At 41.0% G+C, this 121,896-nt stretch overlaps 12 protein-coding genes, 1 long non-coding RNA gene and 1 other non-coding gene across 23 annotated transcripts in view; 9 read left to right on the top strand and 5 right to left on the bottom strand.

Annotated features, from left to right (window-relative positions):
* Positions 1-5,359, top strand: part of zc3h7bb (zinc finger CCCH-type containing 7Bb) — a 14,182-nt gene extending 8,823 nt beyond the window's left edge. The window contains exon 21 of one of the 3 annotated variants that reach the window (XM_051066304.1): positions 1-80. This exon is cut by the window's left edge and continues 462 nt beyond it. Coding sequence is in view for 1 of the 3 variants with exons in the window: in XM_018685445.2 (XP_018540961.1) it covers positions 246-281 (36 nt within the window). In the remaining 2 variants the exon portion in view is untranslated. Of the gene's footprint in view, positions 81-245 lie in introns of those variants that run through there. The other 2 variants (XM_051066303.1, XM_018685445.2) reach the window with 2 other exon arrangements.
* A 1,497-nt stretch (positions 5,360-6,856) lies between these two features.
* Positions 6,857-16,730, top strand: tefa (TEF transcription factor, PAR bZIP family member a). 3 transcript variants are annotated; one of them, XM_018685448.1, is made up of 5 exons: positions 6,857-7,107; positions 11,978-12,376; positions 12,853-13,073; positions 13,915-14,126; positions 14,637-16,730. In XM_018685448.1, exons 1-5 carry the CDS (start codon positions 7,032-7,034, stop codon positions 14,656-14,658), a joined length of 930 nt encoding a protein of 309 aa, XP_018540964.1. In that variant the 5' UTR covers positions 6,857-7,031; the 3' UTR covers positions 14,659-16,730. The 3 variants fall into 3 exon arrangements, with proteins under 3 accessions (XP_018540964.1, XP_018540963.1, XP_018540962.1); XM_018685447.2 differs by lacking the exon at positions 6,857-7,107 and adding an exon at positions 10,696-11,087 and having other exon boundaries at positions 13,915-14,145; XM_018685446.2 differs by lacking the exon at positions 6,857-7,107 and adding an exon at positions 10,699-11,087.
* Positions 16,731-17,409: 679 nt separating this feature from the next.
* On the bottom strand, positions 17,410-18,689 carry phf5a (PHD finger protein 5A). Its single transcript, XM_018685450.2, is given in 5 exon segments — positions 17,410-17,620; positions 17,763-17,879; positions 17,881-17,930; positions 18,163-18,186; positions 18,549-18,689. Coding segments are annotated over 5 exon segments (333 nt in total). The 5' UTR covers positions 18,601-18,689; the 3' UTR covers positions 17,410-17,530.
* Positions 18,690-19,121: 432 nt separating this feature from the next.
* On the top strand, positions 19,122-27,018 carry aco2 (aconitase 2, mitochondrial). The gene is given in 20 exon segments (XM_018685451.2): positions 19,122-19,172; positions 21,041-21,125; positions 21,128-21,182; positions 21,810-22,068; positions 22,149-22,241; positions 22,351-22,509; positions 22,621-22,771; positions 22,903-23,007; positions 23,228-23,319; positions 23,553-23,658; positions 23,787-23,932; positions 23,934-23,945; positions 24,054-24,127; positions 24,223-24,334; positions 24,409-24,687; positions 24,974-25,165; positions 25,247-25,379; positions 25,650-25,771; positions 25,883-25,927; positions 25,929-27,018. Coding segments are annotated over 20 exon segments (2,346 nt in total). The 5' UTR covers positions 19,122-19,136; the 3' UTR covers positions 26,019-27,018.
* A 1,646-nt stretch (positions 27,019-28,664) lies between these two features.
* csdc2a (cold shock domain containing C2, RNA binding a) lies at positions 28,665-35,863 on the top strand. Its single transcript, XM_018685452.2, has 4 exons — positions 28,665-29,009; positions 31,492-31,849; positions 31,949-32,071; positions 33,025-35,863. Exons 2-4 carry the CDS (start codon positions 31,662-31,664, stop codon positions 33,185-33,187), a joined length of 474 nt encoding a protein of 157 aa, XP_018540968.1. The 5' UTR covers positions 28,665-29,009; positions 31,492-31,661; the 3' UTR covers positions 33,188-35,863.
* Positions 35,864-39,572: 3,709 nt separating this feature from the next.
* gucy2cb (guanylate cyclase 2Cb) lies at positions 39,573-53,938 on the top strand. The gene is given in 31 exon segments (XM_018685453.2): positions 39,573-40,119; positions 41,215-41,321; positions 41,488-41,555; positions 41,724-41,883; positions 41,885-41,925; positions 41,927-41,941; positions 42,027-42,145; positions 42,460-42,562; positions 43,427-43,544; positions 43,758-43,899; positions 44,580-44,662; positions 44,795-44,903; positions 45,222-45,303; positions 45,694-45,796; positions 45,879-45,938; positions 46,020-46,085; positions 46,241-46,345; positions 46,906-46,992; positions 47,742-47,874; positions 47,965-48,102; positions 49,413-49,489; positions 49,581-49,672; positions 49,776-49,934; positions 50,078-50,270; positions 50,355-50,529; positions 51,227-51,325; positions 51,562-51,656; positions 51,747-51,788; positions 51,790-51,824; positions 52,171-52,288; positions 52,290-53,938. Coding segments are annotated over 31 exon segments (3,210 nt in total). The 5' UTR covers positions 39,573-39,929; the 3' UTR covers positions 52,386-53,938.
* Positions 53,262-74,260, bottom strand: kctd17 (potassium channel tetramerization domain containing 17). Of its 5 annotated transcripts, none has more exons than XM_018685456.2 (7): positions 73,760-74,260; positions 62,598-62,706; positions 62,356-62,447; positions 61,241-61,384; positions 59,782-59,907; positions 59,140-59,275; positions 53,262-56,988 (listed from the first exon to the last, which is right to left on the bottom strand). In XM_018685456.2, the coding sequence occupies exons 1-6, from the start codon at positions 74,126-74,128 to the stop codon at positions 59,180-59,182; spliced, it is 936 nt and encodes a 311-aa protein (XP_018540972.1). In that variant the 5' UTR covers positions 74,129-74,260; the 3' UTR covers positions 53,262-56,988; positions 59,140-59,179. The 5 variants fall into 5 exon arrangements, with proteins under 5 accessions (XP_018540972.1, XP_018540971.1, XP_018540975.1 ...); XM_018685455.2 differs by having other exon boundaries at positions 61,241-61,387; XM_018685459.2 differs by having other exon boundaries at positions 61,289-61,384; positions 73,760-74,259.
* LOC127139193 (uncharacterized) lies at positions 59,887-72,050 on the top strand. The gene is made up of 2 exons (XR_007809194.1): positions 59,887-59,973; positions 70,615-72,050. It is a non-coding gene; the product is annotated as an uncharacterized LOC127139193 (long non-coding RNA).
* A 708-nt stretch (positions 74,261-74,968) lies between the features above and the next one.
* plbd1b (phospholipase B domain containing 1b) lies at positions 74,969-82,584 on the bottom strand. Its single transcript, XM_018685454.2, is given in 13 exon segments — positions 74,969-75,673; positions 75,813-75,919; positions 76,002-76,161; positions 76,163-76,188; positions 76,301-76,441; positions 77,822-78,022; positions 79,348-79,492; positions 80,276-80,425; positions 80,517-80,658; positions 80,733-80,816; positions 81,352-81,464; positions 81,466-81,578; positions 82,159-82,584. Coding segments are annotated over 13 exon segments (1,635 nt in total). The 5' UTR covers positions 82,235-82,584; the 3' UTR covers positions 74,969-75,496.
* cby1 (chibby homolog 1 (Drosophila)) lies at positions 81,991-84,632 on the top strand. The gene is given in 6 exon segments (XM_018685461.2): positions 81,991-82,159; positions 83,307-83,396; positions 83,398-83,406; positions 83,630-83,735; positions 83,852-83,964; positions 84,166-84,632. Coding segments are annotated over 6 exon segments (432 nt in total). The 5' UTR covers positions 81,991-82,126; the 3' UTR covers positions 84,247-84,632.
* On the bottom strand, positions 82,467-82,539 carry trnar-ccu (transfer RNA arginine (anticodon CCU)). The gene has a single exon. It is a non-coding gene; the product is annotated as a tRNA-Arg (tRNA).
* Positions 84,633-85,080: 448 nt separating the features above from the next.
* Positions 85,081-88,704, top strand: pdap1a (pdgfa associated protein 1a). Its single transcript, XM_018685462.2, has 6 exons — positions 85,081-85,265; positions 86,099-86,181; positions 86,270-86,344; positions 86,429-86,553; positions 86,646-86,797; positions 87,229-88,704. Exons 1-6 carry the CDS (start codon positions 85,253-85,255, stop codon positions 87,261-87,263), a joined length of 483 nt encoding a protein of 160 aa, XP_018540978.1. The 5' UTR covers positions 85,081-85,252; the 3' UTR covers positions 87,264-88,704.
* Positions 88,705-90,489: 1,785 nt separating this feature from the next.
* Positions 90,490-101,650, top strand: sh3bp1 (SH3-domain binding protein 1). Its single transcript, XM_018685463.2, has 18 exons — positions 90,490-90,807; positions 93,538-93,580; positions 93,977-94,081; positions 94,174-94,250; positions 94,573-94,684; positions 95,225-95,301; positions 95,399-95,486; positions 95,604-95,672; positions 95,831-95,921; positions 96,023-96,159; positions 96,701-96,812; positions 97,217-97,298; positions 97,384-97,464; positions 97,928-98,041; positions 98,348-98,445; positions 99,167-99,326; positions 99,466-99,830; positions 101,016-101,650. Exons 1-18 carry the CDS (start codon positions 90,758-90,760, stop codon positions 101,312-101,314), a joined length of 2,160 nt encoding a protein of 719 aa, XP_018540979.1. The 5' UTR covers positions 90,490-90,757; the 3' UTR covers positions 101,315-101,650.
* A 724-nt stretch (positions 101,651-102,374) lies between these two features.
* Positions 102,375-114,078, bottom strand: cdc42ep1a (CDC42 effector protein (Rho GTPase binding) 1a). 2 transcript variants are annotated; one of them, XM_018685464.2, is made up of 4 exons: positions 113,870-114,078; positions 109,332-109,444; positions 106,098-107,066; positions 102,375-104,026 (listed from the first exon to the last, which is right to left on the bottom strand). In XM_018685464.2, exons 3-4 carry the CDS (start codon positions 106,567-106,569, stop codon positions 103,305-103,307), a joined length of 1,194 nt encoding a protein of 397 aa, XP_018540980.1. In that variant the 5' UTR covers positions 106,570-107,066; positions 109,332-109,444; positions 113,870-114,078; the 3' UTR covers positions 102,375-103,304. The 2 variants fall into 2 exon arrangements, with proteins under 2 accessions (XP_018540980.1, XP_018540981.1); XM_018685465.2 differs by having other exon boundaries at positions 106,098-107,069.
* Positions 114,079-121,896: the final 7,818 nt, after the last annotated feature.

The raw sequence follows: 121,896 nt of genomic DNA on the forward strand, positions 1-121,896 counted from the left end.
AAAAGATACTGGAGGATTCTGTGCAGCATTCTGTCGATCACTGGAGACTAGATAATACACATCAGATCGTGGCCGTATGTTAAAACTAAAACAGTAAAACTCAGAGATAAATGCAGAAAAAGAACAAAGAACTTTGCACAATCTTCTATATACAAGGTTTGAGATCTTTGCTTGTTAGTTTGCTCAAGTCGACGTAATTGTTTGTGCGTCTGAGAGACGAGCTGTGTTGGTGTGTATTGTTTCAGGGGGGGCGGCGGATGTCAGATGGGGACGACCTCTGAGCGTTGCCGTGCCGACCAGAGGCAGCCGATCGCCGCTGAGCAGCAGCCGGAGACGGGAGACAGGCCTGCAACACCAGCTACAACTGAACAGCCTGTCACCTTACCAGTCCGACCTCCTCTAGCATCTAGCCAGCAGAGCGAAAGCAGATGGAAACGCAACCGAATAGTTGACCCCCGCACACACACACACACACACACACACACACACACACACACACAGATTCACTCAGCACAATACACACATTACAGGCACCGATTAATACAAAGAGAAAGCTTTGTTAGTGAAAATACAGGACTTGGCTTTAGCGTTTTTGTTTTTTTTTTTTTTCATGCTGCAGTTACACACAGCACCTTTAGGTTCCCCTCCAGTACGTCACACCACAGAAATACCACAGACAACTTGTTCTACTCTGACTAAAATAATCCGCTAGTGTTCCCTAGTGCTCTTTGGACTGAGCAGTCCAGTGTCCACCAGGAACCTCTTTTATTTTTGTTTGTTTTGTTAGTTTTGTTTTTTTTTTTTTTAAATCCTCATAGCACTGAAACACTTCCTGGTTTGGGCGCGCTGGTCGCAGCTCTTAACTATAGCTTGGCGATAACTCAAAACTCAATTGAAGCTCAGCGCTCTTTCGCAAAAGTGGAGTGCCAAAAAAACGCCAGGCGCTCAGTGCTGTGGATGGTACCCAAGACTGAAATAGAAACTGAAGCATAATCGAAAGAGGTTCTCGGTGGACACCTTCCTCGTTAAGCTGCGTAACAACCAAATCCTACTCTCCTTCCTTTGTGGGAATATAGCAAGAGAGTCAAAATAACTTTTTGGAGATTTTAAGCGTCATTATTGTTTTGTTTTGTTTTTTTTTCCAAGGGGAGTTGTACTTCCTTGTTATATTGTCTGCCATATTGGTAGAACGCTATGAATGTAACGCCTGCATGGGCCTTTAAAAAAACGAGGAAATTAGTCACTTAAAACGTTGCTGTGGTTGTGGAATGTATGCAAGAACACTTGCATGCAAAACAAACTTCGTGTAACATTACAGTTTCTCCCTTTGCCCCCTCTTTATTGATAGAAAAAAGGTCCTTTGATAGCTGTTTATGCAAGCATACCAACCGTTCCCGCGTGGGACAAGCACAGACACGCACACGCCCTCGTACATTTAACCTCGTAGTTGCTGTCAGCCAACGTCCTCCTCTCTGGCTGACAAAAAACAGGGATAAAATGACGATTTGGCAACAAGAAAATGTCAAATAAACATTTATGGCTAAAGTACGCATGGCTACTGACTGGAAGTAATCGTTGCCAAAGCGACAAAGCGGCTATGCAGTGAGACATGCTTTAAACGGTGCTGGTAAACAGCTGACAGATGTGAAGCTGGTGTAGGAGGGCTACAGCAGAGTGAATGCAGCACACACGCAAAACTCCTGCCTAGAGCTGCTGTCAGCTACAGATCAGCTCAGACCGCAGATGCCCATTAAGAAGAAATGACGACCTCACTTGGACTGAAGCACAGTGACGCTATTAACCATACAGAAGACTTAAGTTGTGGCGGGAAAAAAAGATAACAGCTTTGTAGTGATTCAGGAAAAGATGAATGATGATTTAAACACTGAAAAGCTGACTGAAGAAAAGACGATTAAGAATATATTTTTCTATAGTTGATTGTTAGATTATTTAAGATAATTTGAATGTAAGGGCGAGTCGCCACGTCTTCAGTCGAACTGGGGTCATTGTTTCTCCTGACAAACCCACCATGCTCCCACAGCCTTCAAATGGAAACCTGTGTTCCTCATATGCACCCAGATGTTTTTTTCTTACTTTGCTCCTGTTAGCTAACGGTAGCCCCGAGATAAACCTTTTCATTACGGGAAACCTGCTAGCTTGAGACAGGGAAAACGATTCGCACCACATATTGTGCCTCTAAACAACACATCCACGTGGGACACACACACACACACACACACACACACACACACACACACACACACACACACACACACACACACAGGCAGGATATCTGTCATCATATTCTAGCCTTTAATGTGGACGGAGACACGATGGAGGTATGTCTATATTCAGATACATATACACACATATTATACAGATTTACAAATAATGGTATATTACTAATAATAATTGATAACTTAGCGGTTAAGCTTAATAAATATATAACCTGAAAATCTGTATTGATTACATAGAAGAACTTCTTGTTATTGAGGTATTGCTATATGACATGTATCGCTGAACTAGATGACTATAGTGATTTTTTTTTTTTTAATGATTCTTTTATTTTGTAATTTTTCCTTCTGTGTGGGCTGTTCCAGACGGGCTTTGTTTGAAGGGACTGCAGCAGAGATTGATTTGAGTTTCAGGATGAATGTGTAGAAATTGATTACTGAGGGTTAAATCTTTACATCATGGAGTGAGTCACCCATCTGAGAGGTGGTGCTTTTTTTTGGTCTTATTTACACAAATGCAGCAGCTATACAGGGTGTACAGATTATGCAAAATTTCCCTGAGGCTGAACTTTATATTTTAAGTATTTATCTAATTTTCTATCCTGAGTGGCGTCAGCTCAGTGCATTAATTCCAAAAATACTCATATCACACTCAAGCAGCACCGAGAACATTGTGGTTAACTGGTGCAAAAACGTTAAAAGAATAAGTTGAAAGAAGAGAGATTATCGTTATAGATGATGTTCCAGCTCTGTCTGCAGTCCCTTCATAGGCTGCAGTGTCTTAATTATCCAGCTCCTGAAAACTGACTTTAATGAGAATTTAGCTGCAGATCTCAGATCAGTTTTGCTGGTCCTTCAGCAGCAGTGTTTTTGGGGGATTGTTGATAATGAGCCCTTGTCTGGAACAGCCCAGGTATTAGCTTCTTTGAGGGATCGTATTACTACTACTACTCCTAGTATTATGATGAATATGATGACGATAATGATTGCTATCTATTGACTATTTCTATTTCTCTTCTATATGCTATTGATATATGTATGTTAATTGCAATGTATAACTCTCTCTTTATATATGTATCCATGTATGAATATAATAATTTACAGTAAATATGTGTCTGTGTATGCAGCAGTGCACAGCTCTGTCTGCAGAGGCAGTGAGCAGAAAACATCCAGCTGTTGTTGAGTTTTAGTTCAGGTGGTGGCGTCGGTTATCGGCCACAAACAGCTGGAGGTTGTCAGTGATACCAGATGTTTTTACAGTGTGGTAGACCTGCTATATATTAATGTCTCAGCTCTGTTAGTAGCTGTTAGGATAGTTTAGGCACTGGCCAGAGGGGAAAAAAGAGGATAGTTGATGATTAAATTATATATACTGCCAACTGTTTCCCTTCCAGTGTCTCAGCTCTCTGCTCACTGCCTGTGCTCTGCGGACAGATCTGGAATCAGAAGCATACACAGAGGCCTATATACTCCCGTATAGCGCCTTATTCGATATACTACACCTATAAGATGATACATACCCCTATTGTATAATCCTGCTTACTATATACAGTATATGATACCTGATACCTATTATAATACTTAGACACCCTTATAAGGTAATTTAGATAAGAGATGGTGGAGCTGTTTTTTTCTGTGGCTGTGGAAGAGTAACGTGTTCCCATCTTGTTTTTCAGGCAGTTTAAAAAAGGACAAGTTGTTAGGATAAGTGCCACATACTCAAATGCTCTTTGTCACTCAAGTAGACAACAAGAAAAAAAAAAGGTCCTTGTTTGAAGTCCTTCCTTCCTGGAAAAACAGCAGAGCATTTGAGTCAAGGCTCCTCTTCCATTGTTGGAGAAAGACCAGCACTGATGATGTAACTGACGCGCACAGGAAAAAAAAAAAAGAAAACTGTGGATGTCTGTGCTGCATGTTTTGTGTTTGTGTTGTTAAAGGCAAATCGTGACACAAATTTAAAAGGGGAGGCAGGTTGCTGCTACTACATCTGCATTTTATAACATCAGCTCAGATTTTCCATCTCACACAGACTTATTGTGCAACTTCGAAGAGTAAACTTTAAGATACTCTTGCCAGGCAGCGGACAGTAACCCTTGAACAGTGGCAAAATCACTGTTTCATTGTCCTAAATCATTCAGGGTTTATTTATCTTTACAGCCTGACTGGTGCCATGCACCAATCACAGCCGGGAAAACAAGATCATGTGACTTTAAAAGGCTCGTAACATTACAAGCATATATATATAATGTTTTTACATCCTTCTCGCGGTGCTTAACAAGTTCGGATACACTCAACTGAAACACAGTCGAGGACAATCTCAGTTAACAGTGAAGTCCTAATTACATTATTAATGTCCTTTGAAGGTTACTGTTCCATACTTCAAGCCTTGACCTTTGACCTCAGGCTGGCTTTAAGCGTAAGAAACCCCCAACATGTGCTGACTCTCACAGTCTTTCATGCCATCATTTCAATATAGTAATAATTCCCTCAGTGTGTCAGTACACAGACATGATGGCATTTCATTAATCAGCAACATGAGTAACTTTTTATTTGTTTATAAAAGACAGAAAGTCCACACTGAGTCTTATAGTTTATTTCTGGATAAAGCAGGCAGAAAGGAATATAATTAGTTGCATTAATTAAATCAATGATTATTACTTGACTTAAAGGTTATTTTTTGTCTGTCCTGACTATAGTGGCTTATATCTTGCTCATCAGTTCTGGTTATTACATCCTGCTGCTGCTCAACAAATATTCACATGACTGTACCTTCCCCCTCTCCTGGCCCCTTAAAGAGTTTGTGTCATTTGATTTGTGGCGCCAACACACACCTGCACAGCCACATAAAAACCTTAATTATAAATCGGTTTTCAATCCGTTAGGAAATTATTGGGTTAATTGAATTGTTTTCAGCACCTCGGCTTAAAGAAACCAGGGTTGTAAGAAGTGGAAAAAACAAGGCCTCTTTTTGTACTGTATTTTTACATTTGGTTGTTTTCATGTTTTGTTTTATCTTCCTGACTTTGTTTTCTCTTTTCTCCTCCCTGGTTGGAATTTCATGATCACACAAGTGGACCAAATCTCTTGAAAGCATTTAATAAACAGACTGTTTTAGAAAAACAAAAGTTTTTTCTCCATTTTTCAGTGCACCCTGACATCCGTCATGACAGCTTGTACAGAGATAATAATCAAATTAATTAAGTTATAGACTCATAAGCAAAACTCTGAGGGTGTTCGCTGACCCAAATCACACACAAAACATTCCCATTTACTGTGGACACCTGAACATTACACATGTGAGACTGTTAAATATCTACAAAAACATTTGAGTGAGCTGCAACAATTAATCACTTAGTGAAAAATCATACAAAAAATCAAACGACTATTTTGATAGTTAATTAACTTTTAAAGGACCCGAGGTTTCCCAGCAGATCACTGTATTATAACAAAAATAATCAGGGTTATTCGCTTCACCTGTCAGTGGTTCTAATGTGACTGATGCTGATGTGACAGCCTGGGGTTGGCTTTCCACCAGATCCTGGGAACAGCTTCCAGGGATTCGTTCTCACTCAGTCACAAGAGCATTTAATGAGGTTGAGTTAACTCAAATGGTTTCATCTCAGACGTGCTGGATGTGGCTGTGCAGGCCCCATCAAGTCGCCCTCATGCTTCTATTCACAGCGTAGGTTTCCATTAATTAGCTGTTATCAAACACCTGTGAACAATGAGTGAAAGTTGTTCCGTGAGAGGTTTTATTACAAACCAGCCTGACTGCCTCTCTGTTCGACCAGCGAGCTTCACCACACGTGACACAGAGATCTTACAAAAACAGCCTCGCACGTGTAAATACATTCATTGACCTGTTTTGTAGTCCGAGGCCATGTTAGCACTTTGAACCCACAGAGGTCAGAGGTTACAAGTTTATTTGTCTAAAATTCCACTTAACATCATGACGACACGTCACACTTTACAATAATTAGCGCTTAATCCAGGGCAGGTGTGTCAGTTGTAAGGTCCCTCGTGCTGACCACAACCGAGTGGAAGTTAAAGGGTATTCATGTAATTACTTTCACCTGTGTTATCTTTATACACACACTTAAATAATAAATATATATTTAAAAATAAATTGTCCACAGGGCAATTGTTAGTTTTCTGCTCCAATTTGGGACTTGAAATGCGTGTTAGTTTAAAACTAGTGTCTTATATTGGGTTTTCCTATCATGCAGCATATACTTAGTTTTATTTCGTTTGTGATGTTTGCTTCATATCCTTTTTTGAACTCACCATATGCTTATAACTTCCTTTTCCCACAGACAGACGTCTCTACGGGGAGGATACAGAGGTGTTAGAGACTTATTATTTAGTCCCCCCCCACCTAATTACATAACAGTCCGCTTCATTTTAGGTATTCGCTTTTTTTTTTTTTTTTTTTCCTTAGGTAATTCAGCCTCGCTTTGTGATTGGCTGTCATTGCTGCGAAGGATACAGTCTCTGGCCAATCGGCGCTCTTTCCGTCGATCCCTGGGGGAACGCGCACTGCTGATTGGCTGAGGGAGGGGGCGGGGGCGGGCTGAGAGGGCGGACTGCGTTAAGTAACTTGTTACGCGGAGTTCACGGTGTTTGACCCGTTTAAGTTTTTACATTTTCGTCACTTTCTGCTAGCTGTCAAGCACCGACGCACCTTCAGGACTTAGCGCGGTCTTTTGTAGGTTAGTTGATCGTCATATTGCGTCTCATGAGTTGCTGACCAGCTGTGAAACAATTTGCTAAATTGTAGTTTAAAGAGGATTTTAAAAAATGACTACAGAGATGCCGGAGATTTTCAGGGCTCTTCTTGAGCATCCATTTACTCTCCCGAACTTTGACGACAGCGGTAAGTGACTGTCAAATCAAGTTTGTGCTTCAAATATCATGCAGCATGTCTGCAGCGTCTGATTTTAGTTTAAAAACTTGGATTCTGACATTTCTGCAAACAACTGCGTGGTTGTTGCGTAATCCCTGTCAGCTGAGCTGGATGGGAATGTGTGTCAACCAGCTGCTGGACTGCAGGAAATCTGCTTCCTAAGCTTTAATTAAAATCCAAAGTGTTAACAGGATTCATACAATCAGTTCCTTTTAAGAAGTAAATGGCCTTGTTAGACAGCTCCAACAGGTTTGCAGAGACAAGTGTCAGATTCTTCAAATGTGTTGTTGTCATTCCTTTCAAAATAAAAGCAGCTGTAGTGGTCATGGTTTGTTGGGAAAGTGCAGGGAAACACACAATTTCTGATGATCTTTCTTTAGCTTTTGTAGAGTGAAGGCTGTGATTTTCAATAGTCAGCCCCTAATCACCTCTGCACTATCACAGTGTGGGGAGCAAATGTCAATATCCACCCACACACATGGTTTGAGATAGGAAAACTGGGTCCTAGCAACATAATCACAGGCAAATATCCACTGCTTTTTCCTCAAACAATCCTGGGCTCTGTTGTTCAGGTGAAGAAGTTAAACAGATAATGGCCCTGTTATTGTCCTGCTGTGATTGAAACTGGCAGCTCTGGTAACTCAGCACTGATATGACCCAGTCTGTGTTTGTCACCTGCTTTCATCTGTCATGGTGGAGTGGATGTTGAGGGGGGTCAGGTGGGCCCTGTAGGTTCATGATTAAATCACTAGGTGGCTCTGTTTGCCTTCTCTCTGGATGTTTAGTTAAATCAGATTAGGGTCAAAGTAACTTCATCACATCAGGAGGTGTGCTGTTGATTCTGCTCTTGGCCCCAGTCTTAACAGGATTTCATAATCACCTCCTCTCAGTTATGTGATTGCCTCTGAAGAAGTCCAAAGAACAGGCATCTGACACTTTCAAAGTAAAATAAATGACATGTTTTCATCGGTTTTACGCCTTGATATTGGTGAAATGTCCAGGATCATCCTCACTCAGTAAAAACAGGCTACTTTATAGATTCACATTGACGTTGTTTGTTCTGCTGCGTGAGCTGTCTGGTGATATTTGATTGGTTTTAGGTTTTCAGAGCTTCCAAAAATGTACAAATAAACGTTTGTGATTTGGGAAAGCTTCAAGATAGTAACAGCAAAGAGCTGCTGCACAATCACAGGCCGCCATCTTTCAGCAGTGATGGAAAGTGAAATATTTTATTTTAGATTAACTGCTCCTTTATTATCATGCTGGCCATGATTATAAGATGCAGGACTTGCAGAAACCTGCAATCTGACAGTCAATAATGAAGTAATGTCAATAAGTCAATAATGACCACTGACCATAATTAAAGTCCATGTGCTTGTACATGACACACAGACACACATGTGATCAGGGAGGTGCAGATTTCATAATTATCACAGTGTCACTTCTGCTCCAACATGCTGCTGCAGCCTTGTAGCCATGGCTTCTGTATTTTTAGATTGTGTTGTTAAGTGTAGCACCTGTGGGAAAGCACTTACTTATTGATCACATGCTTTATGTGTATGATCTGACACAGGTCTCAACAGCTTTTCCCCTCTGAGTTTAGGTCGCGTGATTGTGTACAATGACCTCTCTGAGCTGCAGCACACAGAATCCATAAAGCTGTCAACAAAGCAGAGCAACGTGCACTGTATGAACGGAAACTCTGGCTTTTCAGTGTATTTATTCTGCAGGAAACTGCACAGTCATGATGGCACGGCTTGTTTTTAGAGAAACCCATTCACATTTCATTAAGTTTGCCTGACCAGGAAATGGTGTTGTGGACCAGACAGATTAAATTTGTTGCCATGCATCCACGTGCCTGTATCTGTATCTGCTGCTGTGTCCAGTCACGTCTGCACCTGTTGACTGAGTCAAATGTGCTGTACCTTGACTAAATTCAGTTTAATACTTTAAAGATTTAACAACTCTGCACAGTGTGTTATGGCTGACACAGAGAAGAACTGTAGGGCATCATAGAGAGAAATATTTGTAATATTTGATGTGTGTGGAATCATTTTTTTATAAAAACGAACTGTAAATAATGTTAATATAAATAATATTTATCATTAAAAACTGGGCTCCATGTATCTCTGAGGTTTAATGTTGTTCTCAGGTAGAGTGTGTTTATGTCTCCACTAACACTGAACATGTGACGTCAAGGTTAAATGAAAGTGGTTTTCTAAAAGCCCTCTCCCCTAGTCTCCGCAAAGTCCCATGAAAACCGAGTGCCTGCACACTTTAAATAACAGCTTATCCTGCTGTTGTGATGTAGACCACAGCATAGAGTTAATTATGGGCACAAAAAAAGAGTTTTGTACTTAATTTTCCAGACAGAAGCAGCTGACCTTGAGGGTTTTGCCTCTGTCCTTGCAATGTTGTGCCAAAAACAGATTCTGTGTGACACATACAAGAGACGTGAGGAAAACCTCCCACCTCCCCCTCCCAGCACTGCTGTAAACCCCTGCTGTTGGTGCAGGAACATGAACTGAATCATCCATTTAGTGACAAAGATGAACACACTGGAGAGATCTGTATTGATCTGTCAAAGAAAACAGGATGTACTTGCATTAGAATTATATTTTTTTGAAGATGATTGAGTGCATACGTGCCCTGTTTTGTTAACTAAATGAAAAAATAAACATTTTTTCTGTCTATTATGAGGATTCCGTGTCAGACTGACACAGATAAAGGTCCAGATCTGTACGCTCTGTGCTGTTGTGGCAACTCAGAATTAGGACCCTGGCTTGAACATGCAGATCTTTGCCCATTGACGTGTCAGCTCGGTTGCAGCAATGCACCAATGAGTACATATGTGTAATTTAAAGCTCCGGGTGCTACTTCTGTGCGGCAGGTTACACCTCTGCACTGTAGCGCCGCCCTTCCTGCACGTTCCTACATGAGAGTGTCACAGACGGAGCGCTTCTCCATTGGACGGCGCCTGTAGATATGTAAGGCCGACAAGCGCACATGTGTTCGCACGTGAGCGGAGCCACATTGGTACAGACACATAGCATAGGGGTATAGGTTCCCTATGTGCTATATGTAGGTCTACCTGTTGGGCGGTGGCTTTGCTTGACGCTGCAAAGTAAACGAAGTTGCAATTAAAATCGAGGTTTACTATGAATTTCTGGCGATAATGTGACACCAATGCATCGATTCATGACTAATTGGAAGCTATAGTCAGTCTATAGGTGTGTGTTAATAGAACATGATTGTTGCGCAGTAGAATATGTAGTTGTGTAACTTTAAAAAAAAAGATATTAATCACAGAGGGAACAACTTGGATCCAAGTCAGATCGCGTGGTTATAGAGATAATGTAAATATTTTCTGGCTCGTGACACGTTTTTTCTCTTTAATGTATTCAGAGGAACATATATAACTCGGTCAACCAATGAGAACTCAGATAATTGCGCCGTGACAACCGCTATTGGCTCATCCTCGCAAACCCCGCCCCCTCAGTCCCTGGCTTAATTAATATTCATGGGGATGGAGCTGAGCGCGCCTATCGGCTCTAGGCGGGGCGGACATTTTTGTCCAGGAGGTCCGGTTTGTTCTCGACACCAAAACCTCCTGACTACCTAGTTTTCCGAGGAAGTGGGCCAACGGTGCGAGCAGTCCGTGATCCACTGACGGTTGTTGACACACTTTACCGTGGAATTTGTCGAATTAAACACGCTAAACGCGCTGAAACCGACTGGATAGTTTATATTATCGAGCAAAACGAGATAACCGTTGGAGCTTGCCTCTCAGTCAGTTACTACGCGGTTAACAACAAGAGGGGCAAAAAAAATGTCGGGAGAGCCAATTCTCATCACACTGGAAACTACCACCGGGGCCCCGAGTTCATTCCCGGTGGTGTTGAAGAAAATAATGGAAATGCCTCCGCCGAACATACTGGACGGCGACGACGGTAAGTGCGGTAAAATAGACGCGGGGAGCGGAATGAGCGAACGACGGTGTAGGTTAAAAACGAGGTCAGGTGCTAAAAAAAGCGAAAAGACGTGAGAAAAAAAGTCAAAACAACATATAGATATGACAGTATTTCCCTAGGTGTGTTGACGTCTGTGCAGCAGCACTAACGGCACAGTATGTACACTATATATTGAACACCGTGTACACATCCCCGTCCTCCCCGCCTCACCATCCAGAGTCTTCTAGATACGCCATTGGCTTTAAATGCAGTTTTTGTTAATCTGAAACATTTTCCTTGGTTGCAATGACTACCAGTGTTGTTGATGAGCATTTGGGAGTTGTGAGCATTTAAAGGAAAGTGCTCGACTTGTCAAAGTTTGCAAAAAGATGTCAGTTGCAAATGTTGCTACATGCTAGCAAACACTTGTCCCTTAGTTATTCTGGTTATTTCACTAATGTTTCCACACTAGCGAATTAGAAATTGTCCAGAAACATTTAAATATGGCCATAAAGCTTGCATTGGTTGAACCTGACTCTAAATGAACAGTTTTTAATTATTATTTCCACTTCTAAAATCAATAACAACAAAGAAATATTATTTTTTCACGCCATCAGATAGACTGATAAACCTCAGCAAATGTGGCTAATTGAAATGTTGAGATGTCAGTGTCATTTGCAGAAGTTCTTGAGACTAAGACCTGTTCCTGTTGCTATGAAAGGTGCAATAACCGTATTTGGGTTTGTGGCCTGAGGGACATTTTTTGGATGGGGTCTCTTTAAGAAGTTAGACCAAACATGTCCCGCCTCCTCACTTGAGCAGCTTAAGTCACAAAACTCCCCTCTCATTAGTCATGTCAAATACATCTACCCATATTCTCTGTGTTTCAGACACGGACAAGGAAAAGCTGTGTCTGGGAGACAGCGTTGACCTCGGGGGAGGAGGTAGCGACATGGGTCCTTCAGCCGCTCTGACCCCTGCTATCTGGGACAAGACCATTCCTTACGATGGTGAGAACTTCCACCTGGAGTACATGGATCTGGAGGAGTTCCTCATGGAGAACGGCATCCCCACCGCATCTGATGAGGACTCCCTGAAGAGCAGCCCTGAAGGAGACGCTGTGAAGACGGAGAAAGTCAAGGCTGCTCCCTCTGCACAGTCAAAGATTACCAAGGCAGTGAGTGTGTCTCCAGTGGGCCTGCTGCCCATTCAGGAGTTGGACAGGTGCGAGGAGGAAGTGGTGATCATCACCAAGAGTGACACTGATATCATCTGTGATGTCACTGCAGGTGAGTGGACGACTTCCAACCTACATGAAGAAATAAATCGACCTAATTAGAATATTTAAATGTGTTTGCATCAACATCAGCAAAGGTTGTTGTTCATATTTTACACACAACTGTGTTTCCACTGAATGTCAGTTAGCATAAAAGTCTTTGCTACCAGCTACATTTATTAATTTGGCCGAGATTTCTGGCAAACAAACTGTGATGCTGGCTCTATCCTGAAACAAGCTATGTGTGGTAAAGGGTGACAGGATGGCAGAAATAGATGCTGCTGCTGCATAGCAAAGATAGTGAAGTTAACTGCAGGATTATCAGCTGCCTGTGCAAGTCACAGTGTCAGAAGCCACAGTAGAGATAAAGAAAAGGAAGACTTTGGTGCAGGCCACCTGTGAATCAGCGTTACCTCTTAATCTACCAACTACACACATTCCACAGAAGTCTGATATTTCAGCTCTCGTGTTCCTCTTCTGTCTGCTCAGAGGTGACCACTGAGAAAGACAGAGTGACCCCCGAGCCCATCGACCCTGACGAGATCGAGGTCGATATCAACTACGAGCCAGATCCCACGGACCTGGTCCTTTCGAGCGTGCCCGGGGGCGAGCTGTTTAACCCACGCAAACACAAGTTCAGTGAAGATGAGCTCAAGCCACAGCCTATGATCAAAAAGGCCAAGAAGGTGTTTGTGCCTGAAGAACAGAAGGTATGCTGGGAGAGGCAAGGGCAGCCTTTGAAACACAAATACATATTTCTCCCCTGTTTCTGAATTTAAACTCAAAGCTAAGCATAAAGCAGGGCTTCGGCATGTCAGATTATGCACTCAAGTTTGTAAAATAATGAATTTACTGCTGGAAACTTGGATAAAATAAGCTCTAGTTTTTTAATTTCTGGTTTAGCTGACCCCGTGATTAAAAAAATAATAAATGTGTCCCATTTTTTACAGTATTAGAAGACCATATTGACAGTAACTGAAAGTGTCTTAATCTTGCAACATGTTAGAGTATTTCATCATCATCATCATCATCATTTCCCATGTGCAACTGACTCCTATATTATTATTGTAACTTGATATAAGTAATGAGCTCCAAGATGTAGAACAGGGACTGTTCCTCAACCTCAAAATGTGCTGAAAAAGTCTGTGAATATTACTTCAAAGAACTGTGTGTAGTAGGTTTATTGACTTGGGATTTCATCAGCTGAAGTGGTGTGAGGCCAGTTGAAACAGGAAAGAAACAGGCCATGTGACAGTGAAACTGTTCTGGCAACTCACAGTGACTCAGCAATCTGATAATCTTTAAATTGATGTTTTCCTTCCCTTCCCGTCTGCCAGAGAACACTGGTTTTGTTTTCATCCACAAAGGAGCTTGGCTGTTAGCCATGTTACAAACTTAGCTGAGGTCAGATTTGGGCTAATGCCCCAATAAAAAAAATACATAAGGCTGTTAAACTAGGTTACCTTAGTAACTGAACTTAAACAGAACACAACTTAAGTGTCGTGTTTCTTGGACTTAGCTGACGCCTGCTGTGTCTTTTTTTTCCTCCAGGATGAGAAGTACTGGCAGCGGAGGAAGAAGAACAACTTGGCTGCCAAACGCTCGCGTGACGCCCGCAGGTTAAAGGAGAACCAGATCACCGTCCGAGCAGCTTTCCTGGAGCGTGAGAACTCGGTGCTGCGGACAGAGGTCGCAGAGTTGAGGAAGGAGTGCGGCCGCTACAAGAACGTCGTGGGTTGCTACGAAGCCAAATTTGGACCACTGTAAGGGACACATGAAACTGTAAATGGACCTCCTCATAGGAAACAATATCAGTCACTTTGTTTTTACAAGCCAGGTTAGAAATGTTCTGAGTCCTGATTGTTAGCTGTGTCAACAGATTCCAGATCTACTTGTGTTGTGTTAGACAGAGGAGGAGAGGAAGGGAGAGTAAAACCCCCTGAGACTGACAGCGATATGGGTTAAATCTGCACTCCTCCTCACCAGAGTCTGGTGTTACACACTCGTATTAAAGGACATTTTGTCAACTTCCGAGTCCTGTCCTGAAAAGGAGCCGAGCTGTAAATTAGCGCTAAGCTACGTCTGCTTCTCCTATATGAACAGGGTGACAGCAAACAGTGAGATAAGTGAGACAACAGCCCTCTTTCATTTACCTTCAGTGGTGTAATATAAGAGTTAATCAGGTAGCACAAACCCGAACCCTGTGATCTTGTGAATAACGTTCCCGCCTCCTCCTTCCCTTATCATTCATCCTTGTTCTCTTTTCTTTCAAGTGCGGTGCCGGAAGACCAATAGACAACTGCTGATTTATTCATTTATTTTTTTAATGAATCAATAAATCAAAACCAGCGGGGGTCGGTACGCGAGAACACTAGAATCGATCAGATGAAGCGGAGGACGAAGACGAGGCGTGGCTGTTGCCGCTGAGACGCAATATCATGTTAATACCTGATATCTGGTTTTTATTTTTATTTTTTTAATGACCTCTATTTACCATCTATGTGAGTGCGATGAGTGTGAGAGGATATTCAAGTGCTTCTTCAGTACACCTCTTTTACGAAGTGTACTTTTATCATGTTTTGTATGCCTTTGGCCGAAAGAGATCATTTGTGATGTTTATTTTGGAGAAACTGTGGGTTTTATTTTAGTTTTTTTTAGGCGAGATAATTGATATTTAGGTAGTGATTGTTCAGTTTAGACTACATTCTTAGTCAGTTTTATGATATTACAGTAAATAAACTGATTTTGCAGGTTGCTTCCAGTTATTCCCACATTTTACTGACTTCTGAAACCCGCTTGTCCGTTTATATTTCTACGAGGCAGATTGTGTGGAGAGCTGGGCTTTTCTTTAGACTGTGACATTTCCAGTAACTTAAGCTTCTTCAGGGGATAACAGTGACGTGGCTGGAAAAAAAATCAGCCATGTTCACTTGTCTTCATGTAAAAATACTCCTCAACCAGCGGCGCAGAGCTGTACATAAACTCTCTGTTCTCCCCGTGTCAGTGTGTCTCTCGCTGTTTCTCTCGTGCAGCTGTTGGTCACGGCGTAGGACGCCTGCCTGGCTCTCTGCAGGTCGTCGTATCAACTCATTGATTTACGCCAGTAAAGCGTTGTGTGTGTAGAATCCACTGATGCATGTTTTGTAAATAGTTGTAGCCTAAAATTACACTTTCTAGTATTTTTCCCCAATATTTGTACAACAAATATATTCAGTCTCGTAGAACACGGGAGCTCAGATACAGTGCCAGTCAAGTTTTTGAACAGGCTGTGAAAATTAACCAAAAACTTTCCACCTCTTGGTGATCAGCTGAAATCTATCTCAGTGCTTTATTAAAGGTAGTTGGTGGTGAAAGGTGAAGGTCTACCACAGAAGCTTAATTAAAGTAATTAAGCTTGTTATTTATAATAAATTTACAATTTAATTAACATACTCGTTCAGAAACCCTTGACTGGACTGTATGTGCATGTAGATTGTATGATCTGTCGTATCGTGCAACTTTCTTTTATTCGTTCATGTCTGAACTTGTACAGAAATTCTCTCTGATATGTAAGCTGGCAGTGTCTGTTGCCAGCTGACTTTTATATTATTTTTATTTTGACAAACCAGGAAGTCTCAATAAATGCAGACTGTTTTTGGGGGCATCTTTTTTCACAAAATAAGAAACCCCAAACTCTATGTGTCTTCTATGTCTAAAGCCATTTCAATGCAGTGTACAGTCTGCTGTTTACTGTTGATCATTACATACAAAAATTAAAGTCGTTACCCTGAATTATGATTATTTTTTAGTCTTATTCTGGCAAAAAGGGAAAGTGCTTCCATCCATAGACATTGTAACTTTTTACCAAGATCAATATGTTTTTATTTTTTAGGAAAGGGTTTCAAATGAAATCTAACCTACTACTAAATCTTAATAACCAGCAGGAAATACAGCGACACCTGTTCTTTTATGATAAACTTAAGTGCAGTCTTTTGTGTGGAGTAAATCTGTAAGTCAGGACTGTCACGTTTATCCAGAGTTATTTTTGTGGGAATACTTTAACTCCTACAACCTTGTTGGTTTCAGTCAAAAAAAAAAAAAAACAGTCACACTCCATAAGATCTCAAAAGTGTGTTTTCTGAATCACAAACTTAACTATAACTCTGACATGAATGATAATCTACTACTTCCTGATTGTTTTAATAATTTTTATGCTTTCTGTTGTAATACTGGTTGCATCTGCCTTCTATAGTGGAACAACTTGTAAACACTGAGGAGTTGTTTTGAATCCTGGTTCCGTCTGTAAAGAAATGTCTTTGCATTTTAAGTGTGGCTACCTTTTGTCTTGTATATACAGTATGTATAAATAAAGCCTTGTTGAGAAAGTCTTAAGAGTTTCTTTAGATTCTAGAAGACTTCAGTCCAGTCAGCCGCTCACCATCCAAACGATGAATATAGAAGTGTCGAATAGTGAACTTTGTTTTAACACCAAAGGGTAAAATAACCAAAAAACTAAAATGATCCTTCTGTATATTTTAAAAGCTCAAATGACAAGTTCAAATATCCAAGACAGACTGGAGTCTAAGCATAAACAAATAAATACAGGAAACATTGGTGTTTAAATGTAAAGCTGCTGCCGAGACGTACTCTTTCCACTACAGATCCATCTGTCTGCACCTCAACGTAATTTAAAGTCATAATTTTGTAATTTAATTTGGCTCTCCACAGTCTGAACACAAAACATTCAACAGCAGAAAACCACTAATGGTTCAGTCTCCAGTTCAGATGTGGTGCTGTGAGTGAAATGTTGCCATCTGGTGGAGGAAGATCACATACTGTATATGATGAAAAGCTACAGGTCATGTACTAAATGCACGCTGAGGCGGTGTAATTTTGCGAACTGTTGCTTCCAAGGTAAAGAACTGAAAAACTCAATCAATTCTTGTTGGTGGGCATTCTGACACCTGATTATCCCATGTCTATGTCTAGTTCAGTGACTGGTAATATTAACACTGTGAGCATGGACGGGCTTTTAAGATCTTAATATTCAAAACAGTCACACAAAAATAAAGATGGAAATATAAAACAGAGTTTTATTGACAAGTCAAAAAAATGTTACTTGAGGTTTTTAAGAAAAATCTGCAAAAGCGGAATAAACTAGAAGAAGAGGAACTGGACTGTAGCATCTTCACCTCTTCTTGAAGCCATACTTCTTCCTTTCATAAAACAGATCTGTTTTAGAGCTGCCCAAGTTTACAATCTTCGGACATCCATCTCGCTGTTAAGACAACAGAAAGAGTAAGAGGACTGTTTATAAAAATGGTCCAGTAGATCATAATAGGTAACATCAGATTACTCTCACATCTATGGCCTGGTTAAATCCTCAAACAGGTTATATTCCATATAGATCCTTTACTCACATCTTTCTCCTGGATGGTGCACTCTTTACAGTAGTAGGCATCAGATACTCCCGGCCCTCCACAGATGACACAGCGTCCCTGATAGGAGCCATAGTTACACTCGTCACAGATGCGCACCGAGTGTGCACGGCCTCACGTAGGAATCACAGATGACACACTTTCCATCACCTGAGAGGAGCAGGGGAATGATAGATGAGAAAATTAATTGAGATGGGAAGAGGAGGTTGTAGCTGTAGCTGTAGAGATAGTGTTGGAATGTGAATATTTGTTAAGGCAAAACTAAAGTTGTGTGGTTAAACGTACATTCACCTAACTCCAATGTTACTGTTACAGATGTGAGAAAAGATGATCACTTATGGCAGACTTAAGCAATTAAAGCAACACAGGTGGGAACACTTACATTTCTCGCAAAGTCTCCCGATAGCTGAGGAATGAAAACAAAGCAGAGTCAGTGTAGTCAGGCTATAAATTAGCATTCACATGGCCGTTGTACATTTGAAAACATAACCTTTTTATCAGGTTAGCCATAAAATCCATTATTTATTATAATAACAGAACAGAAGTAATATTCTGCGAAACTGTAACATTGGTTACCCTAACGACAAAGACCTGTAGACATTTCTGTGCTAACACTACGGCTAACATACTTTCAATGAAATCCATGCTAGAACCGTTAGCATGGTAGCTAGCGGTATCTCTCGGGTAAAAACTCAACAAAAGACCTCACGTTTCAGCAAAAGATTTCAACGGTAGATAACGTGCGAGATGAAACGGGTAAAAACATACCGACGCCGGCCTGTTTTCTGCAAAAGATCAAATCTGGATGATGTTTAGCCATCTTCGTCCTACGTAAAGTAAGCGCTGGCGATTTCAACTCTCACCTTTGACCTGTAAACTTTGAGTGAGAAGTTGAATTACCGCCACCTAGCGTCTCCAAACAGAAAGACAAAAGAAAACAATCAAAACACTTGCATGGTATCTTGCTCTTTATCCCCCTTTTTTGTATTTTACTAAATGTATATTAGACGAATTTATCATGACAATGTAGGAATATATAATCATTAATATTAACTTTAAAATAAATAGTAGAAATATATATTTTTATAGAAATCACCCATATCCTTTCAGCTTTATAAAAGTGAAATAACTGCTAAGATTATTTCCTGTGCATATACTTTCCAGTTTATGTGCTCTTAAACATATAAACGACATCAAAATGATTCCGGTGAATCCAACTTTAAATACATTCGTTGAACAATCTTAATAAGATTTAAGATGTTAAAAAATGTATTTTGTTCTTGAAGGACCTGCGAGGCCGCGGCATACAATCGCGTGACGTCACCTGTGATGTGCACATCTTTGTCAGTGAACAAAATGGCAACCTACTGTCTGACTGTCGCCAGGCTTCAGGTAAGAGACGAAATTGTCAAATTTTACCGTATTTGTAACCCAGTGAAGGATGTCACCTGTTACCTAAGGAATATAAATGTAATGTTATGTGATTCCGACTTGACCGGAGGACTGAGAGTGGTTACTGCAGATAAAAAAGCTGTGGAAGAGTCACCGGCTGCCTGGCCAGGTCATCGCGTCCCGGCTTGTACTGAGCGCATCCAGTGGTGAACAGCTAGTTTGTCACCGGCTTAAAAAATCACGGCTCATCTCTCCGTTAACAAGAAGTCGTTGCCGACACCTTTAGCTCTTAAATGGACGCGGCTAAGCTAGCTTTAGAAATGGAGTTTGATGGTTACTAGCAAGGTTAACCGCAAGGTTAGAGCTACTAGCAGGCGCACCGGCGAGCAGCGTGTAACACATTGGTCAAAATATTAGTAAAATTATTACAGCTAATACAGCAAACACAGTCTCAACCAGTAGTTTGAGGGAACGGCACAAGAGAGAGTGATTGATTCAGTCTGTTAGAGATAAGAGGTTGTGTGGCTGATGTCCAATAATAGCTGTGTGCTGTCAAGATTTTCGCAGTTGACCTGATGATAACGGACCACTAGGTGTCCACTAATATCTGAACCCGAAATGAGCTCTGATTGACGCCTTTTCGAGCTCACCTTTGATGTTCATCCCAAGCTTTTATGATGGAGGATAAAAAAGAGCAGACAGACAGAGCACCCTCTTTTAATTTGGACATAATAAACACAGAAAATCACACGTTGTTTACTCAAATCTCAGCTCTGCTTCATTTGTCTTGCAGATTTCATGCAAACATGCGTAGTGCACAAACAATAAACACCAATGGAGTGTTCAGCCTTAGCTTCAACCCTTCATTGGCTCTGTGATCGATGTCTGAACCTATAAATAGATTTCTGATTGATGTATGAACTTCTGAATTGACAGCAGCAGACAGCAGAGGTTAGGTTCAGCTGCTCTCTGACTCAGCTGTTTGACATGTTGCTCTCTTGTTGATTACTAGAAAGTCTTGCTCTCTCCTGGTAATACCATCACGCAGTACAACATAATACATCAAACAAAGCTCCCTGTAGCCACTGAGTCTTCTCCTTGCACTTACTCCCAAGTGCCGTGCTCAAGGGCACCTCACGAGTAAGCAGGGTCCAGGAAGTTGATATGGCAAGCTTCTGGACACGAGCCCAATGTCTCTCCATGTTTCCACCCCTCGTCCTCATGTTACCTTGTCGACTGTGAGCGCTACACATTGTAAATCCAATCACACGCACAGTTGGTTTTAAAAACTGGAAGATTTCCTCACATATTTGAAGAGAACGCTGTTGGAAGTGGAGTATAATTAGATTTCTTACTGAAACACAGAATAAGTCACAGAGATCATTATATTTTCTATTATATTACATTATATGTAATATATTACATTATATTTCTTTCTACCCAGATCCTTTTGTAATTAAAAAAATAATAAAAATAAAGTATTTTTAATGGGAAATTTAGCTTCTCTAACATGTATGACCATTTTCACATTGCCAGAAAAGACCTTTAAATATTTTAGGGGACTGTAGCCAGTGTTTACACAGGTTGGGAATGTATTTGTGGTTGGCCTCATAGGGGGGTGGGGGTGGTGCTTTTTGTTCACCCTGGAAGCTCTGACATCTGATACTCATGAACCACCCCTGCATTCACAGTCTAGCTTCCCATTAGTTGTTGTTCTGTGTCAGTATGATTTTAGGCATAATATTTAGCACAGTGTGCTGTTTCAGCTTCTAAAGAAGAATACAAATATATCGTCTATATGGAGGAAAAAAGTTCTTTAGTTACGACAGTATGTGTGTGTCAAGCTTGTATATTTTTGTTGTCCTCAGCTGGCCCTGGGCCATGGTGCACGGCGCCTGCATGTATCAGCAGCTTACAGAGCAAAGGCCAAAGTGTCCATGAGCCGGTTTGAACCCACTCTTTCATCAACTACGAGAAGCTCCAATCCAACGTTGACATTGTGCGAAAAAGGTCAGTTTTCTCTTGGTTATGAACTTTCAGCAGTCATCCTGTGAAAACATCTGTTTGCTCTGACTCACACTGCTGTTTCCTCCAACACTCCCTTATCTCTGTAAATGTTTGAACTCCCAGTGTTTGTTTGTCCTTTACCACAGTTTTTCATTATAGCTGTAGTCTTTGCTCTAGTGTGTCAGCCTCACAGCCTCGTCTGCTCAAATTACTGTAAAGACAGTTAAAATTACTGTTGTTTGGAGGGTGTGTGCATGTAGGGGGAGACGTGGTGCTGTGGTGGCGTTGCAGATCAATGACTTCTGCTTGTTCAGCCCTGTAATTACTCCCAAGATTTAGACTGGCATAAACTGATAATTATACAATGACATAATGAGGAGATGAGGGGTGCAACAGTGGCATGTAATTTCACTGTACTATAAGAGGAAAAAAGGCTTATTTTAAAGTAAGTCATTTTACTGAGACTAGAAGTGGAAACCCTCAATATTTACTCTGGATCACATTGCATTTCGTATCTGTCTAATTTTACTCCTCTTCATTCCTTCTTGCTTTTAATTGGTTATTTTCACCTCTATGCTCATCTTCATCACAGCGTCCTACCGTCAACAATATTTTGTTTTTGTGTCTCAGGCTCAATCGGCCACTCACGCTGTCAGAGAAGATCGTTTATGGCCACCTCGATGACCCCCACAACCAGGATATCGACCGCGGTCGCACCTACCTTCGGCTGCACCCTGACCGCGTGGCCATGCAGGACGCCACCGCCCAGATGGCCATGCTCCAGTTCATCAGCAGCGGCCTGCCGAAAGTGGCCGTTCCCTCCACCATCCACTGTGATCACCTGATCGAGGCCCAGACTGGAGGAGTGAAGGATCTGGCCAGGGCAAAGGTGAGCAGGAGGGGGTCTTGTAAGTGTAGGTGATTTATTTTTGAGCATAAACTGAGCTGTCGTCTTCGCTCTCGTCCTAGGAAGTCAACCAAGAGGTTTACAACTTCCTGTCCAGCGCTGGGGCAAAATATGGAGTCGGCTTCTGGAAACCAGGCTCTGGGATTATCCATCAGGTGTTATTCAAAGTCTTACTGCCGTTTTGGCCTGTGTGTGGCAACTTTTAGAGCCACTGTAGTCATAGTGCTATAATCATGCTAACAGAAGACCTTTTTATCTGAACAGATCATCCTAGAGAACTATGCCTACCCAGGGGTGATGCTAATTGGCACAGATTCCCACACACCAAACGGTGGTGGGCTTGGTGCCATCTGCATCGGAGTTGGAGGAGCTGATGCTGTAGATGTCATGGCAGGAATTCCATGGGAGCTCAAGTGTCCCAAGGTTGGAAAATTACAGTACTGTGCACACAGCAGCAGCAGCAGTAGTTTGTTTGCTTTATTTCTATTTCTGAACATCTTCACCACAATTTACCCCTTGATCTCCTCCTCTAAGGTGATTGGAGTGAAGCTGACAGGCACCCTCTCTGGCTGGACGTCTCCTAAAGATGTCATCTTGAAGGTGGCCGGCATCCTGACAGTGAAGGGAGGAACCGGAGCCATTGTGGAATACCATGGACCAGGAGTCGACTCCATTTCCTGCACTGGTTAGTGAAAAAAGCTTCTTCCACATGACGTCATTACACTTTGATCTTTTTATTTAACTTCCTTGCTGTATGTCAGAGCTGATATGTAGAAACAGATAGTGTCATTGGTGTGTGTCTCTCTTTGTGTGCAGGAATGGCCACCATTTGCAACATGGGAGCAGAAATTGGAGCCACGACCTCAGTTTTCCCCTACAACCACCGTATGAGGACTTACCTGGAGAAGACTGGACGTGGACGTATGTTCACAGTTTACACATCATTGCAGCTATTTTTAAAAAATGTCCATATTTAAGGTTTTACAAACTTTATATAACAACCAAAACATGACAAAATGCATAGAATATAAAGGGAATTACAGTCATTTTTTTCGTAGCACACTCGCTTGCTTGTAATAAAAGGAGGATTGGTGTCGTCAGAGTGTCTCAACACTGTTCCTGTCTTCTCATGTCCTCTCAGAGATCGCTGCCCTGGCTGATGAATACTCAGACCTGTTGGTACCGGACGAAGGCTGCGAGTACGATCAGATCATCGAACTCAATCTGGACGAGGTCTGTCCTTTTTCTTTAAAAAAAAAAAAGATTTGGCATTTCTGCTGTCATTGGCAGTTCAAAGTGGAGGACAAGTAAAGTCAGGGATGTTATTGTGAAAACATGACCCTCTGTGTCCAATACTGGAAGATCAATCTGTCAAAGTGTTCTATATGTCTCCAAATACTTATTACAGCATTATAATTAAACAGGTTCATTTGAGAATAACTCAGCTTTAATAATTCCTTCTCTAGCTGAAGCCACACATCAACGGACCGTTCACCCCTGACCTGGCTCACCCAGTGTCTGAAGTAGGTGCTGTTGCAGAGAAGAACGGCTGGCCGCTGGAGGTCAAAGTTGGTAAGATGCTGCGCGGCTTTATTCATACTCCCAAATTACAGAACATGGATCAAAATTACCAGGATTTTTTTAAGGAGGCTTCCTGTGTTACTACTTTAAGCCTTTGTTTTATTCCTCTCCACTTTTAGGTCTGATCGGCAGCTGTACCAACTCCAGCTACGAGGACATGGGCCGCGCTGCATCTGTGGCCAAGCAGGCTTTGGACAAAGGCCTGAAGTGCAAAGCTCAGTTCACGGTCACTCCCGGCTCAGAGCAGATCCGTGCCACCATCGAGAAGAGATGGATACGTGAGTGCAAGCACACAAAAAACAGGAGGGGGGTTTCACTTCCCTTAAAGTAACGATTCACCCCAGGGTGAAGTGAGAGGCTTAAATGTGTCTTTGTCTTCCTGTCAGTCCAAGGTCCTTGGAGACGTTGGAGGTGTGGTCCTGGCAAACGCGTGTGGGCCCTGCATTGGGCAGTGGGACAGGTAGAGGAAGCCATAACTTTGGTGACGTTGGGGCAGAGTCATGCAAAACAGAAATAAGACATAGGTGTTAATTGACAGTGTGTATTTGTGTCCAGGCGTGATGTGAAAAAGGGAGAGAAGAACACAATCGTCACCTCCTTCAACAGAAACTTCACTGCCAGGAATGATGCCAACCCTGCAACACATGCCTTTGTTACCTCCCCTGAGGTAAAATAATCAGTTTTTTGTTCAACAACACCTCCTGGCTTACATTTCGAAGCTAAATGCCCCTTTCCCCTCAGATCGTCACTGCCCTCGCCATCGCCGGCACATTAAACTTCAACCCAGAGACAGACTACCTTACAGCCCCTAATGGTGAGAAGTTCAAGCTCGAGCCCCCCAACGGAGACGAACTCCCTGCCAGAGACTTTGACCCAGGTCAGGACACCTACCAGCACCCACCAGCTGACGGCAGCAGCCTTAAAGTGGACGTCAGCCCTCAGAGCAACCGCCTGCAGCTGCTGGAGCCCTTTGACAAATGGAGCGGAAGCGACCTGGAGGACATGCGGGTCCTCATTAAGGTTGGTACTTTGGAGTGACGCCTGCATGTCACAGTCTTACCCCTTTAACTTAGTGAGAACAGACACGTTTCACTCCAGTGTTAGCGTGGCCCTTGAGCTGGCTGGATTTGCAGTGAGCAAATGATGACCAAACAAGGATACGCAAACAACTCAGTGTCGCTACTGATGTTTGTAGTCATTTGTTACAAGTATAATCAACAGTCTCCCCCGCTGTACAATATTTACAAGGCCAAAGCCGTCCAGTCACTAGTAACAAAGTGCCCTTCGTTACACTCTGTCTTTGCAGGTGAAGGGCAAATGCACCACAGACCACATCAGCGCCGCCGGGCCCTGGCTGAAGTTCCGCGGCCACCTCGACAACATCTCCAACAACATGCTGATCGGCGCCGTCAACAGCGAGAACGATGCCATCAACAAGATCAAAAACCACCTGACGGGAGAGTACGGAGGCGTCCCTGATGTCGCCCGTCACTACAAGGTGAGGATGACTTGAACCGTGACCCTCCGGTGCTTCAGTGACTGCACCGTCTTTTCTAACACTCTGTCCTGTTGTGCACAGGCCAACGGTGTGTCGTGGGTTGTGGTTGGAGACGACAACTACGGCGAGGGCTCCAGCAGGGAGCACGCAGCGCTGGAGCCCAGGCATCTGGGAGGAAGAGCCATCATTGTCAAGAGCTTTGCCAGAATTCACGGTAAAAGGAACAGGGGTCTTTTATTATTTTATATCAACGACTGAATACGGACGCAAATCCTTAGCAGTAAAAGTTGCGATAAAGTTTGTAATTCACTCTCCGAGTTGGGTGGAAGCTTTGACGTTGCTTGCTTGATGTTCATCTGGTTAGCAGCAACAACAGCTGGGTGTCTCTCCTCCTCCTCCAGGTGGAAACATGGTTTCATGTGTTTTTTTCTCACATGATTCTTTCTCTCAGTTAACAAACATGTCTCCCTTCTCCTGTCTGTAGAAACTAACCTGAAGAAGCAGGGTCTGCTCCCTCTGACTTTCAGCAACCCATCAGACTACGACAAGATCCGCCCTGATGACAAGATCTCCATCAAGGGACTCAAGACCTTCGCTCCGGGAAAGGTAAGAGCACAAAGCAGCTGGAAAAACAGCCTGCTTACGTTTTGTTGTTTTCTCCCAAACCTGTCAACAAAGAGCATCTGTGATGAAGGATGTCGTTCTCTCCCCCCACAGCCTCTGACCGCAGTCGTGAAGCACAGCGACGGCAGCGTGGACACCCTTGGAGCTCAACCACAGCTTCAACGAGACGCAGATCGAATGGTTCCAGGCAGGCTCCGCCCTTAACAGGATGAAGTCACTGCAACACTGAGGAAGAGGAGTTAGGAGGGAAAATGTGGAGGAGGAGGATTTTCAGGGGGGAAACAGGGTGGTGAGGATTGTGGGGAAGAAGGGGGATGAAGAATGTTGACGACTGCTCCATCATCTGATCATATGGCACAAAACTGCCATTCATTTCAATAATCATCCGCTCAAACGCCTCCAGTCTGCCTGTCTGCTCCCTAGTGGCCAGGAAGGAGGCGCTGCAGCTAGCTACCTTCATCTCAGTGCAGACTTTGAAAGCAGCACCAAATGAGTCAGTCTGAAATGTATTCTGGGAAACGTAGGAAATCACATAAAAGTGGATTCAGCATAAATTTAAACAAAGCTAACAGAGCATAACTTGTAGCATTGAACACCACAGATTATTTACTGTATGACTGAGACTATATTACAGTATGTTTTCAGACAGTCAGTGTTACAAAAATAATACTACTGTGTAAGAAGACAGTAACCTACCCTCTTCTTCCCTGACATCGTCCTTACCTGCCCTCCTGATCAATCCTAACCTCTTTACAAGGTCAAACACATCCTAAGATTTTTCCCCATTGTTAATTTATTTATGCTTTTTTTTCCTGCAGAAGGTTCAGATCCTGCATTTTCTTCACGCACAGGGTCGACTTGGACTCATGTTCCTCTTTCATCCTATACTTTCAGTGACCTTCTTTCTGGGGTAACGTCACTTTTTGTGTTACCTTTACCTCATCTCATGGGAGATCAGTACAACACATCAGAAACAAGATTTATTTATTTTTTTTTTTTTAACCCTCATGTGTACCTTCACTTCCCTGGTCTCTGCAAACAAAGTATGCATCAACAAGTGAATCAAATGAAGGTTGAAACCACTTCATTCTTCTACCCCACTCTGTGTAAAGTGTCTGGTTCCATGTACATTTAAGTGTTTGTGTTTTTCTTCTCCCAGATTATCTTTTCTGTATTACAGAAATGCCAATGGGTTGTAAAATAAAAAGCCACAGATCTTCATTTATGTACACTGGCTCCAGTTACATTTGTATCTGTGTTTGTAGAGCTATATAACGATATAATGATCCATCCTCTTCATTAAAAGTAAGTGAATATGTGTGTATGATATGTGCAAGATAAACTGGACAAATGAACAAAGCACTACAATTAAAATCTGGTTGTGAATATCATGTAAAGCAGGCTCCTTGCACGATTTTGAAAGAAAAGTTGCACTCAAAAAAACAAGTATGTGTATAAATATGAATTTTTGTATCCTGTTTTGAGTGACAGGTTCTAGTCCACACATCCAGAGGAAAGAAAAACTGGATAATTAAGGTCAACACATTCAGATTTTTGATTTCCTGAACTCAGTCAGGACTTGATTTATTTTGAATCTAGTCCACCGTCAGATTTAATCATTTACTCACAAGAGACATCTATCAGGAGTGCAGCCCAGCAGAACAGAGGCTCAGGTCTGGATACATAAAGTAGCGCATTTGACCCAGACTGAAATCAGCAGCGAGGAACTGGAAGATAAACTGAGCTGAAAACCAGGCTGAAGCTGCAGTTCAAGCTGCATGTTTCTACTCCTGCCTGGTCACCAGTGAGCATTTTAAACCATAAGTGTGTTCGTCATCCTTCCATAATAAGACACTTGTTTCCTGTTCTATAATTTGTGCAGAGAAAAAAATGTCTGAAGCTTTAACAGTTCGCACTGAAATGTCACAGAAACAAGAGGTGGCTTTAAAGGCCCGGAAATGATTTTAAATGGGAATTTTTATAGTTTCCACTCAATTAGGAAAGATTGCACATATCAGAGCAGTAAACATTAGTTTGTAAACTTTGTGTCTTAAAAATAAAAAGATAATTTAGAAAAATTAAATGTTCTTCTATGTAAAGTAATGAATGTAACAGTAAAAACTAGCTCTCAACAATTTTTAAACAACTCATTTGCTTATGGGGACCTGGAAAGTCATGCTTTTATGTAGTGATTATTAAAATAAAAGATCCCATGATCCAGCAACACACCTGCTGAGCCAGGTCACTTTAAATGTGCCTCTAACACCAACAAACCACCCAGATTATTTAGAAATCCTACGTTTGACATCCTGCATTTTGGATTTGCTGGATAAACTTAGACCTGTTGTCCTCGTTAGCTGACACTTTATTGTGCAATCTAGTGTTCACAAACTGAACAGTGTAAAACAAGATGCCCACAATCTGTCAACACAATCTACAGCAGAGAAAGATAAAAGTGTAAGAGGAACAAAACCCAGCTTGTTTTTTATGCTCAATAACATTTGTTGTTTCCATTTTCTGTGCTTCTTCTTTTTTTTTTCTCCAAAAACTACTTCCTGTTCAAAGACATGGTTTAGTTTTTACACTAATCAGGTCCAACTGATCCAAGGAAGCTATAGGAGAAATTAAAAATGCAAGTTTTGTGTAAGAGGGTGTTAAAAGCTGTCATGCATTTAACTGATACTATGAAATAAATCTCATTTGAAAGGAAAGAAATGATGATTTAAGCTTGATTTTAAAGCACACTGAGCTCACACAGCCAGAGCTACAAGCACAAGACCTGTGGTATGAGTGAAGTGTGTGATGGGTGGAGCAACTGAGGAAGATCCCCAGTCCCATTCAACATGTAATTAAACCTCAACAGGCCGATTGAAACATTAAGAAACGAGCGGGACAAAGAGCTGACTGTAGTGTGCTGAAGCCCGCTGTTGTTTTTTAGCACAGTAACCCCCCTGCCCCATCTCTGCTGCTGCCTCCGTTTTTCATCTGCTGCTTTTTTCAATCCGCCTGTGTGTGTGTGTGTGTGAGTGTGTGTGTGTGAGAGAGAGAGAGAGTGTGAGTGTGTGTGCGCGCGCCGCATCCATACCAAGATCCACTGACTTATTCACCACATGTCCCCGCAGCTTTCACCGGATTTAATTACATAATTGCCTTATATCGCCTCGGAAAACACGCGGGGCTGTATCCGCGTCCGGCTGACAGCTGATCGGCGCTTTTTGCGGTAAGTAATCGTTTAATCGATGATGGGTTTATGGGTGATTTGTAGCGTGGGGGTGTTTTTTTTTTTTTTTTTTTTACACATCTGAGCCTTTTATTCTCTGTCAGGCAGACGGAATCGGTCGGTTAATACCAGTATTGTACTGATAATGGAGGCTACTCTGTAACTCTTTTATTTACCATCTCCAGTCGTCGTGTGTTTATATTTGTGCCATTGTTGTTTTTTTTTTTTTGGTGCCACATTTTTTTGCCCATCAGTTGAGCATCCTTTCGCCTTGTTGTGTCAAGCTGCCACAGTGTGAGAATGTTCTGGAAACAAACCCAGCCTGTAGGGCTTTTATTTTGTAGTGAATTATTCAGGGCTCTGCCAGCCCCCCACATTCAAACAAATTATACCATAAAACGGACTACTGGTGTGTGTGAAAGGCAAATTTAAAGTTTAAACACAGCCTCTCTCTCAGTGTTTGTGTGTGTGCAGTGGAGTTGACGTGTCTCCCATGCTGATGCAGAGGAGTACAGACAGCCACAGTGCCCCGGTTTCACGGGGAGGTGCTTTTGGCCTTTTGTCTGTCTTTTCAAAGCTCCTCCAGCTCTCTTCCTTCCTCCAGTCCAGCTTCTTTTTTCTTTTTTCTTTTTCAACACCCTCATGATTAAATGTTTCATCACTGCAGACTCATTAAACAAGTCCATTCGCCCCGGCTTCCTTCTTGCCCCCAATCAGTGGGCTAATGAAAGAGGAGCTCCACCAGTCAATGTTGCTGAATTATTTAGCCTACATATTTATGCCTTGTCATCCATCAGTCATGATAATCAGCGCTCTCTCTCCCCCCCATGCTGCCGTGATAACAGATGTGTGTGTTGATCATCGTTGCAGCTACACTATCCGACATGATGCCAGGAGGATAAAAGCCTCAGTCATCAGCCATTTGCAGTATCTGTTCCCCTAAATGAGCTTATAAACTGGGGAGATTAAAGCTGCTCCTGTGACGATGCTGCAACCTTTGAACCCTTGTACTATTTGGATGTGGTCACGCCTCACAGAAGCCAACCTAAACCTCACTCATGTCACCCTAAAGTACAATTTGTCCTCTGCAATCCCTATTTTTCAGTCGGTTTGATGGAGAAAATATGCTTTTTGACAGGATAATGTATATAATAATGTCTTTCAAGTGGACACAATATTATTCACATAGTGTTGGAGAAATTCAGACATTACTTTAAAGGATGGAAATTGCTAGCTAACATTAGCATCAACAGCTTTTTACTTACCAGTCTAGTAGAAACATTACAGTTTCAGCATCAAAATTCATTTCTTTACTTGCAACAGCAATGTTTTGTTTCTAGTTCTGTCACTTCCTTTCTTTCTACTGGAGTTAGCATGCTAACCAGCTAGCCCTGTCCTGCCTCAGCCTGTCTTGTCACTTTCCGATAGGGACTCACTGTAGTGTCCAGGCCACCACCCAACAAGAAACTGCATTTGGTGGCAGAGAAAACTTATAAATCTTACCTTTAAATCTACCGAATTGTCCATTAACAATGTTCTTTATGTAACTGAAGCCTTGTTAAAGCTCTCCAGCCTGGGGGATCATGTAGTACAGTTCAGAAACATACACACACACAACTATATATTTAGACTGGACAGAGAGTGTGATGTTGAAAGAAGCCTGTGTGTTTCATGCTGACACACACTCATCAGTCTATGTCAAACACTCAGCCTGCAGGAATCAATACTAACGTTCACTGAGAGGTGGCTGCTGATAACCCCCATACAATAACACATCCACCCACCCCTGTGTTACAGTTAAACCATGTTTCAATGTAGGAGTTTAACCTCCGTAGAACAATGCCCTGTAGCCCTTTGTACTTGTAGTGAGTGTCATAATGATGAGCCGATACACACATCTCAAGTCCCAGTTACGACACAATAATTGGGTTTGTGTCAAGGCGTGGAGACCGAGCTCATCCGCCCTAGAACGACTGTCTGAAACGCTTCAGAGAGCGGCTTGTTGTTTGAATACAGACTAAATAAAGAGCAATCCCATCCCGTAATGGATGTCAGTCTTGTGCGATTGGGGATTTTAATATAATAAAAGTGTGATGAGGCGAGCCGAGGCCCTCCGGGGGCAGGATTGTTATTTACATCATGTTGGGACCTTTTCAAAGCCAGCGAGAATCAGAGTCTGGCACTGGGAAAAAAAAAAAAATTGATTTGTTTTTCTCATATTCGCAGCAGCTTCCAGCTGTTGTGCACCTTTCTGCTGTTTCTACAAGCCAAGGAGAAATCCACTCTAAAACACTTTAACACTGGTTAAAACAAAATTGTATGAATCACGTCATGATTAAATTAATATATTCTTCCTACATTTAAAGTTTAGTAATTTATGTATGTCTTTGAGAGACTACAGACCTTTTCAAAGAGGGCAGTAATAAACTAGTCCAATAATAAGCTCTGCTATCTCTCCCCATTTTTTGCTCCTTTATTTCAGGGTATCATTGCATTGACCTCCTCTCCAAACGTCTCCCTCACCTACACACTTGTCATGCAGGAGGTGTAACCCTCCTTCCTCTTCTTCCTTGTGCGCCATCGGAGGAAACCCAAAACAAGGAGAAAAAAAAAGAACCAAAAAACCAAACAAACTACGTGCAACTAGTCAAGATGTCAGACCCTGACCCCTCCTCGCCGGCGGATCCACCACTGCCACTCACCTCCCCGCGCACTCCCCTGCAGCTCTCCTTCCCCTTCCTGAGGGAGGGCAGTCGGGTTTGGGAGAGGGAGAGGAAACCGCCACAGCCTGGAGAGCTGCCCAGCCCCCTGCCCACCAAACGCACCCGGACATATTCAGCGTGAGTAGGAGCATACAGGCTGAGGAGTTGACAGTATAAAAATGGTAATGATTTATGATGCACTGTCTTGTTTCTTTTTATGTGTCTCTTTCTCTGCAGGACAGTGCGAGCCAAATCAGGTCCAGTATTTAAAGGGGTGTGTAAAAACTTCTCCAGGTCTCAGGGTCACGGATTCATACGTCCTTCTCATGGAGGAGAGGACATCTTCGTCCACATCTCTGAGTGAGTGACCTTGATCAACATCAGAACTTCCATCAGAACCACTGGATATTCAGTTGTTATTTGATAACTTTTATGAACTGGGCTTGTTAAATGAAACAAAACAGAATATTATTGGAAGAATTACATTTTCCAGCTACATTTTTCAACAAATCAGGAATGAACTGTGGTATTTTTTTCTATGAGAAGTGCAGGATCCAGTGTTTTCTGAAGCTTGACCCATACTATCTGCTTGTTAAGTCTGAAATACTATTTCTGGGGCCAACTTCATCAAGGCTCTTCTGTTTTTAAGATGCCGCAGCGCTGAGCCCTGTGTTGTTTGAACAGATCTGAGTCCAAAAAACCTATTCAGCTGTCATTCTACCTCTTGTGATGAGAAAGAGAAGAGGAAATGGTTGTAGTCGATAAGTTAAAAGTTTGGCGCCAGTGGGTGCTATCATTAGCTAGCTAACTAAAGTAAAAGTGGGTACCTAAGTTACAGACTGAGGGTTTTACAGGGTATTTCTTGTTATGAGTCCACATATTTGTGTGTGTTTCAGTTGTCAGTCCTTTTCTTTGCTGCCCAAAAATAGCAAAAATAACTAGCTACAGCCAAATATTTTCACCTTAGCAGGGTGAATATAGCTAGCTAAGCCTATCTGGGCAGCACAGAAAAGGGCTGACAACCGAAACACGAAGATGTGGGCTCATTGCAAGAAACACCCTGTAAAGCCCATTGCTTATATTAGGAGAACCTGCTTTTACCAGCGGTTGCTAATGTTCGCTATATTAGCTGGCTAACAGGTGCTAGGGTTAAGGCGTCAACCCTTTAGAAAAATTAGAAGAACACTTTAGTAGAATGACAGCTGAATAGTTTTTTGGACTCAGATCTATTCAAACAACACGGGACACAGTACTGACCATGAATGAAATAATTTGTCGCATTTGTAATTTAATCTCTCCTTCGTCTTTGATAGCATTGAGGGTGAGTACGTGCCTATGGAAGGGGACGAGGTCACGTACAAGGTGTGCCCCATCCCCCCCAAGAACCAGAAGATCCAGGCTGTCGAGGTGGTGATCACCCACCTGAATCCAGGCACCAAGCACGAGACCTGGTCAGGTCAGATCATCAGCTCCTAGACCAGTGCTTCAGGCTGCAGGGATGGAAAAGGTCTTGGAATAGAGTTTGGTGAAAGGGGGTGGGGGTTAAGGATTTAATTGATGTTTTCACGGTGTGAGGTTTGGGACCAGATCTGGGAATGAGGGATCAGAGCTTGGTGTACGCTGGGGGTCAGCCTGAGGTGGCTTCTTTATGTGAGGTGTGTTGGTGGACAGTTGAGTGTAAAGGTTAGGGTCAGAAATTAAGCTTTGAATGTATATGTTTGAATGTTTGAGGGTTTCATCATTTGGGTTGAATGTTTTAGAAGAGGGGTTATAAGTTGGAAAGTTTTGTTTTAGGGCTTGGTGCTAGCATTTTTACTTTGACCTAGGGAATATATTTTAGTCAGGAAATCAGCAGTTGTTAGAGAAGCAGCGTCTTTTAAGTCTTCAGATGCTGAGGAAGCAAGTGGGTTAGAGGCCGAAATGCATTTTGAGCAAATTTGGAACAATTTAGCCATATTGATGCTCCATGAGCACACCACTGAAGAGTTTAGTTTTAAAGGGACCAGAGTCATTGGAGGTCTGAATTTTACTCCCACTTTTCGTTGTTTTCACAACTAATATAAAATACGTGCCACCACTGCCAAAAGTCGTGTGACGATCATCTGTGTGTTTACTACAGATACAAGTTGTTTTTGGAAAACTTTTATTACAGCCTTCTCTGTTGCTTACGATCAGGCTTGGCTTAATGTGAAAGGAACATTTTGTCAGATCTGCCTTCATTGCACTGCCTTCAGAAAATCAAAGCATTTTCAAGGTTGTTCGACGTGCCACAAAACACCAAATGAGTATACCTACAGTAGTAAGTGTGACTCACATTGAATTCACTCTTAATGTGTTTCGGCCTCAAGAGCTGTGATAAGCTCCACATGTAAGGAATTATTTTCCTTCTTAATATTGTAGCACTATTGTATTTTGTCTACTTGGCAAGTGTAGAAATCCAGTATTATTGTAGCCAGCTCCTATGACGGTCATATGTTTCGGTGGTAGAGACTTTAGAAGGACGTTATGTGGGCCTGCCGCTGGAAAACCAGGCCAGAGGGTTTGGGGTTGTGGGAAGGAAACTGGAGAGGGGAAGGGTATTGGGGAGGAATGGGCAGAGGATGGAGTGACTATCTGTAAATGTTCTTGAGCACAGATGCACCTAGATTTGAAATGTTATAAAGCATGTGTAAGGAAGATGACCAAGAGGAAAGTCAGCAGTTCTCAACCTATGGATTGTCAGGTTAAGGAGCTATTTAAAAGTTTTGCTATTGCTATATAGCCAATGTTAGTGTTAACAGCTGTTTTCTTACCAGTCCAGAGGAAACATTGCAAGTTCACCACCAAACTTCAATCTTTTACTCGACTAAAGCTGTCTCCAGTGATGGAAAGCATTTGCAATTTTTTGCCTCCACTTCTATCACTTCTTTTCTACTTCTAAAGTTAGTATGCTAGCTCAGGCCATTTTGTCACTTTCTGATAGTGATTCACTGTAGCATCCAGACTGCCCTGAAGTAGCGCTGCTCAGATGACGTATATTTATATATATATATAACTCTTGACACTGAAGGTTGAAGCTCTTGGCAAGTGACTACCACCACCTTCTTCTTGGAAGAAACCAAGAGAAGAGAAAGAGAAAACTTACAAATAGCCCCTTCAAAGAATAGTTTTAAATTGTGGGATATATATGTATTTGCTTATTAAGACTTTGATAACATGATCAATTTTCTAGTCTGACTGTTGGCAAGAAAGTGAGCAAGCATGTTTCCCAACATGTTGAACCATTCCTTAAAATTATTTATGTAATCAAAAAAGAGAAAGTTTGGATGACCAGATTGACTTTGGATGACTCCCTCCTCTTTTCTTTTTCTTCAGAAGAAACTGATATAAAAATAAGTATCACCATATCAACTTAGGAATGGGAGGATGAACTGCTGACTTTTGGGTTGAAGGCTCAGAAAGTTTCATACGTCACAGCAAATGACGGTAAAAGAAAGAAAAGAAAAAAAACAGAGCAGCAAAAGCTTCCTGATGTAAGTTTAAAAAGACTATTTATTTATTGACTTATTTATTTTCATTTGTAACTACAAGAACATCAGGTGTTTGGTAATTAAAAGCTGCATTTATAAGTATTTGTGCAAATCTAAGCCTATTTGAATACACTGCACACCTCACTCTAATGATACTACCCTGTAAAAATCCCTTTGCTACTGTCACGTCATCGACAGACCAAAAAAAAAAAAAAAAGAAAGACAGAAAAAAAACCCTTGAACCTTTCCAAACACAAATTTCTAATTTCTACATAATCCTTGTCTAATTTTTAATAACTATGTTGTGATGTTCAAAATAACAAGTGGTATTGTTGTTTTGAAAATCGGCATGTTCTGTAATGTTTTGTCGTAATTTTTATGTAGAATGTGTTGATTCTGTTTCATCATGCAGTAACACAGTTGGAGCCTTCAGAGAGGCGTCGTCAGGTCTCCTATGCATCTTTGATTTCTCGCCACAAGTGTGACTTTAACATCATAGTAACACACTTTATCTGTTTGGTTTCTTTAATGTGAGAGGAACAAGTTTGATTGTGTTCGCAAGCACTTTTATTTTCGTCAAATCACTGTGACAGTCTTTAGTCATTAAGATAAAGTTTGAATAAAACTTACTACTGTATTCACAGACCTGTGTGGAAATGTGTTTATTATTTTTGGATTATATAGTGCAAAGAGTGTTTTGTGCTCTTTTTGAGTTCAGTCCTCACTGGTGTCAGTACAATGTGGAATAACTAGGGCAGTTATTTTGAGAACCCTTTTAACTTTGACAAAGTTCTTGCAGTGAGCTCCTCAGTGTCTCAGACAGCTGTGTGTGATCTTGGGAAATATTCATCTGGATTTGTTTTGGGGATTGTTGTTATGTCCATGTTCTGTTTTACAGAAGTCCATTAGAGGGCATCCCAACACAAATAATCTGCTGGTTTATGACATACTCTCCCTACATGGGTCAATGAAAAAAGGTCATGGGTAAAAACCGCACACAGAGTGTGGTGAAAAAACTTAAGATCCTTAAAGTAAAAGTAGCAATGAAATAACATATAAGAAGTATTTTATTGTTGTGGTTGGTTGAGAAGGATTTAGTTTTAATATTTTTATATACTCTGAAAGTTTAATAGATACTAATTCATCATATTTTAGCAAGCTTTTGTATGTAAAATCTTATTTTAACTATAGCTTTGAATTAAGTGTAGTGAAGAAACACATAGTATACTTGGTCATAATTGTAACCAGTGGGATAATGTGTTCCAATACATCCAATCATCTAAATTCTCATGTATCCCAGCCCAGTTATTACCACATTTAAAACTCTGTCATCACATCTGTATCATATTCTAGTGTGACTATTTTACATAACAAAAACCATTACACAACTCCAATACAGTGTATTCAGAAAGTATTCAGACACTTCCATTTTTTTCTACATTTTATGTCGTAGCCTCATGATAGATTTAACTTTTCTCCCATTAATCTACACTCAATACCCAAAGTGAAAACAAAAGTTTTTTTGCAAATCTCTTGAAAAGGAAAAACTTAATATTGATATGAGTATATGAGTCTTGATTTGAGTCCACCTGTGGTGAATTCACTTGATTGGACATGATTTGGAAAGGCACACACCTGCCTATATTATGGCTGACAATGCGTATAAGAGCAAAAACAAAGCCATGAGGTTGGGTTAAGACTCCCAAGGCAATGCATGTGCACAAGAAAACTAAAGTTGGAAAAATGTAAGTTTCTACTCTTTTACTTTGCCTTTTTTGTTTTGTATTGTTTTAAAAAAAATTAAGATCATCACTCTGACCATTAGGTGTCAGTCATGTTTCAGGGAACCAACTGCTAATAAATATCTGGTGAGGGAGACAGCGTTGTCTTCCGAGTTCAGGACCAGGTGGAGTTCTCTGAATTTTTCTCTAAAGGTGTTGTACTTGTAAGACCACATTTGTTGTGTTTTATAAACAGGACCTCCCCCTTTAGTTTTTTTTTTTTTTTTTTAAGAGTTAGTCTTATCATGTTTTACCACTGTAGGATGAAACCATACAGTAAAGTGTATGAATGTAATTGAAAAGTTTTATTTTAAAGAAGTGACTGAACATGAAAAAAATACTAAGCTTATTAAATATACTAGAAATAAAGAATACATTGAATATACATGAAACATTTTACAAAGAGGAAATGAAATAGCTGACTGAGGATGTTTCAGGCTTTAATAGAAATCAATGAAATATAGTGATGTGAAGAAAGTAAACAGCTAAAGATAGGACTTTGGTCAGATTCATATACAGATCATGCATGTTTAGTTTTCAGATATGACACTTAATATTGACCCATATCTTTTACACTTGAAGACTGTAGCCATATGTGGTAGAGGCCAAGAAGTGTTTTTAATTTGAATTAAATATGACAGTAGTCTTATCATCAACTGGAAGAGAAATCACATCACACTGCATTATGGAAATGAAAAATATATTTATGAGGATACACTTGGTCGGACCTGATATGAAAAATGAACTCCAGACTCAGATGATTTGGTTAAATGCAGAAGCACAGGCGTGAATTATTAGCTCATTTTCCCTCCTTAGATAATAAAATAACAACCTCACATATGAACAAATACATGTTTTCAAACCGTATGGTCATCCTTTGGCCAATGATTAACAAGATGTGTACGTCATCAAGTGTCATCATCATTTACTGGTGACAAAACTTTCATTTAAAAAATTTGTGAAACAGTATGCGTGAAACACCACTGCAAAAAATTAAAAGTAAAATGTATGGACGTATTGTAATGAAGAAACACAATTTACTGACTTGTTTTGATTTTGTTTATTCAGTTATAACTTTTATTGCCAGGCTCAGGTTGGTTCCTTGATGTCACAGTGATTGATGAGTAATATTTGTGTTGTGTGTGTGGACTTGTACTTCTGACATTGTGGGGACCAATCTGAGTTTTAGACCTTGTGAGGACATTTTGGCTGGTACTCACAACGTCAAAGGGCTGTTTGTGGGTTAAGACTTGGTTTTATTCAACCAGTGTATAACTAGCTTAAGGTTGGGGTTAGACATTTACGCTGATGTAAGGGGTCGGGCCCCCACAAAGATAGGTGTGCAAGGACATGTGTGTGTGTGTATGTGTATGGATGTAATAGGTTAGACCATCAGACACCAGAGTTAAGTGGCTGTGTTGACTGATCATTTAGAGATTTAATTAAGGTGAAGATTGTACTAATTGTGTGAGGGCACTCTCAGTTAATAATAATTAGCTTCAGGATTAATTTACTTCATTAAGTCTTCCCCAGTGTGTCTGCAGGCTGTGGATGAACGAATGTGGTGCTGATAAACAGTAGAAAAAGACTCCTGGACTGAATCATCATGTGTGTGTGTGTGGTTTTACAGCACAGGGATGTTATCTGTGGTGACTTTTATGGCCCAACCCAACCTTTGCTCTTCTCTTTTCTCTCCTTGGTTTCCTTTCCCGAGGGTATCTTTCACAAATTTACAAGCTGTGTGTCTGTGTTTGCCGTCTGGTTTTCTCTGACACATAGAGTGAAAACAAACATTCATACACACAGATGCTTTATTGTTATTTATCATTTGCAGGATGGACTCCAGATTTTCTCGTATTTTCCATAATACACAATTATTTCACCATAAAAATAAAGCATTTTAAGTTTACAACACAATTTTTATGTGAATGTTTCCTTCCAGTTTACCTTTAATCTCATCAGATACCAGTAGGTGGAGATTTTATGAGCATTTATTGTTGCTTCCGTCACATAAAACCTTTATCTTTCTAATTGATACCCCAAATTCAGCACTTCATTAAGAACACCTGTACATCTGCTAATTTGTGTAATTAACCAGTCAGCCAATCACGTGGCAGGAGTGAAGCACACCAAATCATGCAGATACAGGTCAGGAGCTTCAGTTATTGTTCACATCAAACATCAGAATGGGGTCAAATGTGATCTCAGTGACTTTCTTCACAGCCAGGTGCACCTCATTCATACCTGATCAGGTAGCATCTGGACACTACACAAGTGATCTTATGCTAATAAGCCAAGCCACTCAAGTCAAACTACAGGACTAGTTCCAGGTGAGTTTCCAGAAGTAACGTGTGCAATGACTCGCCATCACCGTGGTATCAAAGGTTAAAATGTTTTGTCATTGTAAAATCTATGTATGTTCCACACAAGCTCAACAACAAGCTGAAATTAGTTCCCTGTGTGTTTGTGTCTCAACGCTGTAATTCATGCAGACCTTAGTGCAACAGCAGTGAGAAGGTTATATGGCCTGCCTCTGTGTCTTTAAAGGTTGTATATTAACAACTTGATGTGGCTGGTGAGCGGCAGCCACATAAAGGAACAGAGGAAGTGTGAATCCGAGAAGTGAACGACTCACAGGAGAAAACAGACAAGGACTTGAGTGCTGGCTGTTGTTTGTGTGAAGTACTTGTCAACGAGGTTGAAGCAGGGGCAGGAAAAAATGTCATTTTCTGGAGTTTGCCACAAAATTTAAGAGGAACTTCTCAGAGTGCTGATTTGTGGTGACTTTATTGGATTACAGACAGACTGGACTGTGGATCACGAGAAGAGAGGAGAGAAAACAAAACAAAACAAAAAAAACAACGTAAAGCCTTTACCAGACCATGGACTGTCTTTAACAGGTCAAAAATATAAACTTCAGACCTGGAAATGGGCCCAGTCGGCTGGTGGTTGTGTTTGTGGACCTTGGAGATTCTCGCTGCTCCGTGTTGGGGCATCAGTCTGGACAAGCTCACAATCAATGTGATCCTGCTGAACGATGAGGAGTCTCCCTGGAGCCTGAAGTTTGTGGAAAAAGAAATAGCGAAGGCCGTAGAGAAAGTGTCCACCATGAATGATGGTAAGATAATAAAATTTAAATAATAATAATAATAATAATACAGGATGTCTACGCAGAGTTATGGTGCATTAAAGGCTCGTCATAGGGAAATTGTATTACAACATGCTGCTGTTATTTGTGTAAAAAACTGCAGAATACATGTATAAAGTTCTGTTCTATGCTACATCCAGTGGTGTAATAAACCTTCACCTTATTTTGTGTTCAGCTGGTTGCATCTGAACACACTTATATTGCACATGATTATCTTGTTTGTGTTCTACATTTGCGTAAATCTTGGCACCACCACCACAACACAAAAGAATTGAGGGTTGTCATTAATCTCCCACTGTTTTCCAAGGTTGCAGTTTTTTTAGGTCATCTTTAAAGAATTTTTTTGTCTTTTGTCTCGGTTTATCCAGTGTTTTGAGTGTGAACGCCCACCTAAACTATAATGGACTTGTTGCAACATTGAATTAGATTTCAGGGGACAAGTGAAGCAATGACTGATAAGATATTATTCAGTCAGCATAATAAATCATTAGATATGGGTCATTATACCATGAACCAAAGGAAACAATTGTGTAATGCTTACTTAATGTTTTGTGCTAGCTTAGCTTCATCTTTCATTGGCGTGATCATTATGATCCTTATCATTATGCTCATTATTAAGCTTAGACCCACTCAGACATGGCTAGGTTAACTTGCCTCTAGCCTGGGGCCAAATATTTGTTACCTGACCCGTGAACAACCCAAAGGCAGCTGCTTTGCTTAGTTAGTAATCCAGCCCTGCACCTACTAACTGCTAGTTAGCATCAGTATGTCCTTCTTAAAGGACAACCTAAGCTAGAGTAGCATTTTACTTCTTCCAGTTCCTTAAGTCAATTGAGTTTTGGTTAACTGTCTCAATTACTTTGATTTTAACACAAACTTTATTCTACAACATAAAATAGATAGATTTTTAAAGTTTTTACGCTTCTTTAAAAAGGCGATTGCTAACAAGTGGATAAGTTGTCTACAAAAATCAGTCATCTCTGCTCTCCTCTGACCCCCACTTTACTGGAAAAAAATCACAAAATGTTTATCCTTATTTCTTTCTTCCCACAAACCATGATAAAGGTGTGAAATTTAATTATACGAACAATGGGTTCAACACCACCTTCTATCGCTTTGATGGCTGCCAGAGTACCACATGTGAAGGAGTGGATAAGCTAAAAGCCCTGATTGTGAGTAGCTACACTTTCACATCCATCCTTATGCTTGTCATTATTACTTTTTTTGTACCATGTGTGTATAAACTTGCTCGTGTTTTTTTGTGTGTACCTAGAGGTTTAAAAGCTATGTCCATCATTTACAGACAAAAACTCACACTCAAATGTTCTTCTCTTGCAGAAATCACGCAAACTGGGATGTGCTGTGCTCGGGCCCACCTGCACCTACGCCTCTTTCCAAATGGTCGAGTAAGTGCTGGTTTTTCCAAGGTCGCACTAGTCCAGATAAATACAGCAAAACACTGTTTACATTTCCGAACAAGGCTCATGTTGCAATATGGTGCACATGGAGTCTGCTGCTAAACATGCCTCCTAACCTGTCTCACACATTCTCCTTGTTCTTTATCTCTCTTTCAGTGCAGAAAAAGGTCTGAAGCTTAGTACACCCATCATCACGGCAGGAAGTTTTAGCCTCACCTGCGACTACACACTCAACCTGCAGCGCCTCCTGCCACCGGCACGCAAGATCTCGGACTTCTTCATTCACTTCTGGAGAGACATCAACAAGATAAAACCTAAAGTGGGAAACAGCCTATATTTACAAGAAACCAACCAACACCTGAAGACTGCTTCTGGTGAGTCAGTATACATTACACTCAGTATTGTGTGGCCAGCAGTGTTTTTTACGTACAAAGAATTGTAAGTGATTTTCTTTTCCAGGTATATAAATGCACTTGATGCAGACTCAAGCAAGTTTGCCCTAAACATTACCAAAAAGGTGCTGCGCAAACCGCAAGATCTGAAAGAAACACTCACATCACCCAACAGGACAAGCAACTGTAAGTGTTTTTGTTTTTTTTAAATATGCAACACACGTTTTAAACTGTCATAGAAGGAACTGAGTTAGTTTTTAAAAAATGTTTTTAAAATAATGTCTTGGTAGCCTCTGGCACATGCCACAATTCCTGTTTCATGTTGATTCAGCCATAAAACAGGGCATTTTGGTTTTGGTATTAACTTTGGTTTCAAGGTTGAAGCAGAAATTAGATGAAAAGCAGGCTAGAGAGAACTGAACAAGAGGGTTTGACTCCCACATGTGCTATAAATGTAGCCTGGTGTGTGTGTGTGTGTGTGTTACATTTTCTGTTTGCAGTGTTCATCATGTGTGGCTCACCAATGGACTTAATGGAGGTGAAAAATGGCTCCAAAGAGGCAGACAGCAGTGATGTTCTCTTCGTCCTTATTGATCTTTTCAAGTCAGTGCTTATTCATTTCTTTTCCCATCTCTAATTTCCGCTTGTCTTAATATCTCTTGTTGTCTCTCTCTTTTTTGCTGGTACTGTCTGTACTTGTTGTGCTGCGTAGTTATTCAGTTATTCTTTGACTATATAAACAACGATTGATTCATTTTGCAGTTGGCAAGAAGTTCATGGAAAGATTGTGGAGTAACTCAAGTCATTTGAAATAAAAAATTAGACAAGTAAAACAAAAACATGTCTAATTGAATCAGCTTATAAATAACACCTGAACACAACATACTGGGACAGAGACTGTTAAATGGTTTGCAAGTAAGCAGAGAAGCAGAGAAATAGTTAGCTAAAATAAATACATGCTATAGACAAAAGTAATGAATGAACAGTTGAAATAGCTAGCTAGCTAAAAGTAATGGAAACTGGTTAAAATACATAGCTTAACACTTGCTTATAGCAATGCGTAAATAATAAATGGTTGAGTTTGTTAATTCGTAATGGATAAACAGTTGAAATATTATTTAACAGCTAATGATAGAGGATATATTACTAAAATAGAGAGTTAAAACAAATGGATAAATAGTTCAAATGCTGTTTTAGTTCAAAGGATAAATTGTTGAAATCATTAGCAAAAAGTGATTAATAAACAGCGAAATAGTAGCTAACAGCTAATGGCTCAATGGATAATAAATGGCTGAAAAAATTAGCAGTAATAGTTGAACTTAAGTTAAATCGTTTCATAACACCCATTATTTCTATACTGATTATATATATAATCATTATAATTATATTTCTATATTGATTTTCTTCTTTCAGTCTTTATTTATCTCCTTGAGTTTTGCTGTGATAATGAGTGTCTTCTCTACACAGTGATAAATACTACATCAACATGACGTCACTGCCGTCCATGAAGAACGTGTTGGTGGTGACGATGCCCAACACCAGAAACTACACCATCAACTCAGACCTTAAAGACGTCAACAACACAGTGAGGGCACAGAATTACTCACCTCCTTTTCCCCAGTCCTGCTGTGTAAAGTTAGTTAGTTTGATAATTGGGGGGTAAAAGTAACAAGTTGTGATTTTACAGGGGTGTTGTGTGGGATTATTTCTTGGCCAGATGCACTTAACATTTGTTTTATTGGGAATAGATCCAGAAATATTTCCAGTCATCAGTCCTTTCATCTCTGCCTCTCTGCAGATGAATGACTTCATGGCCGCATATCATGATGCAGTGCTGCTAATAAGCAAGGTGATGAGGCTGATTGCTCAAAAACCTCAGACGGAGATACAACAGATGGAGTTTGTCAATGTGAATTACTTCAGGAACACCTCCTTTGATGGTAGGGAGGGAGGAGTTAATATCTTTTAAGTACTGAATGAATCATTTTCGTTCAAAATTTGTTCAACTTCTGGGAGAAGACTGAAATTGTGTAGCATGTTAGGGTGCTGATATTAACATTTAGCTCAAAGTAAGGACAGTCTGACAGGTTCACTAGCATGGCTGTTGACTCTTGCTTGACTCAGAAAACAAAACAATTCAGAAAACAAAACAATTGTTATTGTGTTTTGACCTTTAAGGCCACCATAAAAAGTTGTAGAAGTAAATATATTAAGTGTAAAAATTAATTCCCTCAAACACTGCAAAGTTGTAATTATAGAAATGAAGCACTGGCCACAGTGGTAGTGAGCTGATATTGATCACTGCGAGGTCTGACAGATGGAAGCTGTCGACTGCTGTCACTTATTTGCGTCTCTCATTGACTTGTGAAGAGATTAGGTGCTATATCGCCTGCAGGCAGCAGCTGTGTGAATGTGTGATTGAGAGGCAGACTCTCAGTCATTTGCTGAAATAGTTTAAACTATTTGTCTTCTTTTAGATGAATGTTTTTGATTTATTAATTTCACCCCTTGTCTTTACTGTAAAGCTCTTTGTAACTGTGTTTTGAAAGATGCTCTTTGAATAGTTATTGTTATTTGTTTCTGTTACTGCGTATAAAAACATTTCTGTGATTCTGCTCAGGAATTGCTGGTTACTACAAGCTGGACCAGCATGGAGACAGAGATGTGAACCTCTCAGTCATTTACACCACTACTGACAACAAGGTACTCTGTTCACCTGTGTTAATTATTGATTATCATCCTTCAAAAAAATATGTTTTGTTAGCCTCCTGTGCTGAATCTCCTGTTGTGTTTTATGCTGAAATGTGTCATTTCCTCTTCTCATGTGATTCTCAGTACGATATTTTATTTTCATTCAACACCGAGTACAACCGGACCACAGTGGTTAAGACAGACCCGTCCTTCATCTGGGGAAAAAGACTTCCCGTGTCTACACCAGGTGGAGGTAGGGCTAAAACACAAACACACATACACACGCACACACTCTGTAACAACAAAACTGATGCTTTAATAAATTAGTGCTTAAAATAAAGGATCAGGCAAGAAATGGTGAGAATTGTCAGGGAATAGAGCGGTGCAGGAATGAGTCCTAAAACCTGGAAGTATGTTAGCATTTTAGCACCAATGCTTCCCTCAATCCAAAGTCAGTGGGTTATTTGAATGGGTTTTTGATTTGATGCCTAAAAAGCTTTTACGTGTCTTTAAAAAGGCGGTTGCGAACAAGTGTCTAAATGAGACTTGTTTTCTGTCCTCACATGTTCAGGTGCAGCGACTCATGACATCATTGTCATCGTGTTGGCGGTCACGGTGGTTGTGGTGGCGACCATCGCCTTCATTTTCTACAGGTGAGTGAAAGTCTTATCGCTGACAGCTGAGTGCTATATTAAACCTACAATGTGTCCAAGAATCGTGGGAAATGTAGTTGTTGAATGCTGAAAGATGGACCAAGAATTTCTGATCTAACCCAAAAGAATGCAAACACACATTTTCTGCAAAGGAACCCTACATTTCAATCACAGAAACAGTTCATAAATATAGACTGCTAATGTAACATTTGATGCTTTTTAGCTCATATAACATAAAATATTAAACATTTTGCCAGCTATTTTAGATAAATTCTGTACATAAAACAAACAAACTCAAACCACAACAGGAGTTATAATGGTGGTTTTCTTGTTTTCCGTAAATCTCCACATATCTGCATGTGGTTTGGTGGTATTTTTCTCCCCATATAGACAGAACAGGAGAGACCGTCTGCTCAGGCAGCGCTGGTCGCACATCGCCTCTGATCTCATCACACTGCTGGAGGACAATGAACTCAATGTCGTCTCTCTGAAGGTGAATTTTTTAGTATTTTTTAATTCTTGACCATGAGTACACTGGAGCAGACAGTTAAAAGTCCTTCATCTGTCCCTGTCAGATTGAAGATGAGAGGAAAAACAAGGATTTTAAGATCCGCCGTGCATGCTACGATAAGAAGGTACCTGGACTTTTCCAATTAATCCACGTACTTTTGCAGTGTGTTGAACATGTAGATGTAATTTGGTTGCAATATTTTCAGATTGTAATTCTAAAGGAGCTGAAGCACGGGAACTTCGATGAAACCCAGAAAATAGAGCTTAATGCGGTAACACACACACACACACACACACACACAAACACACGCAGCAGGTAGCTTGTGTGAGGTTTCACTGATTTGAAGTCTTCAGAATTTTTATTGCCTTTGTTAATATTTGTCCAAGTTTTACTAATGTGCCAGGTCTTTTTGACTTTTCCCTCCAGCTACTGCAAATCGACTATTACAACCTCACAAAGTTTTATGGCACGGTGAAGTTTGATCAGGGCGTGTTCGGAGTGTTTGAATACGGAGAGAGGGGATCACTCAGGGTACGTATGGCATGCACACTTCTCGGCTCAAGTCCAGTTCCATTTGCCCATATCTTTTGATTTATACGTCATAAATATCAGGAGCTTGAGATACTAAATGTCAGACAATGTAGATTACAGGAAGCCTATCACTGGCATATATCCTTGGAATGCCCCGTGATAAGGCCCTAAATTCTTTAAGGACTAAAAAGCACACTCAATACTGCAGTTTTCCACTTTATTTTTAGGAAATGTTGATTTTCAGACAAGGCGTCCTGATAAATACATGCGATATCTGCTAGTAAAAAAGCACTCACGAGATGTTGGTTGCTTCCTGAATCCCCCCACAATACAGGAGTGGATAGATGTAGTAAATGATATTTATGCAATTGAAAGAATAACTTTTTCTCTCTGTCTTAAAAAAAATGTGTTAAATGGGTTAAACATGTAAAGCTAGTGAGTAGTGAGCCTTACTGTTACTTACTTTCCAATCTCCCTCTGACAAACTTTTCATGACTTTTGTGTGCACACTTTTTCCTCTCCTAAAGATTAAATATCAATATGCCTCTGTCTTCCTCCAGTATGTCCTGAATGACAAGATTTCATACCCAGAGGAGACCTTCATGGACTGGGAGTTCAAGATCTCCGTCATGTATGATATCGCCAAGGTGAGACAGAAACACTCTCCTCTGCTGACGAACATTATGTAACGCTGAGCCGACATATTGTGTGTGGAGTATGGCATGTGGTATCATATGGAGCTTTATCAATGACTGAAGAGCAGGTGCCAGGCGCCATATGTTCATCTCAATACAAACACACTTCTGACATTTTATTGCAGAACAATCAACTCACACTTTGCCCTTGAGACAATGAACAATCAAGTGTATCAGACATATAGGAACTATGTACAAGACTGGTAATCAATAACAGCATCAGGGATAAAATGTTCCTCTGTAATAAATTAATTTTTAAATGGACAGTAGGTACATAATACACAATACCATTTTGCTACTTTCTAGAACTTTATTTTGGGTTGTTTTATCTTTTCTTAAAACTATTGCTTGACATAAAAGTTCCTATACATTTGAAATTGAAGCTTAAATTACACAGCCTGTATAATTAAGCAGCCAAATTAAATATGAATGTTATTATTTCTAAAACAAACATTCCCTAACACTAGTATAAACTTATGTAAATACTGCAGGGGTTTATAAAATTCATAACAAATAGAAGATGATTTGAATGACATACATTCACCAATAGGAATTGTTGTTGCAGTTCCCCCTGGCTGCCAGTAGAGGTCGATAAACATCACAGATTACCTCCCTCATTTGCTGTAAATCTCCTCATTGCCTCCTCCACTGGAGTATGTGTTTAAAGTTAGATTACTTAGGTGTGTATCTCCTGTGTGCAGGGCATGTCCTACCTCCATGCCAGCGACATCCAGGTGCACGGTCGCCTCAAGTCCACCAACTGTGTGGTGGACAATCGCATGGTGGTGAAGATCACAGACTTTGGCTGCAACAGTTTTCTTAGCCCTGGCACAGGTAAAAGCACAGTCAAGGTACTAAGTCCTTCCTCACTGAGAGATTTTCCCTGACTTTCTTACATTCTCCTTCCTCTCTCTCTTCTGTCAGACTTGTGGACAGCTCCGGAGCATCTGAGGAAACACGGCACGTCTCAGAAAGGAGACGTCTACAGCTTTGCCATCATCTCTCAGGAGATTGTTCTCAGAAAGTGCACCTTCTACACCAAGTGCTGCTCCAACCGAGCAGGTGTAACATAATGACCAGAATTAAGCCTCCACACCGTCACACTGAGCTCTTGAAAATTCAAAGAATGAATAATGTTGTTATTACTCCTAAGGGACTGTGTGCAAATTATTAGAAAAGGAGGATGAAAAGGGTTGTGTCTTTTTGCTTTTTGCTGATTGGAGGATAGTGTGACTGTTTTTGTGAGAGGAGGGCAGATAATCCACTTGTTAAGTCTTAAATCACGGCCAATGAAAATACTGTTTTGTTTGAACAGATCTGAGTCCAAAAAACCTACTAGTTTTCATTCTACTGCTGTCTGTGTGATGAGAAAGAAAAGAAGAAATGATTGCAGTTTTCATTTTTAAAAAGATTAAAGGTAAACAAAAGTTGATGCCAGCAGGTGCTAACATTTCTCAGAGCTGCTTGCACAAACGAGAGCTAGCCAGCTAACCTAGCTAACATTAGCAGTCACTAGTAGAGGCTAGTAGCTCTGATATAAGCTCTGGGTTTTGTTGAGTGTTCATTGCTTTGAGCCCACATCTTCTTATTTCCGATGACAGTCCTTTTCTGTTCTGCCCAGCTAAGGCGAATAAAGCTGGCTGTAGCTAGCTTTTTTTCACTATTTTGGGGGAGCACAGACTGACAGACTGATAACCGAACACAAAGATTTGGGTTCAAAGCAAGAAGCACCTTTATAAAACCTTGTGTTTAAATCAGGAATACCTGCTTTCACTAGCTAGCTAACCTAGCTAATGTTAGCACCTGCTAGCGTCAACCTTTGTTTTTCTTCATTCATCTAAAAATTGTAACCTATCAACTTTAACCACTTTCTCTTCTCTCTCTTGTCACAAGAAAAGTGATAGAATGACAACCACTAACATTTTTTTTAAATTCTTTTTTTTTTTCTTAACTTGATTTGTTCAAACAACATGGGACACAGCACTGCACTATATTGAAACCAATGGAGCCTTGGTGAAGTTGGATGTGATCAGTCATGACGTCCGACTTAACAAGCGGATAGGATTCACCCCTATCACCAACACAGTAATTTTTGTACAGTCCCTAAACTTATGTGAAAAAGAAATGATAAATGTTGCTCGAAACGTTCGGGTGCCTCACACAATGGGACCAAACACAAACATGTTTCACCTGCAGGAGTTGATGAATCCGCTTTGAGAGTCTTTGACGATTACAGTGACCTGAATCAACTTCATTTATACAAAGATTAGAAGCTTCTGCTGTGTTTAAAGTCAATGTTTTGCACATGCACACACTCATTAGTACTGTCAGTGATTTTTATGGGGAATTAATGTTTGTCTTTTTCCAAACAGTAAAGCTGTCCAGGGTCATTATGTCCTACTTTAGACCTGATTTAAATTTGGAGATGGCTTCAGAGAAAGAAGTAGAGGTTAGTTATTGATGTTTGTGTGGCAACATGATCTACAGTTGTGTTTGTGTATTTGTCTGATGTTTTTTAAGCTTTGTGTTTTATCTCCTAGGTTTATATGTTGATAAAAAGCTGTTGGGATGAGGACCCAGAAAAAAGACCTGACTTTAAAAAGATAGAAAACTGTCTGGGGAAAATCATCAGGTAATTTCTCTCTTTGTGCAAGCAGCTCTGAGAAACTGATTTAATAGTTGTAGTAACTTTTAGTGAATATACTTCCTTTCCTTTCTTTTCCTCTTGGTTCCAGTAAAATCCATAACCAGGACAATGAGAGCTACATGGATAATATGCTCAGACGGCTGCAGATGTACTCCAGAAACCTGGAGCACCTGGTGGAGGAGAGAACGGCTCTTTACAAAGCTGAGAGGGACAGGGCCGACTGCCTTAACTTCATGCTGCTTCCTGGGTCTGTTTACACTTAAATGAGCATGGAACAGTTTTTAGGCTGTGACCAGTTCATCTGATAGGACTGTGGGGTCACAGAAAGGTTTGTGGACAGATGGATCATTCTCTTTTCATCTGTCTTTGTACACTATTCTCTCTGTGTAGCCCGGTGGTGAAGAGCCTAAAGGAGACCGGTGTGGTGGAGCCAGAGCTCTACGAGGAGGTGACAATATATTTCAGCGACATAGTCGGTTTCACAACTCTGTGCCAGTACAGCACACCAATGGAAGTTGTGGACATGCTCAACGACATCTACAAGGGTTTTGACAGCATCGTTGACCATCATGATGTTTACAAGGTACTGACAAAGTTTAATAGGCAGATAGACGGATAGATACGACAGCCACAGACATCATGGTCATCAGGATCCATCTATCCTCAGGTGGAGACGATAGGAGATGCCTACATGGTGGCCTCCGGGCTGCCGAAGAGAAATGGGAACAGGCACGCGGTGGATATCTGCTGCATGGCACTGGACATCTTGGCATTCATGGGGACCTTCCAGCTACGACACCTGCCCGGCATCCCTGTGTGGATACGCATCGGCGTGCACTCAGGTACACTGCACAAAATCTTAATTTTTTTCATACTAGTTGATATTGATATAAGTCACTATTTCTGTCGAGCTTAAAGGTTCCTTTTTACTCCTAAGTGAGATTGAAATATGTAAGCATGCACTGATGAAAGTGGACACTATGGTCTGTTGTTGTTGGGTTTGGGACTCTAAAGTCTTGCATTGTGGGAGTTTTGCAGGGCACCCTACTCTGTCTTCTTGTCGAACTTTAAACAGCCAAATTATCTCCACATTACCGAATTCCTCAGACCCTTCTTTTCTGTGTCCGTTGAGGTGTCAACGCTGTTGCTCGAGTTTTCGTTAACATTTTCTGTCGTCATTTTCTTGCTGATGTACTGGTGTGCACGGCTGCAGCACATTGGCTGCTACTCCTACTCCCTGTGCTGTGTGCATCAACCTAACCTGACTCTATTCCAGCCACACGATTGGCTCGGCACGGCCCTACTTCCAATAAATATATTCACATTATTTTACAAGTGAGCACTCAAGAGTGAACATGATCTTTAAATGAAAACCAGATACTCTGCCTTGTCTGTCACCCTAAACAGAGCATGAGGCCACTGCTAATTTGCTTAAAAGGTCCTTCATGGTTGAGTGCATTCATTCCTCAAATCCTTCTAAAACCATTGCCCCTGCTTCATACTTTATACTTAATACTTCTGTGTCTGTGTGGGGTCCAGGTCCCTGTGCAGCAGGTGTCGTGGGGATGAAGATGCCCAGATATTGTTTATTTGGAGACACGGTCAACACAGCATCTCGTATGGAGTCTACAGGACATCGTGAGTAGATACAGATATACATATATGCACAGAGACAATCAGTGTGCTAACTGAGTTACACTGGCATTCGTGCAGCCAACTACCATGATCTAGTTATGTTACATTAGCATTGCACTGCACATTGCTTTAGAGCAATTACAGAAGCTATCAATCAGCCTAATTAAATACATTTACCGCAGCTAAGCTTGGGTTAAAAAAAAAAAAAAGATGCCTGTTGTTTTATCTTTATCCTTCAGCCCTGCGGATCCACGTCAGTCAGCCTACTATAAATATCCTGCAGAGAACGGACTGTAAGTTTGAGTATGAGGTCAGAGGAGAAACATATCTGAAGGTAAAGATTGATTTCTGAACTTAACTAAACATGTAATCATTTTGAAATGAATGCTCATAAATGTGTGTGTTTGTGCGGGTTTTCTTTAAGGGTAAAGGCACAGTGATGACATACTGGTTAACAGGTGAAACCTGGAAAAGACTATAACCTCCCAACTCCACCCACGACGTAAGTAAACAATGGTTGTACAGGGGGATTTGCACTGGACTGTTTCTTGACAAAATGTGATGTGTTAGTGAGTTTTAGATGTGCCTATTAGGTAAATTTTTTTTTTACCGTTTGACAGAGCCAGGCAAGCTGTTTGTCCATTTATAGTCTTTGCGCTAAGCTAAGTATTTGTATGAATTTAACTAAACTCTGAGTTTTTGAAATTTTTATGTTCCTATTGTTTGACTAAGAAATATTACGTAGACTTTATGATAAATGTCTTGGTATTCAATGTTAGCTTGACAGATACTTAGCTGGCTTGATTAAACCTGGTTCTCTATCAATGTACCATTTCCCGCTTTTCTAGAGAGAACTTCCAGCGTCTCCAGCAGGACCTTGCCAACACGATCCTGACGTGTCTGGAACGCCGCTCTCGAGGGTCTGTCCGGAGGAAGAAGCCGCCCCCGTACCAGGGGAAGGAGGACAGGCAAGGATCAAGAATTAGAGGTGGAGTCAGAGAGCGAGCATCCTGAGTACCTGCACCTGGCCACCGTTGATAACACCCTCAGCACCTTCCTGTAGCACAAACCTGACCAGGTGTTGACACAGAATTTAGAAAGAGCAGGAAAGACACCAGGAAGGACTGTTGTACTGTACACAGCATATTTTACCAACATATATGTATAGAAAAATGTACAAAACAAGTGGTTTGTGAAAGTCCCACTAAGGATATATTTTTCATTAGGTCCTCACATTGTAGCAGACAAACTTTCTCATTAGAACTTCCTGCATTTTGTGCTAACAGAGAATCATGCAGGAATGCAACCTATTTGTTGTCGATTCAGATTTGTCTTAACATTCTTGAAATGTTCTTGCGTGTTTCTATTATTTGCAGAGAGGTTCTGCCAAAAAGGATCTTGGGTAAGATGTTGCATTTCTGTTCAGTGCTCAGTATGACTTTCACATCTTTGGAAGGGAAAGCTGGGTGTGTCTTTGTTAAGGACAATAGAGGACATACACTCACCAGCCACTTTATTCAGTACACTTTGCAAGTTGGACTCCCCTTGGCCTTCAGAGCTGCCTCAATTCTTTGTGGCATGGATTCAACAAGGTGCTGGAAACATTCTTTAGAGATTCTGGTCCATATTGACACGATAGCATCATCCTACCGTCTGAATGTTGCAGCAGGAATCTCAGACTCACTTAAATCCCCTTTCTTCCCCATTCTGATGCTTGGTTTGAACGTCAGCAGGTTGTGTTGCCCAAGTATACATGCCTAAATGCTTCGGAACTCTGCATGCATTTATGTTTTAATGATATAGCTGAAGATGACTGGTTCAGAGAGGAAACTACTGCACTTGCTGTCCTCAGATGTTGGCTTTGTTATTCTATAGAAAGCTAATCACGGTCAGGTCATCGTCATAATGTCTGCTTACAAAAAAATGAGATTATCATATCTGTATTTTAAACCAAAGGATAAATTTTATTTTTTTGTTGAGAATGGTGACATTCATTTACATTGAGAATTTTTTTTACCTTCCATCACATTATTGAACATGTTGTATGTTGTTCAGGTCCTGATGAAATACAGCTGAATTAAATCACAGAGCGTCTCTTGGAGCCTTTACAGGTTTAACTGAGGCCTTACATTTCATGTGTCACATTGTTTTATGTATACAGACATGACAGCATATGGACAGCAGAAAACAGAAACTCCAGCATCAGATAAAGATGTGTTTTTTTTCTTTCTGACTGTTTTTTTTTTTTTGCACAGAATAATAAAAGGACTGCTACTGTATGTAGACTTGTACATGTCAAATACCATATGAAAACACACTCTATTGTACAGCAGAAACCTTCCAACAAATAGAATACAAATGAATAAATTCAAAGGTATCTGGATATGCAAATTGAGGTTTATAAAACTAACCTAATGGTGATGGGAAAGCTCTTAACTCTATTCTTGGGGTAAAATCCCTTCAACAGCATTGATGTGAACTTAGACCAAAAACTATGAACATATTTTTATATAATATTTGTAGATCATCAAGTCAGTGAAACCTAAAAGCTAGTTTTCAAGTAGAAAAAAGCAAAAGTCACCCAAAGATGACATCAACCCCCCCCCCCCCCAACCACACACACTAAAAAAAAATCAAAACCCAAATTCTTTTTGCTGTTCAACATAAAAAAAAACAAAAACGTCAGGAATAAATTAAACATCAAAAATAAAAAAGGCATGACATTTTACACAACAGTTTAAACCTTCTACAAGAATTGCTTTAAACAGCATAACCTCAGTGTGTGTACTTTCTATATCTGCTTTAACACTTGGAAAAACAAAAAAAACCTCAAATAGATTAGAAGAAATTTACAAAAGAAAATACACAACCAAGACTGAACTCTGAGTGAGGCTGCAAACTACCCATTTTTGACTAAAATATTACAGTTACTTTAAAAAATGCATGTAATAACACCAGTGATCATTGTGGCGTGTTGGTCTTTAGACACGCCAGTTTTGCTGCTTGAACTCAAGGCACCGAATGATCCAAGTTAAAAAGAGTCACAGAAAAAGCTGAAGTAACAAAACAATAAACATGACTGTGTCTCTTTCAGTCTTCTCCCTCCTGCTAATATCACTGTTATGATTATCATAAGCATGATGAGTATCTGTATCGTCACTATTCTAACATTTATTGTATTCTCCTAATCCAGCTAATAAGGTATTGCAAGGATCCTAAAGGTCCATGATAACTGTTTCTATGTAACGCTATACATGGACAAGACACTTAATCTTATGCACACACACATACAAACACACAATATTGTATTTGCTGCCTATTTTTTCAGATTTAATTATCAAAATGTTACAAAAAAGTTGCCAGCCATGATCTTTTTGTCTAGATTGTCTCACATTGTGACTCTAACTGCCTATTGCCTGTATAAAACAGCTCGAGTGTATTTGTGTTTCCTGTACGTTTTGCTGGTTGTTGTTACACAGGAGTCAGCAAAGACACAAACTGCTGACAGCCAACACTTAATATGGCTACAGAGGCAGAAATAATATCTATGGAGGTAAACCTCAGTGAGCAGAGCCAAAGAACTGCACTGTTGTGCTTGATGCTAGCTAATTTTAGCTAATGTTAGCTAACAGTGCCACGCTGTTTTAAGGAAATTAACCTCTTAAAAAACTGTATATCTGTGAACATAAATAAAGATGACACTGCTCTCTTATTTCAATCACTCATTGCCATGCATTACAAGATGTTTGAGACCATCTTATCTAGACAGGCTGTTGGCTAGTATAGCTAATTTGGCTAGTATGGCTAATTTGGAATGTCAACTGGGCTAGGTAGCTAACTTTGTATGGCTACCATTTCTTCTTTTCCATTTTTTGGTGTGATATTTTTCTGCTGTGGTTGTTTGGCTCCTACCACTGTGGATTAACTCAATTATTGTTGTTATTTATGCCTCCAAACAAAAAGAAAAAACACTTAGAGAGCCAAAGTGCTGCCCCATTTCCACGTTAGCATCTGTTCTATGATGTATTTTCTACATTTCATTTGGTTGATAACTGTTCTCTGATAAGCTAAGACTTGACATTGAGCTATTGCAGACATATGTGCTAGATGAGTATTTACACGTAATTACCTGCTGATAAAAACTGAACACCCTGTTATTTTAAGTAACCTTTTATTCTCTAGCGTTCAGCAAGTACAGCTTAACTGCTGTGAAAGTGTGTGACACCTTCCACTTCATCCACACAGTTCATTTCATTACACACCATTACAAACTACTGTCAAGTGTTGTGCCACAGACCTGTGCAGGGGGTGGGTCAAATTTGATCTATGGTGCAGTTCCTAAAATTTGCCAGCAGAGGTCGTTAAAAGTCATGTGTGGTCTTAACTAGCTTCTCAATCACACACCTGCACTGCGGCAGATTGAGTTAAGTGCTGTTCTTATTATTTTAACAAACACTGACAGTGAACACGTTAACTATCACTATAACAAAACAGTGACTCACCTCACTCTGTCTCACCCTCTCCCTCCCTCTACCCTTCTCTGTGTCTCTCTCTGTTCAAGTCTTTCCTGACTCATGCCAACATCTCTCTGTCAGCTGGAGCCAAAGCTGGCTCTGGATCCCGGCCAGGGCGACAGACTGAGACAACGACACAGCGGCTGCTGCTGCTGCTGCTGAGCATGCACCAGCACGGGGTGATGCAGGTGTGTATCGGGGTAAAATGTAGAGCAGTGTGTGGCTGTTCTTGCTCTAAGCTGTAGCCAGATGAAGCCTTTGTAAGGCTACCAGTAAAATATGACCTTAACACCCTTGTTTCTCTGCAGTTATAGCATTTTTATCTGGCAATTTAAAGCCGACCAAGCCCATAAAGACTGAATACAGCGAGATTAAACCAACGGGTCAACACACCAGACTCAGAGCTGAAAGCACACCGACTCGCAAGGCCATGATCTGCTCCCCCAGAGTGACAGATAGCTAAATTTCCATCATTATTTTCTACAAGCTTAACGACAAAGTAAAGTTGGTCGTTTTAAAATGTTTGCAGTCAACGGCTGGTGGGATCTCTGTGGTTGTTTGTTTCTCAGTCAAGGTGAAGAATAGACTTTGTGGATCAACTGCATCCATCACTGGGAGGAAAACAAACTCTGGAGTATTGGTTTGATTCTGATTAAGTGGTAAATACCAAAAACGTCACAACGCAGATGCAACCAGATTCTTTTCCACCATCCATTATCTGTTAAATCATCTATTTTCTCCAGGCAGATTTGATTTTCTCTGTCATATTTTAGTTAAGCACCTTGGTTCAGCCAGTTTTAATCTGGATCTTTGGTTGTAATTTACTAAGCTCCACTGTTGCCCTTGGCAATGTAACATTTGGACACACCAACACATGATTATTTCTACAAATAAAATCAGTTTGATTGAAAAATATTTCTGATGAATTCGTTTTTTTTATTATTATTATTTTTGGTCATTTGATAATCTTTCTAACTGGCATTTTGTCGACAAACTGATGACTATGCTACAAATGTGTTTGATGACTGTCTGTTGACGCGACACACAAACACACCACATACAGAATGTCGTAGTAAGCCTAAAAAAAATAACTTATATTCTTTTTGTTTTGTTTAGTTTTTTTTACATCCGGGACCCATGGATCTGGAAAAGCTGTGAAATGAAAGAAAGAAAAAAAAGACTTAAGGAATTTATAGTTTCATAGCAATCTAAAAATAAAACACTATATTATCTAAGTTTGGCTGTGATGATGGTGATAATGGTGATGAAGATGGTGACAGAATGGGAGCAACATGGCTTTACTGACATGCATAATGGCTGAGGACAACAACAAAAACACACAGCCATGTCTTGACCACTAAAGTGTGTGTGCCCCTTTGACATTTATTTGATTTTATATGTTTAAATGTGTGTGTCCATTATGTGGTGGGTGTATCTGTGTGCGACTCTGCACTTAGACTGTATATACAGCACGTACACAGACTGGGGAAGGACATCTAACACTACTGCTGCACTGAAAAGGTCAGGGATATTTCATGTCACAGCATCGGTAATGAGAGCCCACAGAGACGCGGCGCTCGATCAATATCTGCTGTGGGATGCGTCGGGTCACTGTCACAGACTGAGCGTGTACACAGATATTACAGTGAACAAGCTGCTGCAGCACACAGCTCAGGAAAGTGACATTTTCATTTAATGGTCAATTAGGAAAATGGCGCTGGTTGTTCCAGCTCAGCCTGGTTCATTAGCAGAGATCATCAGGACTACAGGGTTGGGGCTGAAATAATTGATGTCATCAATGTTATTTTGTCCTAAAATAACCATATTTTATATTTCTTATGCTCTACATTATAACTTAATTTTTAACTCGTCAACAGTGATGATAGGAAAAGATCTTTGCCCTTGACAGATTTTCCTGTGGTGTGAGGTGTGTTACCCTCGATAAATATTAATCATGTTCAATATTTACAATCACGGATCCTGTTGTGTGGGGGGAACACAGAGGAGGTTCTCTGTGGATTGTCACATGGAAATGTAAGGATAACCAATCAGGGAGGAAGCTGACTGAAGACGGAAGCACAACAAACAAGAGACGTCGTCGTCCGCCATTTTTATTCACTCTAAAGTCTCGTTTGACTGTGTGAGATTTGGAGTTCTTGAGTATTGGAGTTCAGACTCTGGTTGTCAGTGGTGAATCTGTGTGGTGTGCTGTGTTGTTGCACATCACACTAATAAGAACAAAACTATCAAATCTGACTTTATTTATCGTCGTGTGTGTGCTGTCACATTTTCTAAATCAGGTAAGATTTTAAAAATCAGGCAGGGTTTAGATCCATGTTCACTGATGAGCCTTCAGTGTTGTGCTCCACCCCTCTCCAAATCACCAGGGTCGACACAGGTGTACAGGTGCATGCTGCCAGTGATTAGATGGTGCCTGTCTGCTGTCTGAGTTGGTCTGACAGACTGAAAGCTCACAAGTGAAAACACTGTGTGGATCTAAGCGTGCAAAGATCTTTTCTCTATCATTTTGGACTTCGTCATCCTGCAAATCACTCTCAACTTTAAAGTAGTAAGTACCGTCATGAGTTTTCAACACTCTGAAATGATACTGTGAGTTTTGTAACATACAGATATGAGAATTCAAGCAGTGTCCTGGCTAGAAAAAGTATTTCTACTCTATTTTCTATGTTTTTATTATTCTCATTAGATGATACATGATGTGTTGTAATTTATTCACTTCTAGGAATGAATTTGTTTCTAGATCTTTTTCTGAGATATTTTAATTTTGTTGTTCTTGTTGTGTACACCAGGTTACTGTTTCTAGATGTGTATTCTCCTCACACTGTTCATGAGATCTTTGATCTACCTCATCACTGGCATGAGAAGTGTTCAGCCCTGCCCTGATTGGTCCAGCCAATCATACAGATCACAATCACCTGAGTGGTGAATGTGTTTGTCTCTATATATTTCTTGTTCAGCTTTGTGATGAGCATTTGACACTGCCCGACAAAAATCTCTAGATCGAAATGTTTCTTAATCAGTGTGCAGATCTTTTGCCTCTAGTTTGATTTTTGGTCGAGCACCTGTAAGAGTTTCTTTAGACATTTCCTGTGAGTCTCAGAGCTGCGAGTTAACACATAAATGTTGTAAACACACTAATGTTTTAACATTTTCATGGAGGTCATAACTCAATCCAGTGCCATGAAACATCCCAGATCTCTGTAGACATCACACACACATACACACACACGCTAAAATCTACTAGGTCTACCCACTAGCAACATCTATCGCACAGTTCCTCACCCATTCCCGCCTCTCTTTGGAACAAAGAAACATGACTCCCTCATTCTCTAAGCCACTCATTTGGTGTGGTATCTCTCCCTCCCTCCTCCTCCTCCTCCTCCTCCTTCGCTGCTTCCTCCTCCTGCATCTCCGCCGGCTTCATTCAGCATGAAGGACGGAGGAGAGAACACAAAAGAAAGGGGAAAAAAAAAAACAAGACAGAAAACGACAAAAGATGAACACGCTGATGAGTGTCAGTGAGTGTGGACAGTGAGAGGCTGAGAGGTAAATATAGAGACAGATATATATCTATATATCCATATGAAGGAGAGAGATAGTGTGAGAGAGAGAGAGAGACAGGGAGTGAGAGATCGATAATAGCAGGAAACAGAGAGAGAGAGAGAGCAGTGTGAATGATGGAGTGAATGTGTTTGTGAATGACATTTCGATGCGAGTGACATTTGGAGCTTTCAGTGGAGAGTGCAGGATCAAAGCACACTCACATTCGCTTCAATGAGAGGAAACTCCCCCCTTCTTTCTCTCATCACACCACAACAACATAGAAATACACACATACAAAAAGACGAAAGGACCACACATGTACACGCAGCCTGGCAGCTTAGTCTTTGCACATGTATCTGTGTGTGTGAGAGAGGGTTTTACCTTAGTTTTGTGGCTCTGCTCTGTGCCTAGTCCAGATCCAGGCGTGTGAAGCTCCTTGGATACGACGCACAGAAACTCGGCCTGGTCCTCCGTCCCGTAGCTGTACGACGAGCCGATGTTCACCATCTAGAAAGGAAAGGAGACACAGATACAGAAGGATATACAGAGGAGAGAGAGGGACAGAAACACACAGTGAGTATCAGGAGGGAAAAATCAAAGATTCACAGCAGAGAAAACAGAGAAGGCGAGAGATAAAGGAAGTGACTGAAAGAGCTGGAGACCCGTACTGAAGCGAGGGAAGATTCTTGTGCTCATGCATTTTTGGAGGGTGAGGTGGGATGGACAAGAGTGGGCAGCCTGCAGTTACACCAACAAGAAGCGTCTTTAAATTGTGGCGACAGCACAAACAACTGTGGGTCAGCTTCTGCAGAAAACTGTGCAAATCATAGCTGTGCAGCGTGCAGTGAAGCCAAAGCAGTGGGTAAAAGGGGAGGGGGGGGGTCTATATGTGATTTCTAGGCTACAGCGTGGATAGGCTGACCTATTAAGACTCCATGAGGCTCCGACGTGGAGGTCTGAGTGCACTACTGGAGAGGCTGACGCTCACAGACTTGTGTCGACTCAAAAGATGAATATAATTGTGCCTTTACAATGTGAACAATGTAGTTTGTGTTTCACTCTGCTGGAACCTGGAAATGTTTGGTATCTTTGCTTGAAAAATGACTGAAATGAAGTCGATTGATTTACTAATCATTGTCACTCTGTTGTTTTCCCACTTGATTCCTGATGTGCAGGAAAATAGTAAAAAAAAAAAAATACTGATCACTATTTTCCAGAGCACAAGTCATCATATTCAAACAGCTTGTTTTGTCCAAACACCAATCTAAACTCAAAAGGTATTCCGTTTAGACGACTAAAACAGTGTTTCACTTCTAGTATAGTCTGGTTTAATATCTGTAACCAAAAGAGTCCAAATAGAGTGAGTGAGTTAAAACATAAAAGATTAGCATATTGCTGACAGTGAACATAACAGTAACTGTAATTTATTGTAGACTTAATAAACATGTAGTGACTGTCCAATATAGTTTAAAAAATACAGCATAGACACCAGGACAGAAGCCACAGCGATGGTGTGACTATCCCGGGCTGCACCCGCTCAACCACTGGGCTGTTTTACGGACTGTACCACTGCAGGTGATGGAGGCAGCAGCCAAACGTCTCTACATATTCAGAGGTGGACCTTTAAGATCCTAATTAGATCTCACATGGACTCACTGGATGAAAGTGCAACAAGATCAATAAAACCGGATCTACGCTACAACGCCAAAAGTCCTAAACTCGTTTTTGGGAGTGCAGATAGCAGGGCTCAGGTCAGGGCCGAAGGGATCAGGCCAAGGAGGGGGGCGGGGAGGGGGGAGGTCAAGATTGAAGGGTCAGCAGCAGCGTGAGTCCAACCCACAGTCCAGAGCAGTCCGGTGCGGGGCTTTCTGCAGGCGCGCACGCTGACCTGCTCAAACTTCCAGCCGTCCGACATCGTGGAGACCATCTGGGTCAGCTCCTCCTCCTGACACTGCAACACCCGGTAGACGTGCTTGGGGGGCACCTGCTGGGAGGAGGGGGAGAGTGAGGAGACAAGGAGGTGACATGGAGGCAGTGGACAGGAATCACAGAAAAAGAAAACATGATGTTGTTGTTGGCTAGCCAGAAAAACCAGCACTTCTATTTTCATACTTGTGCTGAATATTTAAGCCCCCCAGGCAAGTCCAGTAAAGTACAGTAGAGCGCAGGGAAAGTGGGAGTATGTTTGAGAGGGATTACGTAAGAGTGTGAGTGTGACCATCCTGAGAAAAAATAAATAAATAAAGGAGAGAAAAGCCTGATGTACAGCAGGGCTCTATTTAGAGACGCACACAAGGATGAAATCACTGACAAAGAGAAAATGACTGAAAGGCATCACTTACACCATAATGGTGTGTGTGTGTTTATCTGCTTGATTTGAGTGCAGTAAAGTGCTGCGATGTAATATGGTTTAACGGTATTAATACAGTTGTATTACACTGGGATGGGCATTTGAATCAGGAAAATTAATCAGTTATTGATTAATTGTTATTTTTTATACTGAAAATGCCTGTGTCAGAAAATAAACTGCTAAAGAAAGTGTGTTTCTCCTCAAAGAAATCTTTGTTCCAAGAGGAAATTATAGTCCAACGACAAAACCAAAAAAAGGCTCAGAGTAAAACCTATAAAATGAACAACCCAAAGCTACGACGCTCGTCATTAACGCAACTTTTGGACTACTTTTAGACAAACACAAAAACATTATCATCAATATCGTAATGTTAACGATGAGCTTTGTTGTATCTTGGCGCGAAATGGTCCGACACCAAATTTCGCTTTGATTTCTTCGACAGTTTGTCTGTTTAATTTTAACTGTGCCTCCTGCTGGTCGTTGCCACGTAGCATAAAACATTATATTGCTTCAAGACGCACTATAGAACCTCACTGATGCAACAGTATCAATTAAATTCCAAGTGATCAACAATATTATGCCTTCAGGACAGGTTCTGTGTTTACCTGCGTGGCTTTGGAGTCCCTCTCCACGATCCTCTCCTTGATCAGTTTGATCAGTGGTGTAATGTTGTAAAACTCGGCCTCCTCCAGGACACCTTGTGACAGAAGAAACACACAACTCAGCTGCTTTCACTTGAAATCAAAAATATATAGTATGGAGGTATGCAGTATTTTTGAGGCCCAAAACATGTAAATATATCCAACATTCATGCACCCAAGGACGACAGAGTCAAAGTATATGAGACCTTCCTCAGCCAGCTCCTTGTTGTAGACCAGTTTGCCGTGCCGCAAATAGTTGAGGATGGGACCAAAGTAGGTGGGGTCTCTGTCGATCACGTAGGCCCCCGTCTCATCCTGTTACAGACAGAAGAAAACACTCTGTGTTATAATTTTATCACATCTTAAACTGTATTTATATCAGTGCACTAGGCCTCTTCTCTGGTTTTATTTATGAACCATGGAGAGTTTTTATTGACCTGAACTTTACTTTTATTTTCCTTCCTCCCCATTTTGTAATATATTGACTATTTTTAGACATGAAAGCTCAGCTAGCTGGAGAAAAAAAAAACATCCTGGTTTGCTATTTTCATCTTAAGTATGTGGCCCTGGCTGCCCAGACCAGATTTATGTAAGATGTATTGTGGATGAGTTTGTCTTCAAAAAAAAACTCCCCCCCGTCGGGTGGAGGTTCTGTTGATGTGAGAAACTTTAGTGTTCCTAAATTAAACAAAAGTATGGTGTCTACAAAGGTAATGTCACCACTGATACTACTTGAAAAGTAACTTTTTAGTCTGTGTTTTTCTAATTTTCCATATCAGCCCTGTTGCTTCCTGTTGCAAATGCAGTGCTGCCATTTGCTTTTCCCCTGAGATCCTCCCGCCACAATAGCCTTCTGTAGCTGGACACAGGCAGAAGTCACTGGTTACTGATGCTGCAGAGCATCAGCAGCAGTTGGTGACTTTTGTTGCCACACGTGTGTCGAAGGCCTGCTTCATCTCTCCCACCTCCAGGCTACCTCTGCCAAGCCTGCCTGCCTGTTATGTCATGACTACTACCCCCTCCAACATACACACACATCCTCTTCCTCCTCCTCCTCCTCCTCCTGCTGCTGCTGCTGCTTCACCTCGTGATGATCGCTCAAAGCGAAGCCCCCCTTTCAGAGCTGGGTTCACAAAGGAACGAACTGCTGGAGGAATCTGTATGAAAACATGCAGGCCTTTCAGAGAGCACAGGGATATAGAGGGGGGGAAAGAGGAGGAAGTGTGGTACAAGAGGAACTACTGATTATGTGTCATTAACACATGGTTCAGTGGGTTGTAGAAAGAGACCCACACATGGCAGCGTGTTATATTATATGGATAGCAGGGTTTTCCACAAGTGCATCCAGTGTCCAGCTGGGTGAAAGAAGTCGTTTATTCTGACAGATATTTCCTGTCTGACAGATTGTTTTCATTGTTTCATGGCTAAACAACCCATACACAGGACGCCACTAAGGGGCTGCGGGCTGTTAGCTTAGCTCCTGCTAACGTTAGCTCAGCTTGTTTTGAGGTTAGGATTCCTTCAGTGTCAATCGTTCAGGAGGTTTTTTCCACACAGGTCTCCTCCTCTCTAAAACAAACAGACAACAAACAAACAGTTGAATAAAAAAGTTTTACGATTAAAAGTGACGCTGTGGCTCTAAAGGTTTTCTCCGTTTGTTTCTTTGTTTACTTAAGATTCAATGACAAAAATCATCACCTTCATCCGTTTTAAGATCACAGTTAAAACGTTAGGGAAAAAGATGGTGACGCTCCACACTAACTACATGTTTAATAACAGAAAGTACCTCAGTTACTGGTTAATGGAAGGTGGACAACTCAAGCCATTCGACAAAATGAAAGTGTTTCCTCAACCGACAACCACCCCTGGGCTATTGGTGTGTACATTAATATTTCAGGCCTCAGAGTACTGGACTGGAAAAGACAGAAACACAAATACAGAGTCAAAGAGTGAGAGGAAGATGTCCGGCTTGATGGACAGAAGCGGCAGCGGATTATCTTAGCCTCCGGCAGCATCTTGTACAGATGTATGTTAGTGCTTTTATTAACGGGTCCTCACTCATTCTTGTGCACGGTGCCACTCACCCTGACTGTAATTATTATGCCCTTCACTGTAGCCTCAAGGAACTGACACAAAAACATTTCTGCATCGTTAAAAAAATACCAGCAATGTATCCAACATCCCTGCTTCAGTCTGGTGGTGTATTTTGACAGCTGCAGGTAACATTTGCTTATGATTTAATGCTGCTTTTCAAATGAAAGATCTTAACTGGATTTTCAGGTTGTTAATGCAAATCCTATTTTGTTTATTTGGAAGTGCAATATTATTAACTCCTGCCTTTGACCTGGGAGTGTCCAGGTGTACTGTACAGTTATAAATAAACAAGTGGGATTACAACCAGGTTACAGTTCAGTCCTTTATGGAGCTAGAGGCCAGTAGTGTGGTCGTTCTGTGGAAATGGTTTTTCCTCCCAGAGCCCACAGGAGTGTATCTGCTAGTTATGTTAGTTATATAAGTCATGCTACAGCTTGTGATGCTACAGTTACTTCCTGTTTACACCGCTGATCGCAGGTGTTCCTGGCAAACAATTTATTCTGTCTTTACTGGCGAAGACATTTCTTGAGTTTTAATAGCACAACCAGATTCATTTAATCACTATCTTGAAATTAGCTGATAGAAACTATGGCTGTGTCCGAAATAACTCACTCATTCACTCCCCTCTACTCACTATCTAGGGAGTGTTAAAACTCTTTGAGACACTACTCAGGTTGTTTTCTCTGTGCTGTTAGTTACGTCTTTTCTGTCGATTGTTCTGCATTGTAACTTTAATTCTTATATCCTATTTGTCTTTCTGTATTTTAGCTTATTTTTATTTTCTAATCTCTTAACTCCTCAGAAACTATATTTAATGGTACCTGAATGTCTGTTTGTTTGTTTCTTTTACACTTTGTCTTAATACTTTTTTCACTCTCTCGCAGTGCAAACGCAATGCATGATGGGATATATTGCTTGGTTAGTGACCATCGGTCGTACACTACTTTCACAATGCACTGTGGGATACTTTGAGTCCACTATACAGGGTATAATAATTATCACTATACATTCAGACAGCACTATAAAGTGAGCAGTGAGGGAATTTCTGACACAGCCTATAACTTTACTTTAGGAGTAGAGCAGCTCTAACTTGTCGTCGCCTGTGCGTCAGAGAAGTAATCCCAAAAGAAACATGCAGTCAAACACACAGGAGAGCAGGAAGGTTGTGCGAGCTGTAAAAATTTTCAGCGATAGATGGCGTGTTGTCAGTCCCAATTTATATGGGCAGAATCACTTTGTCCCTGACACTCATCTCTCCGAGTGCAGCCAATTTCTGCCGTTGTAGCGTGACGGGAGCTTCTGACGAGCCGATGTAATGAGCGAGGACACCTACTAACACAACCAGACTAGTTGAGACTGTAAAGCACTTCGAGGGATGGATTTAGAGGAGAAAAAGACGAAGCAAGACACCTGGAGATCTGACAGAGGATGGGACAGGAAGACAAATCCGTTAGGAGAAGCAGTATGACGAATAACCTCTTATTAGAAATGAAGGGCAGATGCACAACACAAAGACGCACAAAGCAACAGTGCCATAGAAACAGAGGATGAAGACACATGGGATATCGGTGTGTGTGTGTGTTGTGTTTGTGCGTGCGTGACAAAGCGAGACACACAAAGAGAGAATAGAGAGAGAGAAGATGGAGGGATGGGAGGTGAAGAACCAAGAGGCAACTTGTATAGATGCAGCACAGTGTGTGTGTGTGTGTGTGTGTGTGTGTGTGTCTGTGCTGAAAATCACCATGATTAGAGCGTGGAGGGGCTGTGACTGCAGCACACACACACACACACACTCATACAGCTGCAGTAGAGGACAGACCGACGCCTCATCGACGTGACTTGACTTGACAGTGTGGGCATGACAACAGTGGGGAAAAGCTTCCTCAATGTGTCAGAGCTGTGGTATCTCTCTCACAACACACACACACACACACACACACACACACACACACACACACACAGAGAATTAGTAGTTATTCATTGTGACAGACCCATTTGCAGCTGCAGGACATTGAATTTAAAATAATCTGTTGGGCGGGTTTAATCACCAACAGTGCATCAGCCTGCAAGCTCCTTCATGTCACCCTCCACTCCTGCTCTTGCCTTTTCTGCCTCTCTGCTCCAGAGACTGACCAATAATGCAACATGATCATATCTAATATGCTGGGAAAACTCGCAACCTCCTCTTCAGATTTCTTCATGTCTACCAGAGCAAATTCCAAACAGCGTGTACATAGTCTACATCTGTGTATAGTAACAGTTTACTGATGCTAAACGCTGCTTACAGAGTTTATTTAATCCCAGGAAGAACATTTTCAGGCAACTATTTTCTCACTGTTTCCAGGAAATGAAACTGAAAGTTGGAAACTTTCCATAAGAATTAATAGGGAAAAAAGGGAATAAACAGGTCAATTCTGATGATGTTACTATGGTCAATATATTTGCACTTTGGTATTAGCTAGCTATCAAATGTAAACTAGCTGATGCTGTGTTTATGTATTTATTTTCTTCAACATTCATGTTTTTTGTTGGTCAGTTAAAGAATTGATTAAAGTTGTACTCATAAATAAACCACAGTCAAAAATATCAGTTTTTAAAATGTGTATTATTTAGCGAATTGCTAATTTCTAACTCATTATAATTCTAATTCAGTGATGGAAATTTACCAGAAATCTTCTGCCCTTTGCAACCTTAGTTTAACATTACTGTCAATTTTTCTGATGTTACAACTATAGTCTTAAACCGAATGAAGGATTTTTGCCACTGGACGTCTGGTTCTTCAGTAATCAGAGAAACAAACTGAGCAATCAGCTTCTCTTGACGTCCTGCTCCAGTGATTTTAACGAGAAACTGCTTTACTCAACACTTTTACCAATTTTATTTACTCAAACCTCCTGAACGACTGACACTGAAGGAATCTTAACCTAAAAACAATCTATGCTAACATTAGCGGCAGCTCAGCTAACAACCCACAACCCCTGACATCCTGCATCCACCAAAAAGCACAGGAAAAACACAGATTTTTAACGTGAAACTACTTTATTCAGTGTTTTTTCTAGTTTTAATTATCAGGTCTGTTGGTTTTGGAGAAGAGGATAATTCAGCTCCCAGTAAAAACCTCCTGGACCATGAACACTGAACAAATCTTACCCTACAAACGACACTCAGTGAGTTGTATGAGCTGTTGTACAATGAAATCAAGCCGACTACTTGTGTCACCCAGCTGGACGTTGTATGCACTTGTGGAAAACACTGTGTATCACCAAAAAATTAATCATCATTGAGCCAGTAGCGACCGGCCCAGCTTGTGGGCAGACTGTACTCTCAGTTGTCAAGAGGACATGGACACTAGTTAGCGAGTTAATGGTTTACAGAGCGTTTGCTCAGGGAAATAGGATGTGACTCCGCTACATCTCCCTGTAGAGGGTAAGCACATCCCACGGACTATCACCAATAGCCAAACAAAAGCCTCTGCTCACCTCTCAAAACACACACATACACACCCGCCTGCCTACATTCTGCAGCTTGCTTCAGCATGTGTGAACAGTAGAGCTGCAAAATATATTTATTTATTTATCAATGCTGCTTGATTTGACCAGATCCTGTGTGGTTTTATTTGGAAATAATTAACCATTCAAGAGAAACTAGGGCAGTCATTCGATTTTCTGGTTGGTTCAACATGACACCAACTTGTCAATATCATCGAATCAATATTCATCAATCAATTCAGGCTTGAATTATGCTTACTGTAAAGTTCTGGCATTGATTTTGAGACAGGTGGTTTTTACAATAAGCCATAAAAAAACACCTCTGCCACATTTCATTTCCAGTTCTCTATCAAAATGGACTTATTACATTAGATTCACATTGTGACCAGTACATACGTGGCCCGTCCATGTAATTCTGAGCTAAAGGCAGGAGGCAGGAGATGTGAGAAAACTGTGGACATGTGCGTTATTTCTAATTGGGGATCAGCCTCGTTTATCATTGCTGGCATCACAGATGGTCTGACTGAACCACTGATTTCTCAGTGTTGGTGACATTTTTGATGTAGGAGGCATCCTGCAGCTCCATACTGACAAACACATTTGATTTTTATGTGCCTCCATTCCTCGCTGGGTGGATTAAACAGCTTTGTGTGTTTAAAAAAGTACATGGGAACCTCCTCAGAAACATTTGTCCTATTGACACTGACTTACCAAAACTTCTGAGAGGTTCCTAGGAAGACTTTTAAGTGTAATTCTCTGTTTATTTATTTAGGTTTGGCCTCTTGTGAAAATATGTTGGTGGTTTTTTCTGCTTACAAAATGGCGACCACGTTTATGAGAATATAAGGTGGAATTTTCTTCCAAGCTTCAACAAGTTCACACAACTCTGTACTATTTATTGAAATAAAAAACCTTGGCTCTTGCATCTTTTTCAGGATTCCCAGTCCCTGCCAACGCCTCACATTAGACATAGCACAGATAAGGTGATAAAGCGAGCCCAGGCATGTTGGAGGAATTCATGCTGAGTTTTTTAAGTAGTTAAAAAAGAAGTCACAACACCAGGCCATTCAACCCCCCCCCCCCCCCACACCTTTTGGTATTTATATGATTAATATGAATCAATCCACTGAGAGTCGGAAATCTGTGGTAATAGGATTATGTGGTTATGGTCGTGTTACACCTGTTTAGCTAACATCATCTCGGTATCAAAGCTGAATCTTAGCTACATAATGTAACTGGCTTGGGGACGGTATAAGGTCAATTTGGGTTTTGGTTGGGGTTTGGTTCAGTGAGGGGGCAGGGCAGCCGAGGTGCCAGTAATCTCATTAAAACAGTCACACACAGCCAGACAGTGTGTGTGTGCGTGTGGGTTTAAAAACAGCCAAGAACCCCTGAGCAGAGACACGCTAACGCCAGCGGATTAGAAGGGGGGGCGGGGGTGGATAAAATCAGCTTCTCTCCAGAGTGAAGAAGAAAACATACACAGGCTGAACTGCAGATCAGATCGCTCTGTCTGCTAAACAACCAAAGCAGCGTCTGATTTCAGCCTGGTGTCTGCTGGGTAATGCAGTACGCTGGCACACTGAGCTCCTTCAAAGACACTTCACACATGTTGCAGCATGTTCAAGTTATTGCCAGAGCTCATTGACAGGAGTTTCGATTTGGTTAATCGCTAACGGCCTTAACAAAAGCAACATTAGCTCTTTCTTCCTTAAAGTCAATGTTTCCCTGTAGTGTTTAATTTAAACTCATTTAAACTCAACTTAGTCATTAAGATGTTGCTGTAAAATATTTAGCATTAAGTGTGAAAATAATGTCAACATGTGTGGTGTCAAAAGTACAAATGTATGCATTACAACGACTTTGAGCTGCTAAAGCTAAAGCTAAGAATAGAGAAGAATATGAGGACCCTCCTAAATAGGGATGCAACGGTGTCGTCAATTTCACGATGTTGCGATAACAAAAGTGAGTTGTAAGAGCTGTTAAACAATGCAATCAAGCCGACTACTTCTGTCACTCAGCTGGATGTTGCATGCACTTGTGGGAAAACCCTGTGTATCAAGGAAACTTGATTTGTATTCATCGAGGCTTCTTAAGGTAAAACCACTGAATAAAAACACTTTTTAAAAACCCTTTTCACATTTGTACTTTCATTATCCTTGTGACTTACAACAGAATTAATTAGCCACGTCCTGATTATCTGACCAAACTACACATTCTTCCTTTGGGCTACTGCAGCTCTGCGCAAGTCAGACCACCTCTGCAGCATAAATATTTTTTGCTCAGTAAAATCCTTAATCTTCTAGCGACCAGGGTGTTCGCTCTTGACTTTGAAAATCTCAGTCTCTGTGTGTAATACAAAGGAGTCAGTCCAGTGTTGTTGGCGAGGGAGCATTAACAACTTACATAATGACATAACTACACACAGGCACACATTATAGAGAGACAGCAGCAGATAAGACCAGACAGCAGATGATACATGTGTCTAGGATCAATTGGCAAAGCTTGTATAATAACTAGAAACATGTCTCCTCCTCTCTGGAGAAATATTTGCACTTTTAAAGTATTTATAAGCTGAGACTCCTGACAGAAACTAGCTCTAAAATCAAGTCTCTCTCTCTCTCTCTCTGTGTCTCTTCAGATTCAAGAGTTTGTGATAAAGAGCAGAAAATAAAAGGCGCAGACGAGAAAAGGACAAACATGCGATAAGCATTCAGAGTGAGTCAGCTGCTGAGAGCGACGGATGAGGGGAGGACGGTGGCGGCGGCGGCAGGGACGTGGAAAGAGTCGAGTGAAGGAACGAAAGAAGGAAAAAGATGTAGGTGTGTTTGCACAGAGAGATTCAGCGCAAGACTGTGTGTCTTCAGGCAGTGCAGAGGGAGCTACTGTCAGGTCACGGCTGAAGGTCACATGGGAATATTCTTTCCACAAGAGCCTGGCGGTGCAGCAGGGGAACAGTCAGCGCTGTTGTCGAGCCAAAAAAAAAAAAAAACACACACACTCCCAACTCCCAGTTTTTGGTGGTTGTTCGCGGTTTCATCACTTCAGCTGAGGTTGAAATCTTTCTGGAAACAATGGACATGTGACGCTGTGTGAATCCCTACCAGTGCATGGTGGTGAAGCTGCAACACAAGGCTGATTAGGGAATATAAGGCTGTCAACTGCCAGACACTGCCATCAGTTTGTACTGTGCTTCATTATCTCTGAGTGTATTACAGCAGTATCAATGGGCACGACTGCAAAAACACCAGTGATTCTTCTGGGAAATGATTTATTGACTCAGCCACCCTCTTGTTTGGTTGAACAGTCACTCAGCTGATTTTGTAGGGATGTAACTGACAACTCTTTTCAATATCAATCAATATACTCATCAATTTCTATATGTTTGAGCTATAAAATATTGCCATCACAAGTTCCAAGAGGCCATGGTGACAATGGGATCCCAAGATCCCAAGAAGATATTTTGTTTATTTCTTAAAAATTTCAGCAGCTTTTTTTTGTTTTAAGATAATGTTGAAAATGTCATGATCCTCCTTTGTGAGAGACTCTGGGTTTTAATTTTACTTGGTTATTATTTGTTGTCTGTGAACTTTATTGTAATTGTCCTCCTAGTGTGTCTTTGGTGTTTTTAGTTGTCTTATTTTAGTATTCTTTATCCTTGTGTTTTACTACTTCCTGTGTTATTTTGTAGGTAATCTCCCTGGTGTGTGTCTTGTGTTTTACTTCCTGTCTTTGTCTCGTTTTTCCCTCCTTTTTGTCATCCACACCTGTATTCTATTGGCTAATTACCCCCAGTGTATTTAAGTCCTGTCTCTCCCCTGTTCAGTCTTGTGTCTTGCCTCTGTGCTGTGAGTTTGCTTTTGTGTTATCTGTGTTGTTCCCTACAGATCCTCTTGTGTCTTTTGGATTTTATGGACTTCTTGTGTTTCGGACCTTTTCCTGCGCCTGAACCAGCCTGTGAGTTTTTGTTGTACTTTTGGTTTGGTTTTTGGCACTTGGATCATCATCCCTGTGTCCTCACCCCCCAAAACATGACAGAAAAGTTCTGTTTTAATTAAACATGTGCTTTAAAACATATCAACAAAGTTTTTACTACAAATGCATATGTTCCAAATATCAATTATCTGCCTCCTAAGTCACTGATAATCAATATCTGTCCTGAAAAAAACATTGGTTAACCCTGAATGGTGACGTCTTCAAATTTTGTCCAAAAACAAAAGAGGAGAAGCTGAAACCAGTTATTTTTAACCATTGTTGCTTTAAAAAAATAGATATAAACAATTATTTGACTGTGAAAATTGCTGCAGATTAAATTTGTTTAATCAATTAATCGAATAATAGTTACAGCTCTAAATTTGAAGTGTCCTGGTGACCGAGGGGCTCACCAATTGCAATATCACTGCTTCCAGTGCAGTTGGGGTCCTTTATTTATTATGTCATTACCCTCCCGTGCTCTCTCCTCATTTCCTGTCAGGACTTTACTACGTTACCTAATAAAGGCAAACTGTACTATGGCCAAAACAATATATCTATATTATCCCCACCTACGGCTCACTCTGTTGTTAAAGGTGCTGACATTTTAGAGATGAGAGGTTTTCAACAAACAGCAACTAAATGTCAACTTCCAGTAGAGTCCAGGCTGCTCTGTCTCTCTCTCTCTCACACACACACACACACACACACACACACATACACATACACACATACATATCAAAGGCTGCAGCACAATAGAAATCTGCATCATTTATGAGTCTTGCCAGCCCTTACAGTGTGCTGAGTCTACATGTGACTGGGAGACCCATAATACATGTCTCCCTCTCTCCATATAAGATGCCAGCTGTACAGCAGCTCCTGACTGTGCAGCTCCCCACAGAAGAGGAGACACGTGTTCATCCATCTGACTCAAGCTACATTCACACCACAAAATGATGCTGGAACACACACACACACACACACACACATAGGAGGAAAAAGACAATGAGAGACCTTCATACTGCACATATATCAGCTTCCTCTGGAGCTGTAGGCGTGCATTTCCAGGGCAGAACAGAGTTATTGTGCACTTTCCAGAAAGTACACAGTAATTAATATAGTTAGCTCCTGATAGCTTAGCAAAACAGCGCACTATTGCTGATTTTTTTTTTTTTTTTTTAAATGGGATTAATTCATGCCAAGACCTGCACACACACAGTGCAGCCAAATCCTTTAATCAAGTTAGGGCAAATCCACCTTTTATTACAACTGCAGATTTACCCAGGGAAATAAAGCCATGCTGGGATATTTTAGATGTATATTACACTACATCTGTAATAGGTATAGAGAAACACAAGGTATGAGTTAGTACAAGAGTGTTATAAGAATGTTACTAGAGTTTTGTCACTATATAAAACACGTTGCCCTCAGCTGAGGCCAATACCAGCCATGTTTAAAACAGATTTGTCTTTAAAATGAATATTAAACATTGGTTAACTGACATAAACTAGCTAAAATACATTTATAACAAAAATCCTTACAAGTTTATATGTCTACTAAAGCATTACCAAGTGTGGAGGAAGCTACTTTTTCTTAACCCAACCGGTCGAGGCATTATGGTTTCTGCCATTTAAAAGGGTTTTTCTTTATACTATTTTAACATAAAGAGTAACAGATAACTTCTGTTGTGGTTTGGAGTTGGATAAACATAAACTACTAACCACAGACAGGTGTTAACCCGCTACAGTTATTAAACTGTAATTATTTTTCGCCTGTTGTGGAGTAATGGTCACCGGGGACTGTAGTGGACCCACCGTGTCTGAGTGCAGGTCCTGCTGCTGGCACAGCCGGTACAGGAACGAAGTTTGCTCCTTGAGGAGGGTCTGCCGCGTCGTGAGGAACACCGTGCCGCCAACGTTCAGTCGGACCCACTTCCCGTTACTCCCCCCGCTGGGGTTGATGACCGAGCCGTTACCGATGCTCTGCGACGCCGTCCCGCCGCCACCGCCGCCGGATTCGGTCGCGCTGGAGGTGGCGGAGGTCGCGCTCTCTCCCGCCTCGCTGTCTTTGTTGTTGTTGTTATTGTTGTTGTTGTTGTTGCTGTTGTGGTGGTGGCAACCGTGGTGCGTCGACAACGCAGCGACGTCCGCCGGTTCCCGCTGATCGTCCACCGTCGTTGCCATTTGCGGGAAGAAGCCGTTAGACACGAAGGGAAGACGGGCGAGGGCGTCCGTCAGCGCCCGATGTTACCTCGGCTTTTTCTCTCCGTTACTAACCGAGCACGCTCCGCCCCCAACGCGCACACTCAAAGATCAGCCGCGTGAAGCTACCGGAAGTGAGACATAGTACATCCGTCTCTACTCTTCAAAATAAAAGCTGTATAGATCCGTAATGTGGTCTGAATGTGTAATTTAGTTTGCATGGTTCATCAGGGTTAGATTAATTCTACAGGGGTCAAAGCACAACGACAATTCAAAAACAAAACAGCATTTCAGAAAACACAACAATTCAGTCGTCGTATATTTTTGAAATGTTTTGTTTTGTGAATTGTTGTTTTGTTTTGATCATCAGGCCCAACATAGACTGGGGCAAAAATGAACCATGTTTATTAGACACAAGATAAAACCTGTAAAAATAGACTTTAACCTGAGATGATAATATAATATAGGTGTCACCCAAAGGCATTATTTGATATATCACAGTGATTTAGTTTAATCATTAGTTTAAATCTATGCACTACAGGCTGAGATGTCAGTCTACTGATAAAACTGTTCTACAAATCAAAAAGTAGCATGCAGTAAATCAGTACCAAAATTAAATACATATTTCAGGAGGAATTGTTGTGTCAAAGTTTTTATTTTTAATCGTCTATATTGACTCGATGTTTGGTTATTAATTCTATACCGTGAGCTTAAAACATTTTATTTTGAAAGTAAAATTGTCCTATTTCCGGATTGGGTCTCGTCCTCCTTGATGAACTTGACAAAGACCAAAAACTGGGTCTTGTAGTTTTTGTGAAACTATTTTGACTATTTATTACAACAGAAAATGCACCACTTTTTAAAATAATGTATGAATATTTCATTATTCATTAGTTAATATTTACATGAAGTCAGTCAGATAATTTTGTTTCACACAGAACAAACCTGAGCAAACATTGCATAGAACTTAAAACAAAACAATAAACAAATAAATTAATATATATAAAATTAACAAAATTATATAAAATTAACAGCAATTCCCTGATGGCTAACATTCCATAGTTTGTGGAACAAACAGTCTGTGTAAATTCAGAAAATCCTCATGTTAATTCAGAGTACACTGTCATAATGCTGCCACTCTTGGGTGGACACTGAGAAAGGATGATGTATAAATGGATTAATAAATAGTTTAATAACAAATAATCAACCTGTTGTCGTACCTCACACTGGCAGGAATACTTTTTTAAAATAAAGTAATATAATAACACTAAATTCAAACAGACAGTGGGAAATGAAGTTAAACAGATTGTCCCATGTCTATATTTAAGGACTAATTGTATCTTCCCTCTCTTATGGTCGGTGCAGTGTGGGCCTCATGGTGATGAAGGAAAAGTTGTAGGTGTGTGGGAGACCCTGATGAGTCGTGAGGTTGAAGGTTTGCCACGAGAATGGCGGCAGACCCCCCTGTGTCGTGGGGCCGTTTATTGCCTCTGCGACCAGCTGGAGAGCCATCTGGTAGTCAGTCACCTGTACCGAGACCAACAGAAAGGAGGAGGGCGGGAATGAGTAAGAAGAAGAGCATTTAGACATTTAGTGCTGTTTAAATAACAAATTGATTAACTTCATCGTCATCCCTGCACCACTCTATCACCTGATGACCTCTGACCTTAGTGTCATAGCAACCTCCTGGGCGTGGCCTCCTCGGCCTCAGGTCGTTACGGCAACAGATGGTTTTACACGGATGGCCCTTGGCATAGGGGTCTCTCTTGTAGTCTGCAACAGAAGCAGTCCGACTTTTACTCATTCTGGAGACGACAGAAAATAAGAGGAATGCGCGAGTCGTCGTTCTACCTACTGTTGTATCTCATGATGTGTTTGAGGGAGCTGAGGTTAGACACCTTGGCCTGGTCCCTGCGGAGGATTTTGGCTCGTGGACAGAGGTCGTAGGAGAAGTCAACCCCGTATTTCTTCCACATCACACCGTAACCGCTCAGGTTGTAGACTTCGACGTGAAAACGGTATGTTGTAGGACGGCCAGTAACCTGCCAAGTGCAGCACACTGAGGGTGGAGGTCGTCCAGACATGTGACTATCTCCAACAGTTGTCCTTAAATGAAACTCTGAGAAACCTTAGACCAGATAGTTTGTTTCTTACCTCTGCGTAAAGCTTGAGTCTGATCAGAGTGCATCACCCACCCAGGAATCTGCTCCACCACAGTCAGAGCTCCGGTCCTGATGCTGTGACCCAGAGAGACCCTGCTCAGGTCCACCACCATGTACTGGCTGTTATATGTACCTGAGACACAGGGAGCAAGGACGTTTCCTACCTATACTGACCCAGAAAACATTTATTTAAGCATTATTTATCCTGTAATATCTCAGTGTGTACTCACTGGATTTTCATGAAATTATGCACAGATACTCATGATTCTGACATGATGGATGTATTGCTGTGAGATTTGATACAGACATCACTGATGCCCCTCAAGATTAACTGTAATAAATTTAGCAATCCACCAGCAAAACTAACAATGTTCCTTCAGCCTAAGTTAGGCACATCATTAGTTTTGCAGGAATCTATAAGTTATAAAAGACATCAAAGAATTTAGAAATAAATAACAGAATTTAAAAATTGTTTTGAATGAAATATTCTTTAAAATAAAGAATACAGTCTATACATACAGTGCCTCGAGATAACCGCTGTTGTGATTTGGCGTTATATAAATAAAAGTTTACTTGATTTGACTTGAAAAAGAGAAAAACATTATAAATGCTAAATGTCAGAGTGTTTAGTCCAAAACACCACTATGTCTCCCATTACTTTTTATCTTGTTGATTTAAAACCTGCTGAAGTTCAGTAAAACAACATGCAGAGTCCTGCATGCGCCTGAGGGTTCTGGAAGAAAAACAGTAAACTTCTGTTTCACAAGTTACGGACTTGCTCAGACAATAAATCCCACACCTAACCCGATCTAAATGAAATGAAAACACAGGCAGAAAGGCTAAAGGCGGTTAGCATGTTAGCTGCCACCACAGCAGTTTGTCAGGACAGTGAGTGTAGGAGCAGAGGAGTCTGCAGGAGGCTCAAGAACACTGTGTCCTGTTCTCCTCTGCCCTCCCATGGCAACGTGACGTGAAGATCAAAGCAGCTGCGCAATTAACACACATAAGTGTTGTGTATTGAGAAGGATGATCTGTTTGAGAGTCTGTTAAATCCCTATGGAAATTTGTCCTGTGAATCTTTTATATTATATCCGGGATTTTAGTCCCAGAGCAAAGTAATCCCTCATGTCTCATCTTCTTCTCATTTGTCCTCATTTCTCTGCCCTGTCCCACCTTTCTATCACTCAAGTAAATATTATTTAACTCACTTTGAGCAACTATAGCCAAGTCTAGCATCCTGTAGCTGCAACTAATACCTCTGCAATGCAATAATGCACTGAGGGAAAAGAGGTTCAAAAGCAATTTAGATAGAGTATACTCATCAATCAGTCATCAATAGATCTGTAGATACATGTGGAAATATTTGTTTCTTCTTCTTTTAAAAGAAAACCTTGCTCATAGATTAAAATGATAACACATTTTCAGGTGTATGTGGTTGTTTAGTTGATGGTAATGTTCCAGTAATATCAGGTGAAAAAACCCTCTGAACTCCCTTCTCCACACAGGACTTCACCTGAGTTGTATTTGGAGAAAATGAGCGCCCACTCCTCCCCGCTGTGCGCCATGCTGTTGGCCAGGCGGACTCTCTGCCAGGCCAGCAGGCTGTGAGGGCTGAGCTGGGAGAACAGAGAGGCGTTGAAGACGCCGATGGAGGTCTGAGTCATGAGCAGGCCGCTCCCGAGCAGGTAGAAATCATCCAGGGACATCAGGAAGCCTGGAGGAGGAGGAGGACGAGGAGGAGGAGGAAGTGGTCACATAGAGGCCAAGGGCAGAGGACATGAGAGGAGGGAGGTATTTTGGGACAAAGATTTACAAGAGAATATTTGAAAAAGGAGGGGAAAGTAAACAGAGATGTGATGAAATCACCCACAGCTTGCATAACCACAGTGTTTACCAATGGCTTAGCAACTGGTTTCCATTTGATCTGACTTCACACTTCTACTCCACAGGTAAATATTACACCTCTTTATTCCTCTACATTTTGTCATAGCCAGCTAGCTTTTTGTGATAGCTGTGAATCCAATTTTAATCAAACGGCAATTTCAAATCAATTATTTAATTCCATTATTCATTTATAAATTCTTCAATGTATTCTTAAATGATGTACTAAATATCTAATGATGTTTTTATAAACCCTTTTTTAAATTTGAATTCATATTTAATTTGTTAATTCCCCTATTTATCTCCCATTAAAATATCAAATAACCTATTTTTTTATGGGTTAATAAAGTTATTTGTAAACAAATGTTATAATGCTTATTTTTATTGTACGATTTGCTATTAATTACTATTATTGTTACTACAAACAGGAAAAGAGAATACTTATAATATTTAATATTACTACTGCAGTTACATTACCTACACTTGTAATACTACCACAGCTACAGCTGTTACTGCTATAAAAGATGAAAATACAACATTGCTGCTGCTGTTAACAGAACTAATAATACAGAGAAGAATATTCTCAGCACCTTTACGTCTTCTACAGAGTTTCTTGTTAAATGCTTGTCACTGTCAGAGAGAAAGCAGCTCAGAAAGGCTGCAGGGGTCACACTCCAGTGTATTTCATCTCTTCTTTTTAATATAGTGAAGTGATATCCTTGGCATCCCGGCCTCTAAAAATAGGGCTTTAAAACCACTTGTGTTCTGATAGCAATGGAGCCTGTAAGAGGATTTTTATGGCCCCGGACCACTTGGCAAATCTTTGCTCACAAAATTACTCAGCCTTTCTCTGACTTCACAGTGAGGGAATCCATTTCATCGCGGCTCTGTTTGGGTGTAGATGTTTCCTTGTCGCTAAGCTGCGTGCTTAGCAGAAGAATTACGTTTAGTGGAGAAGGTTCATTGAGGATTTGGGTTAAGTCCTTGATGTCAGTGTTTGTGTTTTCCAAGATGAAAATGAAACTGTGGATTAAGGACAAAGCAGTTTGAAAAAATGTTGCATGTCACTGAGCTGCAGGTTGAGAACTTGCACTGTGTTAGAAGAAGGTGTAAATACAGACTTCTGCAGCTTATACTTGTGTGTGTTTGTGTGAGTACCTGGGTAGCTGCTGAACGACATCTTTCCAGTGGCGATGTGTGTGTCAGACACTCTGAAGTCCCAGTGTTTGTAGATGCGCATAGTGGCTGCATAAGTGTACCAGCTGGAGTGGCCAAACAGCAGGTTCTCGAAACCTGGCAGCACCTGAAACCAACAAAGAGGGTCTGTAGTTTTAACACAAGCTCAAGAGATTTTCACGTTTTATTCTGCTGACATCAAATGCATCACGTATTTGTGATTTTTTGAAGCTTTTACAAGTCTTAAAAAAGGTGATTGCTAATGAGTGGCTAAATGAGACTACAGAGGTTGTCGACTCAGCTAGTCCACTTCAGCCTTGTTGTGTTTCTACTCACACTCTTTCAAACTATCAATAACTTTCTAAAAAGAAAGGCTTTTGTAGAAGAGCCTTTCTTCTATTTTCCAAGTTCAGAACTTCAAATTATAGTTGCCATTTTGTTTAAAATAGAAACAACTTAAAGGATCAGTGTGAAACATTTTCAGGCATCTATTGTCCTCTTCCATGGAGTCTGCCATCTTTCAACAGTAGCCCAGAATGGACAAACAGCCACAGGAGAGTCTCTGACACGCTTGGAAAGGCAGGGGTGCATTCTGAATTCTCACCACTAGGTGTCACTTAATCCTTTACACTGGTCCTTTAAGTAAATTCATAAACAGAAATAACACTAACATTAAAGTCCCTGTGATTAAAACATAATGATACAGGATTATTTCTGATTGCCTCACTTCCATTTGCACACTGTTTTTGTTCCTTGAATTTGTGTAGGTGGAGGAGAAAATATTCCTCCGCTCCCCACGGTGACACACTTTACAAGAGGGAAACCCACACTCAAGGGCTCACAATAAACCCAATTAGACCTATTTCCCAAGTGCTGCCTCACAACTTGAGCCAAATGAGCTCGGCCTAACCTTTATGAGGGCAGTGCAGTGGCCCATTCCTGGCATCCTGAAAGTGCCGCCCCCCCCTGTGGAGGAGTTGGACCGAGGCGTCAGAGCCGGGACCAGGTCCAGGAGGTCACCGACGCCATTCAGAAACTGGACTGCAAACGCTGACAGAGGCTGCGGAGAGAGAGAGTGGCAGAGATGAATGAGATGATACTGTGACAACTCTTTCACCAACACACACACACACACACACATACACACACACCTCTCTGTGTTTAGTTTTGGCCCACTGTGCAGCTCCGGCGTGGAGTCCGTCCAGCTGGGCCAGGATCAGTCCCAGATGCCTCCACAGGGGGTCACTGTTTCTCCTCAGTTTCACCTGCTCCCTGGCCCACTGGTCCTGTTTGCTGTGGATCAGAGAGAGAGCTCAGAAGGCTGTTTCTGCTGTATGTTTGGTTACTTTTTAAATCTGCTGCTGTACCTCAAAAACTTTTTCAGGGGATTCAAAACCTTCTCGTCCTTTATCAGCTGAGGGTACATGTTGGAGTAATGACTGAACATCTGTCTGCAAGAGAGAGAGAGAAAAAATCCCATTAAGTAAAAGTAGAGTGATTGTGAAGATAAGATCAATTTTATTTATGTTTCTTCATTTTATTGTACTTTATTTATCTACGTATCTATTTACCATTATTTGTCTAAACCAATTTTTAGGACAGTTTTAACCAACTCTGCCTTACTACCATTGCTTTTAGAGATTTAAAATTCTATTTAACTGTTTTTAAAGTTCAGCATTGTATCTGTTTTGTCTTATTACTGCACTTTGAACTGCACTAACCTGTATGAAAGGTGCTAAACAAATAAAGTTTGATTTGATTGATTAATTGATATGAACAAAAGAATATATAACAAATCTTAAACAACATGATAAACATCTACAAATACAGATAAATGTCTCCTTAAAGCAAAAACTAAAGCACTGAAACTTGAATTTATAACATGCACGAGTACTTTTTAGAATTTGTAAATTGATACTAAACCAGTAACTGCCTCAAAAAGCATGTAAATGACTTTTCCTCCATAACCTGAATTGTATCGCTCACCCAGCAGTGAGGTAACCCTCCAGGTACCCAGCCAGGAAGAAGGTGGTCTCATCCTCCTGCGTGACTCCTCCGTAACCCGCACAAATCTCCAAGACGCCCCATCCAGGAGAGGAGCAGAGTGTCGTTGAAGTAACCATAGGCTCCCCCCCTGTCTGTCTCCATCACCTCCTCCTTCAGGATCACACTTTTCTGGGCAGCATCCCAGTACACGGTGGCCTCTTGGAGCTCTACCATTGTAAGGAAAATGGACAGGGTGACAGGGTTGAGGTTGGATAACTCTCATTATGTAAGATAATGTCATGGCACCAACTAGAATGAGCTATAAGGAAAAGACTGGTTTCTGTCAGCAGGTAAATGAATATTAATCTTTATAGAACAGCATGGGGGGTCACAGTTGTAAGTGTAAGTGCTTGGAAACACAGGTATAATTTATTTTTTGATACTAAGTCTGGTTAATTAGATGAAGGCTAAACATAAAAAAACCAAAAAACATTAAAAAGAGTGGTATTTAACTGCTTAGATATATGTTCATGTGGAATCTCTGGGTTTATATATTCTAATCATTACGTGCTTAATCATATTTAAAACTAATTAAATGTAAATACAGAACACAACAGAGCAGAATAAAGCAAACAAACAGTAGCATTATTTAAATCTAGGTGCAATCATAAACTGCATCTGTCTGCTATAAGCAATTTCCATGTAAACAAAGAGACTTTTCTTTTTCAACAGTAGGTTTAACTGAATTATACTGGATTTAAAATTAGTTTCCGTCATGAACAGACACAACACGGCGACGTTACTCACGGTAAGTTTGCACTGATGAAGCGAAAGTACTCAGCAGCAACAGCAGGACGCACAATCTGATGCTCTGCTTCTCCATGTCAGCTGATATTTTCCCTGCGAGTCTCTGCCTCTCATGTATTTCAGTAAATAAATGTTCTTATTGTGGTTACTTCTGAGGAGAGCGAAGGCGATGAAGCGCGATTTTCTCAAGCGCCGATGAAACGGTGTCAGTCGGTTGTTGTTTAATTTGACCGCTTAACACGTTACATAATTGTTCTTTACTATATTCCGAACATGAATTTCCTTTTTCTTGCCCAGGTAAAAATGTCCACCCCAGATGGGACTCGAACCCACAATCCCTGGCTTAGGAGGCCAGTGCCTTATCCATTAGGCCACTGGGGCTGTGTGGCTATGGGGCGGGGCCGTTGAATTTTGTATTGTGTATTCAGCCATTTGCCCACACTACAGGGCTCATTTTTACTTTGTGGATAGTTTTCATTATCCAGAATATCAATTTCAACACAGAATCTTTCTTAAACAATAAACATTTTACTAGAGAATTGCAATATAAACGCTTGGAAAAGACGGAAGAGACGATCACCATGGTGATGCGTTCAAGGTTTCTGGATGGTACCATTTTCTCTCCGATGTAGGGGTAAATATGTTTGTCTTATTGGACTTTCAGTATTAAAATGTGCAAACAAACCTTAGTAGACTATTGAGACGCTTAGTTAAATTTTAAGCATCTTTAACCTGGTGTTGTTGACAACTTCTGCCTAACTGCCTCACAATGAAGCTATGCAATTTTTCGAATAGTTTTCTATTCTAGTCGAATGGAACTTTCGCGCTTGCGCAATAGCAAGCATGGTTTTGTTTGGAGAGAAAAGAAATCCTGCTACCACGTTAAGAATTTAAATAACTAGTCTGTATGGAGGTAAATATATTGGGTTTATATTTTCAGTGACACAACAACTACTAACCCGCCTGTGAGGCAGTCGACTGTTTCAATTAAATGTCAGGTATGAGTAGTACTCACAGCTAGCGAGTGTTAGCCACCTAGCATTAGCTCGTAGTGTGCCGTTAGCAACGATAAACACGTACTGTGCTGAGTGATACTGATATCTAAAAATACTAATGTTGCTGTTATTATTAAATTGACTCTTGTGCAGGACCTTAAAAAATCACTCAAGATGCCGCTCTTTGGAAACACATTCAGTCCGAAAAAAACACCTCCTCGCAAATCTGCATCCCTGTCCAGCCTTACATACGGTGAGTTTAGAGAACTTACTGCTCTCTGGCATCATTCATATTTAGTTTCATCCGAATGAACTAAAAATACACTTTTCATGAGTAGCACTGATGAGTGAGTGCAGGTAAAGATAATACCCTTATATAGTAGTATACCCAGAATCAAATGAGTCAAAGAATTAGCTGTTGTTCATCGGGGGTGTACGTTAACTGATCTGTTGTGTTTTGTCTTGTCGTCTCTTAGTTGGATCGCTCAACAAGGGAAATAGAGCTGGGCCTTGAATATGGACCTCCTGTGATGAACATTGGAGGTCAGAGCTGGAAATTTGAAGACGGACAGTGGATAACAGGTAATAACTTTGGTAACACTGACCAAAGACTTATACAGTGGCTGGTGTTGCCGAATGTGCAAGATCATTGTGTGTCTATGTGTGGCCAACATTTTTTTTTCCATCTGTCAAAACAGAATCTGGTGGGAATGGATCTGGTAGGGAATTGCAGCGGCTAAAGAAAAGAAATATTCAACTGGAGGAGGAAAACAACCTCCTGAAACTGAAGATTGAAATCCTCATGGACATGGTGAGAGCTGAACTTTACTTATGCGTTTACATTACACTGATGCAGTGACCTGAGATAAACTCTGTGCGTGTTGTTTGTGTGACTCCCACGGATCTAATGCTGTTCAGCTTTCTCATAAACACTTGATTACCACTTCAATTGTTAATGGTTAGTGTCTTACATTAGCTATTAAATAACTGATATCTAATCTTTCTCTTCTAGTTGACAGAGACGACAGTAGAGTATCACCTGATGGAGAAAGAGGTGGAAGATATAAAGACTCAACATCGAAGGAAGAAATGATAGGAAATGTTCTTTAAGTGGATTTATCTCTTTTTGTATTCACAGACATTTGAAGTTTGATTATGTGTAAAATATATTTAAAAAAAACAAGTTTTAGATTAAATAAAGAGCCCATAATTTTGCTCATAATAAGGGCTCATGTGTTGATGGTCTGGGCTCTGTTTGTATTCATTTTACAAGCAGGTACCATTGAATCAGATTTAGTAACTACTTTTATTTATTTGTTCTATCCTATATTTGTTTAATATCACTGTAAACCTGAAACAGGTGAAACAACACCTTTGGTCGATACACAGTGTATTTTCTGAGACTTTAATTAAAGGCTGACATTTATTTTTATGATTTTTTGTATTTAGACTGAAAATAAAATCCATCACAGGAAAGTAGTGATTTCTCATGTTTTTTTCATTCACAGTTTTTAGACAATCACCCTAACCTCTCGCAAAATTAATACTTTTACCTTTTAGGCAAACAAAAAGATGATGTAATGTATTTACTGATTTTATACCAACCAGGATAGAAGAATTTGTTTTTATCATGTTACATTGTTGAAATTACTATTACATGGCAGTATTTCCAGTACAGTGATGTGATGGTCATATTTGTAGTCCTTGTGAAATGTAGTTTGGAATTTCAATATTTTTGTGAGGGAAAAAAATGAGATTTTCCCGAGGTAGAATCGCCATGATCTGACCAAATCAATTAAGTGCTCCTGTCAATGATAAGCCTTTTATGAATTAGTTTTACTCTCTTCAGCTGATTGGTTAATCAACATGTCAGTCAAATGCTGCGTGCAGTGATTGGTTGAATCTTCCTAACCACGCATGCGCAGGCTGTACGGAGTGAATGCAGCGTTTCGACGTCTATGCTGCCGACAGCGGGAGGCACGAAGTAGTTTCTAGCCTTTTCTTCTAGCACTTTAAACCGTTGGCTTCACCTGTACAACTGTCAAATTATTCAGGGATATAGTAGCGGACTTCGTCTGTGTAAACTTCGATTTTTAATAATGCCCCGAGGCGGTAAGTGTTGTTACTATGAATAACGCAACACGCTCGTTTTTAGCAAGCTAATTCTAGCTAGCCAATCGTAGCTAAAGTAGTATGAATTCCTGTTGAGGTCTCACATGCTTAGCTTCTAGCATGCTAACCGGCTAGCTGAGCGTATTTTACGGGTTTGAGTCATTCAGGGAAGACACAGCAAACGTTCCAGATGTTCATTAATGTCTTCTCATGACCGCAGCTACCAGCTTTATTGTAATTTCAACATAGAAAACGGTTTGAATGGTTAGATTTTTAACCAGTTGTGTTTAACCGTCAGTACCATGTGCACAAGAGACAGCTTCAGCTTACTTTAACATGTTTAATGAGAGTTATTTTAATTTCTGGCAGTCGGTGGTTGTCTGCTGATACCAGATACTTTCACAACTACTTTGTTGAAGTAATCACCAGCTATATATATGGCTGTTTTTGTCTATACGATCTTATCTAACGCTCAGTAGCCATGACATTTGCCGGTGAAGGGAGCTGGCCCTCAGTGAACGTCATGTGTGACTCATCTCCCAACACACACGGTCTCTGCGCATTTCCACACTAATATCGTGAGATCTTATGTGTTGAAGTTTAAATACACTGATATGAACTGTACTGGGATCTGTTCCTGACCCACCTCTGTGTCCACATATATTGAATCATACTATTTTGAACAATTGTTGCTGTTTTTGTGTCCACCCCCAGCCTGGGATGTAGTACAGACATGAATGTGTCCCTCAAAACTGTACAGAACAGTTAACTTTAGACTGTGCTTCACATTTGGATACAGCTGAATTGCAACTATTTGTGCAACTGTGTTGCAGGGAAAAAGGGCCACAAGGGCCGAGGAAAACAGTTCAGCAACCCTGAGGAGATTGACCGACAGATGAGAGCGCAGAGAGAGCTGGTGAGTGCTGGTGACTTCTTCTGTGGCGGATGTGGAGTTGACATGGAGTCGAGTCAGATCAGGTGTGATTTCATGTGTGTGTTGACAGGAAGAAAAAGCCGGCGCAGAAAAAGAGAGCTCTTCAGAGTCGGAGGAAGAGAGCAGCAGTGATGAGGAGTCTGATGTGAGTGATGTGAAGTGTATATTATTAGCTTAGTAAAACTGTAAAATTGGCAGTGGGTGCAAATTTGCTTTGCTTTGCACACAGTCCAGAAAGAGGAGTGGAGTGGAGGGGCTTATAGAGATCGAGAATCCAAACCGTGTGTCTCAGAAGAGCAAGAAAGTGACTGAGGTAGATGTCAGTGCTCCCAGAGAGCTGAGTCGCAGAGAGAGGTGAGTGTCGCTCAGAAAAGTTGTGTCTGGATTTGTTTTCATTTTGCATAAGATTAATTTATGTCACCTGACTTCTCTTCGTCTACTCTCAGAGAGGAGATAGAGAAGCAGAAGTCAAAGGAGCGCTACATGAAGCTCCATCTTGAGGGCAAGACTGAGCAGGCCAGGGCTGACCTAGCCAGACTGGCCATCATCAAGAAACAGAGGGAGGAAGCCGCCAAGAAGAGAGAAGAACTCAGGAAAGGTGAGAAAACACAACAATGAACACAGACAATGGCCACTTTATATACTAGGGGTGTAAATTATGAATGGTGTTGCAGATTTCAATAGTTTCATTCCGTTTTGTCAGGGAAAGTTTTGGCTTTCAGGTTAAACCTGAAAAACCAGTGACAGGTGAAGTGAATAACACCTCATGCCACTGCTTGAGGATTTGTTGGTTAAGATTTGGTCGTACATGCACCAAACACCTTCTGTACACACTGTGTCCCAATATGTAAAGCCGGGAAATACAAAGGTGTTTCAGTTCAGAGAAGAAGAAGGGAACTATTAACAAATATAAAGTATTAGTAGCTTATCTGTGCTCTCCTTGTAATCTGAGTTTACAGTAACAAAAACTGAACTTAAAGCTAACACCATTCTTTCTGTTGCTTCTTGTTCTGTTTTTTTTTTAATCAGAAAAAGAAGCCGAAGAAGCCAAAGCAAAACGTTAGTCCTCCACCTGAAAGCTTCGTCATGCACTTCAGTCTCAGAGGGATGGAGAGAGAAGGAGATCAGGAGGAGGAGGAGGAGGAGGAGGAGAACGGGGGAGGGGGACCGATACAAGTGGTGTCAGATCAGGGGGGTGCTCCTGAACTCCTGTCCCTCATTTCAGATCTGAGGGGTGTGGGTCTTCCATGACAGTGTGGTCAGGACAGGGAAAAACGGGTGGAGCAAACAAGATGGAAGAGGAATGCAACATTTGGGATGCCTCTAGTTTTCTTTAAAATTCTTTTCAAGAGGAGACAATCGCAGGTTTTCCAAGTGCTTCACTGCCTCTTTACTCTTCCCCACCCACCAGGGTTTTAATTCTAAAGCTGCTGACGTTATTTCCATTCCTTTTGATTCATACATTTTTACAAGATTACCTAACACAAGTTTACTTAATGACTGGACAGGTATTACAGTGAGCGTGCATGAGGATTTCTTTGGTGCTTTACTTTTCCTTCCATCTCACCTGTTTTGTAAGAACGCAAGTCAGCGAGAGATGGAGAAAAGAACACTATTCAGAGAATATATAGGAAATATACTGTGTAGTTATATATTTTGTTTTGGATCAGAAACGGCATGCTGCACCTTCATGATGCAGTGGTATAATTTTCATCAGAACATGACCCAAATTATTCAGCTATTCCTACGAGCTTTATTTTTGTCCCAGTGTTGGTTTTGCGTTGGTTTGAGCCCCTTTTTCATTTGGCAATTTACAGAGTTGGAAGAATTTGCTGTCCTATTTACCACAATGCATTTAGAAAGTAGTAAAAAGTTTTTTTTGTTTTTTTTTTTGTTTTGTAATCCTTTGCTCAGAGCACCAGGAAAATGACTTGAATTGCCTATAATTAGCAGTTTTTAAGTTGTTAAACATCAGTGCTGGAAAGCATTGTCTCAAACTGCCTCAGTGACTGTGCTGTTTCTGATAGGATCTTCTGTGGTTCTGCAGAAGGGATTGCGTCTTCTGTTGCCTTTTTAAAAGTTTACACAAGACCAGTCCACGGTCTTTTCTGTAATTAAAGCACTGCAAATAACCCATGCTGAGTTAGTTTATTAGGTATACTACATCAGCACCACTAATAACAGACTCCAAGGTGATCGCACTCAACCCCTCTCTGACTGAAAGTTTGTACACTTAACACAGACAGGATTTACTGCAGGGCATTTTAATTGTTTAGACCGCACAGGTGTACATAATAAACTGGTAATTCAGCATGTGGTGAATTTGGAAATGCCTTGATCAGGAAAACCCTATTCCCTATAATATGGAGGTAGCTTGAAGAACAAACAGTTGAAACCGGACAGTGTGCGAAATGTAGCCACAGCATAAAAATGAATGCCACCAGTTTTCCATCATGTATTTGAAGTCATTTTTAAAAATAAATTCATTGATAAATAACTGATAAATGACTATGTTGTGTTTCATGTTCAATTGTAAAGCTTTTTCCTCACTAACTGGAGTTTGTAGGAAAGATCTGTCTTACGTTCTTGTTTTTTGCTAATGTCACCACTAGACTGCAGCATTTGACCAGCACCAACATCCACCTGAACGTCTGTGGGTGGCACCTGATCCATTCCCAGGAGGTGTTCAGCAGTAAGAAGATGAATCTTCATTAAGAGTTATTTCCTTACAATAACAGGCTTTTTTGGATTTCCCTCCAGCTTTTAAAAGTTGTTTTCCCCCAATAACTTAATCTGATAACGGTATGTTTCATCATAAAATCTTTATCTCACAAGACAAACAGGGAATAGCCAGTTATGTAACTGGCTGTTGCATATGTGATTCTGATGTATGAGATAAAGGCTATGAATTAAAAATAGGCTGATTAAAAGAAAAATAATAATAATTTAAAAAGCAGCTGGAATTAAATATCTAAAGAATGCATTTTAGCATTAAAAAACAGCAAATGAAAGCATGTCTGTTCATTTAAAATGAAGATACCATAGTAAATATGTCATCATTTAGTGTGATAAACTCTCCTTCCTTTTGTTAGAAGCTCTGTTGTGGAAAAACCGATTCCACCAGATCTATAAAAAACATTATTAATCTTTTTTATTTGTCCCTAAACTCTTTTGTCCACGTCGGGATCCTGTAGGAATAATGACGCTAGTGTTCCAGTGATCTGATTGGTCAGTAGCAAGTTAGCTGTTGAGCACAAGTTACCATGGAGATCTACCCCTGGTAAGACCTGACCAAGTGCCGTAACGCTGAAAACCCACAAGTTACTTCGTTAACCTCAAATCCTGCTCCGTACAGGCCTCTGTTTTCAGAAAAAAACACACATGCACACACAAAAGAAAAAACATACAAAAACGTTGCTAACTGATCGTAGGCTACCTGCCCAGCACTGTATACAGATCAAAGTTAGCAAGTAACTGGTGAGCTTGGTGAACGTTTTAGGAACTAGCTAGATATTGATATCAAGAGTTTACGGAAGGAACAGAAGACAGAGGTAAAATGAGAGTGAATACTAAACTTGAATTAAATAGGTGACAAGAAATACAACTCGGTGAATTTGCTAACTGCTAACAAGTTAAGCTAAACATGAACAGGTGAAAATGTGTCATTGTTGTCTTTACAGCTTGTTTCTGCTGCCCCCAAGTGGCCAAAAAAATCTGTTGTAGCAGGTTAAAGGCAAAAAAGAAACGAACACTTTAACAGTTAATATAAGACAAAGATAAAATCTATGTTGAAGCTACCTTTTTGAGTAGAGTATAGGACTGAGTACAGCTAAATTAAAAATAATTTTAAACAGACTATCAGAGCCAGCAGCATTGATAGTTTCCTCTTTTGGTCTTTTCACATCCTTTTAACTCTTTAAGTCTCACATACTGTTAGTATTTACATAAGTACAAGCTAACTGCAGCCTGCCAGGAGGGTATTTTGAGAGGGAGAGCATAATTGTAATTACAAGCAGTGGCACAATACTGCACAAATTAAGACATCCAGGGGTATTACATAGAGATTCACCCTCTCATACAACTGGAGAAAATTGTACAGAATAAAAACCAGATGTTCTGCTATTATATTCATATTGTATAATCTCAGTTAACACCATATCACTCATTCTTCTACATATATTAGTGGAAGTGTCTCTACAGCTTTAACAGTTGTTAAATCATAGTGTGACAGTCAAACCTGAAAAAAAATCTCTCTTCCCCCCCACAGCTGACACTTCATCTGTGTAACTTCCTCATTTGCTTACTTGTGTTAGATGTAACTTCAGAGCACGGTCGTGTGACAAGAACGAAAACTGACAGCCAAAACGCACACATAAACACACCGAAAACATCAATCCACAGAGGCAGAAAGCAACTGGTCTAGACCTTCTTTTCCCAATGAATTAACAGAGCTGGACCCTGTTTGGACGTATTTTTTATTTTGGAGAGGAATACTTGGTGGAGGCTGAGCAGGACTGAGGTGGTCAAATAGAAAAGCTGGTTGGACTTCACTGCCAGCATGCTCCGGCAGTCTCTGAGCATCTTGAAGCAGTTCAGCTCTGGGGCAAAGTAAGTGCTTTAATTTGATTATTGTAAAATATGCTGCATTGAAACTGTGATATACGCATCAAGTTCTTCATAGTCAACACCTATGAAACAGAAAGCGGCATGTTTGGGTGTAGGATAATAAGTTGGTCTCATGGTTTACACATGGTTACTCGTAGCAGTTTAAGAAATTGGTCTTAATTTCCCAGTAACCACAATTGTAACCATAGTTACACACTTTAAAGCATCAGTTTGTAACTGTCTTCCTCTTGTGAATGAAAAGTTTAAGTTACAAGCAGTAAAACAAACCTTTGCTCAGTTCAGTATACTTAAAGGTTTTGCTGCAACGAGTCTTACTCGGTCTGGTAAGCAGCAGCTTATGGTGGCTGATGTTATCAAACTTTACATAGATATTACTGTTACGTTTTTGATTTGCTAGTCTTTTCAGTTTAGCAAAAGCTGCAGCGTCTCACTTTGAATATAGACCAGATTTTCTTCAGGAATTCTCGCATAGATCTTTTAAGGTATAAAAATCTTCAAGGCTTATTTACAGGCCTTCTCAAAGCCATTGACTGTCTGCGACAGAGGCTTTCATTTCAGCACCATTCGGCTTTGAGGAAATGTCCAATTCTGCTTTGGTTTCCATGTTCTCTTTTTTTTTTTTGCTGTTGCAAATACCAGTGTTGAAAAAAGTGTGTAAAGAGCGAGGAATGCCACAGTTGCTGGTTCCTCTTGAAAGTGATAAATGCTGCTCTGGGTTTTGAGGGAAACCTCAGGCTTTTCTATGCATGAACGCCACAGCGGTTCGGCACATCTGAGTGGACAAACTGACTTCAGGTTGTGGTATGTGTTGGTAACACATAGTATGAAGGTGATGGTTGCTTACCACAGAGTTGGTACTTTTAATCAGGTGCATTCATTACAGTTTTCTCTGATTTTTATTGAGATTTCAGCACCTTCATTTTCGTTTTTCTGTCCCTGGACGTTCTTAAGTCTTTGCCTTAGCTGCAGCCTGTACCTAGGTGTCTCTTTGATTTTAGCGTCTGGATGCTACACACCACTGCTCTAGAGAGCTTCGCTTGTGCATGACAGTGACATTCGCAAGTGGGTGACCAAATCATACACCTACACCCTGACTGGTGTTCTTGGTACAACCTTGCATGCAGCAGGCCTGTGGAGGTTTATGTGTGTGTGTGTGTGTGTGCAGGCCATGCTGCTTCTATCTCTGACGCACTCTGGTTTAATAATAAACCTACACAGCATGCATCTGCAGCAGAGCAACGTGGGCTCCAACCACCGCAGCAGCATCTCACCCAGTTCTTTCTTAGCTCCAGCTCTGTGACCTTTGATGAGACAAACGTGTGTATAAAAATATTTACAGTATGCAGTGTGCATTAGTGGAAGATGGTCCCCTGTTACATCCATTATATCAGTGCTGGATAACGCTGACTCAAAACTGTGTATCCATCAAGACACACAGGCAACCACAGACACAAACACACACTTTTGCTTTCCTAAAAAAGCGTGCAAACCGTCTGTTCACATGCTCTGATGTAATTTTACTCTATGTGGAATAAAAGGGTTTTTTCCATTTCAAAAGAAAAAGTTGAAATGAGAATCAGAGGTGAAAAAAAGGAACTGGTGTGTGTTGGGGATTTCTCCTGTCTGTGTTTTGAAACATCAGATGTCAGGTTCAGAAACTACACCTTTAAAGTGTTGATACTCATCTGCCCTCTTTGCAAACTGGGCTGGGCTTCCTTTTGGTGGGACCTGATCTTGAAGATGTTTTCAAAGCTGCAAAGAAACATCTGTGTGTGTGTGTGTGTTTCAGCTCTCTGTTGATCTCCTCCCCTCCTTTTTAAAACGCGATGGAAGAGGGTTGTGGTTTCAGCCCATCCCTCCTCTCACAGAGCTGGTACTGAAGTAAACCACAGCGACAGCCCTCACTCTTCAGGTTTAGGTTGTTGTCTTTGTGCTGCATGTCAGTCAGGCCTAAAAATGTCCTTTAATTTTACCACTGTCAGCCAGAAGAGCAGTGCAGTCAGTTATGAGCTGCAAAGCCTCTGCAGAAGTCTGTATTTGATGATCATTTGAATCAAGTAACTCTATCCTGTATACTTTATATGCAGTGTGTGATTTCAGTGTCTTGTTTTGTCCAACCAAAAGTCAAAAATAAAACAACAAAAACAGCAAATCCTCACATTTGAGAGCCAGAAAAGATTTGATGATGAATGACTTTAACAGTTATGATAGAAAAAACTGGGAACACGGGGACGTCCCTGCACACATAACAACAGCTTGTCATTTTTACACCTCAGCTTTTCTACAGATGAACCAAACAAGATGTTAGTTAGTGAGCTTGAGAAATAGGTAGGTTGATTTTGTTTCCTTTAAACAGAGCCAGGTCAGCTGTCCTTGTGCTAAGCTAACCGGCTGCTGGCTGTAGCTTCATATTTAGCACCCAGACCTATTAATCTTGTGGTAATGAAGGAATGTTAACATTCATGTCTGTAGTGATTTGCTGCCTTTCTTGTCTTATCTGACAACAAATTTGATATTTTAACACAGAATCTGACGACCAGATGAATCGAGAAAGTAATCCTCAGATTATTCAGATTAGAATGAAAATAACTGTAAATTGCAGTTCTAAATTATAATAAATAATTACTGAGCTGTTGTTATTGTCTCTAGTTTTGACGTCACAGAGCTGTTTACCTGTATATTCACTAACCAACACAGTGTCCTCATCTTCAGGTCACAAGATGCCACCGAACTTCTACATGAAGACCTGGTCATGGTGAGAAAACAATATAATATAATATAATATAATATAATATAATATAATATAATATAATATAATATAATAACAATACAGTTTGTTTTATAGCTTTGACTGTATGTTGGTTCTCTGCTTTAATGCAAATGTAGCACAAATTATTGGAAATAACTGATTCATTTATTTTATTTTATTTATTTTTTTGATAGTGATCATCAGCATGACTGTTATAACACAGCCTGTACTGGACCATGTCTTTTGCAGACATGATTAAGAACGTAAAACCAAATTAAACGCAACTAACCACTAAACCATACTGATAATAACTGATAATAAACTTTGCTGCTGCTCAGGAGATCACATTGTTTCAGCTCAAAGCCTTACTGTATGTGAATGTGTGTGTCTGACTGAATGAAGGTGGAGCAGCGGGTGGAACCGGCCAAGAAGGCGGCTCAGGTCCTTTACAAGAAACTACAGGGCTGCATGCAGAGTCAGCCGGGGCTGGAGGCCGAGAAACGAATGGTACCCAAGATACCTTTGTATCTACAAGATGTCTGAAAACACTGGACTGGTCACTGAGAGGTCTTTACATCTGTTCCCCTCTCTCTCCACAGAAAAAGCTCCCTCTGATGCTGCTGTCTGTCAGCATGGCCGAGAGCCTTAAAGACTTTGATGCAGAGTCCTCTATCAGGTGACAGGTTTGATCCTCTGCAGTCCTCCGTCCATCCTGTGCTCTTTACATGAACTTTGGACCAGTGTCGACTGCTGTCATGTGAAAACCTCATGACTATAGAATAGAGGTTTGCAGGTTTTCAGTTCTGGATGAAAAAGAAAGAGGATCCCACACACTGTGTAGAGCTTGTGACTCAAACATTCGCCTTTTATTTAAAGATACAGAGGCTGTCATAGAGTAGTGAGATGAGATGTGATTAATGTCAAAGTAGACCGGAGAGTGTCATTTTTGTTGTAAACTGTGAGGCAGTCGTTGACCATGAGCTGTGTCTGTGTGGCAGGAGGGTGCTGGAAATGTGCTGTTTCATGGAGAAGATGCTGGCCAACCTGCTGGCCGACTTTGAGATGAAACTGGAGAAGGAAGTCCTGGAGCCGCTCAACAAGCTCAGTGAGGTGAGGACGGCTCACAACTAATGTTCACACTCGTCTGATCGCTACACTTTTTATGAACCAGTTTATTTATATATATATGCAGGTTTTTACCTCTGCTGCACTGCATCTAAAAATACATACCAGAACATGCAAAGCAGAGAATTTGTGGTTAGTTTTAAGGAGAGATATAACTTTGTAACTATATTTTAAAAATATAGATACACAGGTGGTGGAAAAATGAACACAAGTAGCTCATATAAGAGCATCAGAAGTTATTAATAAGTTCAACAAACAACTCTTACAAACATTTTAGGCTTGACAAAGGTAGAATTTGTTTTACTGTTTTTAAATTGGGTGTTGGGTTTATATTATTTTGATTTTATTTGTTTATCCTCGGTATATGTTAATCTACAAAAGCTAATTGGTAATTTATGTCCCTGTTTAATGGTAATACATAAACATAAAGCTAAGTAGAAATAAAGTGGCTAATTATTAATAAAATAAAGCAGTCGCCATCAAAGTTTAATATCCCATTTTACATATTTCTTTCTTTTCTTTAAGGATGATTTACCAGAGATTCTCAAGAACAAGAAGCAGTTTGCAAAGCTCACTACAGACTGGACCAATGCAAGAATCAGGTGAGTTATACAGCCTCCAGGCTGCATGTGTTAAAATGTATCCACAGTTAGCAGATCTTCTACAACTGTGTGTATATGTGTGTGTGTTTGTGGCCAGGAGTCAAGCCAGCACTGGTCCCCAGGCAAAGCAGGACGGGCTTCGGGAGGAAGTGGAAGAGGCTTGGAGGAAGTTGGAGAGCATCAAGGTAAGAGTACCTGAGCTAGAATAAAACACTCGTTCTGTTGTAGTGTCCTTGAACTATGCACTGACTACAGAGTGGTGTGGTTTTAATCTTGACCTCTCCTCCTTCCTGTCTCTGCAGGACCAGTACTCTGCAGATCTGTATCACTTTGCAACTAAAGAAGATGACTACGCTAACTACTTCATTCGTGTGAGCTGTAGTTGTCATGGCTTGATCTTTTTTCCTCTTAATTAATTCGAAAAGCATGCAAACTAAATTAAATTTCAGCTACAACTACTTCAGCTACACACAAACCTGTAATGTAGCCTCAGACTGTTTTATTCTTCTCGTGTTTGTCCTGATTGCAGCTTCTTGAACTGCAAGCAGAATACCACAAACATTCACACGAGTTCTTGGACAAAAACATCAGCGAGCTCAAAGAGAATCACAGTCAAAAAGGTCAACTCCATTTGTACCAGTCTGTGCATTTATTTCCTGAACCATCACTGCAATATTTCTACATGTTCTTATTTCCTGAGTGTGCTTATCTGATTGTGCAGGGCCGGCGTTGAGCCTCTCTAGTCAGAAGGTCTACGGGGAGCCTCTGCTGTCTCATCTGTCTCAGAGTGAGAGAGAAATCGCTGCACCCATCCAGGAGTGTATTCACATGCTGCTGAGAACAGGCATGGCAGAGGAGGTAGGGCCGATGGGATGAGAGTACAGGGTTCACAGTGAATGATATGTGCATGTACCTCTGCTGGATGAAAATTAATTTCTCTTTAAAAAGGTGTAATTTTGTTGAAACTGCACTTCATTTGTCCTTCCAAAAATATTGGACTAATTGGAAATTGAGACCACGAATGCAGCATTTCATAGTGTTTCAGTCTGGACCATAGAGGTGGACTGACAGACCAGCTGACTGACTGACATTGCCACTGACATTTAGCCACATTTGTGGCTAAAAATGAAGTAATCTCTGGAGAGTTTGGCCTCTAGGTACTGAAGGTGCCTGCAAAATACAAAAGGAAACACAGACATTCATGGAAAATTAAGTTTAAGAAACACTGGGAACTTAAATCAAATTGTTTTGGGTCTTTTGTTATCTAGTTATTCGAGGGAATGGTACATTTGGCATCTCTGCTTTAGGATATGAAGAATGTACCGATGCTAAGGCAAATGAATCAGTATATTTTAGTGGCTTGAACTCCCCTCCTCCTCTCCCTCCTTGCCCCCACCAGGGCCTGTTTCGTCTGGCGGCGGCAGCCTCGGTGGTGAAGAGGCTGAAGACCTGTCTGGATCAAGGAAGGGTGGACCACAGCGAGTTCAGCATGGACCCTCACGCTGTGGCCGGTAAAGATGTGTCCGGGCTGTTTTTCCTTAGAAAATGCCCCTCTCGATTTAGGCCGAGTTTCAGTCGCAGGGCACTCTTCCACATCTGTTCAGCCAACGTGACTTTCGCTGCTCATTCTAACTGCACAGTTCCTCTTCTGTTAACTCCGGCCCTGCTACAGCTTCCAGTAATGTAAAATACATCACTTCCCGTGCACTACAGACAATTTTTAGAACAGTAAAATAAAAGCTCTATCATACAATCACTTCAAACTTAAATAAACAAAGAGGGGAATTCAGAACGATGTGTGAGATTATCATGGGATGTTCTCTATTATTAGCATTTATCTATTTATCTTTGCTTAGTACAAAAATACATAATAACTCATGTAATTATGGACATTTATCTCTGAATCTGTTGACAGGGGCTTTGAAGTGTTACCTCCGGGAACTCCCTGAACCTCTAATGACCTTTGAACTCTACAATGACTGGTTTAAAGCAGCAGGGTGTGTATAATACACACTGGAAATATTTCTAATTTTCCTGTGGTTTCAAGTCTGTTTCATTGAGTTTTGTCTCTTCCCTTCACAGGGAAAAAGACTTGACAGAGAAGCTGGAGCAGTTCAGAGTACTGCTGAAGAAACTGCCACCTGAAAACTACAACAACCTCAGGTTTGTCACTCGTGTGTACATTTTTGGCTCTATGGATGGCAATGTTGCTTTGTTGGTTGGTCCACCACTTTGATCCAGACTTTTCATATATGTCGTTTGTCCCCGCCCTCTAATACGACCCATAGGAGCATCTCCTAAAATCACACCTCATTGGTGCTCCATCCACTTGTAAAATTGTAAAGTTGACCACCAAAAATAATATTTCTAGATGCTGCAGTGTAGTTTCCCGTGTTGTCGGAGCAGATCTGAGTCCAAAAAACTATTCATTTGCCAGTTGCAGCCTCACAAAGCTGCTAGCATGGCTGTAGTAGTTTGTTTTATCCAAATGAGGTTAAAACCTGTAAATCATCACATTTTTTCTATAGTATGTGTCTATATATGTCATCGAGTAGGTGCTTTCATCCTTCATCCTTCCTGTGTCTCTGTCCTTCACCCCGTCTATTTTGTGTTTCCTACCTGTCAGGTACCTGGTCCAGTTCTTGTCTCTGTTGTCCGAGCAGCAGGCCGTGAACAAGATGACGCCCAGTAACATCGCCATTGTACTGGGGCCCAACCTGCTCTGGCCACGAGCTGAAGGGTACATATTAAACAACTCATCTTTCTGTCTTTACCCTGTGTGCGCTATCGCCACGAATGCTCCGTTCATTCATTCATGTTCCTCTTCCTTGCACTTCTTTTATAACGTTTGTGTATTTATTTGAGAATTAGTGACATGTTTCATGAACCTGAACTGCTGGTCATGTGAAAGTGAACCACAGCATCCTGATGTCAGATAAAGCAGAAAATGGTCTTTGTAGACAACTGCAGACATCCTGGTTGAACTTATTCTAGAAAATAATTTATCATGTCTTATTCTACATCTTGACTTCTTGTATTTCTTTAGGGAGGCTGCTCTGTTCGACATGGCGTCAGCTTCCTCAGTACAGGTGGTCACTGTCATTGAGCCTCTTATTCAGTACAGCTCCAGCCTCTTCCCTGAAGGTATTCAAACACTGATGTTCCCTTATGATAGTTATGGTTTATTTTAACTTGGCTCTTAGTTTTACAGTGTTTCGTAGTTAATAGTCAATTATGATAAGATAAATTAATCACTGAGAGCAGCAACAGAGCCAGATTAACCCTTTGAGGGGCAAAAATTAGCTCTGTGCCCCTGGTGACACTTTTATTTCTCCTACTCTCTGTGCATTGTATGAATTTATTAATAATCAATTACTGGTAACTTGACTGAGCGCAAATCTATCTATGAATAAGCACCAAATAATCACAAGATAAACTGGTTTTAAGTGAGGGCCGCGAGATAATATATCAGTGCAGGTCCAACTGACGGCCCCTGTCATTTCTATATTTCCTCTGCTTTGATGTGTGTGAAAACAGCTAAAGTACAATAACAGGATGGAAATGAACAAATCTTCCAGCACCTTTATCTCCGGTGTGCCACTGCACCCACTCTGGAAACTGCTAATCTAAAAATGTAGGTTAACATGGAGGTTAAACTGAAAGTAAGCGCACCCATTGCACAGGAAACTGACAGCTACTGCAAGAACAGCAGGTCGAGGTTAAACCAAGAAATCAGTCTGGAAACTGTGATTATTTGACTGGTTGTACAATAAACAAATTATTACTGAATAAACTGGAATTATTCTGTAGCTGAATTATTTGATGTATCACTCATATATTTGCCGGAATGTTTTGTTCTGGTCAGCTGTATCTTTTGAGATCCCAGACCCTCCTGAGGTCCCAGATGTGACCCTACCTGCTCCTGTTGCCCAGCCTCTGTTCTCAGAAAAGGAGAAACTGAGCAGAGCATCATCCATAGCCTCCTCCTGCTCCTCCTATCACACCGCTCTCTCCAAAACAAACAGGTACCCTTCTGGGAATTCAAACTCTATTCACTGTAAAACACAATAAATGTACTGCCCCTTACTGTGACATATGAGAGGTTAATCTCCTTGTTGTAGTATTTTTATAAAAAATATGAACCTTTGTCTTTTTTTCCATCAGCACAGCCTCTCAGGACAGTGTTGGCTTCTGCCTGGTGAAATCTGGCTCTGTGAGTCGCAGTGGCACCACCACCTGGGCCAGCCCTGTACCTGAGCCAGCAGCACCAGCCCAACAAAACACAACTTCCAGCAGCAGCATATCGTCCCTAAATCTCAGCTCTGTTCCGGCCTCCAGCGCTTCCACTGCCTGCAGCTCGACAGCGAACCCGAGCCCATCCCAGCTTCCCAAAGCCACGGGATCGGCGCCAAACCCGGGTCAGAGCAGGAGTCCCACCCAGAAGCAGTGCTCGGATCAGCTGGAGCCAATTTTGGAGGCACAGCCGGAGTCTCCCAGAGCATTTGTGAAGATCACCTCACCGTACAAACGTAAGTTAGAGTCCTCTGAGCTGAGTGGCTGTCTGAAGGTACATTCAAACAGACCCAGTTGGGAAAGTGTGTTTGAAATCTAGAGGATTTACTTCTTCATGTGAGGAGAATGCTGTTTCAAAAACAGAAACAAATTAAAACCTCAGCCACTGTGGGTGTGTTCTCACCTCATTTGTGGTCAGTCCAAATATTAATTTCAGGTCATGGTGCTCACAAGAAAGACTGAAAGGCTGAAAGTTTCTGACTTTCAGTCCCTAGGACAGATCAAGTTCACAACACAGGCTTTCTGTTTAAAAGCTTTAAGTGATGACATCACTATGACCTCATCAGGGTTATTTCCTTTCAGTTGTGTAATATCTCTCATGACATTGTTAACTGATCTTCATGTGTAAAATTGGTGGACTTCCCTTTTAAGTGGCCCAAAACTTGTTTTCCTCCATAACAGCAGCAGTCCCTTCATTTATTGTTGTGTTAGGGCTGAGAGGCACAGGCACGTCTCATTATTTCTAGTGTGCAATGTTGTGCCCACATTCTTTACTTCTACCCTTTTCCTGTCACAGTCAAAGTGGTGGCTTGTTAGTGCAAGTCGACAGACAGAAAATAAATTACTGCTCGTTGTAGCAACCAGGAAGTACACAGGAAACAGGAAGACTCACACCACTGACCAAAATATCAACCTCTAGGGTCATGCGTCATCTCCAACATTGTGTAACTACCTCAGTACGGTAGAGGCTGAAATACTTTCCCTTATAAGTCCTCTCATCCTGTCATGTTTGTGTCCCTGCAAAACTGAAGGTATTTCTTACTTAACTTTTTGCTGTGACCTGATATTGTGTACACCATCACATCCCACGGTGGTGTTTTGTAATTTAAAGTAGAAAGCTCTTCATGCTCCAACAAAATCAGATTAATGATCAGCAGTAATTTATTCAGTTCACTCACAAAAGATTGGTTATAAAGAATTAGCTTACATTATCTAACATTAGGTAACGCCATCTAGCTTTTTTGGAGAATATGCATGAGATTATTTTCTTCTGTTTTTTTCTTCATAATGCAGTGATGTGATATAGATCATTTCCATTTTCACCATCATAACATTGACTCCTGATTTTGTTAAAAGACAGTCTTGTAATTCTAGGGGTGTCTTCCTTATATTCCCAGTGTCTGTCTTTTCTTTTCATACAGCAAAAAGATCCTTCACCCCCAACAAAGCTACTGAGCAGGTGACAGTTCAGTTCTCCAAACCGAAAGCCCCGGGACCTCCCAAGCTCCAGGCCCCTCCACCCCCCACCACTGCCCCAGTGGCAGTGGCGGCGGCAGCAGCACCAGCAGACACTAGGACCCAGCCGACACCTGCTCCCCGAGCTCATGTGGCCAACGTGAAAAAGCCTCCTCCGAAAAAGCCCGGACTCAAAGCGCCAAACTGCCCTCCACCACTTCCTCCACCATCACAGCCAAAACAAGTTCCTTCTTTAGTGCAGTGAAAAATTACGTATGTGTCATGAACAAATCATGTGAATTTTCTTGTGGTTGGTTGAAGAGCAGTCAAAACACTTTTGTATTTTGTGAAAAAAAAAAAAAAAATCTTTATTGTTCACTGTTGTCAATTTGTGTTGTTCAGTATCTTCCACAGCTTATTTTAGCTGAAATGTTGCAGCTTAATTTACTTTTCTTGGTTTACCCATGTTTTCATAACCAGTATCATTTATTTATTTGTCAGTTACTGGTAACATATATTTCCCAGAATGCAATGGAAGTGCAGAAAAGCAAGTTTTTTTGGTAAAAAATAAAAAATAAAAATAGGCAAAGCAACAAATGAATTCACATTGCCAAGTTTGTCCAGTTGCTGGGCTTTTTTTTTTTTTTTTTTTTTTTTTTTTAGCGTTTTTAGGTTGGATTTCCCATAAATCTACAAAATAACAATATTAATTTAAGCTAACCTTGGGGCTGAATTGCTGTTTGACTTTTCGGTTGTTGAATGATACAACTAGGGCTGGGCGATTAAACGATAATTCGATTATCGTGAAATAACTTTTCTTCGATAGGAAGGTAGAGCACGTTCCACCCATGTTTTGACAGACAACACGAACAGCCAATGAGAATGAGGATAGCGCCATGCCGAGCCAATCACGTGGCTGGAAAAGCTACAGCCGCACATAGTAGCGAGATAAAAGAAAATGACGACAGAAAATATTAACGAAAACTCGAACTCGTTACCGAAAAAGACACCTCAAAGGACACAGCTCAAAGCTCAAAAGACGAGGAGATTACTGAAAAGAAGAACCCGAGGAGTTCGGTCGTGTGAAGATATTTTGGCTGTTTAAAGTCCAACAAGCAGAGTAGCGTGCACTGCAAAGCGTGTTCCCACAAACACAGGTAATACCACTATTTTTATTTTTTATTTTTTTTTTACCGTCTGAAGGATTACCGGTCACAGTAATTATCAAAAATAAAACTTATATATCGCTTTAAAAGTGGATATCGCTTTAAAAGTGGTCGTAATTGTTATACATGAAATTTATATGTAAATAAAACGATATTCAGCCTAATTAAAAACATCTTTATTGTCAATTTATATCATCATTGTATATCATTGGTACTGACTGCAGCATATGGATGTGAATTGCACTATGTACTGCAGGTGCTCATACTCTAAGTACATATTTATAGGAGGTCAGTTGATATCTTCATGTACAGTTGTATAAAAGAACATATAAATGACAATTCTTCTATAAAAAGCAATACAGGAGTCAGACTTCATATTCGTAAAAGGTGCATGGAGTATCAATATAGGTCTGCAGCATAAAATGAACAGTTATATGGATCAGGCTTTAATTGCTTGTTGCAAATAACGGTGTTAACTTGTCGTATTCCCTCAGTCCAAGCAGTTTAACAACTGAGATGTTTATCTGGTTTATCTTAATGAGATTCCAGATCTCTCATTACTTCTCTTCCCTTTTTCCCTTCCTGGTAGTGTATTCCTGAGTGAAAAGTTAACAAGAGATTGTAGTATCGCCAAAAATAAAGTAAAAAGTGAATGACAGGCTCTTTAACTTTGAGTAATGCTGGTGTTTTCCCCAATCCTGACCACATTCTCTGGTGCATCCTCACTTTCCACGCCTCCTTTTTGTTCAGTCTTTTTTAAGTCACAACCTTTGGGAAAAAACAAAACACAGTCTCCATTTCTGTGCAGAGTTTGGAAACTTTCATCATCAAGTCTTTCACTCCTTTTAGATACATTCAGCCACAGGTTTGCATCAGAACTGTACATCCTTGAAGCGTAACTGTAAAGTAAAAGATCCAGTATTAAGGAAACTGGATTCAGGTTGCAGTTCTCGTTATTGTCCTGTCAACAGAGCCAGCCTCGTTGACCATAAAAACATTTTAGACGATTGATTTGACTGGAATTACAGAGGAATCATACATCAGATTTTTTTTTTTGTTTAGTGTGAAAACATCTCAGATTTGCTCAGCTCAGACTTTAATTTCGTCCTCGTCATCCATGTAGCTGTAGGACATTTTCTTCTTGGGTTGGCTGATGATCATCATCTCTGAATCTGTGGCCTCCATCCTGCTCTGTCCCTTTAAGAGCCCGACACCATAATGGCGTGCGAGCACATTCGTAGCACTCTGGAACCGCTCGCTTTCCATCCCCATTCCCAGTCTCGCTCGTTCAGGAGACCCCAACACCACATCGGGTACTTTAACAGAAAGCCCGACTCCGTTCACCTCCATCACAGTTTCATCCTCCCAGTCGGCGGCATGTGGGCTCTTCCTGCCCCCACAGTCCTCCCTCAGCAGGGAGTCCACATACGAGATAGTGGCCGAGTCCATCTCTGATCCCTCATTGGTCAGCCCGCACGCCGACCCCGCCTCCTCTCCCTCCCAGGCGTGGCCGTGCTCCTCCTGGTGGCCGTCGATCAGGCCGAACACCTCGCTCATGAGGGAGGGGCCAAGGTCAAAGGTGAAGGTGTCCAGGGAGGTGAGGGAGGGGAGGGAGTCGGAGTAGGCGGTGGTGGTGGGTTTGGGGTCAGAGGTCACAATTGTGGTGGAGCAGGAGGACAAGATGGCGTCGGTGGGGTCGGTCAGGGAGCCTCGGTGGATGTTGGGGGAGCAGGAAGTGGGGAGGGAGATGGAGGGCTGCTGGCGCTCAGAGCGAGAGAGACGAGGCAGGGTGACGAAACCAGACTCCAGACCTGCAAAACACACACAGGTATCAATACATGAAGTCCAAACTGAGGTATTCTGTCAGGGTGGTTTGGCTTATTTACTTACACACCTGTGTGACTGTACTTTGCAAAGGAATAATTCAACATTTCTTATGTCTGTAAAGTACACATGAAGCTACAGATTAGCTATCTTAGCTTAGCATAAACACTGGAAGTGAGTGGAAACAGCTAGCCCTGCTCTAACCAGCACATCTACAGCTGTAAATGCCAAAAATACAAGTTGTGGTTTTATGGGGCGGAGGGAGGGGGGTCTCAGCAAGAAAGCAACCAAGCGTAATTCCCAAAATACTCTCCTATATGGTGAGAGTAAGCACCTAAGAGATTCCTCTGGATTGCATAAATATTTAAATTTAAGAATTTGTTTTCCTAAATTAAAATTAAATAACAAGGATGGAGGATTCAGAGGATTAAATTCATCTTATGTGTACTATATTAGCTTTAAATGTTTTGCTGTTAGCTGCTAAAAACTAAATATTATCTAGATTATATGCAGTCACACTCATAGCATGATTTCTGTACATGTCCAACAGGGGGCGGTGTAAACCCATCCTGTCTGATGCTGACAAGCCAGTAAAAAAAAAAAAAAAAAACAGAGACTGCTGAGTTGTTCCTCTCTGTGAACAGTGAATCATCTGGCCTAACTCTGCCAGATCACTTAACAAGTCACGCACTCACACTCGCTGCTGCGTTCATGACCCAAACCGGTAAATTACAGAAGCACTTGTCAATGCCAGCCGCACAGGGCCAAGAGTCTGGAGGCTTTTTTCGTTCCAACTAAAGACTCCAACAACCAGCATCTGATCTCACAGATTAACACAGTCTCATCAGAGAATATGAGTGAAGCAACGAATGACAGCAGCTTCTGAAGTGTTTGTTGGGATGTAAACCTGGAAAACGTCTCCCATACATGTGCCATCGATGGGTAATTAGTGCTAGAGTCGCTTCAGGTATCACTAAAAAATGAAGTTTTAGTCAAAGACGTGAGGTAAAATCTATCTTTAACAGCAAACACACTCATACTCATGGCTGCTTAACATGAATTCTGTAGTCATGTTTTCTGATTGTTTAATCAAAAAGAATAGTTTGACATTTTGTGAAACACTAACATGGTTAGATTGAGCACATGAAACCGCTAATGAAATTCACCTACCAACAACTTTAAAGTTTAATATTTAGGGTTATTATCTTGTGTATTTAATCTGTAAAAAATGTAGGCGTTGAAATGCTTGGGTCTTCTCATCTAACTCTTGAGCACATTTCCCAAAATGTCAAAACAGTTTCTTGTAAAATGACTAAGTTAATTAAATTAACTTTCCTTTGTGCTGTATTTACCCCTCAGACAGACACACAAGGGAGGTCTGGCTGCATGAGCCATGACTCTGGCGTTAATGTGGGTCATTCGAGCAGCCTCTCAGACGGCGTGTTGCCAGTTCTGTCTGGATCTCTGTGTGTTATCAGTGCGAGTGCTGCTGATTATGAGCCAAGGTGATTCATAAGGACATCTGGGGCAAATCTGTCTCCAGATTACTGGGTAGAGCTGATGGATGAGTTTCCTCGCAGCTCCACAAATGGTTGCCACTTCTCTGCAGTTTCCCGTTAACACTGGTTAAACTCATTTGACCTTTGCTCTTGTGTCTCACTTTGTTGTAATTTAATTAAAACCATTTACCCTTAATCTTAGGGGCCATTTTGGGATTTGGTAATGTACTTTGCTAAAACCTTGAATGACTGGGAAACAAATGGATGAACTTACATCATGTCAGGAAATTTCCAGTGAATATATGCTGGACTATTTCAGGAATCCAAAACACTGATGGTGTAAGTTCCCCAGAATTAAAGAACAAAATCTTCTTTATAAGGGGAGAAGTGCATCATAAAACCAGCAATTTTCATACATACAGAAGCCAGCAGACTGAGCACGAGGCATCTTGTGTAATTTTGTGAAACCCCTGTCACATTACAAACAGCCATCTGATCCACTGTTGATGTAAAAACATTGACTATAGCAGCTTTAAGAAACAGATATCACCATACTCACCATAGGAGCTTTTCTTCTCCTCTGGCGTACTTTGAGAACTGGGGAAGAGCACTTTGGTGGTGGGACTCCCGTTAGACATATCCACGTCCAGCCTGGGGAGGGAGATGGCGTTCTTGATGATGGGAGAAATGGTGGGAGGCGGTGGCGACAGATCCTTGGATGCGTCTCTGGGTCGGTTGTCAGAGCCCCTCCTGATCTGACGGAGCGTCCTGGAGAAGAACGCTCCAATCTTGTTGTCCGGGGTGGAGATGGAATCGGTTTCCCTGTTGCTCCCGTTGGCTGTCCCGCCGTGGTTGCTGAGGAAGGAGGTGTCCCCGAACACATCGCCGCCGCGGCCCACATGCATGGTGTGGCGGAAGTCACCCAGGGGAGGGCTGATCATGTCCACCGTGAGGTCACTTTTAAAGCGGCGCTTGCTGTGGGAGTGTGAGACCAGACCTTTTAGGCCTGAAAGCTTTTCCTGAAGATTCATGGTCACAGGAGGCAAATGGCTTAACACTTCTTCAAAATCAACCTGAAACAACGTCTTGAATCACCTTTAATCCGACTGTTTTCTTCTTTTCTTGTCTCAGATTTGTGCAAAAATCATTGACAGTTCAGCAGTCCAAAATACAGACCAGAAAAATAGCTCTGAGAGGTTATTCCAAGATCTTGAAACCATGTAATTTCTAAAGCTGAAAAGTTGCACTCCGGTCCTGCAGCGCCAAATAGTTCAGTGGAATATTGTCTCTGTTTATCATGTGCAGGCCAAGCTCTGTCCCACTCTTTGCAGCTCGTTGTTATGCATAGCTGGCTGAATTAAACAGACATAAACTGAGGAGAACACTGAGCAGTTGTGTTCCTGGAGGCAGCCGGGGCCAGTTGGAGTGTGGTCAGGTTGCCTGGCTCGCTTTGGGCTTTGGCTTTGTCGACATCAGCTCAGAAATAGGTCCAGCTGCAAACGGTTCTGCGGTCGCACCAAGGAACCATCTACTGAGAGTAAAAACAGGGAAAAAACATCTATCTTTAAAACGTAGACAGGGATGTATTTGATTTTGAAGGATGTTGAGAGAAATGCATGACATTTGCAGTTTATTTTATTCAGGGAGAGATCACTCTGGTTTCCTACTCTGAATACTGTATTGTAGTTGTAAAGTAACCTCACTGCATTTTGGACAGATCTGTCTTTCCGCTGGTTTTTAAGGTTCCGCGTTCCAAAGGTCCACTGGTCTGGAACCACCTAAATTTAGACCACAGTCGCTCCTCTGTGCAACAAACCAAAGTCTGCCTCTTATCCATGAAATAGGTGGACTTTCAGGGAATTCCTGCTTCCATTTTGTGCCGCTGTGTCTGGCGTGAAGGTTACACCAAGTTCATTTTACATCTCGTTGAAAAGACTTATCACGCTATTAAAGCGGAGCAGTGGGTCTCATTCAGCATGCTCAGATTTGTTTATAAACAGGCAAAGTATGCTCAGCCAGATAGGAAGAGATAATGAAAATTTCCTGATAAGAAAATCACTGCTGCTACTTGGCAGTACTGCTTGACTGCCAGTGTATGGAGGCCTGGAAGTGACAAAGTGAAAGGTTGGAAAAAATATCAGTAGAGTCAAAAAAAGTACAAAAAAGAATTAAAATGTAGAATCAAAGAAAATTAAGTTTCACAGTTTTCCTTTAACTTACAGTTTGTAAAATTTAAATAATCTATTTTCAGCCTTCACCTCTAATATAGGAAGGCAATAAAAATCACTCTTCTGTTTATCTTTCACCACCTCAAGTTATTGTTCAACTTATTAGGTTTCCTATTTCGGGTCTTAGTGCAAGTTTAATCATTTATCAAATTCCTGATTCCCTTATGCCACATCTTTTTTTTTTTTTAATTTGAGCAATGACAGGACTAGTTAATCAGCCATACACTCCATACTGCTTTGGTGTTATTGTATAAACTCTTAACAGTAGCTAAATCTTTTTAGCCGACAAGCTAATGCTAACAAAGCTGGCTAGCTAACGCAAATTAGCTATTCTCAGTCTCCATAACGTTATCTTCCATTAGCTTCTCTTCTTGGCTTCATATTCCCTTTTATGCTCCATTTCAGTTTGACTAACAGCAGTATTAATTTATGTATTTTATTATATTTTTTGATTTGACTGGCAGCCTATTACTTCCTTTTGTCGGTTTAGGCCCTCCATAAGTCTGTGATGAAGGCAGACGAAAAACTGGCCTTTTGTCAGGTGTTGTTCTTTGCCAGCAGGGTAATGGATATCCAATTCTAAAATATTTTGATAGCATAAAGCAGCCCTGACAAGGACCTCTGGTTCTCTTTAAAAGCTTTCCACTGCAGCGGCTAAATGTCGATGAGCCTCCCACACATGCAAAGACCCCGTCTGGCTTCATTAATGACCTGCTATGGTTCAGGACATGGAGATTGCGTCAGGTCCAAGGCAGCCCTTCTAATTTGCTGCCGACCGCAGTCCCAGGCCCTCCACTCCACTTCCCCTGGCTGGCGTTTTAAGAGGGGCATCTGGGAGCGGAGAGGGAGGAAACACGCCACATACCAGCGCTGAGCGGAGCCATATCGTAGCTCACAAACAGACACCAGGGGACCAGTACACCGAGGTGTGATGTTGAATATGAGACGCCGTGAGCCTGCAGGGGCCATGTGCACGTTCCCATGAACCATCCCAAAGCGACAGGCCACCTCTCTGATTAAAACAACTCCCCGATGACTGTGGTCACAGACACAAAGGCATGCTCTTCCGAATAAGGGAAAAAGTTTGTCTTGCTGTATCAAGCTTGAACAAAAAAACTTACAGCATTACAGGAATACACAGGGCCATTAATTACTCTGTGCGCTTACAGAAAACTGTTTTGTCTCTGCCGGTAATCCTGTTAAAGACCTTTGACCACAGCTCAGAGGGGGTCGCTCCCTCTGACTCCTCATGTACTTGGACCCTCTGAGGCAAAGCTTATTTCATCTGGACATATGCTTCTATCCAGCTCCTCCCCTCATCTCTGTGATCTTTCTTTGCACTTGCCCTTCTGTTTTCTGAGTTATACAAATACAGCAGCCAGCAGCCTGAGGCGTCAGATAAAACGGCCTTGAAAGCACCACAAGGACAAAAAAAAAAAAGCAGTATTTTTAGTCTTTAAAAGATATTAAGTTTAACACTATAATCCCAGTAGCAGCCTGAGTCCCTAAGTCTTGGATATCAGAAAAGAATAGGGGACCTCTCAACAGGGGCAACTCAGACGTACCCTGGATTATCCTCTAATCCTGCATCTTCGCCGTTACTCCTGGTTAGGGCACCTCTTTCTGGGCACGACCTGGCTGCTTCCACCCTGGTCAGCTGGTCCACTGGTTCTGGTTCCTGTCAGAGAGGAAACAAAAGACAAAAGAGATGACTTTCTCAAAGTGGAGTAAAGGGGGAGGATGGCAGTTTGGAGCAGAAGTAGAAATGGGAGTAAGAGAAAAGGTTAGATGAGGAGAGGAAGCGAGATGTGAGAAGAGGAGGGAGGACTGATGGAAGACCATACAGTAAGAGAGGAAGACGGGGATGATAGGAAACCTCTTTGCTGTTGTAGCCCCAGTTTGTGCTAAAATGAAAGCATTACTGCATTAAAACTTTCAGTATTGGTTTTTGAAGTTGCTTTCTTTGGGAAAGTCTCAGTTCAGAGGGGATTTCGGCGCATTCATACATCACAGACAAGCTCAATAAAATATTTCCATGTCACTATGTACAGTATTTGCTTGAGGTGGCTTTGCTGGATATAAACCAGAGTAACCACAGTCTAATAGGAGCCGTGTGTGTTGTCTGTTGAGTGTGTGTGTGTGTGTACGAACACATTCCTGAGCAGAGCATCGGTCGGTGGAGTCGTTCTCTCGATTACGACCATCAAACATCCTACTTCGCAACCTCGGCACTGATTGAAACCACGTTTGGGTCTGAATCTCCATTTCTTTCTAAGTTCTTACCCTCTCATTTCTTTCCCATTCTTGCCTTCTAATATTTCATTTCTTCTCTTTCTTTTTCAGTCACTTTACGTTCATTCTTCAATCTTTGTTTCTTTCATTTTCTACTTCCCTTTCACTCCTTGCTTTTTTCTTCAATTGCTTTCTTTTTCTCTCCCTTTCATGTCTTTTCTTTGTTTCTCTTTGACTGACTTAGGAAGCCTGAAACAGCTTGACTACGACAGCTGTTGGGCCCACACACACTCACACAAACACATAATCTCTAGTTTTGATGACTTTAACTCAAAAAAAATGTTTACTTTGCTATTTTTTTCTGCAACGGACTTTGTGTTTTTATCACAGGTCTTCCCCCTCCCTCTGATCTCTCCGTCTTCTCTCATGTCCTTCACTCACTAACCCCGCTAACCAGGTGAACAAACATACAAGATAAGGCCGCATTTTTTAGGCTCACCCTTTGACTTTCAATTACGTTCCTATTTTCACCATCCATGCTCAGTCCAGATCCAAGTAAAACACAGCTACACTTCCTCCTTAGCCAAGAAAACATTTTCATGCTTCAACAAATATCCATACTCTCCGAGACTCTGCTTCCTGCATCTGCTGGAACCAACAGTCCCAATTTACCCTCATTGTTGCCTTTATCTTTATCTTTTCTGTACTCAAACATAAACTTGTTTCTGTTTTTTCTCCTCTCCTTTACCATGGTACAGGTATTTAAAGAAAGTTGTAAAATGGTCAGTTTACATATTAAGTGATGAGAGCACACAGAGACACTGGAGCCTGACAGATACAGTAAGTGCAGAAATACCACAGCTATCCACCAGAGGGCAGTGACACATTTACTTTTCAAGACACTGTCTAATTTTGATAGCTGAAATGACAACTGTTGTTAGCAGATTTTTATCAGGTGTAGCTAGCTAGTGAATTGAGCTAACATTAGTTCCACAAGCTCATTGCTAAATTGTTTTTAGCATGCCTGATAATATCCAACAGAGGGCAGCGACATGTTTATTTTTCAAGACACTGTCAGTTTTGATAGCTGAAATGACAACTGTTGTTAGCAGAATATGTCAGGTGTAGCTAGCTAGTGAATTAAGCTAACACTTGCTCCACAAGCTCATTGCTAAATTGTTTTTAGCATGACTGATAATATCCAACAGAGGGCAGTGACATGTTTATTTTGCCAGAGGCCGTCAGTTTCGATAGCTGACATGACAGCTGTCATTAGCCGATTTTATCAGCTGTAGCTAGCCAGTGAATTAAGCTAACATTAACTCCACAAGCTTATTAAACAAGCTTAACTTGTTTTAAACAGAACATGTTAAAAAGGCATGTGTCCAAGTGCAGCCTTCACCCTGATGTTCCATAACGAACAAAACCGAAATTCTAATTTTTAAATTTTGATGGTACAATATTTAGTTATAGGGAGAATGGCGCCTCTTTCGTTCCCACTCTGTGCCCTGAATGCCTGTTCTCACACCATGTAACTTAGGTTGAGCAGGTATGGTCTCCTGCGATAAGTTCATAACATTTGCGTGAAGTGCGTAACACTTATGTAAAGTGATATAAGTGACAGGCTTTGTTTTCCGTACAAGAGCTGTTGGCTTCTCGGACTCTGAGCCCAACTACTGTTTGCTTTTGCATAAGGCTACTTGCCAACTGTACCTCAACATGAAGCCTTGGACCAACAGATTTATTTTTCTATTTTATCATCACTTACACCCAAGACAACACAGATTATTATAAGGTTCATATCTAGGTTTCTTATCATGCAGTTTAAGTGAAAACAAGGATTTGTGGAGACTATTCAGAGCTGGGGAAATCAACTGTCATCTAAAAAGTTCACATGTAGTCAAGTTCTGGACAACAGCCAATCAACAGAAACATGTGAACTTAACCTGGCCTTTTAAAACTGGAAAATCATGACAGCTTGGTTTTTACAAAGTACTTTAAAGGTTTGTTCACAGATTTGGAAGTTGCTCTAGATAGCCTGTTTGCCCATATTTCCCTCCACACAGCCAAAAGTCACGACAGCGACCAACTGGCTGGCAACATGACCTGCTGGTTGTTGACCAGTAATTGATCGGTCCAGTCTCTTAAAACTCAGTATATATCTTAACTGGTGGTTTGATCATGTTGTTAGATGAATGAGTGTTGCCCATTTGGTGACGACAGACCACGATAGAGCAGTTTTCCCAAAACCAGCATGTGTGGCCCCCCAAGAAAAAGCCAGCCTTGTGGTGTGAAAACAAATACAGCAGCCGGATTCATAGTTCGCACCTCTGCAACTGACCCTTTCCTGGTTGGTTGCGTCAGTGACACCCAAAGGTCACAAAGGGTCCCCCTTAGAGGAATGTATAACTCGGGTTTAAAAAAAAAAGACGAGGAATAGAGAGGAAAAACCACAGGGAACGTCTGCACTCATTTACTTAATCAAGCGCTTTGAAATGTACCGTATCATTAGTGTAAATCACATGAGGGGGGATGTAAAGGAAACATATTACACACATGTGTTAATCATCTGCTGCAGGCTGAGTCGAGTGGATAGTCAGGAGCAACATGGAAATATCAAAGCATTTACTCAAGGAGGATATACTGTACGCCTACTCTGGAAGGACTAACGGGGAATTACAGAGCTGGTTAAATGTGAAAAGGTCACACACAGTAAGGAAGGTTGGATCCATCACTGCATGTTTATTGGATTTTGTGTTATTATCACTGAAGCAGACCGGCTTTTTATTGATCACTGCTGTGTGTGTTTGTTTATTGGCGGGCTTTAACCGGCCAACGAGCTCTTCTATCAATATGACAGACTGTGTGTGTGTGTGTGTGGCATTTCACATGGTGGCCTCCCTCATGGCTCACTGACAGGCTCTAGGGGTCAAAAGGCCACCGCCCCCCTCAACTTCTAATGAGTCCAACACTGCGCTGCCTGTTTGTGTCCATAATTAAAATGCGTCAAGGCCACCACCTTCAACTTCACCATGTCACTACGTTCCCCCTAATCAGAGCACATCTCGATAACGTCAGTGCCAACGTCAGTGACATGTATGAAAATTGATGGGTTATGTCATGTAACAGTTGTAATTACAAGGCAGAGTGATAAAAATCAAAGCACTGCCAGAGCTAATTCTGACCAAGGTTGCAGCAGGGAAATAGTAATGATATACTGCTGCCTCTGCTGCTGAATATAAATATGTTGCAGAGCAGATTGAGTTTCATGTCACAGATCTGAGAAAAGACCCACAACTTAACGCAGCTATGTAACACAGTTTGATCATTAAGATCATGTCTGATAAGAGCTTGGTTTCAGTCAACATTTTTCAAGTCTTAATGGAATTACCTTATCTGAAACCAAACCTAATATGTTTGCTTTATTTCTCTGCATAGCAAGAGGCTTTTCTTTAGTAGAAAAAAAATCACTGCTAATAATTAACCTCCTGATATACAACGAACAATTATATTGTTTTTTAATTTTAACTTATTCACTCTCTAAGCAATGTTAAGCATCAAAGGATAAAATAAAAAATATGAATGAAAACCCCATAATACTTATAGAGATGTTACACACACGTCATAAGAATAATACTGGATATACTGGCTGTAGAATGTGACGAAATAACATCCCACATACAAGCATATAGCGTGACGTCATTAGATTCGGTAACTGCTGCAGACACATTCAAAGTTTCTAAATGAAGTTTATAGACAATAAAAGAGCTATTAAGTCCACATGAACTTCTCACAGACAATTACCGACTCACTGTGTCTTTCTGAGGAACAGTATAAAGTGATTTAACCGTCAAAATTATAATAAACTCACCCCCAGGAAACTGAGCCACAAAGAAAGACTGGTTGACTCCGGTTTAATTATCTTTCCAGTCGAAATGTAATATAGGTTGGTGTGGTCCGAGAGAGCAGCCGCCAGTGCAGCCGGACTCCTCCGCTGGTGCGCCGGGTGTGTGGAGCGGCGCAGCAGCGGAGGATGAGGAAAGGGGCGGGCCGTGGATCAAATACCAGAGAAGCAGTCAGAGGACCACACCAAGGGGGCTCCCACACTGCCTCATGGTTAACACCTCAATTTGATGTCTCTCTACAACATGCTAATTGACTTGTCGACACGATTTAAAGCAACAAGTAAACAGAGATGACGCAGTTCATTTGCAGCCAAAGCAGGGGGCGCTGTAACAATGAACTTCATCTTCAATGTGAACTCAGTGTTTGGGGCTCCCCCATGTCAGTGCTTCATAATGACTAACAAAGACCTGATGCTGATTCTTTTTATGTTCAGAATGAACAAGTTTTTAGTCAGGTTGGGGTTTAAAATAGAGAGTATAAAGTTTTTCCTAAAACATATTTTATTTGTTCAACAAGAGTGAAATCCACAAGAGAGTGAAAAATATGCCGCCCAGTTACTGTCAACTGATACTCATCAGACCTTATCAGCTGAGTATCTTCTGACCGTCAGCCACAGGGAATCACATAATTATGAAACTGTTTCATGATGATGAGTGTGTCCCCTCATGTCTGATAAGTTACCACAATTTAATGTGACTCAAAACTTAAATGAAACAGTGGCTCTCATGACTTACCACTGAGTAGCTTTGTATGTACACACAGAACCCCATGTTTAAGCTATCTTAGCTTAGCTTAGCTTAGCACAAAGCTTGGAAACTAAGAAAAACAGCTATCTGGCTCTGTCCAAAAGTATCTAAATCTGCCATACCAGCACTTCTAAAGCTCAAAGTTATACTTCTGTTTTTATCAGTACAGGTTTTCTGTAGTCTCATTTAGCCACTTGTTAACCACATTTTTAAGATGCATAAAAGCTTTAAAAAAAATCACAAGTGGGGTATTTTCTGATGTGTTTTATGTCTTAGAATAAAACGTAAAAATGTCTTGAGCTTGTGTTAAAACCACAGACATTTCAGATATTTAACCAAAAACTCATTGACTTTGAGACGAGGGAACCGGGAGTACCAAAATGCTAACAGACAACCAGGTTTTAGGACTCATTCCTGCACCACTCTATTATTATTTAAGCTTTAAGTTCTCGTAATGATTTTATATTGTTGAATATTCACTAATATATGGGAGATGTGGGTATGTAGTTTTTGTGTTTTTAAATTTTCCTCACAATCGAGGACTAAAAGCACACAATACGGGCAGTTTTTGGGACTGGCTGCAATCAGTGTTTGGTTGCAATCAGCTTGTGTTTGTAATGGTTCTACTGAGGGAAACCAAAGAGATGAGTCTAGTTGAGTTGTGTGTAGCATTTCCAGCATTCATTAAATTAACTGCTCCATGAGTAACTGCTGCATAACTTCATCCAACACTCAGAGAACAACAGCCATCAGGAGGTGTAGTCCCGTAAAGTGCACATGTCAATGGTCCCACGCTGACCTGTCCAACAGGAAACAGAGCCTTATCAACAGGAACAGAAGCATCCTCACCCTCGTCCTCAAAGGCTCGTAACAGGCCTGTCTGTCGTTAAAGCTCCAAGGTGGCCTGTTAGTCTGCCAGCGTTCACCACAGCCGATGACACCGCAGCCACATGCCACTTCTGAGTGAGCTACCACACTTCCCTGCTGCCCCCACACCCCCCGGTACCACACACACACAGCATACAGTGCTCACACGTAGGCAGGCGGAAGTAAACACAATCACATACAATCTGGACAGCCACCGTTAGTTCACTGTTTTAGACAACACCCTTCCTCATTTCACCCAGACTGAAGCTATCCCGTGCTTACCCATTTTTTAACAGAAATATTTTGTTGTGTGGTTAAATTTGCGGGTATTGAATTATTTTTTAAATATATACCCTGCTCTGGCTTCAATTACAATTACTAACATCTATTGTTTTCCTTCATGACTTGGACTTGGATGAAACTTTGGGGTATGATCCATGTTGGTGGTCCAATCCACAATCATTAGACTAAATTAAGTGAAACATTTGGTTACTTGTTTACTTGTTAGCCAATCAGGATCCAGTGTTTGACAAGCTATGCTTTCAGATGAATTCAGTTGGACTCATTTAATTGTTTAATCAACTATATCATTAGAGCATCTCCAGATTCATAGTTTGTTTAGTTAAAAAAGGCCTGAATGTCCTTTAAGCATAGTCACTGTTTAATACACACCTCTAATCTGTATATACAGCACTGGAGGGCATCTAAGGATTACTTTGTGTGTGTGTGTGCATACCATGGCCGAGCGTGTCAAACAGCACGTCTGTATTTGGTCGGTCTTGTCTCCTGCTGCCACCCCTGCCCACACTTCTCGGGCACGGAGCGCTGGCAACGGTCGCTTCGCCTTCACTCCAGCTTCAACACAGATTCATTTAACTCAGCCAACGACCAACAGACCAACAGCAGATCCATCAAATGACGTTTCCTTTGGATGTTTGTTGACTAAATTTCCAGGCTTTTTGGCTTTTTGGTTTAGTGCAACCAAAAATTTGCCACCCAGTTTCCAGTCAGAATCAACAAGCTCTTTTTCTTACAGAAAATCAGATTTTTGTTCTAAAGCACACCACACGATGACCATTAATTAACATGTCAGAATATACACCCTCAGCTAACACACTAAGACATCACTAAATATCACATTTGTTTGTATAGAGGTTAAATCAGGACACATTCTTTCTCAGTAAAACTAATGAAAACCATCTGATGCAGCATGTTAACATCTTTCAGCTAATTTTCAGTTTTGGTTTTATTCATTTGACTCACTCATAGTACAGTTCAATATGCAAAAGGCAAAAATCTCAGAAAAACCCATTGTACACTACCTGCTCAGCACCAAACTGGAGCTAGACAAAATTAGCAACTAGCCAGTAAACACTGTGCATCACTTAGCAGGTAAAGATAAGCTTAACGCTTGGATAATGTATCTAAAATAAATAAATATTAGATTTACATTCATCAGATGACCAGAGATATGACCCTAAATAAATGCTAGTGTTGCTTTGTGTCTGTTGGATGTGTAAATAAGCAGCTATTTTTATGATGCTAACACGTTAGCCTCGTGATGTATTTACAGCTGTATTGTTGTATTGTTGCCCTGCCCCAAGTGACCAAAAAAAAAAAAAAAAAATCAATGCAGAGTATTTAAAACTTTGCAATCACAAATTTTCTTTTGTAATTGTAAAAATTTAAAAATGAATATGTAGGTAGGTTACACATGTGCATGGGTTTTATTTACCTTGCTAGCTTAATATCGGCACTTATAGGTTTCAATGATTCTGATTGTATGAATGACTTTTTTAATTCTCAGTCAACTTGTAGTTAATCAGAGTTAGATACAGACTTTGTTGTTGTTTTATTCTTATTTTTATTTTTATTTCATTCACTTTTAAGCCGTGGTTCAGAGAAGAACTCTGTCTAACCTTGTACTCTGAAAATATCTAGATGCTTGTTTCATCACAGCGACCTTTAAAGGGTGCTTTAATGTTGCCTTGGTAATAATTATTTTAGATCTGTGTATATTTTCATGAAGTCTTTTATTCAAATATGTCCATGTAGCTGAATATTATTTTATTATAAACCTGGAGATGATTGACTAATCATTAAACAAGGTTGATTGTTTGATTGTTGAGGAAAGTATTCAGTGATTGTTGCCTTAGTTGATATGTTATCTGTGTTAAGTCAGAGTTTCTGTCTGCAGATGTTTGAGAATATTACAAGTTTGTGTTGTACAGTTGTAGACTCCTTGGTGTTGTTCAACCCTCTCATATCCTTCCAGTGTGTGTTGGTCTTGACATTGAGGCTTTTCATGTCTTTGTTGCAGCGAGTTTGAGAAGCAAAATATTATTTCTGTACTGCTGATACCATCATTTCTTTTTCTTGTTGATAGGTTTCCCAAGCATCTCTTCTCTTGTCTTTCTTTTCTTTTGCACAATCTCAAATTCCTCCCGTCCATCTCCCTGTTCCTGTTTTCCCCCCTCCTCTCTCTCTCATTCTTTCTTTGCATCCCTCTTTCTCTCTCTCTCTCTCCTTCGCTCCATCCCAAAATAAACAACCTCCGATCTGAGGCATGTCAGCTATTTGTTCAAAAAAGTTTTTGGATGCCGTTCAGAGCTGGGTCCCCAAAGGGAGGCAAGATTACAAATTTAGTGCTTTTTCACAATCTCTCCCTCTGTTTTTCATTTTTCTTGGTCTACTCTGCTCTTTTTTTTTCATCTCCCAACTCTCTCACGACTTGTACATCTCTCACTCTCATTCTGAGATTTGTCAGATTTGACGCCCTGTCATCTTCCCGTTTGACCTTCTATTCCGACCAGTTTGACCACGCAGAGTCTTCAGATTCCCTTTGTGTTTGTTGAACGCTGATTTATTTTCTGTCAGGGAGCTTTCATCACTCTCGTCTGATTAACACACAAGGGAGGGGGGCAAATGTGAGAACACCCTTTCTCATGCCTCTGTCAAGTCACACACACACACACACACACACACACACACTTCAGCGAGTCTGAGGCAAAACACTCCCGATTTGGCGTTTGCTTATCGCCGACTTGTTTGGAAAAGCTTTTTCAGAGTAATGACCTGAAGTGGATGTTCCTCTGATGGCAAGGATGCATGTAAGTGTGTGTGTGTTTGTGCAGTGGGAGTCCAGAATGTGGTGTATTATGGTGAGATAAAAACACAGGACATCCAGTGCTTTTCTGCTTTTTTGCTTCATGTACTTTTTTTTTTCCTGTGTGTGGTCTGCAGTCTTGCATATTTGTCTGCCTGTGAAACGATTCTCAACAATTTTCACCACAAATTACATTTTTTCTTTGTCTTTTTGATCCCGGCGTTTATCTCATCTTCTCAAAAAAAACTCTTCTGCTGTCACTATATTTATGCGCGTCCACATTTTAAACTTGTGACGCAAGACACTTTAACTAAGATACATTTCATTTTGTTCTGTGGAAACACACACAAAGACAAAGACGCCCACTTCTGTGCGTAACCTGCTGCTGTCACATACTGAGATCTGCTTCTTTTTATATCCCGGCACACAAACACACGCATACGCACTACAACACAGTGGCTGTGTTTAGACTAGGCCACCATTCCTATATGGAGATACAGATCACTGTTTTGCTTTCCCGAGCATGATGAAGGGGTAATTATATCCAACCAGAGGGAAAACAACAGAGAGAGAGGGGGAGGGTTGGGAGGGAGAAAGGGAGAGAGTGATGGAAGGAAGAGGGGGAGTTATTCGACCAGACAAGGGAACAAGAAGATGGGAGGACAGCAGTCCTGCCCTCCATGGGCCAGACTGACCCGCTCATTGTTTTTAAAGCTAACCAACCACTGTATTGTATCAGTGAAATCCATCCCTGCGTTTGCTTCCGACTCCAACCGCCCCCCCCCCCCCCCAATGAGTAGGTGTGTGACGACAGATGACAGCGCCTGACGTGCTCGTTAACTCACTCGCTTGTGATTTACTCTGTGTCTTAGAGTGTCAGAGCTGTCTCTCCTGGCCTCAAGCAATTTGTCTGTGGCTTGTTGCCTCAGCAGAGTCCTTCCAAGTGGCCTCTGGAAGACAGAAAGATTCAACCATGATCTTAGTCAGCTAGAAGCACACAATTGTGATCCTGTGTGACGCCTTCGCTGGAATGAATCACAGCTTTTTTGTTCAGGGAAAAGGGAGATTTTTTTTCTTTCCTTTAAACCTCTAGCAATTACAGCAAAATCATTTGTTTGCTAAACTTCCCCTTTGAATTGTGATTGTCCAGCTGTAGCTTAGCAACTGTAACTAGGTAAATCTGCAAGCTATGGTTGTCATTTCAGCCAGAGATGACCGACTGTTTCTAAGATTAGTATGAACGATAGTTAGAGAGCAATACTTAGCAAAGCACAGCAAAGCGCCTGATGTCAAAATCAGATTTGAAAAGTTGACAATGGGACAGGGGAGGAAAAGGGAGGAAGGTGAAGAGAGGAAGTAAGAGGCAGAAAAGCATGGCAGGAGAAAGAATTAGAGAGACTGGGGGGAGGGAGGGAGGAAAGTGTGAGGCGAGTGAGTTGAAACAGGATGAATATTTCACAGACTGAATGTGGGGATGTCTTTCCAGGAAATTACTTTCACACAGCGCAAACACCTGCCAGATATACCGAAACCATTTCCAGCAGCACAGGCCCAAGAAATTCTGCCAATTACCAAAGTCATTTTCAAAGAAATCACTGTGAGCTAGCCGTGAACTGTAACATATTTTCATTTGAGAGCTGAGACATTTTCAGGTAATGAACAACAGCCCTCTGAAATTATAAGTAATGGTTTGGAAAAAAGTCTTCCTCCCAAATTGTGCAGCAAAATTATAAAGTTATGTACTGTTATTATGTATGTACTTAAAAGAATAGCTGTGTTTTGGGTGAATTTCATTATGTTGCCTATAAACACGCATGGCTTAAGCTAAAACAGGCTAATCTCAGCATTCAAAAAAACATGCTGAGACATAAAAAAGGCAGTCGTGACTTCTTCTTACTGGTAAAGCTGGAAAAAAAAAGTCAACTCCCCTAAAAATCCATCTATTCTTTTAAGTGGCCCAGTGTCTTTTGTGTAAGTTTTGGACAATAAATCAGACAATCTGCCTGCCAACAGACAGTTTTCTAAAGTACAAATTCTCACTTTCAAACAAAACCAAACGTAATTAAATTCAAATTCTCAGTCTAAGTAATATCCTCTTTTTTTATCCCAGCAGTACACATTAAAACGGGGATTGAGTACCAGTTAGTAAATCCTGTTTCTGCGGCCTGATCTGCTCCCCAGTGGTCGGACTGGTTTAAATTAGGCCTCTCCAACCTTCAGCCGCCCGGTCGCTAATTTGACTCCTAGAATAACAGCAGCTACTGTGTTTTTCAGGAGTCTGGAACCAAACGTCCGTCTGGGGAGTCTGCAGTGGACACAGGTGCTCTCTCTCTTTCTTTCCTTCCCTCTCTCCCTTCAGGATTTTTCTTGAATTATGTGTTCAGGAGGGACTGTTTTACTATTTTAGACAAAAAAAAATCCCAAATGTCTTGTTTTCATCAAGATGTTTCCTGGTTGGATCTTTACTCTCCAGTCTGTGGATTCAGCAGAGTGTGTGTTTGTCCATGTGCACTCGTGGGTATGAATGTATGTTTTGTATATGTGTATCGTAAATGCATGCATGACTTCATGTCTGCTAGTTAATCCATTTTAGATGATCAATAATCATTAACCAACTGTAACTAGAAGTGTCTGTAACATTGCTTTTAAACATATTTTGATAAATCTTACTGGTGGATATTTGTTGGGGAAAAATAAGGTTTAAAAAACATCATTATACACAATACTCTGCATTTATATACAGCACATAAATGTATCAAAAAATATTCATACTGTCATCTGTAATCCATCTGTAGGAAAATATGTGTGTGCAAGAGCAGCCAAAACACTCATCCAGAAACCTGTGGCCTGCTGTAAACACACACACACACACACACACACTTCCTTGTTCACCTACCTTTGTTAACCCTCAAACAGCCATTTAAACTTGGAGGTTCATTCATATTATTGCACACTGCATAAGTTTGACAGCAGACAGAAGTAATGGAGATAAATACATGACCATCTAATGCAACCCAAGACAATATCCCTCGCAATAATTATTATCTATGTAAAGCCTGTAGTGTGGCTGTATTCTTAAAAGAATAGTTCAACATTTTGGGAAATCATTTATTTGCCTTTTTTTGCCAAGAGTTAGACGAGAAGATTGATACCACTTTCATATCCATGCAGTAAATGCGAAGTTGCAGACAGCAGCTAGTTAGCTTAGCACAAAGACTGGAAACAGGGGGAAACCTGTTAGCCTAGCTCTGTTCAAAGGTATCAAACTACACC

This window comes from Lates calcarifer, linkage group LG23 (genome assembly GCF_001640805.2).
Source record: "Lates calcarifer isolate ASB-BC8 linkage group LG23, TLL_Latcal_v3, whole genome shotgun sequence".
Lineage (NCBI taxonomy): Eukaryota > Metazoa > Chordata > Actinopteri > Centropomidae > Lates > Lates calcarifer.

Coding starts and splice junctions, on each gene's coding strand:
- tefa (XM_018685446.2), top strand. CDS start 10,967: ATGTCGGGAGAGCCAATTCTCATCACACTGGAAACTACCACCGGGGCC. Junction 11,088..11,977: donor CATACTGGACGGCGACGACG/GTAAGTGCGGTA, acceptor TCTGTGTTTCAG/ACACGGACAAGGAAAAGCTG. Junction 13,074..13,914: donor TTGTGCCTGAAGAACAGAAG/GTATGCTGGGAG, acceptor TTTTTCCTCCAG/GATGAGAAGTACTGGCAGCG.
- csdc2a (XM_018685452.2), top strand. CDS start 31,662: ATGTCAGACCCTGACCCCTCCTCGCCGGCGGATCCACCACTGCCACTC. Junction 31,850..31,948: donor CGCACCCGGACATATTCAGC/GTGAGTAGGAGC, acceptor CTTTCTCTGCAG/GACAGTGCGAGCCAAATCAG. Junction 32,072..33,024: donor ATCTTCGTCCACATCTCTGA/GTGAGTGACCTT, acceptor CGTCTTTGATAG/CATTGAGGGTGAGTACGTGC.
- kctd17 (XM_018685455.2), bottom strand. CDS start 74,128: ATGGCAACGACGGTGGACGATCAGCGGGAACCGGCGGACGTCGCTGCG. Junction 62,707..73,759: donor AGGACCTGCACTCAGACACG/GTGGGTCCACTA, acceptor TGTCTGTAACAG/GATGAGACGGGGGCCTACGT. Junction 61,388..62,355: donor GGGACTCCAAAGCCACGCAG/GTAAACACAGAA, acceptor CCCTCCTCCCAG/CAGGTGCCCCCCAAGCACGT.
- pdap1a (XM_018685462.2), top strand. Junction 86,182..86,269: donor TGAGAGCGCAGAGAGAGCTG/GTGAGTGCTGGT, acceptor GTGTGTTGACAG/GAAGAAAAAGCCGGCGCAGA. Junction 86,345..86,428: donor GCAGTGATGAGGAGTCTGAT/GTGAGTGATGTG, acceptor CTTTGCACACAG/TCCAGAAAGAGGAGTGGAGT.
- sh3bp1 (XM_018685463.2), top strand. CDS start 90,758: ATGCTCCGGCAGTCTCTGAGCATCTTGAAGCAGTTCAGCTCTGGGGCA. Junction 94,082..94,173: donor TGGAGGCCGAGAAACGAATG/GTACCCAAGATA, acceptor CTCTCTCCACAG/AAAAAGCTCCCTCTGATGCT. Junction 96,813..97,216: donor GGACCCTCACGCTGTGGCCG/GTAAAGATGTGT, acceptor ATCTGTTGACAG/GGGCTTTGAAGTGTTACCTC.
- cdc42ep1a (XM_018685464.2), bottom strand. CDS start 106,569: ATGAATCTTCAGGAAAAGCTTTCAGGCCTAAAAGGTCTGGTCTCACAC. Junction 104,027..106,097: donor GGAGAAGAAAAGCTCCTATG/GTGAGTATGGTG, acceptor TGTGTTTTGCAG/GTCTGGAGTCTGGTTTCGTC.